Raw genomic sequence first — 123,760 nt, 5'->3', positions numbered from 1 at the left:
TTAGTTGGTTAGTTGGTTTTCACAGCAGACTCAACCAAACAGACTCTACAGTAAACAGTCTTGTCTTTCACCCTCTAGTTTTAGGTGTACTGTGTAGGGATACGTGAGTACACTATTGTCTGTATATATACCTGTTCAAATAACTTAATTATCTAAATATTGGAAGGGGTCAGGGTTAAACCGAATGTGGGCTAGACCAGTTAAAAATTTAAGCCGGAAATTGAAATAGAAATCTGTTTGCTAAACAGCCTCAGAATTGAGCTTCAAAACAATGTTTTTGATCAAGTTACCTTTTTTTTTCTTCAAGTTAAAATTCTTATTTATTTTAAATAGAACTGATCCGAACCACAAGTTGAATAGGCCTGGTGTATGGTTTATCACCCATCGTAATTTCATTCTGTCTTATGATCATTCCAGGGCCATGCTGATTTCATTTTTAAGAAAAAGCTTTAGCCCTCAAAGTATGTCTTTGAAATCTTTTTGTTGTTGTTGTTGAACTGTTCAACTGTAATTATTTTCAAGCTTTAACACACCATTTAAAATATGTTGTTCCTAGTGGCCAGACACAACATATTCAAATACACAAGTGTGTCTGTTCACTTTTGCATACAATAACAAAGACAAGATTCCCTTTGCAGAGATTTGAGTAATTCAGTCTCTGCCATCAACACATCATCCTTTCAAACATGTATTATTAACAGCTTATTATGCAGGTATTGTTCATTTCTTTCAAATCTGGAAAGCTTCAGAGCAATTGCATGAGTTGAGAATGCAAATTCATACAGTATGTACAGTGTACTAATTAAATGTGGATAGGTTAAATAGTGTACTATGTACTTGTACAGTTTGTGGATGTATGTATGGAAGGTAAGGTCATCAGGTTTAGGCTGAAGCTGTCTGTAGCAATATATTTTGGGACAAAATGTTCCTATATTTATTTACATTTATGTCACAAAACATTCAATTCAATTCAATTCAATTCAATTTTATTTATATAGCGCCAAATCACAACAACAGTTATCTCACAGCGCTTTTCATAAAAGAGCAGGTCTAGACCGTACTCTGTGATGATATTTACAGAAGCCCAACAGTTCCCACCAAGAGCAAGCACTAGGCGACAGAGGCAAGGAAAAACTTCCTTTTAAGAGGCAGAAACCTCGAGCAGAACCATGGCTCAGGGTGGGCGGCCATCTGCCTCGACCGGTTGGGGTGAGAGAGAGAGAGAGAGAGAAAGAGAGAGAGAAGAGAGTGAAAGAGAGAGAGAGAGAGAAAGAGAGAGAGAGAGAGAGAGAGAGAGGGATGTAAGGAGAGAGAGAGGGGAGGGAGGCAGCCTACACAATATACACACAGAGGTACAGACAGCGAAGGTAATGTTGCTATAAACTAAATGAAAAATGGTACAGATATTTATAATAGTGTTAATGGTAACCATCGTAATGTTAATGATTATAATAACAATAAGACTAGCAACAATAGTCGTTGCAGTAGAGGGTGTCGAGCAGGAACACGGGGGCAGCAGGCGACCCGCAGCCACAGATCCAGACTCCACAGCTCCAGAGCCAGAAAACCTGCAGGAAGTGATAGGAGGAGAGAGGAGAGGGACGAGAAAGCACAAGACTACCAGAAAGGGAGAAGTTGTGTTAGTAACATGCAATAATGGGATAAGGTTGCATACAGAGGGAGAGAAAGTAGAGGAGAGAGGAGCTCAGTGCATCATGGGAAATCCCCCGGCAGTCTAGGCCTATAGCAGCATAACTAAGGGATGGTTCAGGACTACCTGAGCCAGCCCTAACTATAAGCTTTATCAAAGAGGAAAGTCTTAAGCCTACTCTTAAATGTGGAGATGGTGTCTGCCTCCTGAACCCAAACTGGAACCTGGTTCCACAGGAGAGGAGCTTGATAGCTGAACGCTCTGGCTCCTAGTCTACTTTTGGAGACTCTAGGAACCACAAGTAACCCTGCATTCTGGGAGCGCAGTGCTCTGGTGGGGTAGTAAGGTACTATGAGCTCTTTAAGATAAGATGGTGCCTGACCATTAAGAGCTTTGTAGGTAAGAAGAATGATTTTAAATTCTATTCTGGATTTTACTGGAAGCCAATGCAAAGAAGCTAAAACAGGAGAAATGTGATCTCTTTTCCTGGTTCCTGTCAGAACACGTGCTGCAGCATTCTGGATCAGCTGAAGAGTCTTAATGGACTTTTTCGAGCAGCCTGATAATAAGGAATTGCAGTAATCCAGCCTAGAAGTAACAAATGCATGGACTAGTTTTTCTGCATCATTTTTAGACAGGATGTTCCTGATTTTCGCAATATTACGTAGGTGAAAAAAGGCGGTCCTTGAAATTTGCTTAATGTGGGACTTAAACGACATGTCCTGATCAAAGATAACTCCAAGATTCCTCACAGTGGTGCTGGAGGCCAAGGCGATGCCATCCAGGGAAACTATATCTTTAGATAATGCGTCACGGAGGTGCTTAGGCCCCAGAACAATAACTTCAGTTTTATCTGAGTTTAACATAAGAAAATTACAGCTCATCCAGGTTTTAACATCCTGAAGGCACATTTGAAGTTTAGCTAACTGATGAGTTTCATCTGGCTTGATCGATAGATATAACTGAGTATCATCTGCATAACAATGAAAGCTTATGGAATGTTTCCTGATAATATTGCCTAAAGGAAGCATATATAAAGTGAAGAGGATTGGTCCAAGGACAGATCCTTGAGGAACTCCATGAGTAACTTTGGCGTGCATGGAGGACTCATCGTTAACATGTACAAACTGAAATCGATCTGATAAATAGGACTTAAACCAGCTTAGAGCGGTTCCTTTAATGCCAATGAAATATTCCAGTCTCTGCAATAGGATCTGATGGTCAATGGTATCAAATGCAGCACTAAGATCTAATAAAACCAGTACAGAGACAAGTCCTTTGTCTGATGCAATAAGGAGGTCATTAGTAATTTTCACCAGTGCTGTCTCTGTGCTATGATGAGCTCTAAATCCTGACTGAAAATCCTCAAATAAACTATTGCTCTGTAGAAAGTCACACAGCTGTTTAGCAACTGCTTTCTCCAGAACCTTAGAGAGAAATGGAAGGTTAGATATAGGTCTATAGTTTGATAAAACATCCGGATCAAGTTTGGGCTTTTTCAGAAGAGGTTTAATTACAGCTACTTTAAAGTACTGTGGTACATAGCCTGTTGATAAAGATAGATTGATCATATCTAGTATAGAGGTGCTGACTAAGGGTAAAACATCTTTAAGCAGCCTAGTCGGGATGGGGTCTAAGAGGCAGGTTGATGGTTTAGATGAAGAAATTATTGAAGTTAGTTGGTAAAGATTGAGGGAAGCAAAACAGTCTAAACATGTATCTGGTTCTACAGCTGTTTCTAAGGTTCCTGAGTTTAGAGATAAGTTGGTGCCAGTTGAGGGCAGGTCTTGGTGAATTTTGTCTCTAATAGCTAGAATTTTATCATTAAAGAAGCTCATGAAGTCGTAACTACTGAGAGCTATGGGAATACTTGGCTCAATAGAGCTGTGACTCTCTGTCAGCCTGGCTACAGTGCTGAAAAGAAACCTGGGGTTGTTCCTATTTTCCTCTATTAATGACGAGTAGTACGCTGCTCTGGCATTACGGAGGGCCTTCCTATAAGTTTTAAGACTATCTTGCCAAATTAAACGAGAATTTTCCACTTTGGTGGAACGCCAATTCCTCTCAAGTTTCCGTGATATTTGCTTTAATTTGCGAGTTTCAGTATTATACCATGGAGCTAACCGTCTTTGTTTTAGTATTTTCTTTTTTAGAGGGGCTACAGAGTCGAGTGTCATTCGCAGCGAGCCAGCAGCACTATCAACAAGATGATCGATTTGGGAGGGACTGAAATTAGCATAGGAGTCCTCCGTTACTTTGTGACTAGATAATGTATTTAGAGCTGATGGAATCGCATCCTTAAATTTAGCTACAGCACTATCAGACAGACATCTTGTATAGAAATTTTTGCCCAATGGCGAGTAGTTCAGCAATACAAACTCAAAAGTTATCAAACAGTGGTCGGATAAAGAGGGATTCTGTGGGAACACCACTAAATGTTCAATTTCAATACCATACACCAAAACAAGGTCAAGGGTGTGGTTCACTGTTAGAATAGGCCCACAAATAACCATGGGACAATAAAACCCTCCAAAGAAAGGTATACTGATTCAGTGATGTAGGTAAGACAAAAGTTCCACAAGACAGGATTACGTCTGGGCTGCACGGAGTCTTTAAATGGAAAGTTCATGCACTAAAACCAAACAAAACATAACAATTTAATGAACAATAAATGAATATAACATGTTGGTATTTTTCTGATAAGAGTATAGAATTGGATAGAATACAAAAAATAAAATCCAAGAAAAAATTGGCCATGTTCTACAGAGTAAATGGTCATGAGGAGACTTCCATAATTACAGACATGGAGGACTGATGATGTTTGACATTTCTTGAGAAGGCCAGAAACAGCCAATGGAAAGCATGGACCACATCATAATTTGTGCCTCTAGATATTTTCCATGCAATATCACATACACATCTCTAAAAAACTTAAACCTCCATCAGCCACTGGATGTCACTCTTTACCAAAGCATGAATGCATGCATTTGCCTGATTGCATAAACTGTAGTCATTTCTATTCAGTTTGTATTACATATTTTACATTGTGCGTCCAGCATTATCATATGAGCTAATAAAAATATCAAGAATTTCTATGATGAGGTCATACCACATACCACCTAGAGCCTATTGTAGCAAGTTTACAACAATGACTCTCAGAAGCATGCTAACTAGTGACGTACATAAATAAATGATCTCTATTAAATTTAAGTGTTTAGATGAACATCGTGTACAACCTGAACTGATCACATGTTTTCAGTGCTCTGTCCAGCCAGGCAAATCAGAGGATCACCGAGCAGAAACAACGGAGAGCGGCGAGAGAGAGAGAGAGAGTTGCGTCAAGTTATCCCGTTAAATGCCAGAGACAGGATATTGAGCGTTTGGTCTTCAAAATAAAGTAAGGACCACAGCATTCGCTCAAAACTTTTCACCATATCAATAGAAAAACCTTATACTGCCATTATTAATACTACAACAAATTCTAAAAAATAATATAACTTTTATTCATATACAACATTAAGCACAAACTGTGCAATGCAGGTAGAAAAGGTTTAATAAATAATGGCAAAATACTACTGTATGCAGTTATGCTCAGCCACAGTAATATCAATATAAGCAATACGAAAAGTCAAACACACAAAAGGAAACTTGTCTGTGGACAGTGAAAAGATTTGTAGAGGCAGCTGAAAAAACATTGTCTGAAACCTAACTTTTTTGTGTGTAATTTAAGACATAAGACTTTATTTATTTAAGCCATCATAATAAAAGAAAACCAGTCTACGTCAGACAAATAATTTATTCAATTAAATACAAATGAAAAGCATCAAATGAAATCATTATATAACTAGAATACAGTTATTGTATGAACAGAAGAACGTTTTGCGGTCTTTAAATTAAAGTTTTCTTTAGCTCTTAGTTTGAAATGTATAACCGGAAATGTGCGTAGTAGCTTTGACTTTTGTCCACTCAAACCCATGACAGAATCGTACAGGCGGGCTAATAGCTAACAAGTTGACTGAATGTCGGCGGTATACAGACAGTAGAAAGCATACCAGTTATTGTGAAGTCTATTATCTACTGCCCCAACTTAATATAGGACCAACATGACACCGCTGGCCTGAGGAGGACGCGAGCCATCACCAGCCGAGGCAGTGAACATCTAGTAATAAACATTAAAACATCGTCAGCTAACAGTTAGCATAACGTTACAGACAAACGTCTCCGGGAACTGCCTGAAGATTTACAGGCTGATGAGAGAGCCCCAACGAAGCAAAGGTAAGTGCCGCGCAAAGAAAACAACTAAAACACGAAATCATGCTGTTTTCCAACACATGCTAATGTTAATTAAACGCAGCTAGCTTAATTGCTAATTTGCTGTGTGTGTCTGTGGCGAGTTGACAGCCGTGACTCTGCAGTCGAGCAGTGCGTACTATTATGTAATAAACCAGGGTAAGCCGTAGCTGAGATGCTGAGATGCAGGTCTAACATCGTCTCCATCTCCAGACGCTTCCCCTAACTACCGGTTCACGTCTTTGCGCTCATTGTCCAGTCTGAACATTTTGAGTAATGGTCTTTATTTAGTGTGCGGCGTTAGCTTGGTTGCAGTCGTGCAGTCAGGACGCGGCGTGCTGAGCAGCAAAGTGAGTGAAGGCATGCTTAACTAACGTTTTCTGAAGCAGACTGTATCTGGAAGATTTATGGAGGAAGAAGAAGCTATGTATTTAATATCTGTTTGGCTTTGATTTCAGGAATGGTCGGCAACTAACGGTTATTTTAATTGTCGATTAATCCATTAACTTTCTCGTTCGGTCTGTAAAATGTCGATCACTGTTTCCGAAAGCCCGAGATGCCCTCCTCAAATGTCTTGTTTTGTCCACAACCCAAATATAATCTGTTCACTGTCATAGAGGAGTAAAGAAACCAGGAAACATTCACATTTAAAAAGCAGGAGTCAAACAATTACTCAAACTGATTAATCAATTATCAAAATAGTTGGTGATTAATTTAATAGTTGACAGCTCTGGTTGGCAGTGCATGACCCCTTCTGCTGTCTACATACCCCCACCCCCCTATCATCCTCAAACATATGATCCTGCTGCAGTGTTGCATGTCAGCCTCCTTAGCCCTGGTGCTCTGTTACCACTTTCACCTGACAGGAGCCAGGAGCAGAAACAGGACACAGACCGGCAGTGAGAGCTGTTCCTAATTGTGTCAGACAACTGATGCATCCGGCAGATCCTGGCCTGTTACCACATATCTGATATCAGCCTGCTATGTTATCCCCCTAGTTTTCATGGAGCTTGATCCTTTTCTCCTCCTTGTATGTTGTTGCATGATTTGTACATTGTGTAGATCCTAAACTAGGTTTTATAGCAGAAAGCTAGTTCTTTCTTGGCCTCAAATATCAGCATTCCTAACCTACTCAAAGGTTACTGAATTGCTAAGTGGTTAGTAGGTTAGGAATGCTATTTTTGGCATGACACTGATGCAGATATAAAGAAACTGTAGATTTCAGATGTGGTATGTGGGCCCTAAACTCTGGCCATTGCAACTGCATGTACTGTGTAATAAGTCTAGATCATAGGAATTGAGCTAACTTGTAATTTCTCTCTCTATTTATTTGAAAGGGGACAGTGTACATTAATCAACATTAAAACAATGTAAATGTACCCGAGTTAGCTAAAAAGGGCAAATTTTCATCGGTAGTCCCCCAGCCAGGTGTAAAAAAGGCAGCCTTAAAATTGGCTGCCGGTGATTTGAATCTATGATGAAAACACCAGTCAGTTTATTCTGTGTGCCAGCTCAGGTTATACAGTATTTCAATGTTTTCCATCCTGCGCTCATTTGCGTGTAAATCCCAGAATTTCCGTGCCAAACCTTTGCTGAGGTTAGGCTCGCAATCTGGGGTCACAAGAACCACCACGTTATTTGCCAGCCAAATGGAGTTTCCATTCTGCCCCAGCTTGTTGTCTGCACTCCCCTGGTAGACACACGTTTCTCTAAATTTGAATGCAGGATCTATTTTGGGAGCTGCAGCAGTTTATCAATACTAACATGCAAAGGGAAACAGCAATAGATCATTTTAATTTGGCTGGAAAGGAAAACTGAAAAGGTTTCCAACAGGGCAACACAATCAGTATTACTGTAATGGGCTGCACTTAACAATTATTTTCATTATGTATTAATCTGCCTCTTATTTATCTGATTATTTTCTCAATTAATTGAAATAATTCTGTAAATTGTCACTGTGAAATATGCCCATTACAATTGACCCTTTGCTAAGCCCCGCCCCCTTAGTTACTGTTGCTAAGTCCGACAAACTGTCGGCGCTTCCACTGTCTATTAGTGCACACCCCAGAGAAATATTGTCAAATTATATAGAAAAAGTGATCTCAGAAAGACAGACAGACAGAAGCTAAAGCCTACCGATCACACAGTACAAGTGAACCACCGCATCCCCTGACGAGTGAGACAAAAGACAACGATATGAATGCTCAACACTGTTCCTGTAAAGCTGGGTAGACACCTATTAATTATTACAATCATTAAAAAGCAGAACAGCCGGCTGTGTATTCGGGGCGTGGCTTAGTGAAGGGTAAATTTCAAAGAGTCAGAATTTCTGGTGTTTTCGCTCGAAACATGACTGAAATGATGAAACTATTATCATTAACAGTTACAGATTAGTTTTCTGGGTTACACTATTTGGATAGTCCGCCTACAGACAGTTTAGTAGAGTATTTAGAGTATTTATAACTTTTCAACAAATTATTAGTTGAGATTCAACAATTCAAACCGTTTTCTGGTTTCGGTTAGGTTTAGGCACAAAAAAACCCTCATCTTGATTAGGATATGTTCGAGAACTGTAACATATTGATAATCTGTTAAACATCTACAGACAAAGTAAAACAGTTGAAATGTAACAAATGCTCTATAAACCATCTGTAGGCAGACTATCGAAATAAAGTGTTACCGTTTTCTTTTGATCGACTTAGAAATTAATTGACAAATAGTTTTAGATCTAGCATTGTTATTTGTATAAAAGTCAAAATTTCCAGTATAAATACAGAAGTTTCAAAATTGTTAATAGGGCGGCACATCATGTGGTCTCTGCTCAGTATATCTTGAAGATGTTATTCTGGGTAAAGGGGTTTTCTTGGGGAGTTTTTCCTTGTCTGAATCGAGGGTCTAAGGATGGAGGGTGTCATTTGCTCTACAGATCGTAAAGCCCCTTGAGGTAGATTTGGTATATTGGGCTGTATAAATAAAATTGACTTGACTTAAGGTCAGACTGTGTAGCTTACATGAAACACTTTGGCTGCTTTTAAAGAAAGTGAATATTAACCATTAGCCATTTTATGAGTTAGAATCTGAGAGAAATTGTTACAGTTGTGATATCTATTAGAAAGTCTTAATGGAGAACTGGCTATAGAAAATAGGCCTTTAGTGGAACATTTACCCTGAGATGCACAGTTATGTTTATGAAGCTGATTAATTATGCCAAGTGCCTGACTAGAGGACTAACTGGTCACTGGGAGGGAGGCTGTTTCTTTGGGTACTAGCCATTTAACAAAGTGTTCTAGGTGTTATAATCCCGCTTTATATAAATAATTACATTACAATACATGCATACAATTATAAGCATGGACAAATCAATCTTTAAGCTGTGAAACAGAATACTGTACACCCACACTACAGCTGTTTTTTCAGAGCTGAAGGGCAGAGTCTTGTGTCCACAGTAACTCTTTATGTTTGCACATGCATGAGAAATCAGATAATGTGGGTAAAATGTCAAGGACAAAATCTGGCAACAAGGTTAGACTGATTTTTATTTTATTTTAGACTCAGATTTTTCTAATAAATTGTTTACTGAGCATGGAAGGTCTTTGTTAACACCACCTCTGTCCTGTATACATACTGTAAGTTACATCCTGATAATTATATTTCAGTTTTCAGAGGACTCTGACAACTAATTGTTAAATAAATAAAGGTGGTGACCATGGAGCTAAAGTAATTTAGGGATGCAAAATAGTCCTTTTAAGCAAATGTTTCTTTTGGATTTTAATGTACAAATTAAATGCTTAGCAATTATCCAGAAAAAAACGATGCATCAAGCTGCATCGATAATCGTTTGATAATTGCATCACAGCCGTCGTAATCGAATCAAATCGTGAGGTGACAAGAGATTCCCACCCTAGTATTATAGTGTACGCCCTCAACATAGGCGGGCGACGCTGCGTGAAATTGCCTGACATCATCTTCAGCACGACAATGCAATAACGCCCATCACTCTTCCAGCAGTCGGTAAACAACGCACACATACAGGAGTGTTAGCTGTAGCCTTTATTCACTGACAAACTGTAAGCTACACTGCACATTTACTGCTAAACTTCTTCTTTTCCACTTCTCCTCTGCATTCACCTGCCGCTCCCTCTCTCTCGCTCAACCACACTCTCACCACGCTCACCAAAATGAGTGACTTGATGGCAAGTCCGAGCGGTGGGATAATGCTACAGAACTAGTAAAAAAGTAAAACGCCTCTGCCCTGTTTGGGAGTATTTTGGGGTTAGTCCCAATGATAAAGGTAAGCCAGCCAACAGGACGAAGCTGTGTGCATCATCTGTTCCCAACCCAACCCAACAAGAGTCATCGGGTTCTCCAGCAAGATCTATTCATTGTTCTACAACTGAACCGTTCCACGAACCTTCCATTGGCAGAATTGTTACACCCGTAATGTAGTATGATTTGGCCGCTGTTGTACGTGCTTACAGATAGCCAGAGCGCAGGGAGTGCTTATCTGAGCTGATATCAATAGAGGGTAAAAGCTTAAAAGCCCTGTGAAGGAAAGTGTGCATACAGGCCTTCACAGCGGCCACATTATGAAACAATAAAACAACCTCAGTCCCTCACTGAGCAAATATTCACCTGTCAGTTCAGCGCAAGTCCCATAAAAGCCTGGCCTCTTTCCGCCTCCAGGCTGGAACACTATTAGGAGCTATAACAAATGCTGGGTAGCTCATAAAGTTATTGAAATGCCAAAGCCAGTGCATCAGTGCGATGTAATGTTCCCAGCTGGGACACTCAGGCCACTGGCGGTGGTTTGGCTGATTGGATGCATTTGCTCTGACAAATGCCAGATGTGCTCAAGAAGTGAGGTAGTTGCCTCTCTCTTCTTGTCAGTGTGGTTTTATCCAACAGTGGCGTACAAATCAGGTTACATGTTGGCCCACATTTCCTTAGCATGTAGTTCAGCAGCCTTTATCAGCATCTGTGAGGGGGTTAGCGAAAACAGCTTTTTATTCCAATGGAACATTTTTATGTGTACCTTTTTTTGGTTTCAAAACTGAACAAGTCCTCAGCGGTGAAAGGGTTTTAGTTAAGTGTGGTTTCCTGTGTCGACCTTGCACCAGGTCCTCTGCTGTGAAGGATCTGTCATTTGATAAAGTGGCGTGGGCGTGTGAAGCCATTTATTAATGTCCTAGCTTATTAGCTTCAGTGTCCACCCTCGTAAGGCCCCCAGAGCACAGCTCGCAGGTAGGGGAACCTTACTACTGCCCACCTGAGCTGCAGCTTCCTCCTGTATCACAGAACGATCTGCTGATTTCAAAGATACACATAGGCCCAGGTTTGCCTGAGTAAAAACTTGTGCAAACTTGATATCACCAGCAAATTAACATGTAAACTGATTTGCACGGAGAATGACGTCTTCCAAAAGTGCAAGATAGCAGCTGTTGTTCATTTACTACTTTTGCCTTAATGAATATGCAATTTGGGGCGTTTCAATTTTATTGTGCAGAGTAATGTCAGGGCATGCAAATACATTTATTTAATCTGATCTAACAAGCCTAAAAGCAATTTCATGTGAGTGCAACAGCATCTGTATTTAATACATTTCAAAGGAAGGTGCAAACCGCCAAGTGTTGCGCAGAGATGGCTGCTGTTATCGCTGCGAGAAGGAGACACAGCTGTAATGAAAGAAGACGTAGAGAAATTAAAAATATTAGATAATATTATTCTATATAGAAATAAAATTATTTTCTATTATTTATTGAACTATATGAATTGAATTGTCTTTTTGTATTTTTGGCGACCGGGTATGGTGCGGACGGTCGGTGAGTTTTTAAAATGAAAAACATCAAGATGCCTTCCTTATCCTCAGAAAACCATTGTGTCTGAGCTCATGAGCTGACTGATGAAAGCTTGGCGGGGAGTGTAGGTGTAACCTTTGACCACACCTTTGTACTGAGATCGTTTCAGCCGTGCCACAGTATATTTACAAGAGGAGACAAAACAAACATCCTGGATAAAACCTTTGACACGTGGTGCAAATGATTACCACTGAAGTAGGCTTTTGTGTGAGACAGAAGTTGAATGACAACAACCCACTGTTGGAGCTTTTTGAAAGGATCAGGGAAGTACGCCCTTGTGTTGTTTGAACACAATGGAAACAGAGACACTGGATTATGCCTTTTTTTTGCTCTGTTACTCAGCTTATGTGCCTTGGGCAACATTTTTTAAAGTGTTTTAGTAGTAGTAATATTATTTCCTGCAGGAACAAAGGCAGCTTATAAGTAGTAAACAAAAAGAAAAAAGATCTGAAAAGGATGTTTGATTGGGAATGCAGGACCACAAGCTGCTGATTCCCAGTGCTCTTGATGTTTTAGGCCCCATCCACACTACTACTACGTTTTGGTTTTAAAACGGAGACCCTTTGCTGCTTTTGCACCTCCTGTCCAGACTAAAACGGTGAAAATGAAGATCTAAAACGGACAAGTTTGCAAACGCTGCCGAAACCATTTTTCGTTTCAAAACTCCGGAGAGTGTTTCAGTGTGGACAGGCAAAATCTGAGGACTTTAGAAACAATGACGCAGACGCTCACGTTTGGCTCTCTGATTGGGTCTCATAAGTCATGCAAAGTAGAAACACGATGCTACTGACAGAGTTTTTGAAAGGGTATTTTTATTATTAATATTTTATACTGTGCAAATAACACTTATAGCCTACACTTGCACTGTGCATGTCGCCGGATTTACTTTGCAAAGACTCCCAGTCTGTTTTCCGTCGCCACAGCCGCTTTTAACTCTCGTATTACATTCAGTAACAGTCCCAGCTCGTTATTGGTCCATGCAAAATAAAATCTTGTGTGGTTCTTCATCTGTATTTCTTTATTCTTTCGCCAAATCTTCTGTAACTACGGAATGGACCATCTGCTTCATGTTTACACCGGCACGCGTATGCCCAGTGTACGTGAATGGCCACTAGATGTGCGTTTTTAGTCATTTTAATATCTACAGAGATCAACTAAAATGGAGTAATGTAAATGGGGCCTTAAGCTTGATTTATACTTCTGCGTAGGGTAAAACGAGTCATTTCGCTCGGGTTGTGACGGTCAAATATATTGATCCACCGTGTTACAGCCGCCGTTTTGGCCGCTAGTAAAAGTTACTACAAAGCACGGGTCACTTCCAGTCGGCTTGGAGGCATTGTAGGGCTACCCAGCCGACCAATCACAGTGCTCAAGGTCAGCGTCCACGTGTAATTACATTTTTGAGGAGGTGCATGTCAGCCTCTGCGTAGCCTACGTAGTCACCTATGCCGTCGATTCGACGCAGAAGTATAAATTACACTTTAGTTACACTCGCAGTGGGTCATTACATTCTTGTCTTCTTTCTCTCTATATTTTAAAACAAGGCACAACCATTGTATGTGTCAGACAACCGTAAGAGCTTGCAAAATATAGCCAACAGCAAAATTTTTCCATATGCACCCACTGTCAGCTGCTTGCTGAAAACACCGGGATAAATAGAGGGAAGATGGCGACGGGGGTGACTCTTTTAGGACCATTTCCTATCTCCATTTTAAAGCTACTTTGTCACATTTGTCATGCACAGACATACATCCACACCTCTAATATCCACATTATTAAAACCCAGACACGATCTGGCCATGTTACAGTGACACTCTCTACTTTGCTTTGTTGTTAAGCTGACGGAGTTAGCAGGTGTTGTACATGCTATGCTTTCTATCCAGACTCCTGCGCACAGCTGCAGCTCTTTGAGCGATGCAAAGTGCATTGCTTTTGATGATCCTGCTTGATACAGAGGGATGGCAATGCTTTGTTTTGCTGAGCTCATGCTTGGAGAGTATGTATAATGTTCAGCAAGAATACAATTTCATATCTTACCAAACAGTTAGCACCCACTATTATAGTCCACAAAACTGCACCAGCTTTTAGCTCCATTGTCAGATCTTTATTATCTGGTCTATGTGCTGTACATCTCCTCTGTTCTGTTGGCAGACGTCTTCAAAATCTCCACAGGTCCGGCTATAATAATCCCTCTGTGTAAAGCTGCAGTCTCAGGGGAAAGGGACAGTAGCAGTGACACAAACTCACATACTTCTGTCATTTGCATTAGCCTATTCACACAGAATTTCCACTCGGGGTGTCACATCTCTCAACTTGCAGATCTTTCTAAGTAACGTCCTGAGGCGCAGATGAGTGTGACTCCACAAGTTTGGGGCCTTTGTCACTGTCTTCGTTCTCATTAATCCCCTTAAAGATGACTTTTCATTGCAGCAGTGTTATCTCCTCACGTGGTCACTGCTTGTGCACCACCCAGCAAGGTCAGACTCATTCAAAAGCTCTTTCGCAGGCAACATTTTATAAGATCTAGGAAAGTGCTGAGAGAGGTAGTTTAGTTGGAATTTGATGCTAGCCACAGGAGGGAGTGAAACTGTAAACACCAAAAAGCAATAGAGACCTGTAATAAACACAATTAACAAAGTCTTCTTAAGGTGTGCGTGATATGTATTAGCTATGATAATGGCTTATTTGTTGTTTTAACAATGTGTGAGCAGACCAGCCTTGCAATCTACGTCGTTGGATATAATCTCTAGATGTGGATCAACAAACAGGTGGTTTGGCTTTGAAAAAACAGATGTTGCTCAAAAGACGTCAATCTGCAAACTTCTGCAAAAATCGGTTGCTGTTAAAGACCACAAACTAACCACTGCACGGAACATATTAAAAGCTTCGGAAGTCAGCTGTCCACGACAGACCTGAACCAGCCAAGGTACCGGCACAAAAATAGACTCCGGTTCAAACATTGGTATAATGTTGATGATGGAATCAAAGCCACTAAGACAACAGCTACAGACAGAACTCAGGGCTAATATAGAGACAGATGAAATGGTTTATTCATACTTGCACTGTTTGATGTTTTGAGTAATACTTGTGCTTTCTGTGTTTTCATATTGTTTTTACTTGAATGCTTCAGTTTTAAGTAAACTGAAGCAGGTGCTCTGACTTACTTATGAAAATTAATTGAAAAATCATAGAACATCTATGCCAGAGGGTAAAAGTGGCAAGGAAGGGTGAAGTGCTCTATTTGCTAAAAAAAAACACGATGCACTCAAGATGCTGGAAGGTACTTAGGATAAAATCATCCAGCAAATTTCATGTTCTGATTAGGTCAGCCTACTACCTGATGAGTTCACTGACTCTGTGTTTTATCAAATGTTGTCTCTATCCAAATGCCCATAGCTATGCAGTCCTGTGATATGATACAGGCATTGTTATTGTTGTGCATGTAGTCTTTTTCTGGTATTTTTGACACATCAGTTCAGCTCTGACCTGCATGTATTTAAGGAACACGCTCACTGGGGCGCCTGTGGCTCAGGAGGTAGAACAGGTTGCCGGTTAATCGGAAGGTCGGCGGGTTCAATCCAGGCTGCATGTCGAAGTGTCCTTGGGCAAGATACTGAACCCTGAATTGCCTCTGGTGGTTGTTCCACCAGTGAGTGAATGTGTCTGAATGGTGAATGCAGATGGAGTGTAAAAGCGCTTTGAGTGGTCAAAAAGACTAGAAAGGCGCTATACAAGTACAGATTTACATTTACAGACACACACACAAAACAAATTACAAGACAAAGCCAAAAGGAAAAGACTGCTCATGGTCTTGATCATAAATGCTCAGAATTCTTCTAAAAGTTGCACTTCATATGCTGTCCTACTTTGTATATCATAAACATGTATGCAGACTAATGCACTTAGAGTAAAAACTGAGTATGCTCACAGCATTAGAAGCAACCACTGGGTCAGAGCCTGATAACACTCCTGTGGCCATGATGCACTGCAATAATTTGGAAGGTTGTTGTAGAAAGGACATTTGGGAAAAGATAGGGAGGATTCATTTTGATCTTATAAGACACAAGATTGTATTACCTGTGAGTTCAGGATGAGCCGCTTCCTGGTGGCTCAGTGAACCTGAACCCACTTAACCAGGAAATTTGAAGACATCACAATGGGCTCTGGTGACTCATGTTGAACATTTATCACCATTTTGGAAATTTTACAGACTGATCTCCTATAAATCCTTCCTATACTCCATCTTAGTCAGGACAAACTAAACATGCCCTAAAAAGACTTAAGGAATAAGCCATGATACATGTACAGATGAAGCAGCGCTTTACCTTGCCATCAAACAGCCATTTCCTTTTAACAGTGCGCAGCCAAGTTGCACTTTTACTCATTTTACTTATGCACAGGAATATGGACGTTCTACGATTAAGAAAACGTAGTTCCAAAGTAAATAGCTGACGATGGTAAGTACCTTATACAGCTGCAAAACGTAAATATGACCTTATTTCATGCATCTAACCAAAAACTAATGCTAACTTCCAAGTTTTAGGACTCATTTCTGCTGCACGCTATTAGAAATTGTAATTAATAAAAATGTAATAATTTCTTCTGACGTAAGCCCAAAAACCTTTATTAACTGTAATGGCCAGCAGGGGGCAACTCAACTGGTTGTAAAAAGAAAATTGGGATCTATGACAAAATGACCCTACTTCTCATTTGATATATGACCTCAGTAAACACTTTCCTAATAATAATGGTCAGTTCTTTCAATATTGTGAAAAAGTTTTGACGCTTGGCTGAGGTGGAAAGGTTAGTGTATCAATAAAAGACAAGTGATGTGACAAAGTGCAATGGAAACGGATTAAAGAAATCATGACATACACGAAGCATGTGACTTAAACATCCAATGAAGCCTCCACGCCACTGAAGAGACGAAAGCTAGTGCCAGACTTAAACATCCGATTTGTGTGGCGCGATAAGGAGAGTGGAACGTTCCTCAAATTATTACATGAAACAAACATAAAGACAGTATTTCCATGACATTTTCTCCATACTTTTTCTTCATTAATTACATCATCTTGTTGCGCCCCCTCTTCTTCTGCCAAGGTTTAATGGCACCCCACTGGAGAATGAGCGCCACCAGCTGTTTATGTCGACAGACTAACCGCTAGTGGATGGCATAACAGTAGTGGATGGAAACGAGCATTCATGTATTATACCGATTTTCTCGAAATGCTGTTAAAATTTGTTTTAAATGTGGATGGAGATGCCTAACTACCTAACTACTCTGTTATTTCAGATGTTTTAATACTTCCTGTGCGTGTGTGTGTGTGTGTGTGTGAGTTTGAGGGCTCAGTTGGTGTTGTAGACTCAAATACACCGAGGTCACATTCAGCAGGGAATTCTTATATGCAGATCTCCCTCCTCTGTCATTGCACACACACAGAGGGAGCTCTTATTGCTGCTCTGCTGCTGGCTCCGGCAGCCCTGCTGCACTAGCCTACATTTCAGAGGTGGACGAAGAAAAATATGGTGATGTCATCTCTATGTCTCTCTCTCTCTCTCTCTCTCTCTCTCTCTCTCTCTCTCTCTCTCTCTCTCTCTCTCTCTCTCTCTCTCTCTCTCGCCGTCTCTCAGAGGCTGTGTTGTGAATGTAATGGTGCTTTCTGCTGCCCGAGCTGCATGAGGTAGGTCCTTCATTCACCTCCCTGCACTCTCTTGCACATGTGCATGCTGCATCGGTCCAGGTGCCTCCACGCTTCTGTGTTTGTCTGATAAAATGTACCTGCACTTGATCTGGATAAATACAGCGTGGTTATGCTCCTGTGTGCCGAGTAATCTCACTCTTGAGGCTTGTTTTGGGTGTTTTCACGCTGTGCATGTGTGTGGGAAGGCTCCGTCTGGGAAACAGATGCTAATACACTGAGGTCATATCACACTATAGCCCAATGGTGATGGTCCTGATACCTCGCTCGCTGCTCAGAATGTGTCCGGTAGTGTCAGACTGCAGATAGTTGTCGAAATCCCTGGCTGAGACAAGGAGGTGAATCATATTCGTCCAGCTTCCGACAGCGCTGATCATGTAGAGATGATGGCTATGATCCCGTCTTCCAGCTCCCCATACGCTCCTTTCTTAAAAGGTCATTCTCGGGTCACAGGAATACCGTCTGGCGCTGTGACCTTTGCACTCGTTACTTCTTTATTAGGTCCGCAAATCCTTAAAAAAACCTGAATGATCTGGGCTAAATGTGCTGGCATCTCAGCCTCACATCTTTTTTCGCCTTTTCTGTTATGCAAGAGGTATCAGACACACACACACACACACACACACAAACAGACGTATTATTCAACTCGGGCTGTGTGCGTCATACACATTTTCACTGTAGCTGTGGCTCTGTTCTCTCTGATTTTCCTCTCTGGCTCTGTGGCAGGGATGGTTTTGCGCCGTCCTTTATGTGCCAACAACCAGTTAAAATGCTGAGCAGCCGCAGTAGTTCTCCTATTAGGGGGATTGAACACTCCGAGGTCACCACAGTCTCCTTGACACCACAGGAGTTCAGACCTCCTGATCGTACTCCTCCTCATCAGCTTTCCCATCCACGTTGCTCTGATGAATCTTGTGAGCGCTGTAGGGGAGCGCTGAGTCACCTTGTTGTATTTAGAAGCGCAATACAGTTTTAATTTTGCAAGGTGAAACACTTGCTGCTTGTGCTCCACATGACCTTCTCCTATAATAAAGGGGGGTGGGATTCTCTGAATTTACTGTTAAAATGTGATATTAAAGCAATCTGGATCAGGTTTATTTTAGGATTGGGCCGATAGATGATGCCATCGTCCATCGGCGATGGCTGTCAGACATCACATCGTTGAGCAGGAATCATGATTGTAAAACCCCGCGCCCCCCAGCAAAAAAAAAAATTATAATTTTTCACATTATACTGGCATGTTTAAGCGGGTTTTTATCACCACAAACATTATCATTATAAATTTTAAATACGCTTCGCACATTTCTCATCATTCTCTTCTCCCCACACAGACACACAAGAGGCCTAGGCTACACCTCAGGTAAACACACCGGCTTGCCCCGCCCCTCTCTTTGTTAATGGCGCAGCCTATCAAAGAACCGAAACCAACATCTGGCCCCTGTGTGTTCACTGCTGCTTTACCTGGGGCGAGTTCAATCTCAAAAAGTTCTGCACCGGTTTGCAACGTTTTCAGATTGAACCACATGTTTCCTTGCAACGTTGCGCAACGTTGCGCAACAGGCTTCGAGGTACGTTTTCTTCTGTTTGGTGGGCGTGTCACTGGTATTACCGAAAGTTCCTCTGAAATCAAGTCCTGATCTCAGCAGCTGATCTGCTGTTTAGACGCCAGTACTGCAAGACATCGGGACAAACTGACACCATATACAAAGAAAGGAATAACGTTATGCATTACATTTGCCGAATTTACAGGGGGGTCAGTAATTATTATAGCAATTATTAATTAACGATTTTATAGTAGACAGCGTTTCACAACGTTGTTTTAGTTGTTGCACCCCTTACGCACATAAGACGACTGCCTACCGACAACCCATGGTCACACATCACGACATGATAATGGTCTTGTGTTTAGTTGAGCAAAGCCTGTTGGGCTGTTCTGGTGTTCTGCATGTAATGTAGTGGCAAGGACCTGAAAACCGGCTTTATTGGACACAGCTGTTATTGAGATTTAATCTGTGCTACAGGAATGGCTGCCAGATAATATTTCATTGCAGTAAGTTACCCTACTTTCTGTATTCCTTCATGTGCATTATCAGATTTCTATGGATTTTTCACATGCATACATTTCTACCTTTCTATCCTTGTCAGGGGGATTCTGTTGAAACAGTGCTGGGTTCTCTCTGGTCTAGCAAGGCAATCCTCTGCCCATACTTACATGGTTGATTAATATTCCTCACTCCCTGACCTACATGGATTAATTCTGTTAAAAGATGTCTCCCCCTGAGCACAGCGCCAAATTGGGACAGGCAGAAGATTACATTGGACCTCGGGACTTGGACGTCCTCTCTCCACCCCTCTCTTTGTCCTGTTGTTTTCATTACCATTGAGAGCATTTTTGAAAACCTAGCCTGACCATCAACCCCTTATTCCTGACAAGCAGACGTTTCGATAGTCCTAGCACAGGGGATGACATTCCCATCAACCTCAGCTGAGCTTTGTGTTTAGTGCTATTTTGCAAATGTTACTAAGATCATGCACATGGTAAACATCAGCATGCTAACACATAGCATTTAGCGAAACACACCTGTGCCAAAGTACAAAGTAATAAAAACTACCACTGTCATGTCTGTAGAATGACTGTAGACCTGTGATAAGTTATAGTATGCAGCCTTTCACCTTGAGGCAGGTTATATCTTTATATTACTTTCTATTATGTGGTTAGTCCTGCCCTTCTTCCCCCAGCATAGTTGGTCACGTTCACGCGCCAATGCTCAGTCATCTTGATGAACTGTAGCCTGAGGGTAAAGTATGTGACATCTGTGGAGCCAGCACAGGTGTCAAAAAAGCTGAGAGTTAGCAATTTATAAGCAAACAATTGTGATATTTACTGGTGGTTTGGTGATACGGACAATATTCAGGACAATATTCAGGCTCACACGCTGATAATATATTTCATGTTATTTTTTATGGAAATAATTGCATTTAAATGGATCTCAGTGCTCTTAGCCAACATCTCAACACACCATTGCTGTCTAGAGCAAACATCTGTACAGGAGTACACCTGTTCCGTTCCAAATCTTGGAAAAAAAAGCATTTGCTGTGAGAGATTCTTGCTGAAGATCATCCTAAAAGCTTCGTCATCACTTAGAGGAAGTGGAAGCAATAGGGGCTTTGTTCAGGAGGATTGTCAAGAGTGGTTGTGCTGTCACGGGTAAATTGTTGGCAGTGGCGGGTGAAATCATCGGGCCAACTGCCACTTTGGCGGACAGAGAGACACATGTAGTAAGGTTAGCGTATTGTGGCGATCAGCACACTCGCCCGCGTCACACACAGCCACCAGAGCTCAGGGAATATCTGTGGGGGCGTTTCAAAGCAAACTCACTAGTGGAAGAGGCCCACTCCGTCCTAAGAGTGACAAGAGTGACCGGACTACGGGAGGTAACTGATGTCTGTAGATACCCTTGAAATACTTGGTTGTAAGGTGGAGTAATTGTCATGCACTAAATGGGACCTTTTCACATGAAAACAAGCATGTAATGTTTTTGTGTAACTATATTGAACTTTGAATAACGTTATGATCAGACCCTGGTGGTGAAGATAGAAATTACATACAAGTCTCTGGGCTGTAGTTTGGTGTTTGACTTCTATTACTGAAGTGGGGTAAAATATCAGGGACCAATGTGCGACATTGTTGACCACTGGTGATCATTCCCCCAACACTCAGCAGTGACAGCAGTGATGTGGCTCCATAGGTCTGTCTCTCAGGCTGCCCGAGAGCTGCCTCCCCTTTTGAGAGCGACAGCAACATCGCCGCAATCAGCTTAGGACCCTGAAATGATTGCTTGCCCTTGTGTTGCCCTTGAGCTTAGCTCTACTGTTAATCTAAAAACAATCTAAATCAAAGCATTTCACTGCTGCAGATTCCACGGTAATATTTTCTGGTTTGCTGTAATTATTTTCAAACCAAACATTTTCTGTAATTTAGATAAAACATCCTGGTTTTAAAGTAAGTCTTATAGGGAATTACAGTTTAAATGTCATCAATATTTATATTAAATAATAAAATAATCATTATTATTTTTCTGAAACTATCAATTTGGAACTCTGATTAATAATAAAATAAAAAACTATAACAAAATGACCATAGTAGGTTGAAGGATTTGGAGTTCTATATTCACTATTCACTCTTATCAGTGTTTCCCATACATAGGCTTTACTTGGCCAGGTAGATTAACAGCTGCCCAAGTAAATTTGGCGACCCATTTTAAAATCTTTCTTGATTGCAGCTCAACGCATATTCGCTCTGCACATCCTCTCTCTCTCTCTCTCTCTCTCTCTCTCTCTCTCTCTCTCTCTCTCTCTCTCTCTCTCTCTCTCTCTCTCTCTCTCTCTCTCTCTCTCTCTGTCTGTGAATTGAATGGTTGGTATCATAAACACCGCTGCACAAATCTGTACAACACTACGCTGTCAGTGTCGGAGAGCCTACATGTGCGCTCGAGATAACTGGCTGACTTTCACAGACTTGATAGATAAGGTCATAAAAACAGCGCCGTCATGTCAGACACAATCCACCTCCAGTAGACTGCTTGAGCTTACTGAGGTTTTGTGACGTTTTGCAGCGCAGGTGTTGTGCAGAATTCTGCATGCCTGCCTGTAGGTAGCCTACAATATCTGTTTTACCCAATTATACAATTCACTTCTTAAGGTCCTTTTAGGACACTTCGCTGTTTGTTAATGACATGTTTTTGCTGAATCTCAAGAAATTGTACTTTTACTAAGTGTAATAATATATTAACGATTCTTAACGTTTATAAAATATATACTGATCATTTATCACTATTGATAAACCCCACAAAGAATAGTATAGCGTTTAAAAGCAGAACATTTTCCTACAAGTCTCGGCAGGCATGCAAAATGCACACTGTGATCTGTCCATTTGCTCACCTGTAAATTCAATAATGTGGATAGCCAGTGATGCCTATTCACATACCCTGTATTTGTTTATTTCTGTAGGAGTATCTTTTGGCTCTGTGGAGAAACCCCTCAGCATGTGTTTCTGGATTTGTTTTGGGGCAACTGCCAAGTCACAAGTTTAGGATTCCCTCAGTGTTTGCCCTCTATCTTTGGCAATGATTCATAGCTCACAGACTGCTGTGGTTATGTACCAGCTTGTGTGAAGGGGCAGAGTGTCAGTAAAGTGTGGGAGAAAGGGAAGACCATACAACCATTGAAGAGTGGAATGTCTGTCACTGGCTCGGCCATAGTTTTTTGTTGTTGTTTTGCTTTGTATGTTTCCTTGTTTTTTGGGGGGAATTTGCCTTTATTAGATAGGGACAGCTAAAGAGAGAAAGGGGATGACATGTAGCAAAAGGCCTGGGCTCTACCGAGTGAGCTTAGATGGCAGTGAAGTGTCCAATGTGCCCATAATCCAGGGCTCCAGACTAATGTTTTCCACTAGTATCACTGGCAAGCAAGCAAGACTCAGACAGACCAAGACATGCACTGCCCAGCTAACCTTAGCAAGAGAGACAGACTAGAGAGAGATGCACTGCAAGCTAGCACATCAACTTAACGTCACTGTTATTGCTGACCTCAACTTCGGCATACTTGCAAGTCGCACTGGTGCTTCTAGTTATAAAATGTAGAAGCGCTGTCTCTAAAAAGACAGACGCTCTGTGTGGTAACAAACTGATGTTTAGCATAATGTTCAGCATTTGACCATCTTACTTACACAACGAAACACAAAGTACAGCTGAGGCTAATGAGGAATATCATTTGTTGTGCATGTATCTGGTTGGAAACCAAAGTATTAGTATTAGACAAAGAATGATGCAAAAATTACCTCGCTTACACTCCTACAAAACACAGATAATACATACAACATGATTTCTGTTATTTTACCACCTCAGCTGTGTGGCTGCTGCTCCAGGCTGAGTCATGGACTGATTGCTGCAACCGGTTTTGAGAGTGGAAACATCTGTCTCAGTGTGACGGGTCCTTGAGAGCCGAGGCCAGATGAAGTGTGTTGCTGGCTGGAGCCAAGAGGCTGTTGGGGCGCTCGAGCGTTACATTAGCAGAATGACTGGTGGGGGGATTTACTGACCTTCTCTTTGTCAGAAAGTCGTCCTGTCCTCTGTCTAATATTAGGCACTATTTGTCTCTCAAGAGTCTAAAGACGCTTCCTTCCTGCTACTTCCTTCTACTACCTTCTTGGCACCTTTTGTTAGAAAACTTGTGTATAAATATTGGCAGTAGCTACCTACCTGTTAACTAAATGTTACTATAAACATAGACATGCAGATATACCACATAATTGTAGCCCCCCAAGAAATGGACTGTGAGTAACATGGCATTTATTTACGGCACTGTTCCAGAGCTCTGATTGGTCTGGACGAGATCACCCTTTCTCATGATCAACTTGTTGGTTTCAGTGTAGTTGACTAACGCAAGCAGGGGCAAACCAATTGTGTATTTTTAACAATTGTTATTTCACAAATTGCCCGCTAAATCCAAAGTCATCTGCTTAAGGGAAGTGCAACGGAAGCAATTTACCATCATGATTTGATGATAAAGCTATATCGATATAGCTGCGCCACCTTCACCTTGCTTCTTTATTAAGGCCATCATTTGCAATGCTTCTACAGCTCAAGTCCTAATTGAGCCAATTTAAAATATATATATATATAACTGTTTAATATGAAGACAGCTCTCTTTTTCTTTTTGCAGTCCTTGCATTGGCAGTTTCAACTCTTACTTCAATAGTACTACTTCTTTCTCAAGTGGCCACGTAGTCTGATGAGGTGTGAGCTCAGTTTGGGACCACGGGGTTCATATCATTAAATATCCACACAAAACAGCAATCACTGTAAGTGGCTGCCTCCTATAATCTTGAAAGCATTTTTAGGACAACCACATGTTGGCAGGCAGCTGCTCCACCCAAAATAATCTCTCCAAAAGTGCAGAGTGCAATTAACAGATGGTCCCATTTCATGAACCCATGTTGCGGATTTAGCCGACAGGCGCATTTCAATTGCGAAAAGTGTGGTTAGGCCTGTATGTTGTTATGTGCAGGTACAGCAGGTTTGACCATTCAGGGGCTTATTGACAGGTGGGTGGGGTAGTGAATGCTCACAGTTTGCTTTTGTATGGCTCACCTTAGGGCCTGTTTGCTAGATAGTTAGAAACAGTTGTTTTTGTTATTTATTTGTGCATTTGATAGTCTATGTTTCTTGTTCTTGTTATCCCTCTGTAGACTCATTGGTCAAACTGATGATTAAAATTCTTAGTCTAAAGGTTTTACCAGTCCTTATATTCTTGAAAAGCTATGGGGAGTGGTGAGCAGGTTTCTACTGCATTTATGACACAATGACAGAAATGAGAGAAATCTTTGGTGCATCTGTATGGTAATGATGCAGCCTGTTTGTTCTGAAATTTTATAGATGGTGGGCATGAAGATTCAAATTAAGTCCGATCTTGCAAACTAGCCATCCCACCTGAGGTGAAAGGGAACTTTGAAAAAGTGCCAAGAAAAACTACTTTCAGAACAACTCCAAGGCTTAAATGACTGATTTTTGAACACAACCTTCAAAATTACTAAGTGAAAGAAATGGCACACATATGTTGTAATATTGTCTTGTTGTGGTAACACGTTGCTTCTCCCTCCTAACAGATATGCAGTCGTCAGAGCAGCGCTGACGGGCCTGACTCTGGATTAACACGACCATGGAGTCCTCTGAGTCCCAGCAGGAGCCTGAGAAAACTTTGGTGAGTAAACACACTTGCATAACAGGTACAGTACCACACGGACATGCATATGAAGACATTCATTTCAAAACAACAAAACCTACTATTCCAAAAATAGTGATTGGGAAAAAAATAGGAATAAATAAATAAATAAACTTTGTAGTTTTTAAAAAACAATAGGTTACTTGGGTCCTTTCATCTGCTACATTTGAAAGATTCTGACTGATGAACTCAAGGTACCATTTGTTATTGAGCATTTTGGAATGAAAGTCTGCATATATTGTACACCATATTCGAAAGGCTCCACTTTAGAACAAGAAATCACCCCACATTGCCTCTTAGATGCTGATAATTGTCCCTAATAATTTGGGGTCTTCCCTCAACCTCCATGTATAGTTGGAACTGGTTCCTGTTTCCTGCTGGCATCATTTTCTGCACGTCTGCTCCAGGAGTATGCTCTCTGAAGCTTAATGATTAGCTTTAGGTGCTAATATTGCTAAGCTGCCACAGACCTGTCAGCCTCACTGTGGCAGACACTGCACTTTGGTGCCTGTAATTAAACTTGTGTCAGGATGTGTGTGTGTGTGTGTGTGTGTGTGTGTGTGTGTGTCAGTAGACAGGCAAGACAGCTAAAGTCACTTTGGCTGTAGACAATTAAAGGTCACACAGAGTTCTCTTTTTCTTTTTCAACGTCCTCTTTCTTAGTAACAGAAATGGCAATAAAAAGGACATGGTCATCCACCGTTCTTGTTCTTTGTTCTGTAATAAAATATAAAGCTGGGGCAACTTCCTGTTTGGTGTTGCAGGTTGACAGTGCCCTAGTATAGGCTAATCTGGCTATAAAAATTAAAAGAATCTGCACTCAGAAGAAGTCAATCTTCTTGAACACAATAAGATTTTATAGCCTATTGTTCTCATTTTTTATGATTTAACAAGTCACACATCAGGCCTCCTGTCAGGCATCTGTATAGGCTACACATATTGATGTACAAACAAAGGTAGGAAACATTTTGGTCATTGGCTAGACTGCTAAGAAAAATGATAATAAAGCCTTTATTCAATCTGGTACAGTAATATCATTGAGGCATGCATACATTCATACAATCAGCATCAGAAACTAATATGGGTGTCTTAAAAAATGTCCAAGACGTGACAGACAGTCATGATGGTTGATTGCACAATGGTTTTTCTGTCATCAAGAGAGAAACATGCTTTATTCTGATATAAGAAACCCATTGTTATCTTCAGATTTGTGCCAGTTGTTCCACACGAGGTTTAAAAATGAGAGCTTTTGTCAGTAAAACATATTTAGTGTTGCCTCAGCGGGGAACACAGTTGCAGGATAAAGGCTAAATAGATGTCTGAAGAATGTTAGGAAGACTAGACACAGCTTGAGTTGGAGAAGAGCCATATTCATACAAAATTGCCTCACCAGCATAGAAAAATATTTTTGAAAGAGTTGTTGGAGTCCAAATATTGTTTATGTGGATTGTAAATATTAATTGTCCGAATACAGAACCTTGTGGCACCCCTTAGTTATTACAAGGGTGGTCAATCTGAGACCATCAGTATAGATAAGCCTGCATTCAGAGAAATATGTACGATTTTTTATCTTATAAAGGAACATCTGCATTTTCAAAGCTGACTGAGCAAGGATGGGAAGCAGTGTCACCTTCAGTCAGCACACATTTTCTGCAGTGAGCAGGAGGGCAATTATAGATGCAGATAACTGGGTTGATAACAGCGCTGGCCATCTCTTCCACAGGCCTCCACACGAGGACATTCAGTGGCATTGTATGTGAGCAGCACTGACATCCCCATCATACTTCTTTGAGTCCTGCTTAGAATTGGAGTGAGGATACTTCATATCTGTTAGCAGTTGCAAGCTAATTTCTTACCCCTCCTTCTCTAAGCCTTTTTTAGTGTCCGCATAATTAAACTGCTGATGCAAAATTGGTTTAAAAGCCACTTTGGTGTATTTACTGTTTCTTTTTAATGCTTTCTTTTGGATTGAATTGAATTTGATGAATATGTACCTCTCTGCGATTTAGCAATAAACCTCCTTTGGTGGAGGCTCCAGGGCATTGCGTTATCGCCTTGATCACACATTATGAGTGTGCAGTGCCAGGATGGTGTGAGACTTAGACTATGGGATGTATTGTGTTGCTAGCATATCCTGCTGCTTGCTGAAAGGCCCTGTTGGTAGAGTGGATTGCTCCCAACACTAGATGAAAGGCTCTGGGACGTACGCCAGGTGTCTGCCTCTTCTCCCCTCGCTCTGACATCCTCACAGTCAGGAGGCGCTTCAGGAAGGTTTATGGTAGCCAGCTCCCCCCTCCTGTTACAAACATCCACCACTATTCAGTCTGCTGTCATTTGCATTGTACATACTGTAATAAAAGAGTTGGTGACCTGCTGTTTAGAATAGGCAGCAGTGAAAGGCACATGGACAGCCATTATGCGCTTGAACAATGAGTTTGAGGTAGCTTAGAGGTAAGAGAAGAGGATCTGTGACTAAGAGATCACTGACTGAGAGGATTTGAGCAGCTGAAATGAATGAGAAAAAACATGAATTGCCCTTTGGATACTTAACCCCCATTTGTTCCAGAGGAGCTTTACAGTTGCCAACATTACAAGACTAGTTGTACTGGGTAGCTCCTAGGTATAAATGCATAAAAAATAATAGTCATTGCAGTCTCTCATAGGGTTGGGTATCAAGAACAGGTTCCAAGTTGGAATTTGTTCCAAATTTGCAAGAACCGTGGGTTTGATAAGACACGTGCATTTCGATTCTGCTTATTGGTTCCAAACTTTTTGTATATTTCACTTATGCTCCCGATTGAACTGCAGTCCAATCAATTAACAGTCCATAAAAGTTGCACTTACCGGCCAGGACCTGCTATGCAGACCTAACGTCACGTCATTGGTAGGGCTGGCCCGGAATATTAGAATATTCAATCGTAAAGTACGCATTGGGATTTGAATATTCAGCCACTCCCAGCTATGAACATAACGCTCTAGTTCACATCAAAGCACACACAGACAGTGACACTCACAATAGCCGTTATCCCCTCCCCCCATCGAAATCTCCCTCACTCATGTCATTGCCAGAACTTCTTGGGTATTAATTCTTCTTCTGCTGTTGTGCTATCAAATAAATTGCCCTAGCTCGTGAAATTACAGCCGTCTAAACAATTGGTATAACGCGACCATTTAGCGCCTCCCCGCTGAAGCTGTCGAAGCATCGAAGCTCAAAAAATGACATTCGGGCCAGCCCTATTCATTTGTTACGCAGTACGTCAACTAAACATGCGAGAAGAGAGTACTTCTGTTAACATTCTTGGATCATGGCGGACCACAGCAAATGCTCAACAGTTTGGCTTAGCTTCACTAAAAAAGATAACAACACAGCAAAATGCAGTATGGATATTTCATGCAAGGGAGGTAGCCCCCGCGACCTGGTACGCAGGATAAGAGGTTGGCGATGGATGTGTAGGAGGTAGCAGCTCCAATATGATGAAGCATTTACTATAACACAGCGTGAATCTGAAGGAACGCACCGTGTTCAATGTGTCGCGGTCTCCTGGCTACAGTGACACCCTGGATACAGCTAACGCTAACTGTAGCAACATCTCATGCTCAGGTACACCTGTAATTCATAGTTTTCAGTCACGTGATATGCGCTGTGACCTGGAGGGAAAAATGACAGACTAAAGCTCACAACGGAATTCTTTGTAGAGATGCCACAAAAGCCCATATCCCAATAGCCCAAATCCCTCACCTAAGACAGCTCAGGCTTGCCTCCTCGTCAGTTAGTGCATCTGAAAGCACAAATACTATTCAGCATTTTGGCAACGCGAAAGTAACAAACTCAAAGTAACAGTGTGAGTGTATCACTTGCTTCCTGGTTGGCAGGCAGCGGAAAACAACGTCTTACCCTGGTCTCTTAGGAACAAGATAGTTGCCATTCCCATCTGATGCAGCTATAACATGTGTCATCAATCAATTTCTAATAAACATATTTAGTCTTCAGCTAAAGTACTATTTCAAGTATTTTATCAAGGTTTATCTACTTATTTATAATTTCAACTACAAATTCCATTCAGCCATTAAATGCTCCACATTGTTCATACATTCATACTAATTAGACCATTGCCAACTTTTCCAAGTCTTCATACGCCTTTCTAAGCTCATATCTTCACTAACCATTGGACTTTCTCACATTAATTCAGCTTTTCTTTCTTTCAGCTAGAAACACTATTCAAACTGGCAGTATTCATGTCCCAGAAACACTGATCAGTCCTCTACAATAGGACAGTACATTACATCTAGAGCAGTCTATAAGATAGCACAGAGCAAGTTTGAAAGTCCTTCATTAATAAGAAAAAAGCTGAGGATTATTGCCCAAGTGTGCACCTCTCCTTGTTTACTGCACATAAAGACCTATATTGACAGCCGGGAGGCCAAGATTACTTTCATAATGAAAATCGACAAATGGTGTAACCGCTTAATGGACTCTTTTCACACATGTCAGGAAGCCCTCTGCTGCTCAGTGAATCATCTGAATGAAATTCCAAGCCGATATAAAAGATTGCTGAGTCTTAAGGTTTGCCCTTATTCATGGAGTCCGGCACTTTAACTGTAAAGGCATACTGGTTGCACGGCTCTAGGGATAGGAACGCCAGCCTGGGGGGTTATTCCAGACTGAAATATCTCAACAACTACTGTATGGATTGCCATTTATCCTATCTTCTGTCATCCTCACTGCTAGTGTGGATTCACCGCCTGGCAGATACCACATTTTCTAACAAAATATACTGAACAAAATTAAAACTGCGACACTTGTTTTTGCCCCCATTCATCATGAGCTGAACTCAAAGATCAAAGACTCTCTCTATGTACACAAAAGGCCTATTTCTCGCAAATATTTTTCTGAATCTGTCAAAATCTGTGTTAGTGACCACTTCTCCTCTGCCAAGATAATCCATCCACCTCACAGGTGTGGCATATCAAGATGCTGATCAGACAGCATGGGGATTGCACAGGTGTGCCTTAGGCTGGACACACTAAAAGGCCACTCGAAAATGTGCAGTTTCACTGTAATGGGGGGGGCCCGGGGGGGTCCGGAAACCAGTTAGTATCTGGTGTGACCACCATTTGCCTCACTTTGTGAAACACATCTCCTTCGCATAGAGTTGATCAGGTTGTTGAGCATGCAGATGAGCTTCGCCTTTGGAGACGGCTTATGGTAGAGAAATGAACATTCAATTCACAGGCAACAGCTCTGGTGGACATTCCTGCAGTCAGCATGCCAATTGCACGCTCCCTCAAAACTTGCGACATTTGTGGCATTGTGCTGTGTGATGGAACTGCACATTTTAGAGTGGCCTTTTATTGTGACCAGCCTAAGGCACACCTGTGCAATCCCCATGCTGTCTGATCAGCATCTTGATATGCCTCACCTGTGAGGTGGATGGATTATCTTGGCAGAGGAGAAGTGCTCACTAACACAGATTTTGACAGATTTGTGAACAATATTTGAGAGAAATAGGGCTTTTCTGTACAGAAAGTCTTAGATGTTTGAGTTCAGCTCATGATGAATGGGGGCAAAAACAAAAGTGTTGCGTTTATAATTTTGTTCAGTTTAGAAAAAGCACAATTAAACAAAACAACAGCATCCAAGAAATGCATGACACAATGCCTATAGTTATCCACATATAACTTTTAATATTACTACTGTGTTGCTTCATCTTGATTCTGCTGTTAAGATAACTTTGAACTGGCAGAGCTAGATACCGGGTCTTGGTGCTCAGACTTACAATGCCACATAATGTGACAGGATTAAGCTACAGAACGCTGCAAGAAACCAGAGGTATTGGCTTCATACAGCTCTTAGGGAGTGAGAAACTGAGGCTTTAGCTTCTGTACATCAGTAGTCAGACTCAGGGTGGTGTTGACAGAACGAGGCTGACGGTCTGGGCTGATGAGGCACATTCTCACCACTAAAGTAAATAGGTTAAAGTAAACAGGAAGCGAGCTTATCCTCCATGGCTTTAGCTTGGCCTTAGATGTGGAAAAACTTCAAATCATTGTCTGAAAATATACAGTAACTTTCTTAATACTGGAAAAAGTGAACTTCAGATGATGTGGGGGATTTTAGTAAGTGCAGTGTAAAAACGCAGTGTCTCCTGCGAAGCTTTGTTCAGTCCTGACAGAAAGATCTGTTTTTTAGCTGGGCAGATGTGGGCTGTTGATTTGAGGGCAGCCATTCTCGCAGTCATGTGTTGACATCATGTGTGTCCAGTTTTACAAATTTATCCTGTAGCCTAGCTATTATGCACGCGCACTGTAAACAGTCAATCAAGCATTCATAAATGTATCCTCCATTTGGTATTTTAAAAAGCTGCCTCTGACCCCCACTTTGGACTCATGACACATCTCTGTTACTGTCCCAGTCTACAGACAAAGAATCATGCAGACAAGTCAAACTTTGGTCCCCAGATACTCTTCTTCTAGAAACATAGAGGAGTACGCCGGATGTGTGACTGGCTACATCAGTGCCTGTAGTGACGCTGTAGTCACCATACGGCTGAGAAACTAGCCCACACTCTGAACATGCAAGAACCCCCAAAGACTGTCTTATAACCTGATGTACACAAAGTCTCGGGGCCTGTGCTACTTAGCAGGGTTTTGGGTTAGTGTGGTAACTTCAGGTTTAACCCTGGGTTTTCAGTCCTGTGACGGTGGTTCACTTCTTAGGGTACCATGTTACTTATGCTGAATGGCTAACCTGCTCCGGAGGTTCTGTATGAGATGAGCGATCAACGCTATAAAAAAAAAAAAAAAAAACACCTACTGACCCATCATTTATTTTGGAAAATGACATCACTGCCCCCTAGAAGATCCCACAGACGGTTTGAAGGCAACTGTTATGCTGTGGGTGATGCAGAGATGCTTTTGTATACCGAAATCGTCGTACAACAGAGACTGACTGAGGCACTCAAACCTTTTACAAGACTGCTTCAAACATCCTGTCGCAGTCGTTAAAATAAATGGTTTAATCGTTCTTTTTATGTTAGACTAGATATTATGAGCATATATTTTAGTATTCAAGTGATTCAACTGATAACTCAGGTCATCTTATCAACTTTTAGGGGGCAACCCCACCTCTATTCCTACATTTTTACTCAAATCAACATAATTGTGTTTGGCACAGAGTTTCTCCAGAGATGGTACTATATCTACCAGAATTAGGTCATATAACCCTAACTCTACTATTAACATCTTTAGAATTAGATGCACAAATGTGAAATATAATTAATATACAAACTGATAAAGATATCTTTATTCATGTAACTGATGTGGGTGTGTGACTTTACAGATTTTGATGGCATTCTAAAGTTGGTGAGGTTTTGAGTCACTAAATAAGGTCCCTTTTGAAATAAATCCAAGTCAAATGACTGAATTGCAGCACGTTTTGAAGAAAAAAATAATGAATCCAAATTACAGTTTTTTGTGCTGCTGCCACAGTTACTACCATAAATGGGTGCTTTGTTATTCCTTCTTTGAGAAAACATTGTCAAAGCCACAGACTGAATCACACTCAGCAGGAGTTTCCTGCCTGCAGTGGAGCTCTTTAGTCTAATTAAAATCTTATTTCCATTGCAAATAAGCTTTACATTTCTGAATGTGATGGATGCAGTTTGTTTGGTTGAGTCTACTTCAGTCTCCTTGAAGTAAGTTTTGGGTTGTTTTACTTCCTTTGCCACCACAGTGCCGTATGAGGAACAGGCTTTTTTTGTCATAATGAAAAAACTTCTCTTATCTAACCCCATAATGTGAATCATGGTCATCCCTCTCAGCAGGTTAGATGTAGACTGCTCTGTTGCAACTTCTTTTATTCTTTTGTTCTTTTGTATGCCAATTCCCTCTTTCAGGACACGACATGTTGTTGTTTTTTCATGTGCATCACTACACTTCTTTGAAAGAGGCTTTCCAGAACTTGAAAGAGCAGCTGCTGCGTCTTCAAAGTACTTCCAAACCATATTCTTCTAATATTTACTTACACAAGTTACACTCTCTTTTTCAGCTCCTCACTCCTTTAGTTTCATAGAGAAAAGAGACAATAGGATGCACATGCATGCTATAAGCATTGTAGCTGTAATGAGCCATAAAATGTAGCAGATATAAACGGGGAAAAAAAATCTATAATAAATGGTAATATAGATCGTACTTACCATAGTTTCCTTCTTACATTTTTGTTCCATCATGCTTTGATTGGTCAGGCACCAACATGTAGTTGTAACAGACAACAATATTGTGCAGTCCAAACCTGGCTTTCGTGTCTCTCAGCTCATAGTTTTGGTTTTACTTCACTGTTTTTACTGTTTTACACTGCTTACCTTAATGTTTCCAGATGCAGCTAGGTGGTGAACATAGTGGAATGTTTAGCAGCTAAAGAGACAGATATTTTTCCCAGGAGTTGGTGGACCAAAACAGAGCTAAAAGGAGGGTAAACATTAATCAGGTTGGCAGAAACATGATGCCAAATGAAATGCTGCATGTGTACTTGGGTAACTGTTTGCTAAATGAGCTTTGTAAGTTCATAATGTGTCAGTGCCGAGATTATTTCTTGGCCAGGTCTAGTCACTACATGTAGGGTAGTCTGGTTGCCTGGCATCCTCACCTCTGATGACAAGACTCCAAGAAACGATCTGGCACAGAAGCATGATGTCTAACTATTCTTTGAAAGAATTCACCTGGCAACAGGCACATTGACAAATCTACTGGCAAACAAAAGACATGTCAAAGCAGAGGTCACTTTCCAGGGAGATTAGTAAACAAAAGGGGTGAAATGACTTCACTCTTCACACCTTTTCTTTTCACAGTGCAGTCCAACAGTATCAAGTTATAAATCATATTTTTTAGCAAGCTGGTGTCAAATTTGGTGAGAACCACAGCAAGCTGCAGTCACGCAGTGCCATTTCTTAGAGCGGCTGCTGTCGACTATTTGCACACTGCTTTACCATCTCAAGTTCTTTTCCTAATGGCAGCATATGAACAAAAATGTTGTGTTGTTGAGTTTTGAAAGTAAACACAGCAGACCTCAGTTTCACCCTGCCCGAGGAGACTAAATATGCTTGTTGATGACGCTGATAATTAACTCTTATGGAAGATGAGCATCTACAAACAAACTTTGGTCAACAATAATAAACTCTTCAACATGTGTATATGGGTGGTGATGGCACAGTGGATAAGACACATGCCTTTGGTGTGAGAGACCCGGAATCCACTGTGAGACACCGATGTGTCCCCAAGCAAGACACTTAACCCCTAGTTGCTCCAGATGCGTACTACCTCTATCATGTACAGCAATTATAAGTCAGCTAAATGAATAAATGTAAATGTTGCATTTGGCATTGTATCTTTAAATGGCCCACATTCTGCTGTGTGTGGAAAACAGTTTAGTAGCTTAATGGAAACAGTAGCACAGGAGACTGCATTAAACCTTGCATTATTGGGCCCATAAAAAGGTCGCAACTGGGTTGCATCGTGCATTCATCAACCGCTGGGGTGAGTTTCCACAGTGGCTGCAGCGGGTGCTTTGGTATATTGGTGCAGAAGGGCCTCGGTCAACATGAGAAAGAGGAAGGTCTGTGTGGTTACTGTAGCTGTGCAGGAGGGGCATACACAGAGATCTGACTGCTCTAGTCCTCTAGTTTCAGCCCTAAAACAGCCACAGCCTACATTCTTGTCTCGTGGTCTTGTGGCGCTGGTTTGTGTGTCAGATGATGTTTTTCTGAAAACCATGTTTAAAAGAGTTGTAGTCAAAATGCCTGAGAGGGGGGTTCACATAGAGGAAGGCAAAAAAGGAATGAGATAGATGGATGGGAAGATAGCAAGAGGGGAAAGTCATGAGAGCTTTGAGGCCAATAAAAGTCGAGGACGAGTAAATAAATGCCAGTGATGTAACACATTTACAGAGGGACAACAAAAAAATGAGTGAAGGCACAGACTGAAGGAGAAGAGGACGAAAAGGAGCAGGAAAGAGAAGAAAAAGCAGTCATTAGAGAGAGAGAGAGAGAGGCAGGCTCAAAGTCTCTCGCATGTTCGTTCTCTCTGCCTTGTCTCCTCCCTTTAGTGTTTGGTGTGTGTGTGTGTGTGTGTGTGTGTGTGTGTGTGTGTGTGGGAGAGACAGGGCTGAGCTCAGTGGCTTGTCGTACCAGGTTCAGTCTGACCAAGAAGCGGCAGCAAACGAGCGGGCGACGCATTTCCTCTCTTTCTGTAAGTGAACCTCCACACCATCAAGTGTCAAAACGGGAAACAGGAGTGGGCGGATTAGAACTGAGCTGAAGCTGATCACGCTGTGTGCGCTCGCATTTGAATGATTTTGTCCTGCAGTTCGATTTAGACGTGTTCAGCCTGGCAGTCGGTCTCAGAAAATAATTTGTTGTCACGTGGTATTGTCATAAAAGGGAGTCATTTAAGCTTTAGACTTGCCTTTGTGATAAGGTTTCACACTTGGACAGAGTCTGCTGTGTTGTTTCCACTCCAGCTTGTTGTTTGCTCAGTATGTTGTCAGTGAATGAAGGCCAACACTCGCTGCCACACTGTGCTCAAGAGCTACGTTTACAGCTAATTAACTGGTCATGCTGCTTCTATTAGCGCGGCAGAGACAGTTGCACTGCTCAATATTAGTTCTTTATTTCTTCAGACAGATCATGTATGCATGTATCTGGACTGGGCGGACTCTTGCTGGCTGATGGCCAAAGCGCGGATCTAATGAGGCTAATGACAGAGAGGGAAGGTCTGTCTGGAGCGACATCGAGTCCATTATAGAAACATGATAGCCCCACTTCAAAACATAAAGAAGCTTTCAACTATAGTTTTAAAAAAGACAAAATGAACTACTTTTTTTTCTCTTTCATTCACAAAAGTTAACAGCAAAAATGTGCATCAAAATTCTTATTTGCTACCTAAATGCCAGACCATGTGCATGGCTCATTTGAATGAGGACAAATTAACCAGTTATCTTTTGCCAGAATGCAGCTACGCAACAACAGTTTTCCACAGAAGAGGCAGGAATCTTGGATGGGCTGGAGCATGTGTAATCAGATTGATAGTACTAGCTGAGGCCTGCATGTTCATTCATTTTGAACAGCTGCTGGAGTCTGGAGTTTAACAACAGGACAGCCTTCAAATGGTACTACACCACAGACCACCAAAACACTTATGTGTAACCCGATCAATTAATTATAGCCTCGTAATCAGATTGAATTGCCTTTTTGTGTTTTTGTGTTTTTATTATTCAGTCTGATACTGTGTTCATGTTTGCTGTTTTCAGTTGTGGAAGAAGTACTGAAATCCTTTACCTAAGTAAAAGTAGCAAAACCATAATGTAAAAATAATCCGTTTTGAGTAATTTTAAACATGATCATTATGTTTTGTGTATAATAACTTGAAACTGAAATACTCAAGTAACGTGCAAGTACCTCAGAATTGTACATAAGAATGCGTACTTGAGGGGCAGTTATGTAGTGGCTTTTCCTGCAGAATACCACATGTATTCTGTTGTCATTTTGATTTAAAACAGAAGCATTTAGAAGTAGGCGAGTGTCAGGAGCATCTAACTTAATGTTTTTCTTGTCAAATTGAGTTGATTTAAGAGTTGTTATTTCGTTAAGCCAACTGACTACAAAATACAACTGTGTCTGTCTCATCCATGCCATTTTTCTGTCATCGTGTTTCTGGCTTTGGCGCAGGAAGATGACGGGTTCAAACTTAATCCCACTAACCAAACTCTGATTGGTTTGGTTATTTTTCCAACTGAGGAAACAACCTACTGTAAGAACAACACCTGCTGAAGCTTTGAAAAATGTGTAGACGTGGGCCTTGATGAAACCAGACTAAATTAGTCATACATTCCGTATTGTAAGATCTTCTTAGTGCGACATTGTGCAGCTCCAGTTAAATGCAGCATCAGCAGACCACAACTCCCATGCTGCACTATCCAGAAGCACTTACTAGGAAATGGCACCAAATTCTGTCTCAACTCAAACTCTTAAAAATGTAATGACATATTTCCTGTTCGAGCCTCCTGCTCGACACCTCAGCTTTCTAAATCCCCCTAACCAAGAAAAAAATCCAGCTGTGATCAGCCAGTGGTTCCATTTCCTCATTGCTGAGCCTGTCCTGGTGTGAGATTTATACTAACATTATGAAGGCCAGCTCATTCCCACTTTGCCCATACTAAGAATGTGTTCACTCGCAGCATTGTGAGGTGCTTTAACTGAAAATAATCACAGAATAGCATTTGACTTAATTATTCTGTAGTTAAAGTTTAGTACCGTACCTAACCTGATTCCTCCCCCACAACCATTGTAGATCCTCAATATTTATCCCACCCTTCCTCTTAAGAACATTTACCCTGCCACCGCCATGCTGTCTCTGAGCCCCATGCCCCCTACAGCGATGAAACTGAGACTCCACTCCATGTGAGGCCCATGGACCCAACCAGCTACCCCCCTTCCAGGCCTCCCCTGCTTTGAAGAAGGCTGATGTGGTGAAATGTTGCAGTGTAATCAAATGCTCCTGCTCCTTCCTCATGAAGCTAAAACATGGACAAACCGCTGTATATCCTACAAGCCACAGACATTCCTTTTTTTAATCTACTTGCTTCCCAATCGCCTGAGAGGTGACATCATTAGGTTTCATGTTAGCAACAAGAGAGAGGGGGTGAAAAGCAGAAATCCTCAGGGATTGCTCCTGTTTGCTCTAGTGTCGGAATATGCCCTGCCGCTGAGAATTATCTCTTCATGGATTTCCTGTCAAGCCATACAAGGATTCCGATTTCCTTTCTTGGTATTCATCCACCCATATCTGGAGCAGAAGTGGAATGCTCACCAGTTAACTGTAGTTCTGCACCTCCCAACACATTTATATTAAACGTACATGTTGCTCTCACTGGACGGTATTTTTCTAAACGTACAACAAAAATATATTTTACCCCCAAGTTATCAAATAACGAGATGTAGTGAAAAGAAAGAAAAAATACTCTAGAGGCTTCTTCACCTTAAGCCTAGTTCAAACTACACGATTTTAAGCAAAACTTCCCCACTGCAACGAATGCATAGAGGGATGATTCTTGTGCAAATTAATTGGGGCTGAACGATTTTGAAAAAACATCTAATTGCGATTATTTTGACTGATATTTCAATTGAGATATGATTTGTGATATTGGAGACATCATTATTCTCATTTTCATTGAACACATTAAAAAATGAATATGGTGTGATTCTTAAGGGGATTGGTACCAGACAAAGATGTTTTCTTAAATCTATAGAATACGATTTGCAGCACGACAGTATTTCATTTGAAATGGTATTCTTACACAATTTTCACCTTTAGGAAATATTGTGTCTATTGCCCTAAAATGAATATGAAGCTATAACTGTTGCCCATAACTTGTTAAGCAGGCATGTTTATATGAATCGGACGTATTATATTGTACTAGATTTCATACTAGATAGATATTACCATAGCTTTCAAACTTTGAGGAAAGACTCTCTTGAGAATTATTATAATAGAAGTAAGAAAAAGACTAATAATCCATTGATGTCCCCTTGACATTGGAATTCATCAGACTTCAGGCTTTCAAGGCATCAGACTTATACAGGGACTGACATTATAACACACATTCAATGCAGCAGGCCAATTAACAGGAGCCGTTTTTGGGCTCACTGTCAGACAGCACACTGCTTCAGCTCCTCAGTGATGGCCCCATGTTCTCCACACCTGCGCCCCAGCACAGCGGTGAAGAGCTCCACGGACATAACGAATTTTTTGGATTGCATTAGTGAGACCGTTGTCGTTGAGTCCCAGCAGTCATTGCACATCCGTCACATTCTGTCCACACTTTTGTTTCTGTTCATTGGGATTCTTAAGCCCAGCATGGCTCTACCAGAGGAATGAAAGGCAATACTGTCTTTTGTCATGCTTCAAATGTACCGAAGTGATAATGACAAGTCAGGCCCGCTCAGTTTCACCCAGAGTGACACTGACACTTTAGGAAGGAAATGTGAACTCTTACTTCCTCACCTGCTCTGCATCTGCCTGTTTGCTTGTTGTCTTTCTATAAGGTCAACACAGACACATAAAGCACTTGGTGGCTTATTGGCTGCTCATTCTGATAATTAAATATTGTAAAGCCTACCTTTCTGGCTACTTTTCAAATGCAAGACTAGTGTTTATTACCTTGGCTCAGGTTTTTGTTTGGATGGTGTCTTTGCCAACTCAGTCGGCTCTGGCCACACTCTCTGGGGCCATATGATTGCGGTTCCACTCCAGCTGTAAATCATTCACCATATGGGCAGCTTCCAAGACCTGCAACTCATACAGTAGCTCGCTGCCTGCCTGAACTCAGGCTGTGGCCATGGACCCACCTCGTGCCGACAGATGTGTCAGTTCTTTGATGGATAAAGCCTCTCTGACACTACCGCATGCTGGGCCAGACTCAGTGTTTTCACACTCAGCTAGTGCTGCGGAGGAGGAGGGAGAGGATGGTTTGGGAGATGGTGGAATGCAGCAAACACTGTTGAAAAGGCGGCAGTATTTGATGTTATAGAGATGAGATGTGCTGTATCCTCAGTTTTTACCATGTAATTTTGTTGTACTGCTCCTTTTTTCCCTAATTTCTAATTGTATTTTTTGCACTCTTTTTATTTTAAATTACAGAGCAGGTGGAATGTAATCAGAGCAAATTGAATCATGTTTCTTTATGTTGTTCATTTTGTAATTATCCAGCTCAGTTGTCTTTGCATTTCATCCTTTTGTCAATACTTTCAGCATTTTGTTTTAAATTATTAGTTTATTGTTGTACTTTAGAACTATTTTCATTTCAAAATGTCTGCATGATCTTTCAGCATGTAGTGCTTTCTATCCACCTGTGTTCCGTCAGTGAATATAGCCACTAGAACAAGCTAGACACCATGGGAGTCGGAAGCAGAAAAAATGTGGGTGGGTCCTCCTCCAGGATTTTTAAAAATATTTAACCTATTGGTGTCAAGAGAACAAGACGTGATGTTTTTTTAACACTATTTTATATGCTATTTAAAGTCAAATGGTTGCTCTAAACTCCATTTCGTTGTATTTTATATACAATGACAATAGAGTCTCTATCAAGGATCCTGAAGTTTTATAGTTTTGGGGGGTCTGGGGGTTCTGAGCATTAACACTTAATTTCCTTCATTCTTTTGAATTTTCTGTCTTTCCTGCATCGATTTATGGTGGAAATGTTTTAATTTATACAAAGGGAAACACAAAATTCAGATAGCAGGTGACAATTCAAAATCCAGAACTCTTAACAGAATCTAATGCAGTGCAGCTCTCAGTTATTCTGTGTTGCTTTCAGATATGTTTCTCCTGTAGATCAACTTTCTCATGTAATATCATCAGTGTGATATCAATAAAAGCGATCATTTTGTCCAGTCCACTTTTGGATCAGATCAGGCACTGGTACCACAGCTAGCTTCTCTCATTGACCAGGATTCAGAGAGCATCTAACACTGGTTGATTTGATGTTGACATAGTGTAGCTAGCTAGCATATTTAGTGACAGTAAGTGAGCACACAGCCAGACCCACCTGAGCAGCAGCAGCTCTGCAGCATTGCAGATGGCGTGAGTAGTGAAAACATGGAGTGGAGTTTAAGCACTGATTGAGCCTGATGGAATGGATTAGAGGAAGCAGCAGCGTGAAAGAAGTAGCTAAAGTGCGGAATGGAGTTTAATTAATTAGACTGACGTCGCTCTGAAAAAGTGAACAAACAGATGCGCTGAATTAACGTTACAGACAGTAAAAGTGAGTGGGTCCAATATCATTGGTCTTTAAAAGTAGGTGGGTCCTGTCCCACCCACATACTATGGTTCCAATACTCATGAGTGACACTATTTACCTTATTATTCTAGATATGTTTGTGTTTATCTTGAAAATTCTTTTTATTTTAGCAATTTCAGTAACTCAGTAACACTGTCTCTCTCATGATTCTGATGATGATTCTACCTCTCAGAGGACTAGTCTTTTAAGTAGAGCCGAGTGCCACTTACAAGATCAGCATCTGGGGTAAAAACTCGAGATCAGGACATCGGTAGAAGGAGACTTAGATCAGGTTGCTTAATTAAGGCAGAGATAGAGAATGAAACAAGATACCATCATGTGCTGTGGTTTTCCTGGAAACTAGATACGTTGTTTTCAGTTTATTTGCGGTGGGTTTTGGTAGAGAGATCTAAACACTGTAGATTGGTTTTCTTGTGTGTTACTGCGGCAAATATATACCATACACATTAAAATTACAACAGATGAATCTCAGTAATTAGCATTCAGAAATAACAAAGCTCTTACCTAGGCTTCATAAACGCAGCTGATTAATCCGGTGTCACAGCAGCTGTTGTGAGAAACTTCTTTATACTGTGTGGTAGGCGGGAGACTTTCCTATTAACCTAAGTGGCTGTTCATTCACTCCCACGTCTCAATAACTAACACAATAGCACATCACCATTTTACATTAACATGTTGAGCAGGTAATCACCGTTGTTGTCCAGCATTTGAACTTTAAGAAGTTTAAAGGCCTTTTTGAGAGACACTGTGAAATTGCTCTCATTGATCTGTATTAAATTAAAAACAACCAGGCAGTTCATATGTACACTTCAATATATGTTTATTTATCACAAGTGATATGTCATCTCAATATATAACGTTATGGCTACCTCATGCCCGTTGGGTCTGGTCTTACCAAATCCACCATCACTAAATAATAGTAAAGTATCGATAAAGAATCGGATCGTTAAGCAGTCTCAATAAGGGTATCAGTATCAATAAAAATTAACGATCCTCATACCTAAACTTTAATGTCTATTTTAAATCTTTTAAACTTAGGATTTAGAGTCAGATATTTTTCTCTGGAGCTGGTGGAGAGCAAAAGGAGAGAGAATAGTGAACATTTACCACTTGGCCTGATTCACGATTTCAAATAATGCCATTGTTGCTTGTCTGTAGCGTAAAGCTAACAAATTAGCCATATAATTTTATAAGGAAATAATATGTCAAAATTATACTTGCTGCTGGTTTGCAGGTAAATAATGCAGGTTTACGGTACAGCAGCACTAAACCCAACGTGTTTGTGGGTTAATTAAAGTTTAATTGCTCGTTCCTTGCTGAGAATGTGCCAAGTTGTGTGTGGCTTTAGAAGATTCAGACAGGTGGAAGATGCTTCCGTACAAGGAGTGAGGGAGTATGAAAATGATATGAATCATAGGCTTTGTCCCACACAGTTACCAGATCTCTCCACCACCGTCATCAAAACACCAAATGAGGGAATCTTTTAAAGGATCGTTGGTTATTCCTCCAGCAGAGTTCAGAGACGTGGAGAATCTATGGCAAGGAGCACTGACGCTGTTCTGGAGGGACGTGGAAATACACCTTGCTAAGGCAGCTTATGTCTTCTTCCCCCCTTAAGTTCTTTACTCATCCGTATTTGCAGCAACCATACAGTATGAAGAGCAGCTACAGAAAGGAGCAATTCAAACATGATTCACACTTTCCTACATATATAAGTTAACAGTTAATCCTTTTATATTTTTTACTTTTGCCATGATAAATGTCATGATAATTGTCTCCTCAACAACTTATACACAGATGATGTTTAAGTTGATGGAGGATTTGTTAGAGGTATGTGTAGCTTACATACACAAGACAGTCCGTTCTATTAGTGCGGTATTTTTGTTTTGCCTTCATAACAACGTGTTTTGATTGTAAGCTGAAAAAATGTCAAAAGTCGCCCGTCAGATATAGAAAAAAGGAAAAAGGCTGCTGTTATCTCTTCTTTCCCTGCTACTAAAAAGAATCTGGGTCAGAAATCTGCTGCAAGTGATGTTTAACTATTATGTAATATGTCATGGCATTTTATCCTGCATAAGCACTCTTCATCTTTCCAGGGGCAGAGCGCGCTCTGTGTTTAAGGCAGTGTTTTCTGTAGAGCTTTGGAAGCTTTGGAGGAGATGGGGTTCATTTCTGTTACAGCATGTGTATATATTTTATATACTGTATGTATATATACAATATATGAATGTTTATGGATATTTGTGCTGTAAATTTTGTAGTAATTACCGCGGCTGGCAGTTGATGAATGAGACTAAATGATGAATTCTTAGTACACTGTACTATACGTGCAAAGGTGGGAATTGGGATGCAAGTGTGGAAATTAATATGGAAAAGAGTCCAAGCAAAGCTACTGGAAAATGTAGTTTACTTATGAATTACATTAGAGCCTTTTGCCATCTTCATTAAAACTCTTTAGTGAATGAAATGATTTATGATCCTGCAAACAAAATGCCAGGAGCGGGTACACAGCACAGACTGTTCAGTACAAAGATATAGTGACTGACCAGCGCTAGCATGTTCGCTGCTGTCTAGCATGTTAGTGGTCAACTACAGTTGTTCACTACTAGCCCTGTGAGCAGCTACTACGTCACCAGGGATTTGCAAGGTGCCAAACAGAAGCAAAGCAGGAACAAAATGGCTCTAAAATATGAAGATAAAATACGAGGCAAATTTACTGTTTGTGCAGGTAAAATAAAAAATGTATATAACCTCCCAAGTGTCCCACAAAGTCAGCTTCTCTCGAAATGGGGAATAAAACTGGTGGTTTTGCACCATTACTCCCATCTCTGCTTTTGCTTTATGACTCTGCTTCAGACAGAACTTGAAATATTTCAGAGCATCTCCTCCACTGGTCTTGTAAGTCTTCTAGTCGACACAGCAGGGTTGCTGGCTTCGGTCTGAAAGCCACTTAAAAGGCAGAAAAATCCACCCACATTCAGACAGCAAAATGTCTCTTTGTCCTAAAATACTACTTTTTTTGTTTACCCCCTGAAGGAGAACTGGACAACATGCCACACCTTGAGATGATGGTGACATTGGTCTGTTTTTATTTTACCTTTGTTAATCCAGGGAAGGTTGTCTGACACCCATGCAATGATACACACTTAAATATTCAACTCACTGTCACCTCAAAGTCGAACAAAACATGAATAAAAATGCTGTGACACTGACCTGTTCTGAGGTGGAGAGGTGATGCAATAATTGAAAATGTATATTAATATATCTGCAGTCAAGGTTGAATTATTGGCCCTCAATGACGTATCTATTATGTTTTGCCCTCGGTGGTAGAACAAGCTGCTTTGGAATCTAAATGTGTGAGCCATCATTGTGAGTCTGTTTACTTTGAGTCACGCTGGACTCACACAGGAGCCGTGTGCGCTGCGCTACAGCTGCGCAGCGGCTGCCGGAGCTTTGAGCGGCCATTGTAGTCAATGCTTGTGCTCACACCAGAAGCGCAGCTTCCCAGAAGCGGCCCTCCGCACTGCTGTGCGGAGAATCGGCAGCCGGTCTTTGACAGAAGACGCGTCACATTTAAAACAGACAAGAAAGTAGCCTTTTTAACCACGGTAGAAGCACAAAAATCAAGGACAACATATCGAATCAACTACATCTAAACAATTCAGCAAAATCAGGCAGGCAAAACGCTCTTATTCTGAAATGTTTAATGTAGGAAATTCAGCCCTGCAGGGAACTGGGGGGAAACTGTTCACAGAGAGCTGTGATCGGTAGCAGAAGCACACAAAATGACAAATAAAAAACAAGTTAACAAGGTGCAGCAAGCTAAGGCCAACACGCCTCCTGTGTGAGTCTGGCCGCATATCCTTATCCTTATATCACTTCACCCTAATCAAATACAGCAAGGCCTCTGTTGCAGCAATACCTGCTATGTCCAGCCTTAATTTTTTATATCTTTTAGTTGTGGATATCATTTCTGAGCTTGACAGTCACACATGTACGTATCTCTGCTACCATCTTCACTAACATCCTAGTGTCACTGATTGCTCAACTCCTCTGGTTTATCTAAGATCCGCCTTTTGGTTTACACTTAACTAAAAACTGACTCACACTACCTGCAGGTACTAGTCCAACTGCTGTCTAACAAAAGAATGTGGTTGTATTGGGCAGCTCACAAGGGTAAACCTATAAAATAATTTCAAGACTTGGCAACATCCAGGCAGTGTCAAATTTGTCATTCAGCACGACCATCCTCTAAATGCAAGAGTATGGCCAGTTTAATCAAATATATTTAAGTTGTTTAAACTAAAAAACATATGCAAGGTCCCTGAACCTGAAGTTAAGTTCAATCAACAGCTTTTTAGTAACATCAGCAAACCTTACATTTAGATTTATTTTCTAGTTACAGTCTGTTTGAAGAATCATTTGGCTCAAAGACTTTGCTTACTGCTTTTGCAGATCCTGTTCGCTACCTTTGCACCAGCGTTAGTGCAAAGCCAATGTTAGGAGGCTGCTGTCAGTACAATAAAAGTGTATTGGCATAGGGACTGAATTAGACTCTAACCTTCAATATTGTTGGCATTGTTTTCATACTCTCAGAGGAAACAATCGTGACTTCTGTTAAAAGACATATAAACAATTTTCCATGATGTATATTTACTTTGTACTTTACTAAACTACACAAATGAAAGCACTGAATGCTGGGACATACGCTAAACTGTTTCTTTAGAAAACTTAATTTGATGAGTTTAGAAAACACTAATTCAAATGATCTTTTCAGGTCACTAGAGTTCAAGTCAGAGGAGCTCAAGTTTTTAATTTCTGAAATGGGACTGAAAATGAAAAGTTGAAATTTTAACTGGAGGCAACTTGAAATAAAAACCAAGTTGAATTTTAAATGTAGCTAAAAATCAAGTATGATGCAAGATGATAGCGAGTCTGATCTGATAGTTACCTAAATGTGAATAAAATTTAGATACATCTTTGCCTCATTGGGGCAACTCTCTGCGAGGTAACCCACCAAAGGCCCACATCTTTAGACATTTACAGATCAGACACTTTGTGCAGTCTCAAATATCCTGCATTCCCAACACACTTGACGACAATTTTATCGATCTGGAGCTTGCCTTCAGTCCATTAAGCGAAGGATCTGCATCTGTCTTCTATGACTGAATATCAGAGTTGATATGTTCCCCAATCTGTTAACCAAACTAAAAGCAGCTTTGGTGCAAGACTTAGACCACTCCCTCTCTGCCAAAAAAATGTAATGACTTTTTCAAGTTAGTGCAAAAATGTACCCTGAAGTTAATCCCAGCTGCCAATTCGTTCATTCATTTCCCTTTCTTCCTCATTTATTTATTTTAATTGTTAAATTTGCTTTTGAATTTACCTAAATAACATATATAACCACCTTTTCATTAATCCAGTTACTGTGTGCAAAAACTGTTTACTGACAGAATAATTTTGTAACAGAAAGAAAGTTATAGTACCTGCAGTTTTTACAAAACTTAAAATACTTTACAAAGCATAAAATAAACTATTGTTTCCTGGAAGTTTTGAATGAGTCAAACTTTAGCCAGGAAGGATGCCTTTCATTGGCCTGTCATGCATTTAGATCTACTCCCTCCCCCCGACAGAGTTGAGTCACCAACCAGCCTCCACTGCTTTTCAAATGCTAATATAGGCCTGCCACATGTAGTGATCCTACTGTGTCTACCAATAAAACTGTTCTCAGGCTGCCTGTCACAATTTATATTTTTTCTTAGTGACACAGATTATTCATAGCATTTGCTTTATCTCTCTGGCACTCTCCTCCCCACCCCCACACTCATCTACATAATTAATCAAACTAATCACTAATCATCAGGTGAGGCTTTTATTAAGAGCATCCACGCCGGATTCTCACGTCAGTCTGACAGTAGCCACGAGTTTGTCATATATGATAGTGGAAAAAAGAAGATTGTTGATTTGTGTTCTTCGAGTATTTAGGAGGAACTATCTAGGAATCGTCTCAATCCTTTCAGTCACAAACTCCTCTTGCCCCCATGCCCCCGTGACTGGAGGTCAGTGTAACTGTGCTTTCCCACTGCAAGACGATGAGCTGAGCCAAGATTGCATTAGAAAACCACTCTGTTGATGCCCCTCCACAAAGCCCTGTTTATTGACCTCTGACGTTCATGACAGTTTCCTAATCCGTTTGCCTTGTCGTTGTAAGCTGCTCTTAGTGTTGTCCATCCTCTCAGAAAGTGACTCTAAGGTTTCTAGCCAATCAGAACTTAGCAGTTTGATTTCCCCCTTCCCGATTAACTGAGCTATATCCAATCAGTGACATTGTTGACTTTGTCTTTCTTCTTACTGTGCTGCCTGTGGTTGTGTTTCGTCTTACTGGGGATTAGGGCGGTGTTCTGGGTATGACTGTGACGTCAGTTTACCACGCTATCCGCTGCAGCCATCGTGTGTTAATTACCATCCTGTTAAATGGGCAGTTGGGATGGATAGATAGAGAGATTAGGGACAGTCTGCAGTGTCTTGACATTTTGACTGACTACTGCTTACCTGCTGCTGAAGTGTGGCTTGCAGGACAGAGGATAGCCGTAGTGAGCTTCCGCCCTCTGCTGTGCACAGGAACAGGTGGAGGGAATTGTGTTTGGGGCCAGAGCTCAAGATCTGGCCAATGAGTGCGTCTATTGCTGCTCTGTGGGTTGAACTTAATACACTTTTAGGTGGCACTGTGCTCACACTTCTTTATACCTATTTGAGTTAAACAGGTTTATACATTTATAAAATCTGTAGTTTCAATACTTGAAAAATGAACTGATAATAATGAACGTCAACAAAATTAATGCAGAGGGGCAAATATACTGTGAGATGAAATCCTTAATATGTCTTTAAATTGTCAATTAATAATTGGTATAATAATCTAATTTATGTTGTCTAAATAGAGCTTAAACAAATTGTAGATTAATTGATTTGTCAATTGACTCGCCTGCCATTCACCGGTCTTGTGCCAAGTTTTACATGCGTCCCGTGCGGCCGACAACGGAACGCACGTCGCGGTTTCTCGCAGGTCTGTTTCAAGTAGGCTTCTGTTTAAAAACGATATAATAATCTTTGTGTGGTTCATCAGTGGTGATAAGTGTTCCTCTACTGCCACTACACACATACACAAACATATTACGCCCACACACGCGCACTGCCACCCCCTTCCTTAAGGGTCAAGGTTACAATTTTGGATTTATTCACGCACTTTAAAAACATTTATTAAAAGCTTCTTTCTTTTCACATGTTTATTTACAGCACTATATGTTGAAATGTACATTATAATAGGCTGTATATTTACTTATTGGGAGAAAACTGGTAGGTCTAAATAAAATCAGACGTTGAGCTTCCCCAGATGGCCAAAATGGTGTGATCTTCGAGCTTCGACTGTGAGACTGACCGTATCGAATCTTCGACTATTTGGGGTCAGCCCTAATTGACATTCTTTACATTAAATAATGCCTAAATGAGCTGAATGGTATCTCTTCATTTAGTGCATACATTTCCAAAGATAACATTTGTAAGTGGCAGACAAAAAATAAAACATTTAAAATTAACTTCAGTCCCTGGACTGCATTTGTTCTACTTGTACAAGAGTGTGTGTGTGTGTGTGTGTGTGTGTGTGTGTGTGTGTGTGTACTGTAATCTCAGTTCATTCAATCATCTTGTATTACCCAATCCCTTATCTTATCCCTGCCATTGCCCTGATATGTTGCCAGTTCTGTGTCAAGTTATGTTCTCCGTTTACATTTTTGTTATACTAATGTCTATTTCTTTTGTTTTCTGTCTCTTGTCTCCTCTTCTTTTTTTTTTTTTTTTATTCCTTTTTTTTGTTGTTGTTGTTGTTGTCGTCCTGTGTGGCTGCGGCTTCTCCCACTGATGCTGCTGTTGCTGATGCTGCCACTATCGCCCATCCTGCTGCACGCAAACCTACCACTACCAACATCTGGCCAACAACACATGGTGGATGCTCCTCCTTCTCCCCCTTTAATCTTTATCCAAAATCTCGGGACACACTTCTTCTTCAATCCCTCTCCCTCTCCGTTCCTGTTTCTCTCTATGTTCCCTGCTATCACTTGTACTTTTCTTTTTCTATCTCCACCCTATTCCTCTGATAGCACCATGCAGAGTTGAGAGAACACCATGCAACCTCCGGTAAGCCAGTGACCTTTCAGAGGAAGGGGCTATGGGCAGTGAACACTGTCAGGGGAAGGGCCAGGGCTGGTATTTAGGGGAATGGGAAAGTGTGTGTGTTTTTAAGTAGGGCAAAAATCTAATAGTAAGTCACCCAATTTCCTCTGACAAATGTTCTTTTAAATATGTTTATTTTTCAATGCCAGTGTGTACTTTAACTGTCCTGAGGCTCCTAATAGCTATTTCACTTGCTTTATTCCACAAAGGTCCACCCTCATTAATAAACCATTAACTGCAGTTGGTCATGGAGCAAAATTTACATAAAGTCTCTTTGACATTAATTTAGCTTGGAGCTTTCTTTATACTTGCAGGTTTTCCATGTTGTATAGGCTGTGTTTCTGTAGCACTGATGCCCCCTTAAAAATGCCTTGTTTTAAATGTGTCTTTACCACCTGATTTGTCACTTGCTGTTGTTCAAACCTTCAAGCTTCTCTACTGTGACAGGTGTGAGTTAGCGGTGTATTGCGGAAAAGTGAGCGTGTGTGTGTGTTCTGGATATGTGGTTCTTTTCATGCCCACAAGAGCGCACATACATGTACACAGCTGCGTTTACAGTAACCATCCACAACAACTCAACTGCTGAACACACCCTGCTGTCTGATAGCACAGACAGACGCTGACATCACTGGATTATCATCTGGATTATGTAGTATATTTGTTATCACATGTGTTTGTATGTGTGTGTGTGTGTGTGTGTGTGTGTGTGTGTGGACACAGTCTGGAGGGTTTAGAAGATTACTAACGGGCAAAATTAAAAAGACGAGCACATCCCCTGCTGAATGTTTAATTGAACTCACAAATACAATGACTTTCCAGGAAGAATTTCTCCCATCTATGAAAATCCATTCAGCCACTTTGATGAGTCCTTTGTGTACAAAAATAGTTTTGCTTGATTGTTTTAGCCCAGTCAATCAGCTAAGACTCTCTCTTAGATAGAAATACAGCAGGTAATCTACGGCGCTAGTTAGCAAACATGGGTACATGTACCACAGGAGGTCCTGCAGTTGCCAGGCGGTATGCCGAGTAGCGCAGCTAATTAGATTCTAATTAATTAATTCCTAATTTTCTTAACTTAATAAACTCAAGAAGTCCTATGGCAAAAATAGAGTTTTATAAGGAGCTACCATACAACAAAATCAGGGAGTGTTTTGTTCAACAAAAGATAATCCTTGTGTTTTAATTCATACATTTATTTTGGTCCATTGTCAATAAAACTGCGCTCCCATTTCCTAGGAATAAAATGCCTGCTTGCTTCATTAGCACCATGTAAACAAGGTGGAGTGATAAGAGACACACATGAAGGCTATCACCACTTTTTCCAATCATAAGACATGGATGAAAACAAATGTTATGTAAGTTATCAGAAAATGGGTTATGAAACAGAAGGCTGTACCTAGCAGATGCTCCACAAGGGGGCTGTCTGTACATGTTCTCTGATCTGAAGTAAAGTGGCAGCATGTCTGATCTTTCGCTCATGTCCTTCCTTTTTATCTCTCACCTCCCTTCCTTGTCATTTCCCTGGCTCGTTTTCTCTGTAGCTGCCGTAGTGTGCAGTGATGACACCGTCCTTCTGACCCCAGGCAGGATGAGCCAGCGCCAGGTGAAGGAGCGGGACAAGGAGAGGGAGAGGGAGAAGGAGGCAGGCCTCCAAACGCCCAACAGGGAACACATTGCCACTCCCTCCACCCTCAGCCCGGGGATCAGCTACACCCATGGTAAGATACACACTTCCTTTGGTACAAGGTGGTTTATTCGTCATTATACACAACACAAAGGTTGTATAACAAACTGAAATGTGTTGTCCCTTCATGCCACACACACATAACTTAATAGATAATTAAATGTGTATTAAAATATGGTAACATTTAAATAAAATAAAACAATTGTATATACATACTTGGGGCAGGTCGGTGTAAAGATGTGGGCACAACAGTCTCTGATTTCCGTTGCTTGGTCATCGTGAGTCCCATTTTGTCCAGACCGGACTTTTAGCATCAGCCTGGAGTGAAAGCAGGGCCAGCATGGCCCACTTTCCCCACCTCTGTGCGATAACCGCACCCGCCGTGGTGCCTGGTTGTGCTAATCGGGCCGTAAATACCAGCTTCCTTTTCCAATGACTATTTCTGTCAGAGGTGTGTGTTACGGCAATGAAGCCTGAAAAAACTGAAACAGTGTAGTGAAGTTTGAAGGAGCTACCAGCTGCTGCTTCTACAAGCGCTGCCGGTTGCCATAGAAATGTTGCACTCAATAGTTTACTGCAAGTTTCAGACATTTTGTACATACATCCGATAACTTAGTCCTACATACTTAACACTCTGCTCACTATCACAAAATAATATTAGTAGGTTCTTATTCTGTGTTAAGCCTCTGTTAATTAAATTCAACACTTCCCGCTGAAGTTGACTTCATGACTCTTTTCTTCTTGTACGACTTTTTTACATTTACTGTTGTTTTATAATTGCCACTTGCTGCAACAGTTGCTGGCTTTAAAAGCAATTCAACTCTCTTTTCTGGACATTTCTCACAGGACAGGTTTGCATAGGATTACATTCTCCGATCTCCGGTGATCTGATTTTTGAGTTCCTACACATTTTCTGGTAATTCTAGTTCTATGTGATGAGGCACTAATTGTTCTGATAAAAAAACGTGAATATACATTCATATATAACCATATTTCCCAACCCTGCCTGAATCTCTTAACTCTTAAAATCCTGCTACCTTTTTCTTTCTTTTCTTCGGTTTATGTTATGTTGGTGACATTGGACATTTCTAGCCTCAGGACAGCAGTCTGTGTTTAGCCTTTACCTTTACCAGATGCTGCTGGTGGAGTAACAATGACTCATACTCGCTTGATGAGTGGTTCCCAGCCTGCAAATCTGCTGATGCACAGGCATTTACCGGCAGGATAATCAGATTTCTGTCCTCTCTTTTTGTGCTGCTTTGGTAATTCTGCAATATTGAATTTTGTATATGCAGTAAATCACTTTGTGACAGCCTGAGACCTGTTTGGGGATGCTAACCCTTCATTCAGTATAGGTGCTGTGTGTATAACCTATACAGCAACCATTTTAATGTCCTTTAAAGCGGTTTCTGTTATTTGTATTTTGTAAGTCAATAATGAATTATGTAAAGCACTTTGAATTGCCTTTGTGTATGAAATGTGCTATACAAATAAACTTGCCTTGCCTTACAAGTAAAAATTAGTAAAACAGCCGGTGTATTTGTGGTACATCATAAATACTCAGACTCTTGATGTTGCTCTATAAAAATCTGTTACCCTCAACCTTTGAGCTCTGTAAGTTCAAGAGGTCTGTATGGTTGGACTCATTGTGGTCAAATGATAGTCACGCCACTGGAAATCCCCAGATTACCACACATTAGTTACAAATCAAATCGATGCTGTGTCACTGTTAAGAAATAAGCTCAAGGGTAGATTTGTTCAGGGGTCTTACATCACCCATCATACTCCTTCTGTCCTGTTCTTGTGTTACAGCCCCCTCTTGTGGATTCTCTGCTGTGGTTGGTGAACTTCAGGGTTTTGATGTACATCTTCTCAGTCTGATCTGTTCAAAGACTCATATAGTTAGGTTTTATTTGATGATAGCACGGCAAGAGTGGGGAATTACAGATTCTTTCATACAGCTTCAAAACTCACCAGCTGGGTTTTAACATTTTAACCAAGTAGATTAGATTAACAGTGTTTGGCCTGCTGTTGCCTGGTAGTTTTGATCCGGACAGAGGGAATCTGACCAGTTTCTACCAGTTTCATAGTTTGTAGTAGTTGTAATAGTTTTCATAGATGGATGTGAAGCTGTCTTTGCTGCTGGGTTTGATAAGCCATGGGAATGTTGTAGTTTCGCACTTAACACAAAGTCAAATCTAAAACTGCAAATATGTGACCTAATAATAGAGGCACGTCATTGCAAACATGTGACTCCTCAATACTAGATTGTTGGCTTTTACATTTGTTCGCTCAACGTCTTGAAAACATTTGAGACAACTCCGTGGTTTTTTTTCCACTCCTGTAAGGGCTGTACGTCTGCTTCTACCAGAAGAGGGAGTTAGCATAACATGGAAATAAATTCACATCCCTCTTTTTTGACCTCCACACGAAAAATAACATACATTGTTCTGTTTGTCTCACCATCACAGTGTGTGTTTGTGTGTGTTATTTATGTTTCTGTATATTTATCAAGAATAAGACATGTCATCATGCATGGTATGACGGTGATTGCCTTTGTCCTGCATCTGACCTGAACACTGTTTTGTCCAGTTGAATCAAATTAGTGAAATGAAATGAAAGAAAGTATTTCCAAAGAGTATCCTGAGCGCGTGCACTGTAAGCATGATATAGCAGCAGCAAACCTACAAGCATACGTGGCTATCGCCTGTCCAGCAACACCACCCCCTAACCATAACTGCATCTGTGAAGCAGACTCTCAACTCCCTGCAGCCCAAAATGGGTATCCGTGGCAACTGATTTTGCTTGAACTAGCCCTTGGTGTTGTCAAAGTCAGTCTATGACTTGATGTGTTTTTCTTGACCCGTGTCTGAACATCCAGTAATTGTTTTCTTAGTTTGAAGGCTGAGATGTTTAATGTGCGGTTCAGCTGTGTATTTCACTAAGAAATACAGACTGTAGACTCACATGGTGAAGATAGTTGCAGTGACATATTTATGAAATTTCACAGGGAAGGTGAGAAGATCGATTATAAAGATATATATTATTTCCTAGTTATTTTCCATAGCTTTTTTTTAAATTGATGCTACTCTGTAAACAACAAGCATGATTTCTAGAAGGTGATTCTCATAAGTTCTGTTATAATTACATTTGATTGGAGTGAAGAGCCTCACCTCTGACTGACCTGTTTGCTATATTTAGGCACAAGTAATCACTCAAAAGCCCTAATTTACATGTGGTTTGGTTCGTAATCAAATTCTCCCTCCAAAGAAGGACCTGACATCATTAGTGTGAAATCTTGTTCAGTGAAGGTTTAATGTTTTAGCTCTGAACCTTAATGGATAGGTAAGTCACAGTCGTGGTCTCATTCACTTCCTGTTCTAACTGCAGGCTGAGTTCTCCCCCTGTCACTAATTCTTTAGTTCGCTAAATCATCCTTCGTTTTTGGAGTGTGGACACATGATGTATATTTTAATGCTCAGCTACTCAAGCACGAACTAAAAAAAACAAAATGACAGCTGAAAAGCTTCTTAATTATTTATTTATTTATTTTAAAGCAAATGCACGTTTCTATCAACAAAAGATCAAGTTGTGTCAAGCTAACCAGGCTGGCTAGTGGATCAGTGAGTTAGGCATCAGGTTTCATCTTATTCTTCGAATCCCGTAGGAAGCTGTGATAATTGCTTTCAACTTTAAACACCTGCATGGTGTTTGAACTTAATGATGCAAAACAAACTAAAGATACACTCACCTAAAGGATTATTAGGAACACCTGTTCAATTTCTCATTAATGCAATTATCTAATCAACCAATCACATGGCAGTTGCTTCAATGCATTTAGGGGTGTGGTCCTGGTCAAGACAATCTCCTGAACTCCAAACTGAATGTCAGAATGGGAAAGAAAGGTGATTTAAGCTATTTTGAGCGTGGCATTGTTGTTGGTGCCAGACGGGCCGGTCTGAGTATTTCACAATCTGCTCAGTTACTGGAATTTTCACGCACAACCATTTCTAGGGTTTACAAAGAATGGTGTGAAAAGGGAAAAACATCCAGTATGCGGCAGTCCTGTGGGCGAAAATGCCTTGTTGATGAGGTCAGAGGAGAATGGGCCGACTGATTCAAGCTGATAGAAGAGCAACTTTGACTGAAATAACCACTCGTTACAACCGAGGTATGCAGCAAAGCATTTGTGAAGCCACAACACGCACAACCTTGAGGCAGATGGGCTACAACGGCAGAAGACCCCACCGGGTACCACTCATCTCCACTACAAATAAAAAAAAAAGAGGCTACAATTTGCAAGAGCTCACCAAAATTGGACAGTTGAAGACTGGAAAAATGTTGCCTGGTCTGATGAGTCTCGATTTCTGTTGAGACATTCAGATGGTAGAGTCAGAATTTGGCGTAAACAGAATGAGAACATGGATCCATCATGCCTTGTTACCACTGTGCAGGCTGCTGGTGGTGGTGTAATGGTGTGGGGGATGTTTTCTTGGCACACTTTAGGCCCCTTAGTGCCAATTGGGCATCGTTTAAATGCCACGGCCTACCTGAGCATTGTTTCTGACCATGTCCATCCCTTTATGGCCACCATGTACCCATCCTCTGATGGCTACTTCCAGCAGGATAATGCATCATGTCACAAAGCTCCAATCATTTCAAATTGGTTTTTTGAACATGACAATGAGTTCACTGTACTAAAATGGCCCCCACAGTCACCAGATCTCAACCCAATAGAGCATCTTTGGGATGTGGTGGAACGGGAGCTTCGTGCCCTGGATGTGCATCCCACAAATCTCCATCAACTTCAAGATGCTATCCATCAATATGGGCCAACATTTCTAAAGAATGCTTTCAGCACCTTGTTGAATCAATGCCACGTAGAATTAAGGCAGTTCTGAAGGCCAAAGGGGGTCAAACACAGTATTAGTATGGTGTTCGTAATAATCCTTTAGGTGGGTGTATTTCCTAACTAAAAATACCAAAATGACATTGAAAGGTTGAAAGCCGCTCTTACGTGATAGCTCAGTTCATAGTGTGTTGGTCTTGAGAGCAGTGGTTATCTTTGCAGACCCAGTTTCGATTCCCATCTCGGTCCACTGTAATTGATCACAGCTGCATGGTGTTTGAACTTCTTGCTGTCAGCATAATGTATAACTCCCACTGACTTGCTGTGCTTCTTTTTAAATTTGTGTATTGTTGGTCTTTCAAAATGAAAACATTGTTTACATGGAATAAAGTTTTCATGAGATTAGTCGTTTTCTGTGTCTTAATGTTATTTCGCAACAGAGGACTGTGAAAACTAACACAGTACTGTAGCAGGAATAGTCCAGCGGTTAAAGCATTGCCCTGCAGATCCAAAGATTGATGTTTCAAGTCACGGCATGTTGACTGCAAAACTGAATTGAAGAAATATTTCCCCCCAATACATCTCATTTTTGATTACAAGTTGTACAAATGGTGAGTTTTCGTCAACTGGGGCAGCCCGTGACGTGGAGTGGAATATCAGTGATTCACCACGAAACAGGAATTTGTTATAACTTCAGTGTACATGCTCACATCTGTACCAAATTTGACAGATGTGATAGCAGCCACAATTCAGTTATAGTCATAGTGCAACCAACTAGCAACAGGATGTAAGCTCTGTGTAATAGTCATGTGATTTAAATGACATTTTCTCAATATGTTCCACACTTGATGTACGGGGACATAACGTGTAGTTACTGGGTGCTCCTTTGCGCCACATAGGTGACACAGGAAGTAACTTAACTTAGTAGCATTTTGTGCAGCATCCAAAGTGCGTGACAATTCAGAGCCGCATCGGGAGGGCTGCGGCATCTGCAACACTGTCTGACGTGCTTCATGTGCGAGGGCCCGTCCAATGCCGATTGCGGCTTGAATATTTTAACTGAAGTAGTCTGTGGCATAAGATTCTTTTACCTGTAGGTAGCACTCTAGGATTTGAAAAATTGCTGATGGAGCAGTACTTTGCAGCAGCAGCATTCACAGGTAACAGCTGACAGCTCTCACACATATTTACTTTTGTAAATACTCATTCTAGTTATTATCAGGCTTTTGCATGTAAAGAAAAAGGGTGCGAAGAGCACAACTGTGAATTTCAGATTCTCTTCCAAGTGTTGTTTTACTTGTGAATCACAACGTTACAATATTTGGGTTTCCCAACCAAGATAACCTGGTTTTGTGTTTTCTGGCATTTTTAAATGAAGTTAGTACGGGGCGGTTGTGGCTCAGTAGGTAGAGCGGGTTGCCCATTAATCAGAAGATTGGCAGTTCTATCCCCTGGCTCCTCCAGTCTCTCCCCTCTAGTCTGGTGTGTGAATGTGTGTGTTCTGAGTGGCTCAGTGGATGAATGAGTGTTATTGGGTGGTCAGAAGACTAGAAAGGCGCTATACAAGTACAGGCCATTTACCAAAAGTTGGAAATGATCAGATACCAGAGAAAACCCATGCACGTACGAAGAGAACATTGAACCCCAGAACCTACTTGTTGTGAGGCGACAGGGCTAACCAGTGCACCACCGTGCCTTTAACCAGGACGGTATACCCAACAACCGTTATTAGAAAATGTGTAAAAGCTTACATAAACAGGGTAGAGCTTAAATTACTATTCCGTGATGTAGAGTCAAGCCTGACTTCTACGTCGGCTAGGCTAATATTAATAGATGTTACTTATGTGAACTCATCACAGATAACACATTTTATTTTTCAACTGTTAAAATGCCCCGCTCAGTCAGAAATATTTAATAACCAAATTGTAGGGCTCAGTATCATACTTTTTTAAACTCTCAAATATCAAGATAGAAGATGGATTATACGTTTCTAAAAACTGCTATGAACTGCTTTCATAATGTAGCTGGAGTGTTTGTTGATTTGTTGCATCATCACATACGCACAGACAGACTCTGGTGTCCAGGGTCTGCCTGCCTTGTTTTCTTTATGTCTCACTGAGAGCAACGCTTTATCAATCAGCTTTGAGGCCACTCGCGCTTTAACTGCCTTTCACTCGCTTGCCGTCCTCCTTCCAGGTGAACAGAAAGTCTGCCTGTGCTGGGGAGTGAGAGAGGGGCGGAGAACGAGAATGACGCAGGTGGAGAGAATGACGTAATGAAGAGGGGAAAGTAGTGCGAGAATTGAGAAAAGAGATTAAAAACTAAGAAACAAAGAGAAGACTGATAGATGACGAATATGTACTGTAGATTGAAGGGAAGGGGGAATTGAACGAAGGAGAGAGATCAGGAGAGAGCAGGTGGGGTCAGCATGGATTTAAGCTCAGCCGAAGGGATTATGCGCCGTCAGACGGGGTTAACAACATGGAGGGGGGCAGGTCTTATCTGAACCCTCAGCCACTGCCAATCCAGCGTTCCTTCTTCCGCACACGCTCTCATCCAATGACTGGATGAGTCCCGGGAGGCCTGAGCGCTAAGAGGCACAAGGCTTGACAGCGGAGATATGTACTGTAGATAGCAAAGAGCCTGGAAGTAAAGGACTGGGCAAAGGTGATGGAGAATATCTCGGCCTTGGGACCTGAGCTCTGCTCGGACGGCCGAAGGCTTGCCTGGACTGACAAAAACTGGATCTAAAGTAGGGGTGTTTGTAGCATGATTTGGGCGTTTAGAGTCCTGTCAACACTTGACCTTGGGACACTTCTCTTTTTTTAGCCTGAAGGAAAGCAAGGTACAGTATGAAGTAGCACCACTTGAAAATGTAGTGCTTGTTAGTGTTGCAGCTTGACATCTATGTTGTCCTAGTTTTACCTACTCACATGAACCCCGTCTCACACACACACACACACACCCGTGCAGATTTCTGATCTGTGCTGTCCCAAGGCTTTCTGTGTTGTGCTTTTCGCATGTGTGCATTGTGCCACTCGTGAGGATAGAATGAAGATCACGCCAACATTAAATGGCTTTTGCAAGTTGTCATGTGGACAGAAACAAGACTTCGAAGCACCTGACTGCAGTGAAACTAGAAGGAGAGGAATACAGCAGAAGATGCCCGTAGGCCAGTGTTCAAAAAGCCTCTCACGAAACTAATCCCAGGCTTAAAGGGTTTCCTTGTAGCCTTTATGTAAGCCTAGATATGTCTGGCTGCATGTGACCTGCTGTCTGCAGTGTATGTATCACTTGCACTGACTGGTGTCAGATGTAGTGTAATCTTGGGTTACTGTGACATAACACAACAGCTCCACTGTTGTGTTCCTCCACAGGGCACCTGTAGCTCCTCGCTCACCCCTGTACTGGCCTGTTTGAATGTTTACAGTGTCTTAAAGCCATTTGTGCTGTCAGTAAATATGGGGATGTTAGGATTTGCCAGAATCAGTACTCGTTAACAAGAGACAGTACTTGCTTTACTGGAAATAACTTTAAAAATGACCCAGTTTGTTGAGTGCCTCTCAAAATCGAAATGGGCTTCTCCTCTGCAAGCAGGTTAATTAGTTCTGGAATCTGAATTATACATCCAGAACATTACATCCCTAATTACCTGTGTTAATTAAAGCACATTTGAGTCAGGCAGGCAGAGCTGCAGATTTATCAGTTTTAAGATTCATAGCTGTCTTGGATGAAATGTCACCCTGGACAGTTGGTAGCAAGCTTTGGTATCATGCCCGTACACTGTGGAAGGATCAACAGCAGACAATGTGTCCCGCAGATTGGGTTTCCAAGATAAGGCCCAATGCCAAGCCTGTTCATTTCTGCAGATATACAGTAACCACTGCCCTTGCAGAATCCTTTCTAAAGCAACACTATGTTGTCGCATGGTATGAACCATCCTGATGACCTTGATTATCTTTCACGGCCTTTAGCACAGCAAATAAACAAGTTTTCTGTTTTTTTTATCCAAAACAACCTAACATCGCTACTTACAGTATGCAAAAAAACTTCTAAAGGAGATCCAGATTTCAGCTTGTCTAAGCACATTTATTTGTGAAAAACAGCTGGATATGCATATGATACATTTCTAGGAAACTAATGTCCGATAAAGCAATTTGCAGTCAGTGTGCACCACCACTACACTGGAGTCTTTTATCATCTGACACTACATGTGAATCTGAATTATGACTCTCCAGCTGTTAAAGCTGAATAAGTAAATAGTAAATACAACAACACATAGATGTATATTAAATAAATTCCAATTTTGATTGATCCACTTCCCGTAGTTGTTTGTTGGTCTGATATGTAGCCTGTGTTTGAAAGTAAGTGATTTTCCTGGTTCATGTCTGGGGAATACAGTAGGGTCAACTGAGCACTGGTGTGATACAGTGCTTCCTTCTGTCCTCAATAGAGCTTATGTTTTGTAATTGTGTGTGCTTCTGTGTGTGCAGTCAGATGCGTAGCAGTCATAGTTTACCAGCTGCGTTAACTGAGTGATGAAGACAAGAGAGAGTGTGATTAGAAAGAGGGAGAACATGTACATACAGTGTCTTAAAGGGACATTTCACAGCTATTAATGTGGATATTCAGGAACAACATGTGGTCTATGTAGACAACAACCTCTTAGGATCCTTTTGTAATGATGAAGAAGTCAGTGTTCCAGTATGTATTGTACGTGAGGGACACCATGCCAGCCTAGGAAATGCCAGACTGTAAGCTTTTCCACCTACGAAGAGCAAGCCTTGCTGCTTATCTGATACGAGTAAAAACAACAGCTGCATTTCCAACACAAAATGTTAGACAAAGCAATGTTTGCCAATCTACTCATTTCATCGTTTTTCTCAGCTGCTGTTTCTGAAGTCAAGAATGAATTGAAACTCAAAAAGATTTGAACATGTACTAATCCATGACAACAGGGCAAACCCTATCTGCTGATCAAGACCATGTGATCCGACCAAAAGAGCTACAAAACGGACCTTGTGATGAGTCTGATTTCTCAATGGCTGCTTCTAAGATCAAGAATGACTTAAAGCCTCAGACTCAAGTTGCCATTAAGCTAAAAAACAAATATGTAATGTAAAACATGTATATTAGAATGTATAGATTATATGACTTTGTGGCTCAAAGGTGTTGGAATAGGTTACAAGAACCAGAGTAGTCTGTGGCCCCCGGTTGTCACATGAACCAGCACGTCCTTGGAACTGGCAGCACTAGCCAAACACTCAATGGTGGAACTCTCAAGCTGATGCTACACGGAGCAGCTTTTAGAGCAATGGTGCTGGGCAATGTTGCCGTCAATGGTACAGAGTAAAGATTACTTCCGTAATCCCCTTCCCCCACCACTCCGCCACCCTCCCCGCACCACCACTATCCGTTCAAAACATAGTCGGACTTGCCACCAGCAAGATTGCCCAGCAACATTGCTCAAAAAGTTGCCCCGTGTATCATCAGCTTCAAGGGTAGCAACTGGATTTGGTGGGCAACTGAATCAAAATCTTGTTTACTCTAGCAGCTACTACTACTTCTACTTTTAGAAGTGGCTCTGCTGTTTCCAGTCCATTTGGCAGCCACACTAGCTGCTGCCTGGCTGTGTTAGCCACTAGCTAGAAGGCAGGATTGTAAGTAGCATCTTGAGCTTATGCCTCTACTGATCCGTGGTCTGTGGCTCAAACAAATCTATTTAGACAATGTGTATGTGTAGTAAATTTTTTATATGTGAGAATTTGGAATTACTTTTTGTTTTCAATTTCCATAGCTGTTGTGAGAGAAGAAAAATACATTTATCTAATTTTCCATCATCTACTGATGTCATAAGAGTGAACGGTGAAACTAAAATTGCCTGGAGCAATATTGAGACAAGATGAAGCGGTATCGTAGACCTCATGCCGCCCCGATGGATGACTAATCCATTGAAATATGGTTGAAAAGCGGTGAAGTGTCCCTTTGAATCTAAGATCATGACTTCAAAATGTAGCAGGAGATTGAGCAGAAGAAAAAGATGAGATAAACATAAGGGCTATTTTCAAGCTAAGATGCAGCTCTCCTACCCATCCGGAGGAGAGAGGGAGTAGGAGGGGCTCAGCTTATTCGTTATTAAGTACTTACAGGCTGCTGCTCACATACACACTCACAGAGCAGAGACCGAGAGTGTGTGTGACGGAGGAAGGGAGCAGTCTGCTGAAGGAAGCGTAGAGGAAAGCAGCATACTGCACTGCTTCAGTGCCTGTTGTCTGAGCTGCTCTGTGTGTGTGTTTGTGTGTGTGTGTGCATTGGTTGGCTCACTAGCTGCGTGGGACGGATCGGACCGTTTCCCGACCCCCCTCTCGACCTTCTACCCCTTTAGTTTCCTTACTACTCCCCCACCCCTCCCTCCCTTCCTCCCACACCGAAGGAGCTCCCGCCGGCCCCATGATGAAGGAGGAGGGCCTGCTGAGTCGCCGCCGTTTCTCCACGTGCGGCGGGACAGCGTCGCTTCGACCTCCGCACCCGGACGGACGCAAACTCATCCGTAATGCCTCTTTCGGGGGCTATAACGAGCTGTCACCCATCTCGCTGTCAGGTGGGTGTATGATGGTGTGGAGACTGTACTTGTGGACCTCCACACTGGGAAGTGTTGCTGACCCATTAGTAGACCCTGTAGGTTTACCTTGTCATTAACTAGTATCTCTAGTGAGCAGACCTTGGTTACTTGTGTGTGGACCGATGGTCTGTGAAGGAGGTGTTTCAAATAGTTCTCTGCTGTGGCGACTGTTATTTACAGATTGACTGTCAGTAGGTTGCATTAGATTAAGGGAAAATGAACAGAGTTCTTGTGATCAGTACACTGTAAGCTTGTTTGGACGCATCAATGGTTCATGTATGCTCAGTCTTGGGTTTTAGTGAAGGTTGGCTGGTATGACAAAAATCACTAATGTTTGCAGAGAGAAAGAACCTAAAGAACACATGAACACAGTCCTTCTCCTATTGTAGGTTTTCTATATTTTCAAATACAATGTAATCTTTTCTTACGGATACACACAAATGGAGGCAACTGTGAAATAATAATTTGAAGTCAAATTTAAATTTGAAATCTTCTTTTTGTTACTGCAGAATTGTCCGTTTTTTCAAAAGATGATAAAATGGTTGTGGACATATTTGTGGAAACATCGTCTGGGTGGGAGTTTTTCATGGCAGCTGATGAGTGACATCCCACAAGACCACATAGTGTTGCCGTCATCTGTCATTTAAAACATCTTTTCCACTACAACATCCAACATGTGGGTACTGTTACGTTTCTTTTCTCAGGAAGTATAGGTTAGCAAACTTCCATATTGAACGCAGTAGCTAGTTCGCCCAGCTGTTTAATTTTGGCTATAATAGGTAAAGCAAACATGGAGGATATATGTATTGATTTTAATTTTAGTTCAGCTGTAAGTTAAAATGAGCTGGCCATTTGTTAAATGTCAAACCAATATAAATAATCTCAAGCACCATGATATTTAACAACAGTATCAAACTAATGAATCCAGAAGGCTCAGCTCAGCTGATTTGTTTTTATTCAGGTCCCAGTGATACCTCAATGGAAGTGCAGTGATAATTTTATGTTTTCAGAAGTACACCAAATCCCACAGAACATTTAGGATTAATTCAGTTTAGTGTTCATTTGTATAAAAAAATTCCCTTTCCTGTGTTTGCTCTGCTGAAAAGGACACAAAGGTGGAGGCAGACAGCTGGCAGCCGCTGCAGCTTTAAGAGAGTGGATGTTCTCTGTTCCACCTTTGCAGATAACTGTTTTTAACCTTTATTCATCTGACTAAGGCTGACTGTGCACTAACACTGCCACACTTTAATGCAGTAATTCAGACGTGTGATCCAACACAACCTCGGCCCTCTGCTGTTTGCCGGTGCAATGCAGCCAGTTGTGTCTTGCTCAAGGGCATCTTAACAGCAGTTGTTGAGGGAAGAGATTGTTCGCCATTGTCTTTCTCTCCTCAGACTTTTCCATGTTTTGCGGATTCAGACGGGTGGCCTTTTAGTCACAAGCGCAGGTCTTTCCCTTCTAAACTAGCACCTACTCCAGCAATGCAAATAACCTGAGCCGCGAGACATTGTCTGAGTCATGGTGTTTTTCCTCACAGTCAGTTCTCAGCCTCGGCTCCATTCATCCTTCTTTTAGACACTCTGCTAGCAGGCACCACATTTAAGAGAGACTGCAGGAGACAGATGGTGAAGGCGGGTTGCTCTTACTTTTTTATTTTGTTTTTTTTATATCCTTCTATTACTTCTTACGTCTTTCTCCCTGTTTTTTCATCGGCTCCACAGTGGAGGACAGTCTGCTAATGTGATTCTGCCTACTGTTGCGTAGCTGGGACGTCAGGATTTCTTTCTTTCTTTCTTTGGGGCTGTGAAAACTCAATCTTTGTTGGCTGGCAATATGTGTAGTGTCAAAAGCTCAACTTCGTGGTTATGCTTGCCAGTCAACTTATTATCTCTTGCCATTTAATTTCCCATTGTGACTGGGCCTGGGTATATTTTACAGTTTTTCATTACAAGTGCAGATCAGGGTTTTTCCTGGCTCAGAATGGGCCTTGGGGGGGCGACAGTAAGCATGATGGGTTCAGTAAAGACAATGACTTACCTAATGTACGAAATCTATGCATTTTCTTGTTATTTCAGACCATTTGATAAACAAAATATAATATATATAACATTAAATAGAAAGTATAATGTTAGTATAATAATATTTAACATGTACACTTTATTTGGATAATTTGCCTGCAGATAGTTTATTAGTTGAGATTTAGCTGTTTCACAAATAAAACCAATTTCTTTGGCCTACACCACTGTGGTTAACGTTTAATGCTAATGTTTGTAAATTCATTATAATTTCAGATAATAGTACAGGCTACTATAACTTACCATTTGTAGCCTAATATTAATTCCAGTTGGAAAAACCGCAGTTTCTGTGGATTGTTTTCAGTCACTAAAGAAAAATGCTCTGGTGGTCAGTCTAATTTGTTTATGCAAATTAACTTGTCAGAAATAAAAACTGTGCATACAGAACGACGAGTTAAACATTTCTAAAGTTTGCTGTAGTGCCTCAACCTTTTTTAATGTCCCGCCTCCTCCAGGCTGTGATTGGTTGGTTAACGAAAAGTGACTTTGATGAGCCACTATACACACGGCTGCATGAAAGGCTCCGATCTGCCTGCGGAGGTTAGCAGGCAGGCGAGAACCAGGTGAGCGTCACGTAGTGCCCAGAAAACTCCCTCTGATTTACAGAGGAATACCGACACACTTCAAGCACAAACAGCTTTTATGTTGTGAGAAATAACAGGAAGTCATTAGCGCGAGCTTCGTAACGGAGCGTTCAGGCAGCTGCTGGTTTATTAATCCAGCGCCAGCTGCATGTGTGAAATACAGCCGCTGTGGATGAGAGGAAAGGTGACTGGAAGTCAAAGTCGTCGTATTTAAGTTTAAGTTCTGCTTGCTCAACAGTTGTTTGATAAATGACTATTAAAACACAATCGGAGAGGATTTGAAAGGCTGTTGTTTTTTACCGATTCTGATCATTTTGGCGCTGAGGATTTTCCTTTGGCGCTCGCTAAAACCTCTTTGGGGGGCGCCAAAAATTTCTCTATGCAGGAAAAACCCTGTCAGATATAATGCCTACAACGCCTACCAATATTCAAACATTTTTCACTATCTTACTTAAACAAGCTAAAACAATTATTAGTATGTCAACAGAAGTTTAATCTGCAACTATTTTCATAATCGATTAATTGATTTAAGGAAAGTGTGAAAATCTGAGCAAGCATTTGATGGCAGCATTTGTTACTTGGTGCTAGAGCTACAATGATTAGTTGATTAACTGATCAAAATAAAATTAACTATTTAACTATTTTGATAATTGATCAATTGTTTCAGTGATTTATTTTTTTTTTCAAGCAAAAATGGCATATATTTGTTACTGCGGGAACCAGACTGAAACTTATCAAAAATATTGTTCTCATCTAAGGCAGTGTAAGCTGCTCAGCAACCACCTTAGCTTTAAAAGGTATCTTGGAGATAGGCCTGTAGTTCTGGGTCAAAGAAGAGTCAAGATTAGTTTTTATTTTTTGAGAAGTGGAACAGCAGCTGCGACATGACCAGTGTGAAAGAGTTATTGATTATAGAGAGGACACAAAGACAGGTAGAGCCATTAAATGAGACATCACACTGGACTCTGGGTTGTATTATCAGTAGTCATTAGTTGCATTTCTTCTCAGTGCTACTCAGACTCTTTCTGGCCGGTACAAAAGAGTATCAAGGTTCACAATTAGGCCACTAATTGTGCCAGAAATGAACCCACACCCCAGTATCTTTCAGGGAGTAAAATACATTTACCTGGAAGTACTTTGATGACCAAAAGCAAATGTGGCATAAATGTAGTATCATTTTCTTAGCAGCACATTTGTAGTTTGGCTCTCCTCAACAGTCTTCTAAATATCAAAAGATTGGGACACCAAGGGGCTTCATTTATAAACGCTGCGTAGGCAACAAAGAGGGCGTACGCCACTTTCTAAGTACAATTTGGGAAACCTAGTTAGCCTTGTTAATTGAGTCGTTAGATTGTCTTTGCATGTGAAGCCACTGAAAACTATAGAAAATGACTAATTTGATTGTGTAAAAAAGTGTTTCAACACAAATTGAACGCATTTTGTTTACTCTCTTTTCAAACAAAGAATACAAATTATGTACCTGGGTCATCCGGTGTCCCCCTCCTCCTGCGGCACTACTCAGGAGGGATTCTCATTCCTACAAGTCGCTCAGCAAGGGAGTCGAGCTCTTTGGCTTCTACTTTTCTGTTGGACCGCTTATTTTTTAATTTGGAGAGGGTCCAACCTTTTGAGCCAGCAGCATTCACTGTGCCTGGCACATGCTGCCACTCTTGACACGTTTTTTGGGGGATTTTGTCACCCGCGATATCAGCATGTACAGCAGCATGTGCACCACATGTGGAGGAGGCCTGGTAATGACGTAACCAAATCACCATGGTACCGAATCACATCTGCCCTGGTGTGTTCACTGTTGCTATGGTCTGTGCTTGTAAAATATCTTGTAACATAGTAATAGCCTACCAGATTACATCTTTCTCTGTTTCTCTACAAAATGCTAAAACTTGTCACCAGATATACCTCGGCGGCCGTTAATATACCTGTACAGCCACCCACGTAAAGTCTGTATGTGGGAAATACTACAGTTTTGTAAACAAGGCCGCTGGTTGTTGCCTGCAGTCTTTACCCAGGGCTAATGAACAGCCTTGGGTAGACCTTAAATAGAGCACCAACACAAAACGCAGCCGTGGTAATACAGCCTGCTTAATGCCCCCACTCTCATCCAGACGCATCCTGTTTGAAATATCACCCGTTCCATGACATAATGCCCTTCTGTCTCATCAAGCCGCCTGTGTGCAGACAGAATAAAAAAGCAGCCCTTTTAATGTGGATTGGGCTACTTCATCTCAGTAGTTGTTATGTTTGTTTGTGCAGTACGCCGACAGGCTAAGAAACAGGTTTGAAGGCCAGGAACGAGGCCTGCTGGATATTAAAATGATCAAGGGCTTGGCTCAACAGGCTTGGGCTCAGCTGTGCTGTTTTGAATATCAGAATTTTTTATACCCCTGCAAACTACTGTGATAACCCACACATACACTGAATCCCAAAGTAAAATAACATTTTGCAGTTCATTTGTGTAATTGCTGCCTGATATTGAGTGGATGCACCCTTTCATGTAGACCGGGGACATTACGCTCTGCTGTTTACTGTTGTTTCGTCTGTAGCCAGGGACTCACTAAGAGGGAGCTTGATTTGCAGGTTGTAAATGGGGCCTTTATAAAGCTAAAGTGGTCAATAATTAGATAATTAGATTGAGTAATGGCTCATCTTGAGGTCAGCGTGACTAGGCTGTATGTTGGAACATTCAGTGGAGTCTCTGACCATAAAGATAATGTGAGATAAAACAGGTTTTTGATTACCCACAGGAAGTGTTGCGCTACAGTAGCAAAGTGTGTAATGGTTTGGCAAAGAAGGACCTGAAGGGATATTAAAGTATCTGAAATTATTGGGTTTTTTTAATTGTTAAAGCTTTCTGAAGTTGAATTCCACCAATTTTACACGTGATGATTCGTCTAAGTCTAAGAAAATAACCCTGATAAATTCACTGTCATCATATTGGAGACTAAACATTTATAGCAGAAAGCCTGCATTACTAACTGGGGGTTGGGGGTTTTCTAAGACATATACAGTGTCAATGGAAAGATGACACTGGTATTGCATTATGGGAGGTGTAGGATACAGCATTCTTGGAGCTTGTCCCAATCTAGTAACTAAGTCAGGATATCTTGGCCTCTTCTGCTTTGATTTTGACCGTGCCAAGTCCCCAATTATTTATAAGTGCCATGCTTAAAGATACTCTAAAGCTAGAGTACTCGTTTCCTTTACAGAATAAAATAAAATATAGATTTTAAAATCAACTTGTAAATCTAGAGGTAGATGCTTAAAAAATTCAGTGATGTTTATTCCCAAAAAAAAAAAAATGCGTGCCTGCCTGTCATGTGATTTTTTTGGAGTTGTGGCCACAGTTTTCTGGTGAGTTTTCTGTCGCTTTTTCTGGCCTGTCTCTTCTCTGTGGCCCTCACTATTTTCTCTCTCTTCCTCCTCCTCAAATTATATTTTAATGTGTTTATTTCCCTTTTTTGCTTTTATGTTTTATGTAAAGCACTTTGAATTGCCTTGTTGTTGAAATGTTTGTGAAACACAAATAAACATGCCTTGCCTTTGTAATCCGCACTGTCAAATCACACAAAAGATGCTCTGAAGCGACTCTGATCACACGCAGTGTACGCGCATTGTGCGACAGTTATAAAAATCCCTGTGAAACACAGAGCAGTTTCAGTTTTCATGATTTTTGAGCCAAAGTAGTAGAGACTGTTGCCATGGCAGGTTTTCCCCAGTAGCAAACACTCGGGCAATTTGCTCCCTAAAATTGATGTATTCTGAAGAGTGCCGACAGCTTTTCCCTCCATTTGTTGTTCTCAAGTCGCCTGTTGCCATGGTAGCCTTTCACATTTCCCCTGCAAAATATAGCAGCGTAATTGAGTTAATACAGTAGCTTTTGAATAATGTTTTAAAGGAGCGTATAAGCATAGTGTTCTGCATAGCTGCATTGTTTATTTAGTTTAACCAATCTTTTTTTAATCAGTTTTTCCCTAAAATGACCTTTGGTGCAGGAAGAATCTACGATACCAGCTCCACAGGGACTGCCTTGGAGCTGTCCAAAAAGAGATAATGAACTGGTTTTGGAGTGTTAGGGGCAGCGTCAGTGTTGCATTAGTCATGATTGGATTAAGATGACGTGATTTCAGGGGTCGAGGTGCTGAATGTCTAAAACACCGCAACCCGCAGACGACGGCAGATCATTCTTCTAAAGTGATTTTTTTCAGGTCAAACTGAATGGAAATCAGTGTAATGCTGTAATTTTGGTGTAGTGCTATGGGTGATCTAGACTGTATTCATTTCGTGAGGCGGAGCGTTAATGTGGAAAGACATTCACTGGAGCAGCGTATAGCTCTTCCTTTATGTCTCTTTACTCTCTCTATTTCTCTCCTGTCTGTGATCTCTGATGCAGAGTGAGGTCACTGCAGCTCTAGGTTTTTGTGAGTCTGCAGCGGGGCGTGAGTCCTCTAAAACGCCAGCTATGCACACAAACATACACTCCCGCCCTGACACTCAGTCACAAAGAGCAAGGCTTAGATTTAGCCCATTTACACACTGAATGTTGGGAAAAGATTTACTGTAAATTTGTGCCAGAAAACATTCGTACTTCCATCAAAATTAAAACAGACTCACTCGCTGTAAATGACTAATTTAGCTTTGATCCAGTGAAATCTCCCAAAGGATGTTCACTGAGCAAGCTGGCAAAGACTTGTTTTATCTTGAAATTCTCATTGATCTTCATTCCTTTGCTCTTTTTTTATGCAAATTAAGTGGATATCTTTTACTTTTCATGTATTTGTTTCCATTATAGAGCTTTCTTCTGCCACACTTTTGTGAATTTGGCTGCAAAGAGGGTACATTACATTACATGACTACATTTTAGATCGTTTCACATCAAAAAGGTTGCTATATTATTAATCAGCAACCACAGGGCACCGCACTTTGAGGGGTAATTGTGGATAGGAGTTTCAATGCAAAAAACATGACATGAATAATTTAATTCTTAGGTTACTTAAATTACAAGCAGTTGGCATTCATTAAGAGCTGTGGGCAAAAAGACACATACACCCCTCGTGTCGTCCTGGCCAAAATAACACAGATGGGGATAGCAGCATCCGAGAAGTCAGGCTCATCATTATTCCTACTTAAAATCACTTCTTTGTGACACTCACACCACTAAAACCCTCTTTACCTAAAATCTCCTGGTGGTTTCACACAAGCATTGTTTCCCTGCTCTGGCGTTGGGCTTAGCAGAGGAAACACTTTACTGTAGCCCTCAGGACAAACCCCATTTTTAGGCCCATCCATTGTCCGTAATATTTTGCATAATCCAGAAATTTGCCTAAAAGGGCTTTATTTGGGATTAAGATTACACATGAAAAATACCACATACCCAAGGTGAATTATTTTAGAAGCTAATGTATTGTGGTGTGTATTAAAGAAAGGTTTTGTCTGAATCCTAAAAGTGACACCTGAAGTGATTTGAACAAGTTATAGTCCTAAAACATCTTTGATTAGCAATGGCCACATGGGTAGACATAATTTCAGTCCTTATTTTAGACATACTGATAAATGAACTTGTGTTTTTCTGCACAAAATGGAGTAAGGAAGCTAAATATTCAGCTTCATTTTTAATTTATCATTATGGCACCTAGCCATATTTATTTAACAAGCTGTATGCCTAGCTCTTCTTACTATAATAAAATAATTCAGCTTGAAACAATAGTTTTTTGAGTGTGTGTATTCGTTGTGCCATGGTAACCTAATTCGGTCTCTGAACACAAGTTTTAATGGAGTGGAGAAAGCGGCTCCTTGTGTGTCTCGCATTGAAATGGGACACTTCATCACAGTGGACCACTTTCATTTTGATTGCTTGATTGCAAATACGGTGGGCTAACAAGCATGCAAATGAGCGAGTTAATTACCTCAGTTATCATTCTTTTATTGCAAAATATTTCATCTGTTACAGGTGTGATGTTTCTTTGTCTCACTTGGATTATCTTTTTACTAAATATTTGCATGAAATTCCACAACACACCATCATTTTGGACAAAGGCGGATGATTCTGGTATTTCTACATTACTAGTTTGCAGTTAGTGTGTTAAGTACTGCTCTTGAGAGAGGGAGGGAACATGGGAGTTAAAGCCTTCTGCTTTAACAACAGAGCAGAGGAAGATGCAAATATTCATACAATGTTTTTTTAGACAATGTCACATTTTAATTAACTCAATTATTCTATTATGAACATCCAGTTTCCTCCCTATACGTTGACATTAAGGGAAGCCATGGTGAGTTATGTAACCTTTTATGGTTTGCTATAGCGGGTGAATTGCCGTCGAGTTGTTTTCCAGCTGATGTTGGCATGGAGATGGGCCTGTCAAGTGGGCACAGATGGTCTGGTGGGACAACTAATGTATCACGGAAACTACATCCACAATAAAACAAAAGCAAATGCATGCTCTCATGTCTCGAGGTATAGCACTGTGGTTGCCTTATTGGAGCTTTAGCTAATTTAAACCCTGTGTAGCTCTAATGTTGCAAGCTAAATGGAAACACTCCTGTTTCTAGATGAATTTTCATTTCATGCATGCAGGTTGGCATAGAAAATAAGGAACTTTCAGGTATAGTGCTTTCATGATTCATGCTTTCATGATTTTTTCATTAATCATTCATATCGCTGAAGTGTCTGGAACAGGACTTGCAGGTATACAGTTGATGCTCTCTCAAGTAGCACTTTTACATCAAGGCTGTTGACCTACCGCAGCTTTTTATTTTATTACCAAGAGGTATTGTTTGGGGGAAAACTAGTTAGATTGTATTGTATGTATGTTCAGAAGACTCTGTTAGCTAGCTAGTTAAAGAAAATACCCCCCTGAAACACTTTGGCAATATTGTGCCTTTCAATTCTAGAAGCATTTTGGTTTGGCGTTTGTCTGCTATCACAAACCTTACTGTTTTATCTATTTCCACGGAATACGCTGCCAGCAAGCAAGCTAGTAATGTAGGAGGTTGTTAAAAGGCATTACTGGGAATTGAAGAGCAGGGTAGAAGAGGCAGGTTGTTAAAATATATGTCATACGGATATGACAAAAGCATTTCTGCACAGTAATGCACTGAACATCACATTGTTGTTATTAAAGAACCCAAGCGTGGAGTTTGAAACTTGGGTTTTCTCTGAAAACAGTAATTTAAAAATTCAAGATCCTGGATGTCTGCAGGACAAAATGAAAGTATGCAGGAAGAATAAAAGGATGCATATTTTGTCACAGCTACTATGATCCTGCTAACAGAACTCAGCAGTGCTTCCTTCATTCTCATGGCTGAATACTGATGGCCTGTGGATAGGAGACGGATACTATAAAATATTTACAGGCTTTCTGTCACCTTTAGACTGCCAGTGTCACCAACTGCGGGTTCTCAGTGGGGAATCTGTTGCTGAGGTTAGACTAATTGGTTAGAAACAAGCACACTAAGAGTAGAAATGCCAAGATGGAGCTCAAATGAAGAACAGCAAGTTTACATTTGTTTAGGTTTCACACAACCCGCTAAATCTACATTAAACTACATCTTCATCATTGCCCAGTTTGACATTTAAGGGAAATTTACACATTTCCCTCAGCATCTTCATTGGAGCCATTGGAAACTGAGTCAGCACGTTGAGTTTCCCGTCAACACCCACATTGTGCCAGCCAAACTGGATTAAAACCGGGAACCTCCTTTCACCAGCCAATTTATTTAACTTCAGAGTTCAGTTCAGATTAGGGACGTTCAGCGGGCGTCGGCTTGTTGCCATCCAGATTCTGTGGCTTGCTTCCAGATGCTTTGAAGAACAGCCAGCTCCCGGGACTGACATAATGGAAAGGGATTCCAATCAGCTACTCAGACATTTGGACTTATGCAATGGCTTGTTAATCTCACCAACGACAGCTACAGGAATCACAAAAGCGGACATGACAACACCGGAAACAATCAGGATAAAGTTGTGCAGAGCAAACTGTTACTGCAACAAATTATTAATGATGTGTTCAATTAATGGAATAAATGATGAAAACAGTAATGGTGATATATTTCCCACTAAACAGAGAAATCAACGGGAACAATAAAGTGACATTTACGCAGGAAAAAATAAATCTTAATAGATTATCATTGAAAACTAAATTTCTGTTGCGCAATTAGGTTGTCTACTGGAATGGAATACTGTAGGGTACCCGGAGAATGAGGCTGGACATTTCTTAATGCTGTTGTATTTTTTGTTACAGGTTTCGAGAGAGGGAAGGAGGACCTTTTGCCTCTGCCTTTGAAAGAGGACTCACATTCCATATCTAAGAGCAAGGTAAGGAAAATCACTCCACTGAGATGACATACTATGATGGGTGGGAAGGAACTATTGGGCGCTTTGGTGTGCGCGTTGTAATGAGACAAGAGAATATGGGAATAACTGCACGTCTTCTTTGCTTTTCCCGGTCTTGCCTGAGGCGTCAGAAAGCCTACATTGAGATGACTCACACATCTTAAACAGCACACTGTACACATCAGACATTTATCAACTAAAATTCACACTCAGCCGTCCTTTCAAGTGAGCTCAGTGTGGAGGAGGCCCGTCTAGTTTATCTGTCGAGGTCCACATCAAATATGTTTGTCAGTACAAACGTGGGTGTCTGAGTCTCCCTCTGAGTCACAGCAGAGATGCTTTCATCATGCAGGAATCCTATTGAATTTTTGTTATGGTTTTTGTGAAGTACGAAGACATGTGAAAAGATACTCGTTTCAGAGATTCAAAAGCTCGCTGTCAGCAAGGCTCCCCAAAACCAAGGTGAGATTTGGAGGAATCCTTATCTGTGGACTTCATTTGATGTTTATATTTTGCCATCAAGAACATCCACCATCTTAGAAAAGCTGTGGAAAAGCAGAATTAAACCTCCATCAATCTTCTGAGGAGTAGAAGCCATCTCAGCCTGTATGGGGATGCTGAAGGATTTAAAAGAGAAGATTGTGTTATCATGTACCTTCCATGTTTATCCAACCCTGCCTGTGGGCGTTTAAGGCTTTAAGTAGCCCTGCATTAGGATCCTCGCATATCCCCGTCTGTCTCTCCACTTTAAATCACTCCAATTGGCTTGTGAAGGGAGCTGGCAGAGACAGAACCACACTGGCATTTATAGGCTTCATTCGGCTAACTGAGCTAAGTTTGGGCTACCGGGGAAGCAGACGAGCTTGAGAGGAAAAAGAAAACACTCACTTCTGGGCGCTAGGTGTTTTCCACTGGTGTTGCAAGTCTTTGCTAATGTTTTCGTGAAAAAAGGTTTAATGTGATGATGTCCTCATTTCAGCGAACTCTGTTGATTGAATCATTCGTGCTAATAGATTTGTCATTAAGAGGGAACTGCTTTGCAGCCACGATTGCATGTAGTCATTTAGTGGATGACTTTATTCAGAGCAGCTCACAGAGTGCAGCAAGTAAACAAGCTGGGGATTGTTAAGTAGACCGCACACATTTTAAAAACACAAATCCTCACCTGAAAGCTTTGGTTCTAATCATCAGACAGGTTTGAGTAGTGTTTTCTCAGCCCAACATGACAGGCGAACCAAAGATAGATAGGTATTTACTATTTGAAGATATAGAAATAATGGAGATGTTGGTTATCTGCTATTAAATCCCTGGGTTTTTTCTCCCTATGTGTGTGTGTTCACAGTCTGAAACAAAACTGTACAATGGCTCAGACAAGGATGTGTCAGCGTCTGGAGGAAAGCTCACCAAAAAGGAGTCCCTCAAGGTAAATAAGTTTAAATCCGCTTAAGTCTTCGGACACTAATTCACAGGCCTGAATCTTAAAAATACCCTTATCTGGAGGGTCACATCTAGCCTAATTGCTGATGCTTGCCGTGCTCTGTTGTTTCACACTGTGAGTCCGTATCTGTGAAATACTGAGCATTAGATAGGTTGAACTTTATTGTTTCAATCTGTGCACCATTGTCACCACAGGATACATTACATTTAAAGTGTGTAAATAAAAATGCATCAGATAGCTCACTCTACAGTCAGAAGGTACCGGGCGTTATGTTAACAGGAACACTGAGGAGTGTGATTCCAGTCTCATTATGTGCTGCCAAATATAATTCAGCGAGAAAGCAAGTGTGGAATCTTAATATTCACGGTGTAAATTGATGATCTCTTTCTGCTCCCTGTAGGTGCAAAAGAAAAACTACAGGGAAGAAAAGAAGAGGGCAACCAAGGAGCTTCTCAGCACCATCACTGATCCCTCTGTCATCGTCATGGCCGACTGGCTAAAGGTGGGAATGTGTATTTACTTCTGCTTATGTGTATTTGTTGATACTGTATACCATACTTAAGGATAGTGGCTAACTTGTGGATGGTGTTCCTAACAGCCACTCACTAAACCGTGCTGTTTGTTCAGTAAAGCCTTAGACTATCTGACATTCATCTGTATTTGATCCAGATCCGTGGCACTCTGAAGAGCTGGACCAAGCTGTGGTGTGTGCTGAAACCAGGCGTCCTGCTCATCTATAAAACCCACAAAAACGGCCAGTGGGTGGGAACGGTGCTGCTCAACGCCTGCGAGCTCATCGAAAGGCCCTCTAAGAAGGACGGCTTCTGCTTCAAGCTCTTCCACCCGCTGGAGCAGTCTATCTGGGCCGTCAAGGTTGGGATGAAACTTAAGATACAGGATTCGCTGCCATCAGTGACTCTTACGTGTATTGTGGTGCATTTAGTGTGTGCATTTGAGGCTGGGAAAATTGAGGGAGAGGAGAAAAAAGCGGAATATGTCAGGGAAATTTACAAATATTATAAGCCAATATCTCAAGAATATATTCCACCTCTTAAAAGGTTTTGACATGAATAAATGAAAGGCTTGTAAAGATACATATAAAATAGTTTAATGGTAAAGTTAATGATCATTTTCACCAGTGGAAAAAGGACACAGTCTTTAGTCTTGTCAAATGCACTAACACACAAACACACACACACATATACACATATAATAATAGTTTGTCATTTAGCTGATACTATAGCGACTTAAAATTGCTATTTATGGTCACACGCCTCTGGAGCAACTAGGGGTTAAGTGTCTTGCTCAGAGACACATTGGTGGATGTGTCATAGTGGGAATCATACTCAGGTCTCCCAAATATATTACATTTCAATACAGGGAGTTCAGAGGGAAATTATAATACATAATAATACATAATTATAATACATTCATACACATAAACATCTGCAAAGTTGGCCTTTTAAGGGACAGTACGACATTTTGAAAATACACATTTACACACAATTAGATTAGAAGAGTTAGATGAGAAGTTTGAAGCCATTTTCATATCCATACAATATTGTAAAGCTAGCAGAAACAGCCCGTTGGCTTAGCTTAGCACTGGTAAAAGAACCCATTATTTGCCACAATAGAATTTGAAAGCTAGAGAAGGAGAATACTGCCAAAGATTTGTTACGCAGACGGATGAATTTGAAAGCAGCCTGTTTTTGCTCTCAAACAAAACACAATGAACACAAGCAGATAAACGGTGGAAAAGGTTCTTCCATTAAAAACAAAATCCTTTGTTCCCTGTATTTAAAACAAATACTGAAACAGATGTGGAGGTTATCTGTATAATTAAGAACTCATCTTTGTTTAATTTAGGCTATTTTTATATTTAGCAGCATGCATTTTCATTTTGTTTCAGTGTTTTCAGCTCTGTTCATTCGTCCACTCCAGCTGTGATTTGGTATTCATCACTGACCTCGCAATACGAGCGAGTGTTTTGCTTTTTGTTTGCACTACGAGAAGGCTTGAATCACAAAAAACGGTCTGTGTTTTAGATTACAGCGTTCCGGCTCTCCACATCGTTCTCTTCACTATTTAAATAAACACTTCACTCAGTCAGCTTCTGTCCCCTCTCACAGCTCATTTGCATAATGACATACTCGGGAGACTAGATTTCCTCTATTTGCACATAAATTAATGAAAACTGGACAAAAACGCAAACTCTGTAGCTGAAACGGCGAAACCACAGAAATGAAAATGAAAAGAAACCTACCTGAACCATAAGCACTGAATTAGATGTATAACATTCATTTCCTCCCTTTATTTCTTGGTGCCATCAGGGTCCTAAAGGAGAAGCAGTTGGCTCCATCACTCAGCCATTACCCAGCAGCCACCTCATCTTCCGTGCTGCCTCTGAGTCTGATGGTAAGAGACAGGCTGTCAATCACACCGCAGCTATTTGTCTGAGTCTTGTCAGTAGCAGCTTACGTTGAGTGACACACATTGGCCTCAGCTTCATAAAGCAATATCAGTATTGGTTTAAAACTGCAACAACTTTTATTTGCAGTATTTGGCCCTTCGGGGAAGTGACACTATAACCCTAAATTTTAAACCAATTCCTTATCTTAAAACGGCATGTCTAAACAATCAGACCAATGTTACACCTGTGCTCTTAAATGCCTAAATTGGTGGCAAAATATCTGACCATATGAACCTGTGGACTGTCCTGCCTCCTGCATGTTTGTCTTCACCGACTGACTACTTTAAACAGTAATGTGAGTTTGTATTGCTCTGTCAATACAGTATATCACTGCTGTCAGGGAATGGAGCACTCTGATGCTAGCATGGCTGTCTCGCTAACCTGTATCTTCTTTTAAAAAATTACTTCAGTAAAAATCACCTTAGCTTGTTTGTTAGTAGTTTCCCCAGTACTGGTAAAGTTTGTGCAGGGGTGGGAGGCCTTATGTTTTTTGGGGGTTTTTTGGCTTCTGAAAGGCACAAAAGAAAGATTTCAGAACCACTGGTATAATATTAGACAAAATTCTCTACATAGTGAGTAAAAAGTGAACTAGTGAATGGTTTTAGCCACAGCCAAGCTTGCTCTGTGTCTCTGTCCATGGTGCTGAAACATCCAACCTAGTCTCCCCCTGTCCGACTGCCTCTCCATGGTGCTGGAATGCTCAAACAGTGTCCAAAGTGGTATTTTTTACCCTGGTGTATAATATTTCCCTTCCCCCAAGTGTAAGTTTTATGCACTGTCGTATCCTTGAGCATTTGCCTTCAATAACCTAGTCCTTTCTGGTATCCATTGCTATTACAACACATTTGCCCAGGTCGATGCTGGATGGACGCCTTAGAGCTGGCCCTGAAGTGCTCCAGCCTGCTGAAGAGGACCATGATCCGTGAGGGGAAGGAGGACATGAGCACCGTAGCCACCGGCGGAGAACACTCCATTAATTTCTACAGCCTCCTCCGAGCCCACAACATCCACGGTTTCCAGTGAGTAGCAACAAACCCAAGCTACACCTATATTATTCCCCCTTAAAGTTCTTTTTCAGATGTACCATCTATGTATCATCTACCAATCTGCCCTCCTTCCAGGTTTAATGACAGTGACCACTTGAAAGACCCAGACCTGTACTCAGACAAGTCAGACAGGGAGGGTGAACAGGACCACGAGGAGTCAGACCCAGAAGGCCTGGAGAAGAGTGAGGAGAGCGACAGTGACACGTCAGAGCGTCAAGACGACTCGTACATTGACCTGGACCCTAATGAACATCTGCGGGAAACCCCGTACCTGGAACAGTCCCACGAAGAACTTGGAGAGGTAGGGGACAAAGAGTCCACTGTTTGCAACCATTTTCATCTTTACCTTGAATTAAAAGTTCAGCTTTTTTTGTTATAAAGTTTCTTGTGTAATGAGCCAGGTGCACAGTCACACAACACTCAAATGTTTCAGATGTTCTGTGTAAATCTGTCTTCATATGTTTGAGTGCTTTCTGGGATGTCTGCAGTATTATTGCAGGCTGCAGATATGAAACATACATAACGTTTCTACCCTTGTGTGCATCTTTTTCGTAAGGCTGGCGAGGCTGCCCAGACAGAGACAGTATCAGAGGAGAATAAGTCTCTGATCTGGACTCTGCTGAAGCAGGTGCGACCTGGCATGGATTTGTCCAAGGTGGTGCTACCCACTTTCATCCTGGAACCACGGTCCTTTCTGGACAAACTCTCTGACTACTACTACCACGCAGACTTCCTGTCAGAGTAAGCCTTCCCATTTTCCATTTTTAAAGGAATAGTTAAATGAGAAGGTCAATACATTCATATCTTTGTGCTGAATATGAAGCTAGAGCCAGCAGGCTATTGGATTAGGCTAGCGTAGACTGGAAACTATGGGGAAAAGCTGGCCTGGCTATGTCCAAAGTTCAAAAATCCGATTAATAAATGTCTTGTTTGACTTTATTACTTTCTTATATGTGTCCCTTCTATTGTTATGAGAATCTGTATACCGCTACGGCGTCTAGCCTCTGTAAGGACAGAAAAAAAAGCTGGATTTGCAAAGAAAAATTGACATGGTCCAACAGGTACTTAAAAAGGCACTTTTGTCAAAATATCTAATTAAAGACATTTATCAGATCATTGTTTAATGACGTGGTCTTTTATCTTCTTCAGCAATGACATATAGAGGAATTTTCTCATGTGTCAACAGTTGTTTATTTAGTATTTAACATCAGAACACATATCTTGGTTTATTTGCATTAATTTACCAGTGATTTCTTGTGTTTGTAATGTGCATTTACAGTTGAAGTTCAGTGACTGGTTGTTCTGTAAAAGGTGATATATGGACACTTTCATCGAATGTGAAAGTAAAACATATTCAGGGGGTCTTACTGTGAGGACACATTGAATATGGGGGTCTTGAGTTGATCAAAATAATTTTGCAATAGTAGACTGGACAAAGTTTGGACTGTTTGTTTAATTTTCAGGGCTGCAATCGAAGAGAACGCTTACAACCGAATGAAGAAGGTGGTGAAGTGGTACATCTCTGGATTTTACAAAAAGCCAAAGGTCAGGAGAATAAACATGTACAACTGACTTCATGTTCATGAGCTGTATACATGCTTTCTGCATACAGTACATCATATGTCATGCATGTAATCCACAGGGGTTGAAGAAGCCTTATAACCCCATTATTGGAGAGACGTACCGCTGCATGTGGCTCCACCAGAAGACCAACAGCAAGACCTTCTACATCGCAGAACAGGTAACAGCAGCGCGGCTAATAAGAGCACTAACTCCTAGCAATCTGATTGGTCAAGAGCACAGCTATCTGTGATAAGTCTATAACCAAAATAGGTTTTCCTGTATTTCCTCCTACATGACTATATCATGTGTTTGTTTTTTCTTCAGGTATCCCATCATCCTCCAGTGTCAGCCTTCTATGTCAGCAACAGGAAGGACGGATTCTGCCTCAGTGGCAGCATCCTCGCGAAGTCCAAGTTCTACGGTACACACGTGACTAAAGTCCAATTAATGTCACCCCAGGCACCTTGAATTCTAATTTTAAAAAAAGCTAATAATTATTCAGCTGCCTGTTTATCTATGTTTTGTATCCACTGACTGCTGCTGTTTGCCTTTTAGGAAACTCCCTGTCAGCCATATTGGACGGGGAGGCTCGGCTCACTTTTCTCAACCGGGGAGAGGACTATGTGATGAACATGCCCTACGCTCACTGTAAAGGTCAGAGTGCGACCCACTCTGTGTGTGTGTGTGTGTGTGTGTGTGTGTGTGTGTCTGTGTTTGTTTGTTTGTGGTGAAATGATAAAGGAATTTTTCAATGGTGCTTTTTCATCTGGTAGGCATCCTGTATGGGACCATGACCCTGGAGCTGGGTGGTCAGATCACCATTGCATGTGAGAAAACAGGCTACAGCGCTCAGCTTGAGTTTAAACTGAAGGTATGGCTGTGTTTTCTACTTTAAAATAAAGGTACTTATTTCAGAGTTGTAGATTGTTTAAGTCCGTTGCTGACAGTGTAGGAGCTTTCAGAGCTGTTGAGTAATAAACGTCTTTAGAGAGAAGTCCTCAAAACATGTATAGCTACAGTATTTCCCAGTCTTCTTTCAAAAACAGTTTCTCACGTGACTTTTCTGAATGTCTCACCCCACCCACGCCATCACCAACTCCACCATTCCACTCCCCTCTCCCCTGAAAACACACCCCATCTTCTATACCATGATTCACACCATCTACTGCATCATTCTATCATGAACTAGCAACAGGTACATGTCAGGGAACGCAAACAGGGAAATCACTTCATTTCCATTTAAAATACAGATCGCGATAGGGGTCTCTCATTGTTAGACTTTTTGTTATTTTCACCATTAAGTGGTATCTTTTTGCCACATCTAGTTTAGTAGAGTGAATGAGTACCTGTGAATACACTGCACCCTATTTGAACCATTAAGTAGCTATTAACTAAGTTTGGAAATTGGAAGTTGATGGTGGTTGCTACCTTTGGTCTTAAATTAAGTTATGTAATATTCAAATGCTTTTTTTTACAGTTTCATGGCTTTTTTGTGCTGAGCAAACCAAACCATACTATACCATCCTGCTTTAAATTACTACAGACGCATAAATGCAGATAAAATTAAACATGATAAACCAGTCTTTTTTTTTTCCCACAGCAATTACAGCAAGTAAACTCAATGTATGCATCTATCTCTCCTTCCTTCCACCTTCTTCAAACTCTCCTCCTGTTCTCTTCCCTCTATCCATCTCTCGACTTCTTCACCTTCCTTTATTTTTCTCTTGCTGCCATATGCTTTTCCTGCTCGTTTCTTGCTGGTCCTTTTGTCCGACCCTCTCCATTTCTTTCCTATTCTTTCCTACCCCTTCCTTCTCTCCTTCCCCCTCCCCTCCCTCTCCCTCCTCCTTTCTCTCCCACTCTTTCCTCCAGCCATTCCTGGGCAGCAGTGACAGTGTCAATCAGGTCTCTGGAAAGATCAAGCTGGGAAAGGAGGTGTTAGCTACGCTAGAAGGTCACTGGGTAAGACACGTTCTTCACACATTCTTCTGATGACTGCTTGTTGCATAATAAACCAAGATGTGCATACAATATGCAAGAGTAAAACAAATAATTAAACTTAGTCATAAAGTTAATACTATTCAGATTCTTATAGGTAAAGAACACGATGGAGTTGTGTCTCTTTCTCAAAGAAGCTGTGGTATTTGTATCAGCCTGGGCCCAAAGTTAGAAACAAAGTAATCACCTAATGCCGATACCTGCTTCACTGTGTTGCAGTCGTGTGGTACGCTGTCTTTAGGCTGGTAAGGAGAGCTTTTTGACTTTCCCCTCACAGGACAGCGAGATCTTCATCAACGACAAGAAGACGGGGACGGTGGACACTTTCTGGAACCCGACGCCAGACCTGAGGCAGAGTCGACTGACCCGCTGCACCGTCCCTCCAGAGGAGCAGGGAGACTTTGAATCGGAAAGGTGGACTTTATTTTTATTATTATCAGAGTATCAGCATTCTAAAAAGCACTGAAAATGTTCTCACACAAGTTTGGAAAAACAACAGACTCAAGATATTTCCCCTTTCTCCCTTCAGTTCTTATTAGTCCTATACAGTTTTTCTCCTCTTTCCCCCTTGTGAGTGCAGATAAACGTCATGACTTTGTCCCCTCTCAATCCATCAGACTGTGGCAGCACGTGACCCGGGCCATCAACAACAAGGACCAGACCGAGGCCACCAATGAGAAGTTCATCCTGGAGGAAGTTCAGAGGAAGTCTGCGCGCGAACGAAAAGCCAAATGTGAGGAGTGGATCCCCGCGCTGTTCGAGCAGGACCCCGTCACCGGAGAGTGGCATTACAGATATGCCGAGTGAGTGACTCCTCTACGGTCAGCCCGTGTGATTTAAAATCAGATTAGAGCACAGTGACAGACAAATGTAAGTTGGCTACTTCATATCTACTGCCTGAAACAAACTGAACTGTGAACAGGTTTATCAGTAGTTATAAACCTTTCACCTGTGAGTGTCACTGCGAATAAAGAAAATGTAATAATTTTTGAGACACTTAATATTAATCGTAAAGGGGCTAAAGTATGGTGTGAAAAGTGGCAGTTAATAGTCCTAATATGTAAAGTTCAGTCTAGATTTGTCAGTAGGCAAAACTATAGGCTACTATTATTATTATTATTATTATTATTATTATTATTATTGGTGTTCAGGCAGCAATGATTCAGAAAAAAGGGATTCAGGATATAAATGAATAATAAGGATGATACATTTTATTTATATATTGCTTGCCAAGCATAGAGCACAATGGGCTTTCCAAAAGAAACAAAATTAAATCACAGAATACTATAAAAACTAAAAGTATAATAACAATATTAAAACAGAGCATTTAAACAAAGCAGGGAAAAAAGGAGTAAACATAGTGACATTAAAACATGTGAAGGTTATGCCTGTATACTGAAATGTTTCTGTAACGCTTGTCCTCTAGCCAAAAACTGCACATCATTCAAATAAGGCTTCCACAGAGAGGAACGCATGCATGGCACGATCCATCACCGAAAATGTCCAGGAAAAGTCCTCCAAAATGAACTCTAATAACGAGTGGGGGATTTTACAGTGTAAAGTTAAACGTAATGTTGTCAGTGCTCATGTTATCGAGTAATGGATGTTTCTAAATGACCACAAACATAAATTTGGCATGAACGTACTGACATTTCTTTTTGCTTATTGGTGGGCAGTGCAAATTGTGTGTTAAGCTAATAATGTCCAGTAATATCAGCTTCCTGTTCATTGGTTGGGCTCCACTTACAAGTAGGAAACAAATCAACTTTAAACAAAAATGAAAGGTAAAGACACTGGGGATCTCAATATGATTTACTGCTCTTTTATAATAATTAAATAAATAAAAAATTAAATGGATAATGGAAAAAGCTCATATTAAAATCACCAAACCTATAATGAAAATCCTGCATCCTATATTTTTTAGAGACACTGATGCATGTTGATGTTTTTAAAGAAAACATTTGCTTGTTTTAGAAGACAAACAATAAAACTGAAATGTTAGATGATTCTGGGAAAAAGCCTGTAAAAAGTGCACTTGCATTAATTAAAGAAGAATTACATGTCAGGACCTAAAACCACATCAGTCTTTTATTTTGTCTTGTTCTCCCCCGGTTCAGGACATTTACTGTATTCACATCTTAAAGTCAGTATTAATATAAGGCACTTTTGTTTAGAACGTCCCCCATTTGCTACCCCATCTTCCATATTGAATTGTCCAATGTGACAGGGCGCCATCTAGTGCTGATTCCCTGTAACTGCAGGAGTGATTTAATATATTGTATGACTGACAGGCACACTATTTTTCTGTCATTCATATCTTTCATCCTCTCTTTGTTTCTGTGTCTTCCTCTCTATTTCACATTTGCCTCTTTCCCTCCTTCCACACACTCCATTTCATGAACGTATTTCTTTCTCTCCCCAGCACAAGGCCATGGGATCCGCTCAATGACCTGATCCAGTTTGAGAAAGACGGCTGTATCCAGACCAAGGTCCGACACCGCACCCCTATGGTACGTTCTGGCAGTCTTATTAGTCTGAGTAACCAGGGGCCACGGAGGGACAATTGCAAGTGCCAGGTAGGTCGTCCCGATCGAAAAAAAAAAACCCAGCTCGCCGCCTCAGCCACCTTCCACGCAGCACCCGGTGCACCGTCTTCATTGTTGCTTCTTCTCTTTGTGTCGTTGTCGCCTCTGCTCCTTTTTTGTCTTTTTCTCTGTCTCTATTTTTTCTTTTCCATCCTCGGCACCTGCTGTTCTCTCTGTATGGGAGGAAGTGGATAACCAGGTTTTCTCCTTCCTTTTCTTCTCTTGTCAAGAGGAGAAGGCTAATTTAACATGAAGGACTACATGCGTCTGATTGGGAAATATTGTTTTCCTGCAGGCTCCCAGCTTATTTTTTTCTTGTATTGAATTAACTAAAAAAGAATTCAGTGTCTGAGTAATTAAGGCGGCAGCAAGTATAATAACTTCTACACAATGTTTTCAGGCACTTTTCAAACACTCAGTAGTCCGTGTGCATGCTGATTTGCCACAAATCTACAGTCTACGGTCTTTATAATGATCAGTGTCAAATGTCCAGTGTTTAATGTAATGAAATGCTAATAAACCCTTGGCTTTAAATATACCATCAGACTTCAGTATAGAGTGAGCAACACGTCTGAGGGAGTGTTTTTTTGCACTTTATTTAGTTTTCTCCCATACACTGTCTAAAAAAACAAGAACAGCTCCACTCTATCACATCAACAGACCAACCACCGGCATCAGTGCCTGGTTGCTTCAGGGGGTCGGCCTCCTCGCCCTTCAATTCAGCTGTCCTCATCTTCGTGTTTGTTTTTTGCTATCTTGTGTTCGTTCATCAAGCCTCAACTTCTACAGAGCTGCTCCTACTTCATGCTGTGTTGAGAATCAAAGGCTGCTGTGATGGACTCGGAGTAATTGCTGCTCATATGGAGTCTGTGAAACTGTATGTCTGTGTGTGTGTGTGTGTTCAAAGTGACCACCTGCCAAGTGCCATGTTAGTGAAGTCTATCGTTGGTCAGTGCATCCAGTATACGTCACCATCACCTCTTTTGGTCTTTGCTTTAGCTTTTGAAATAGGTAGATAGTAATAGTAGATAACAGGTAATAAACAAAATTTAAAGTGTCATAAAAAAGCTGTATTTCCAGCTCCTTTCCTAATAAATTGTTTGTGCTCTTTAACATTTGCCCTTCTGGTCTTTTTCAAGCAAGATCTGAAATGTTTTTAAATCGACCTTAAAAGCTGACAAAGAGTCCAGGCCTGAAAAAACGTCATCACATTAAATAAAGCATTAAGAATGAGAGCTGAGTTTAATCCCTTTGAAGTAAATTATTTTAATGTGCCAGCTCTTGGCAGATTTGGTTCATTTCGGACACTGGGTGTGTGTGTCATTGATGAGTGTTTTAAATGGATGTGGCTGACTGATGTACCAGCATGCCTTGCACGTTGCCAACGCCGACTTTTATTTTCTGTTTAGTATTTATTAGTCTCCCTTCTTGTGTGGATGCTAAGATATGTTTGTATGTGCTCCGACTTGGTTGTGGTGTGTGTGTGTGTGTGTGTGTGTGTGTGTGTGTGTGTGTGTGTGTGTGTGTGTGTGTGTGTGTGTGTGTGTGTGTGTGTGTGTGTGTGTGTGTGTGTGTGTGTGTAGGTAACGGTGCCAAAAAGAAAACACAAGAGCGACAAGCCCAAGAGCCCAGAGAGCGGCTGCTCTTCACCCGAACCCGACCGCCAAGACTCGTCTGGCAGTGAACGTAAGTCACGCTCATTTACACTCGCATACAAGTACACATACACACACAGAGGCTAAAACATGAGCGAAACCGTTCAGCTGTACTTTGTTATGGTAAGGAATCCACATTTGGTTATATTGACCTACAGTATATAGTCTTAATATCACAGATACTGTACAATACCATTCTTACAGATGTGTCCAGTAAGCAGGTAAAAAAAAAACATCTAGGTGAAAACTGGGCTAAATTTGTTTGACAATTGAATGTTTTGTTTTTAAGCGTATCCTGTTGTTTCAACGGCTGATAGATCACTATATTTCATCTCTCAAAGCAGGTCAAACTGCATATTGAAATATCATCATGCAAATGCTGTTGAGACACAGACGACAGATATAACACTTTTCCTTTTTAACCAAATTAAGCCCAGTTTTTACCCAGTTGACTAAATCTTCTAAGTACCTAAAGATGGCTTAGACTTACTGAACAACTTGTCAAGGTAAGATGCTGCAAGTTGGTAAACAGCACACTCTGGTGGTGTTTCTTGTGGAGGTGATGGTATAGGAACTTGCTTGTATTTCATTTCTCATTTCACTTTATTTCATTTTAGTTTAATAATAAATTTACATTTACTCATTTGGCAGGCACTTTTATCCAAAGCGACTTACATTTGAGGAACAACATACAAGCATCAACAGAGCATCAAATACAGCACGAGATCTACAGCTGACAATACATACTAGTAAAAGCAGCAATAAATATTAGTAAGAGCTAATGGCACATATCACATCAATGGGGTAAATCCCTAGGAAAAAAGTAAGAGTTAACAAAAAAGTGCAATCACTATAAGATAATTGTAAGGGGATAGAAGCAGACGAGCACAGGAAGTGCATGTTCGAGGTTAGGAGTGTTATAAGAGGAAGTGTTCTCAGAAGAGATGAGTTTTCAAGAGCTTCTTGAAGTTAGATGGGAACGCCTCTGCTATGATGGCTTGTGGTAGCTCGTTCCACCATTGTGGTGTCACAGATGTGTACAGCTGGGACTGGGATTGCTTTGCGTGAAGGAATGGCAGAGCCAGGCAGTGTTCGTTGGAGGAGTGCAGTGGCTGAGAAGGAACGTAAACTTGTATTATGGAGTTTAGGTAGATGGGTGCAGACCCAGTAGTCACTCTGTATGCAGCATTAGTGACTTGAATCTGATTCTGGAGGCCACGGGGAGCCAGTGGAGGTCACTGTAATGGAGTGACATGAGTCCTTTTGGGCTGATCAAAAACCAGACGCGCTGCTGCGTCCTGAGCCATTTGTAGGGGTTTCACCGCACAAGCTGGAAGACCTGCTAGGAGGGCATTGCAATAGTCGAGACGAGAGATAACCATGGCCTGTACCAGAAGCTGGGTGGCATACTGAGTGAGCTAGGGCCTGATATTTCAGATGTTGTATAGAGCAAAGCGGCACGACCGAGAGACAGCAGCAACATGGTCTGAAAAGGACAGCTGGTCATCAATCATGAAACCCAAGTTTCTCACCACCCTGGTTGGAGTGATGGTTGAGAAGTCAGTTTGTAGTTTGATGTTATGGTGGATAGATTGTTTGGCTTGAATGACCAAGAGTTCAGTCTAAGAGAGGTTTAGTTATGGGCAGCAAGCCTTCATACGTGCAGATATGTCCGAGAGACAGTCTGTGATCCGTGCCGAGACAGAGGGGTTGTCTGGCGGGAAGGCTAGGTAGAGTTTGTATCGTCTGCGTAGCAGTGGTAAGAGAAGCCATGCGAGCGAATGATTGGCCCCAGTGAGGTTGTGAAGATTGAGAAGAATCTAAAGCGATAATAAACTTTAAGGTATTTTGTACTAAATAAACTGCAAGTAGTGCTTTAACAAGTCCGCTTTAACCAGGGTATCTGCATCTCTTGAAAATTCTCTTCTTAAATTCCTAAAAAACATTGAATTCAGTTCCCTTAAAAATACCTTAGAGGGTATTATAAGTCCTAGATTTAATTTACAATGGTTCTGAATTATTATTTTGACAGTTGTATTGATGGGTTAATCACTACAACTGTCAACCGATTCATCGGGCTTATATCTGGCAGTTAGAGATATTCAGCGTTAGCTGATACCTGCACTCATGAGGCTGATGATATATGATCCCAAATGACAGCAGATCTCGTCTAAAACCACTGGCTAGCGTTAAATATGTATTGTTATACTGAATAATGCGGTTTAATGACATCATTTCTGACAAACTGCTCACCGCTCTCCCTTAAAAAATCTGAAATCTACAGCAGAACCTAAAGTGTTTTTCTATTTTATTAATTAAAAGTCCTTCTAAAACAAAATGCTACTGGCTAAGATGCCATGTACCATGTATTTTAGATGTCCTCGGCATGGAATAATGGAATTACACATGACCTTTCTCTGTTTTGGTATCAGCCATAGGCCGCCCTGCTCCCTAAATATCTGCATTGGCATTGGCCATTGAAAAACTCATATCGGTCGACCACTAGACAGTTGCATTAGTTAGTACATTTTTTGTTTGAGACTGGTGCGACAGTGGATTGTGAGCAAAAGCGGCTGTTGAATCCTTTTTGTGGAATCTTCAGTCAGTGCCATCAAACCTTTAGCAAACACAGATGCTAGCCATAGTAGCTAGAAAGCTCATCAACTAATAATGGGGATGTGTCAAACTGATTATATCACTAGGAGTTATATTCAGCTGGGAAGTGCAGATAAAAATGTTATCAAAATTTCAATAAACTCATGTACTTATTAAATAAGTGTTTTCCCTACTGGTTTTACTTAATTTTTGACCAGTATTATTCAGTTGCATTCAATGTGCTATTAAAAATGTAATTTGGAGGAACACTACCGAAACCATGTTCAACACACTTTGTTGCAGGACACAAAAGCAAGCATAACAGTCGGATGAGGAAAAAAGCAGCTGACCTCAGTGAACTTCAAAGTGCCATTGAATCTATAAAGAAGACGCAGGAGGACATTAATAGGTGAGAAGGGAATTAGTCACTCTATGTCATGAGCTTGATATGATGCCTACCTTTTGAGCATCTAACCATAATTCCTGTGTGTTGTTAGGAACATCAGTGTGCTGCGGAGTCGTGCAGCAGGCCGGCCAGAGGGTGGCTCTTTCCTCCAACAGCGCGACTACGTCATCATTGTTTTCCTCATCCTCCTTCAGGTCCTAATCAATTATGTCTTCAAGTAGCAGCCATACGCCACAGAGAGACTGTTCCCCTTACACACACACTCACACACACACACACACACACACACACACACACACTCACACTCTCTGAACATTAGGCGTCACATTGGGGGAGACGCGAACTTTGACCTCTCACAAAAAGTGACTACAACCAGTGTCCTCCAATTCTCTTCATCCCTGTCTTTATTAAATCCACCTACACATGTCCAGAAAAGTGGAGACTGCCACACAAAGAGAGACTTTTTTTAAATGTTTATTTTTAACCAGTCCATTCCAAAACTCTGGGGAGATCCACAAATTTCAAAGCGGAGAGGGGCGCAGATAAGTCAAAGTTGTTGGGGTTGAGATTTTGGTGTGATGAAGTCTCGACTGCCACTCTGGAGCATCTTGATTTGCCTTAATGTAGGAGGCAAAGACAGCAGCCATTTTTAGCTGTTGTTTGTTTTGTTTTGTTTTTTTCTGGAGTGAAACTACTCTGTTGGTCCACATTTCACCTCAAAAAGACAGAGAACTGTTAAACATGGAGACAAGTACCACGACTCAGATGGTAACACAGATAAAAAGATACCTTTAATTTTAATGTTTTCTTTTAATTGTTTTGTTTCTTCGCTTGTTCTGTCCTATGTGAATAGAGGTCTGCTTGGAACAAAAAGCGACAATAAGGGAGAGAAAAACAAAGTGGTCCTATTTATGTGACTTTTTATTTTTTTATTATGCGATACTTTCGTATCGGCTGGGGTTTCCACACGAGGAGATGGATGAGGAAGACAAATTAAACAAGTGATTAGTCAAAAAGAACAGAAGCTATAATTTCTGCTGTAAATTAAAACTTTACCTTTTGCATACAAAGTCAGTGTTTGAGGAAAAAAATCAGCTATTCAACACGTCATTGTATACTGTAGGTAGCATGTACATACAGAGGAGCGTGGTTAGGATATTAGCCCTATGTACAGTATTTTGTCTGAAGGCACAAATGCACTGGAAACGTCAGATGTTCATGTTAATACAGCCATTATTTTTATCATTTCCACTTTTGGAGTTTTGGAGCATCAACAGAGGGTCAAAAATATGTGATTTCTCATGGGTTCAGTGATCACTGCCGTACTTTCAGGTAAAGGTAGTTGGTATGAGTTCAAAGACAGCAAAAATAAGTGATGGAGTCTAAAAATGTCCTTCTTAGACCCAATAGCACGTTAAAGGTAATGCCTTTATTTGCTTTTTTGCCAAGAGTTAGATGGAAAGATAAATAACACTCATATGTGCGTTTACTACAGCCAGGAGCTGCTTAGCTTAGCATAAAGACTGGAAATCGAGGAAAACAGCTAGCCTGGCTCTACCCAAAGGTAACAAAATCCATCTACCAGCCCCTCTAAAGCTCACAAGTTAACACATCTAATTAGTATAATCTGTATTAAAAAAGTAAAAGTAAATTTGGATTTTGTTACCTTTGGACAGAGCCAGGCTAGCTATTTAGAGTCTTAATGCTAAGCTAAGCTAAATGGCTGACATCTTTAGCTTCATATTTATTGTACAGACAGAGTGGTGTGAATGTTCTCGTCTAATTTATGGCAGGACAATGAATAATTTTCCCAAATAAACTCTTACTATTCCTTTAAAAGAAGTGATTTAAAATAATTTTAAGTTGTATTTCATGTCCTGGAATCATATAGACAAAAGATAAAAGTTATACAGAGTAGCTTGTCTAAAGAATGGTCTCAAAAATATATAAACTGACTCCAGACCAAGCCATGGAAGAGAAAACCTTTAACACTCCATCAAGTCAACTTCAGAGCATCAGTCATTGCTTCCAGCGCTTTTGCTCCTCAGATGTTAACCAGGAAAACTAGAATAGACACTTTAGTAAGCGACTAGTGGGAGGAGGAGATAGACTTTTTCTAATTACTACTGTCACCATAGTAAACCATTCCAAATGTACGCAAGTACCAGCCAAACTCAGTGTGTAGATTAGGGTTCGGCCTTGTTCACTGTGTAAATATCCTACGGGACGACTCGTTCCCTGCGTGTAGCGCGTGGCATTTCAACACAAAGGTTCGCAATACAGACACTCCCGCGCGCTGTGCACAAGCCAGTCTTTTCAGCCTCGTGTGTCTTTCTGTCCACTGCTCTGTAGATACACATGGACATGGGCAAAAAAACGAATCAGATCAGCGGGGTCCGCGGTTAGATTCCCAGCGAACTTTTATCCAAAAGGCCTCAAGACGTTGCTGTGATACAGCTGTAGTTGCAGAATTTGTTGGTAGTATACATTGTGGTTCCAATCTATTGCCTTTCTCTTTGGAAACAGGGATTGTGAAATGTTAAAAGTCACCTTAAACAGGATGCTAGATAAAATAAATGCTGAACATAATACCCTGAAAGTGTACAGGGTTATGAGGACTATGACTTATGAGGACTGACTGAGTTAAGGGCTGTGTTTAGTGTTTTTTTACACATAAAAACAAACTGGAAATCTAGTTTCTATGCTGAAAAGTTAGTTTGGAAACTCTATTTGTTTTCAAGTATCAACCAAGGATGAAGGCAGCATATTAGAACCCATACCTGACCTTTTTAGTACACCATCTGTCAGGATTTTCTCCTAAGATGCAAGTAACTACTGACTGAGGCAGTTCAAAAAAGATCCAAACCACTCGTCTGAACATTGATTTTGTATATCTCTTCGCCTGTCATGATGTTAGCCTTGTCGACGTTTACATATCCGATTGCCTCCGCCGTCAGCAGACTGTTCAGCGATGAAAACTTTGTAACGCTAACACACGTTTAAAAGAAAGACTGGTTGCATCGTCGGGAGACAGCTGAACCCCCCCCCCCGTAAGTTACCCGGCTGGCCCGTGTGTATCTGTACGTGTATTTTTGTGTATCCTCATTGCCTCAATCGCTCATCTTAAATAGAGAAACCTGATGTTAGAATGTGGAGAAATAAGTATATACCAGTGCCTTCTAGAGTTGGACTGGGGAGGGGGGTAGATAGGGGTTAGCGGAGGTGATATGAGGTCGGCAGGGATGTTGGGGGGGTGTGGTGTGGAGCATACAAGCATAGCCAGAGTCTAAGTCTAAACTAATAAGGGAATGATGTAATTGGTGGGAGGACACAGAGCTGGACTGGGACCCTGGCGATGGCTTCTAGTCACTGTAGTGTTTTAGCGTGGACGTGCCATACGAAGCCTTAGAAACTAGTCTGACTCCGGCTCCACAGCTCACCACCCCACCCAGCCCCCCCGCCTCCCCTCCTGAAGCGTCGCCGTTGTAACTCACCCGTAGTTTTCCAGATGCTGATTCCTGCCACAGGAGAGGGAGGGAGGGAGAGAGACCACTCCTCTCCATTGTCGTCCTTGTCCCTCTCTCGCTCTCTCACGCACACCAAATTCAGAGGGAAATAAACATCTCTGCTGTCTGTTGTTGTTGCTGTGTCTGTAAGATAAACCATTTTATTTATTCCTATTTTGTACGTAGTTTTATGTTTCCTCTGCTTGTAGCATTAGATCACTGTTCTCGTTTCTTGTTAAACGTTTGTTTTTCAATGCTGATTTTAAAGTTGGTTTTATTCCACTCCTCGTTACTTGGCGTCACACACAAGCGACTGTCCTCAACTTGTGCACACTGTCAATGTCAACCCACACACAGCCCTGCCCTTTTACCCGAATATATTTACTGTATCTCCATGGCAACTATAACTTCCTAGAAGTTTATGGTCGCATGTAACACAGAATAAAAAAACAAATGACACCGTGGGGTCTTCTGTTTGTGTTTGGTGTAAAGATACACATCACTGTCCAAAGCAACTGTTTATGGCGTTTATTTTTCTTTCTGTATTTCATATTTTATGAGGAGGTGGTGACTGTCATCATTGTTTAGATTATCTGTCCGAAAAGTGTCCATTATAATTTTATGTGTAGTTTAGTAACTGCAAAGGGGTATTGCATGGATTAAAATCTAGAAGACTGTATTATTATGCAAGTGACTACAAAGTATAGATGAGGTCAAAGAAGTTTCATCTGGAAACATGAAATTGCTGAGAATTAAAGTCCAAATTCAGGCCAGGACTCATCTGGATTGGAGAACAGAATCTGAATAACATCAGAAAAACCAAATACAGTACAATAAATGAATAACAGTAAGATAAAATGAAAATAGATTGAAGCAGCCCTGAAACATCGAATGAAATCCAAGTGTGTATGAGACAGATGAATGGGAAAGATTTTTTAAAGTTTGTTTGGAATTGTTTACTTGGATGCCATCTTATCATCAAATAAGCAATTTCATATTCTTCCAGTTAAAAGGTAACTGAAGCTGTTTTTTATCTTTCACTTCAATTTCATGTGCATTCTTTTCAAGCATGACAAACCACATTTCAGTCCCATCTGATAAGCCCATGTGCTAAAAGACTACTGTGCCATGAATAATAAGAATTGGATAACTATAAAAAAAAGATTAGAAAAAGAAAGAGGCTTTTTCCCTCTCTTTTATTGTGTTTTATATCTTTTTTGTGCATGTAACAAGTTTGCTATGTAAAAAAGCCCAAAGTCCACGCCAAAGGGAGTTACCATCTCCCACAGAAAACACTGCTCCTGAACTGCCTGAAAACAGCTCGTTTGTAGTTCAGCCTTCACTTCTTTAAACTTTCTGCGTCACTTTGTAACACCCGTCATAATAGCGTAGCGGCTAGTGTGGCACGCCCTCAAAAACACTGGTGGAGAAACACACTGAGCTGCAGCACACACAGTGACAAGACGTGACAACGGGCCTCGAGGTACGTTTTCTTCTGTTTGGTTGGCGTTTTTCGGGTGTTACCCAATCAGCTGCAACAAGTTTGTAAACACAACGGAGTTAAAAAGGCAGAACAAAAACGGAGTTTTCACAGCCCAGGGTGAAAACAGGAGCTGCAGCAATATGCAATATGACAAAAATATGGTGTTTTTAGAAAATGAAACCACGTAACCCTATTTTGGTACAACACCTAAATAAAATTATGAACCTGGAAATGAGCATAATATGACCTCTTTTATAAGTTGACGTCTTTGAATTTTAATGTATGTAATATCAGTATGAAAATGTGTTTATGTTAGCCCCATTATTAAAATATTGGGGCCCTAATAAGCTAGTGTTACTGTAATAATATACTGTAAAACAACTCAGCCACCTATAGAGGGGGACATACAGTCTTCTTCTAGCTCAGTTTGAGCTGACCAGACCCTGTTACTGGGATTTCCTGAACCACACACATCCACATACACATCCACATCCAGCTATGACCCCATATGTCAGGTTCACCCTTTGTTTTTTCTAATAATCTGATGATCCTATGCAGCCTGGAGGTTACAGAGCGATGAGGCTGGACGATTGCAGTTTCATATCCATGGACCAGCCTTTCAGCAGTTGTTAAAGTGCCCTTAAGCCAAGCACCTAACCTCTAGCTGTAAGCTGCTCTATGCAAAAGGTAGAAGACTGTGATTGTGCTGAGGAAACATGAAGGTAAGAAAGATAGATATTCAGGGATTCTCATAAAATATTTTACATAATTGTTCATTCAGAATCACTTTATTTATCCATTGTGGGTCAGCACAAAGGACATGAAAGGATATTAAAATAGAGATAATTACAAGAGGCAGGGTGATACCTTGTGATATTAAAAGTATAAATGTGGAACATTTTGTACTTCTCTTGTCTGAAATTATAAATCATTGCCACAGTTGTTAATAAGGACTGCAATATCTATAAAGTTCCCACACAATTCCTCAATAGAAATTATGAAATTGAGAATTCTTCCTGAGAATAAATCAACTTCTGAAATCGTCACATCATGAATTCCAGAAAACACCTAACAACTGTCCTTGAATTTCACCAAAATGCACTTGGAGGCTTGAAAGTGGTGTCCAAGTGAGCTCGTGCAGCCCTGATCTACCCAGACAGTTGTCTGAATCCACAGTCCAGGCGTCCCCAGTGTCATTTACTCATCCAAGGACGTTGACGGAGGTTGATTGGGCGGAACAGTCCTTCCTGTCCATCTCAGATAACAACAGAACATCTGATACCATTCCCCACTCCATCCCCTCCCTACTTCGCTGCTCTGCTACCAACACCTTGGTGCTGCTGTGGGGGAGGAGGAAGGGAGAAGAAGGAGGGAGTATAAAAAGGGAAGAGAGGAGGGAAAGAAAGTGAGTGGCAAGGGGGAACAAAGGCAGTGCAAGAGGAAGAAGAAGCAGAAGGGTAACACTGACACTACGGGACACAGGGGAGGACTATAATGATGATTTACTGGAGAACTGACTGAAGATTATATATTAATGAATCATCAGGTACTGGTACTCGGTATGATGAATCAGTTTACTTGAGGGGCACAAAAAGAGTAACTAGTGATTAACTAGTCGTTACTAGTTTTGTGCCGCAGCTAGTTCGGCGATAATGATGAACGTCCCATGAAGAAATTGGTCAGGATGTCAATTCACAGATATTTATGAAGAAGTCATTATGTAATTTTTCAAGCCACACCCCAATTAAGGAGCCACTTCCTTCACAAGGGAAAGAAGTGGCTCCTTAATAAAAGACACAACCCACAAACATGAGTCTCAACGTCTCCCAGGGGGGTCCCCAGAGGAAAGTTGACAAAAAAAAAACATAATTTAAAATGTAATATGTAAATCACAATTTCTTAATTCCATCCATTTCCATGCTGTTCCATCCTGTAATAAAACATCTAAATGCAAATATACTATCAGATGGGGGACCCTGGGACAAAATCTTGGTCCATGGTCTAATTTGTTTAGGTGTGTCTTGAAAAGGTTTTAGAACCACTGCTTCCCAAGACTTGAAGACCGTAACACCAAGTTCATACCTCCTCCCAAAATTGTCCATCCTCTAAGAGATCAAAACACATGGTGCACTTGGGCGGACTTCATCAGCTTGCAAAGTTAAAAAGTATCCGAGGTTTCCTGGTTCTGGTGTGCCGGAGGTGAATGGGGCGGACGAGGGCAGCAGCCATTCATACTGAAATGACAGCTGTGAGCAGAGAGAGAGAGAACAGATTTAAAGTGTGATAGTGACTTGGTGATTGGCTGAGGTGACCGTGGTGAAACCTGATTGGTAAACTCGATGGGAACGCCCATGGCGAGCTGATAGGGGGGAAGGAGTGAATAAGAGAGAGTTGTGAATGAGTGACGCGTGAGGACAGTCTTCCTGCTCGAAGAGAGACTCTGCCTCCCTGAGATTGCACAAGAGGACAATCTCTCTGGGGTATCAGACAGGATGAGACAGGGATTTACAGTATCAGGATTAAGAGACACGTCCACTCAGTCTCATAACATGAATAGACAGGAGCAGGGTTCCAGAACGGGAAGTTTTGGAGGTGCTGGAAGTGGTCTTGTGTGTAAGAGCTGCCTCAGCTCAGCGCTTCTCTACCATCAGCTCAGAGATTTCCCCTTCCAGCTCTTTGATGACACTTTCAGCCTTTTTCTCTGTTTTCTGTGTCTGTTTGATCTTGTGAGCTAGCTCAGCCAGATCTTTTGTAGTTGGGGCATCTCTGGCTAGAGGCACCACTTTTCTATTTATAGTCAATAAAGAGGTTCAATCAGTCAATCAACTGACCTCTCTTAACAGACTGAATCAGAGCGGTGAACATCTGGACACTGTAGGAATCTTCCTTGCTGTGTGTCACTGACTGTTCGATCTGCTGGACCTTCTGCTGAACTTCAGCCTAAGTCTCTTCCAGCTCTGCCTTATTTTCTTCAAGAGGGGCCACATGATGTCTCTTGTGATCTGTTTGCACCTGGGACACACACCTCTACTCAGTCTTGCAGAGCAGCTCCAGAGGCCAATCGTGCTTCTTACACATCCTGCTTTCCAGGTTCTCCACAGGGTCGATCAGCTTGTGTTTTTTCAGGCCGGCGAATGTCTGGTGAGGTTTCAGGTGAGTCTCGCAGTATGAGGTCACACACACCAGGCAGGACTTCAGGGCCTTCAGTTTGGGTTCAGTGCAGACATCGCAGAGAACCTCCTCCGGGTTTGCACATTCTTGTTCTGAGAAGTTACCAACTTTCTTTATGGCTGGCTGTCTGAACTGCGAAGCCATATCAGAAATAAAGGTGTTGACCCGCAGTTCAGGTCTTCTGTCAAAAAACTCTTTACACAAAGGACACTGGTGGGGGACTGTGATATTCCAGTGTTCCGTGATGCAGGATTTGCAGAAGTTGTGTCCACATGGTATGGTGACTGGATCAGTGAACACGTCCAGACAGATGCAGCACCGACACTGATCTTCAAAGATGAGAGTGCTGGCTGCTGCCATGTTTATACACTAACAACACAAAGTGAAAGTATAAAATAACATAAATAAAATGCATCAATCTCAGAGTAGGCCTATTTATTTAAAGTATACTATTATATGTAAATGTTTTATTAGGGAAACACTTATTTGGAATGACTTAAGTCATTCAAACCTTTTGACATGTTTATTAAAGAACTTTAAATGCAGAGATTCACTAGATCCACATCAAATGTGTTGATGTAAGTTGTTTGATTTATTATGAATTACTTTACTTACCTGTGTATGTTAAACTGAAGAGGTCTTTGTTGAACCAAGTTGTATATGTCTGCATATTGTAGAGCGATAAAAACTTGATTGCAGCAGCTCTGCTGATTCGGATTTTTTACTTTCTCTTTTATTAAGTCATGTGGTGTAGAAACAATTTTGCATTTCCTGTCTGAAGTGAATTACAAAACAAGACAAGACACGGAATAGTTCACTCCTGTGCCTGAATTGGAAATAAAATAAAACATGTAAAGTGCTTTATAAAAAGCCATTCAGCAGTGTTGTCTGCAGCAACAGTTCTTGAGTCATGGTCTCGAGGTCTACCAAATGTCATGCAATTCTGTTAAGTATACTTTTTGCAGCATCCTGCTAACTAACAACTAATGAACAGGAACAAAAACACGTCTGAACACACAACAACTGGGATACAGAAGATTCATAGAGACTTTGACTACTTTATTGTAATGTAAATACACAATACACAGTTCAGTCTCATTCAGAAAGAGCTCTTCAGAAAATGTCTCCATCCAATACAGAACCAACGATCTATCCTCACATAACAATAAAACATTTTTTATTTACCACTGTAAATGTTGGGAGTTCCTCTCATAGTTACTTTTTTTGGTTATATATATATATAATCAGTTATCAGAGTGGATCAGATTGGACTGAGCTTGAATAATTGATTTAGTAATGTAAGCTAATCACCTGAAGCAAGCAATCATATAACTGCAGGGATCCCGCGGCTCCTTACAAGGCTTTAAAATAAAATCGGGGAAATTAAGGACTTAAATTGTCTGAAATTTACCGTAAATTAGCTGTAGGTATTACATTTGACGATGGTGCGTTTAAGGCTTGTGCGGGGATTGTCGAACACAGTGGCACACCGTAAAACGTCTAGTTAGCGTATATTTGTTTAATTAACTTAATATTAGACAATGTGAGACCGCGCCATTAATTTTATAATTTGTATTATCGGTAGCTGCAGACGTCTTGCAGCGTGTCATATTTCATTATCGTCAGTCGTGCAAGATAATGGGAGACGCATGTTTAAGTTTTAAGTGGTTGGAGGAAGATCCGATCGTTGTAGCTCAAACAACCGAATCCTCTTCCCATTTGCGCGGGTCCAAAAATGATCTATAACTAGACAAGGTTCAAATAACTTTCTAAAGCGTGTCTTTTCCCCGTGAGGTGCGCCTGTAAGTCATATAGCTCGGCCGCAAAGTGAAAGTGAAACTTAAGTTCGGTCCGGAAGCGTTTTCTTGCCATATTTCTTTAAAATGTGTAGGCTACTCTGTTATTTTAGTAACGTTAGTTTATATTGAGATTAACACAGCAGTGCATGAGTTAGGGCTGGGCGACATGGCCAAACATGTGAAACAATAAAAACTTTCCATATCATTTGATAGTGATAAAGTCTGATTTTAGCTCCTGAGTGAAAGTTGAAGAAACCAGATTGTCAATAGTGTTTCATTATGGTTAGAACAAACACTTCAGTCTGGTATTAAACAGTGGCTCACTTCACAATGCTGAGGTAGAACCTTCAAAACAACATATTTGTAAGAGTAAAATGAAGTACAATCTTTTTTTTAGTCCCTTTTCCTCAACAAAATAAATATCTTAAGAGAAAAGAAAGTGCTAATTTATTTGTGATCCAAATGAATTAAATCAAATATTTATTCAATAATTGTTATTTTGTTACTGAGGCTGATTGCTCACAAGTCTTTGAGCTAGAGTTCAAGTCAAGTCTCAAGTCACTATAATGAATGTTGTATCACCTGCTGCGTTCAATGCAGCTGCTTATAAAACTGCATGGCTATAAGGAATTCTGTAACTGTAACCTGTTTTGTACTTACAGAGCACAACCATGTAATGTACAATGCAATTAATGACAGCTTATTACTACTGTAAGTCAAAACACCCCGCAGACTCTCAAACTCAGTGTAACTAAATAAAACTGTAACTTTGCATGATCAACAATAAACCTGTAACATGTTTGCAGCCAGTGTTAATAATTAACGTGATGGCAGCCAGCAGGATGTAAATGATTACGTTAATCGACCACCACAAGTTTGGCAAGTAAACAAATGCTCTTTTCATAACGAACGACAGTCGGAGTTAACCCTACCATGAAGTTTTAAAGCCAAAGTTTTGATGAATGGCTCAGTAGCTGTTTGTTGTCCTCTCTCACATGTGGTCGCGCGCATTGTTCACGAGCCCCGCACCTCGAGTCCGAGTCAAGTCTGAAGTCTCTTGAGTACGAGTCTCAAACTCGAGTCCCCGTCTCTGTATTGAGGAAAATTATATAGCGATGATTATCATTATTGTTTTATTGCCCAGCCCTAGCATGAGTTCATGTTCAGAAATCCCGATCAGTTCACCAAAAACACGAGCAGGAACAATTATCGGCACTGTTTGAGCACACTGTATGGACACGTCTGTGACGGTTCTCAGCCATCCAGGTCATAGTTATCCAAAGAAGGTTAAAGTCAAGGGCAACTGGACTTGGTTGAAGATACTCATATGGACTAATATGGACACACTGTCTGGGCGCCTGTCTGCGCTGTCAGACTTTTGTATTTTATTTACAGGCTGTACATATTTCCGTCCAAGAAGCTGTTGTATGAGGATAGACAACGCATTTGCTTCCCTTTCTTGCTCGGATCACAATCTGTTTGTCTGCATTTACACATGTACTTTCACGTGGTCAAGTGCTACCCGATCACCCAAAATGCATTCTGATGCCAGGTGTAAACAGCCTTAATATGCAACGTCTGTGGAGAAAATAGAGCTACCAAAAATGGCATTGTCTCGTTCATTAAAAGAGATCTAACACAAATCTTTGGGGTCTTAAACCATTTTTTTTGAGGCTTTTATTTTATTTTTTATTTGTTTTATTTGTTTTTTGACTGTTCAGGTAAATCGGACCACTTTCACTACCTAACTCGTGCTTTCAGGCTGACAGTATAAACCTGCCTTCATCTGTGTTTTGTTCATTTAGGGCTGCGACATTTTAAGAAGGCTCAACATTGTATTCCAACAGCTCCCTCTGTTTCCAGTCTCAAGAGACCCAGCCACTCTGCATCTGTCCGGCCACCCTCTCATTGTTCATTTATGCAAAACACACACTAATACTGAGGCCTCCCTTTTATATGGGCCGGCTCCCAAAAATGAAATGTAATCAAGCTCATACTTAACTATGTGTCAAATCCTCCTAATATACAAGCACGCTTCCAAGCTGATGCTAACAAAAGGTGAATGCTAGAATAGGGCTGCTGCATAAACAGGGTATCCAAGGCCAGGACGTTAAAAAGCGAGGCCAAGGGGTCTTGACCAAGCGCCCATATTTGTAGAGTTGGGAGTCAGAATGTGTTGGTTTATAAAAGCAGTAAACGCATGACTCCTACACCTAAAACAATGAGCTAAAAGGCTCTATAAAGGTGTGGGATCATCACTACAAGCACCCCCTTTTAGTATTACGTTAATGTGAAGTCTTATCTTTAGAAAATCTACTCATTAGTCAAATATGTGTTATTGACAGGCGAGATAATCAGAGGGGCAGAGTTTCTACCACCGTCGTTGAGACATGGACTGAAGTATGGATGGAGTTTCACTCTGAACTTACAGCCAGTAAAGGAGTAGATATGATCTTCAGCATCTACATCATAAAAACAGACCAGACACTCCTCATAATCCACAAACACCCCCACCTTCTGAGGCTTTGACTTCAGCGCGAGACGGACAGGAGGGCTGGTGTTAGCGTGATATACATTTCCATTTCTCAACCAGACAGTCCAGTATCCATTCCTGGGGCAAACTTTAATTTCTCCCTTCCTGTTTGTCGACTCTCTGGCCACTCCTAAAGTCCAGCCAGTCTTCTCTTTAACCTGAACCTCATAGTAAAATCTTCCCGAAGAGAAACTCTGATTCGCCAACACACCACAGCATGAGGTAAATCTCTCTGGGTTGTCCGGAAGATTCTGTTTCACGTCGCCATGAGCTGCTCGTTTCCCGTCATCAGACAGGATGAGTTTAGGATGGGCTGTTTCTGGATTGAGAGTCACATTCACTGCATACTGCTGGGCTGTCTTCAGTTCAGCCGCGAGCAGTTTCTTCATCTCTTTACGGAGTGTCTCCTCCAGCTGAGCCACAGCTCTCCTCACAGTCCCCTCGTATGATGAGTGAACTCTGACCTCTGTCCAGTCCTTGGTGGGTAGAGCAGTGTCCAAGGATGGGAAGCTTTGAAGGAGGTGGAGGTGGTCCTCAGTGCGAGCGAGCTGCTCAAGCTCAGAGCGTCTCTTCATCAGCTCGAAGATTTCCATCTCCAGCTCTTTGATGAAGCCTTTGGCCTGATTCTCTGTTGTTTTTTGCTTCCCTTCAATCGTGCCTATGAGCTGAGCCAGGCCTTCCTCGACAGACTGCATCATATTAAAGAAGACCTGCACACCGTCTGCTAGCGTTCTGTCCGCATCTTCCTTGCTGAGCTCCACTGAATGTTTGACCTCCCGAATCTTCCGTTGTCTCTCCTGGATCATGTGCTGAACTTTAGCCTCTGTCTTCCCAAGTGCAGCTTTCTTTGTTTCATATTCATCTTTCAGAGGAACACTATGATGCCTCTTATGACTTGCCTCGCTGCAGAACCGACACACACACCTCTGGTCAGTCTTGCAGAACAGCTCCAGGGGCCTCTCGTGCTTCTTACACATCCTGCTTTCCAGGTTCTCCACAGGGTCGATCAGCTTGTGTTTTTTCAGGCCGGTGATTCTCTGATGAGGCTCCAGGTGAGTTTCGCAGTATGAGGTCAGACACATTAGGCAGGACTTCAGGGCCTTCAGTTTGGTTTCAGTGCAGATATCACAGAGAACCTCTCCTGGTCTGGCTCGTTGTTGCTCTGAGCTGCTGGGCATTTCCTTTCCACCTGACTGTCTGAACTGAGCAGCCATCTCAGATATGAACATGTTGACATACAACTCCGGTCTCCTGTCAAAAATTTTATTACACATGGGACACCGGCACTGAACATTAATATTCCAGTGTTCTGTGATGCAGCTCTTGCAGAAGTTGTGTCCACATGGCACGGTGACCGGATCAGTGAACACATCCAGACAGATGCAGCACCGAAACTGATCTTCTGAGAGGAGACTGCTGGCTGCTGCCATGTCAACACACTGAGAACAGAAAAGCAAAAATGTGAAAGTATTTGTTTAATTATAATATAGTGACGAATTTTGACGAATATGAGACAAGATCATTTTGAATTGTTCAGCCACTTACATTGGACCTAATGTGTTAAGTCAGAAAACTGCAAAATGAAAAGAGAGAACTTCCTTTTTAGGCATAGCCCCATTTCATATTATTAAACAGAAAAAAACAGAAAAAATACTGTACTCACAAGTTTGTCGCGGATTATCTTGTTGAGAAAGTTTTCATGGATATTGAGTTTTCTTTATAGACTTCCTGACTGCTGCGCTGTGTTTCATCTAAATTACTTTCAATTTCACTTGAGCAAATTAATGAAAACACTCCTCTCCTTCCTGTGTTGCTTCACCCTTCTACTGCAGTTATAGTAGGCTGGTCATGTTTTGAGGTTTCCCACAGGTTTGGCGATGATCATAGTGCTATAGGTACTTTCGGAACAACTCAATGTTTCACATTAAAATTACAACATAGAAATCAGTTCGCCAAGTGGTTCAAAAGTCATCCTTCAAGGTTCATTTCATTTCTTTATTTATAAAGACAACACACATTAATCAACATGTCTGTAAATATATCAGTGTTAGTTTCAGCTGCCGTCATAGCGACATCATAGCAACATGTACTTAAACCAGAAAATGATAACAGATGCAACAAGTCATGCAGAGCAACAGGCTGCAGCTAAACACAATGACCACATTCAGCACATACAGCCATGCAAAGCTATACAAAGCAACAGAACAATACTGCTGCTAACCTCGGTTTGTACACATTAGTTATGCAGAGCTATAAGACATAAAGTCAAGTGTTTAACAACCAATTAGTTATCAGTCCTAAAAAGATGTTCAAATAATTTGGTAGCATGGCAGTATCACACACTAAACATTTAAGCCTGCAGCACAATAGTCATAAGAAAATGTAATACTGTAGCCATATTGTCACATTATTAATAAAATTCTACCAAATATAAATGTGCAAACATAGCTAAAGCTGACAACAGGCATATGACATGGGACACGTTAGCGGCAAGTCAGCAAAATAATGATAATGGTCAAAGGTAGCAAATTTAGTTTGTGCATTAAGAGTGTTCACATGTCTGACTTTTCAGAGCCAGGTCTTTGTATAAAGGTGTGATAAATTGTACAGTTTTATTCTATTTCAGTTGCTAAGGTAAGACTGGATGAAAGAGCGGGTTAATATCCACCTAACACCCTCTAAGAGCAGACCGAGTAGCCCTGTTGTTCGAGCTTTCCTGCTTAATTGTACTGTAAAAGTATTAAGTGGGGGGTGAACTTTGCCTTATAAAATCTTAAACATCAGTCAGGCAAGGATAGTATAGTAAAGTATTTTCTGAGAATATTACAGTGGTGGTGTGTTCAATCATTTCTAACAAGACAAAAATGGATTTTACTTTTACTATTCCAGTCTTTTTCTGCAGTATTTATTTACTTTTTTCTTTCACTCAATATATATTGACATACCTTTTCTGCACTTTCCCTGGCAGGGGATGAATATCATAACTATCAACTTTTGAATATCTCTACAAAGAGCAATTTTCTATATGTAAATATACACACTGAACAAAATTATAAACGCAACACTTTTGGTTTTTTTGCGCCCATTCATCATGAGCTGAACTTTCTCTATGTACACAAAAGCCCTATTTCTCTCAAATATTGTTCACAAATCTGTCAAAATCTGTGTTAGTGAGCACTTCTCTGCTGACTGCAAGAAAGTCCACCAGAGCTGTTACCCGTGAATTGAGCCATCTCCAAAGGCGTTTCAGAGAACTTGGCAGTACATCCAACCGGCCTCACGACCACAGACCACGTGTAACCACACCTGCCTCCAACATTCCACAGGCCACAATGAACAACCTGATCAACTCTATGTGAAGGAGATGTGTTGCACTGCGTGAGGCAAATGGTGGTCACACCAGATGTTTACTGTTACTGTCCGGACCCCCAATACAGTGAAACTGCACATTTTCGAGTGGCCTTTTATTGTGACCAGCCTAAGGCACACCTGTGCAATCCCCATGCTGTCTGATCAGCATCTTGATATGCCACACCTGTGAGGTGGATGGATTATCTCGGTAAAGGAGAAGTGCTCACTAACACAGATTTTGACAGATCTGTGAACAATATTTGAGAGAAATAGGCCTTTTGTGTACATAGAGAAAGTCTTAGATCTTTGAGATCAGCTCATGATGAATGGGGTCAAAAACAAAAGTGTTGCGTTTATGATGTTGTTCAGTGTGTATACATACATAAATTAGGTATATATAGTGCATCAGTGGCTAGGAAACTTCAGATGTCTTTATTGTTTAAATGAATGCTGTGTGATTGACAGTGGCTACAGACCTGTACAGTTTTCAAAAGATATCCAGGTATTACCGTTCTTTAACCTTCTCTCCCATCTACTTCCTCCAATCACAACCTTGCTCCTCTTCATCCAAAAATTAAATGAGGTTCATGCTGAAGCTGAATGGGCAGGATGTCACTGTTGCTAGGATACATCATCCTGGCTTTTCTTCAAGGCTAGAAAGGAACGAGGGAGGGAAGGAATGGGGAAGGACACAGTGAGGGGCAGACGGAGGATATAAAGCAGGGAGTGTAACAAGGAAAAGGGAGTAGAAGGACGTGAACAGGTATATTGAAAGGAAGGAAGGGGAGAAAGAGATGGAGGGGGGACAAGGAAGAGAAAAGGATTGGTGGAGGGTAATGAGATGGAAAGAAGGAACGTGAAAGGAATAATGAAGGGAAGGTCGAAAGGAGGGAGGGAGGTTGGGAAAAATGAAGGAAGGAAGAAAAGGAAAGGGGCATGAAGGCTGGGGAAGGCAGGAAGTTGTTAAGAGAAGAAGAAGGAAGGAAGGAAAGGAAAAAAAAGGTGCGAGGAAAGGTAAAAAGGAGAAATGACAGGGACGAGTGAGTGAAAGGAGGAAGGAAGGAGCAAAAAAAGATGAAGAGTAAATACAGAAGGAAGGAGGGAATCAAAGGAGGACACAGCCATAGCTTTCCTCGCTGTGTTGCCATCCTCCATTTCCACAGACCCCTCCCCCATAGACATCGTCATGGCAATGGGCCGTCAGACTGATGTTGCCGGACGGAGCTCCGCAGCGCTATATTACACTGTATAAAAGATGTCAGTTAAAAATGCTGGAACATTTTCATAAACATACACTGACCAAAGGTTTTTATTCTTTTTTTTTTTTAATCAGGGGAGGCTTATTAATATTTACAGCAGTGCATGAGTTGTTATGAGTTTACCCCAGTACAGTACAGTAACCCCAGCAGTGAAGACCTGATGGAATGTTTTTAATAAAAAAAAAGGTCATGCTTTCACATTTTACATTGAGAGCATCAATCACTATGTGAAAAAGCACCACGTTATTCAGTAATGGAGTAGGCTAGACACAATTAACAGACCTGACCTACAATTTTGTTTTAAAGTGGGTGGTTCTACAGAGCTTGAGGAGATGTCTTTAGTTTACATGTATCAATAAAAACATGCGGCTACATGACAATTTAACAGAATTTTCTGTTATCATGCCATCAGGCAGACAGGAGGCTGACAGGAGTGCGCTTCTTTCCATCCATGCACTTTTGTTGGGGAAAAAGTGGAAAGGTGGGTGTATAACTAAAAGCAAAATGCAACAAAGTGCTATGGAAAGAGACATGGTGAATTCTTACAATTATGATGCGCATGCAGCTTAATTCGTCGCTCAAGCTTCTGCCCCACTGGAGAGATGAGAAATAGCGACAGACAGAAATGTCAGTTCTGTATGGATGCTCAGGAGAGTGTTAACGTTCAAATGAGCCTTATTTCCATAGTGTTTTCCACATCCTATTAATTTCTTTGAGATTTGACTGAGTAAGTCATCTCATTGCGCGCTGCATCTTGTCTGTGTGAGAAAAGAGAACAATTGTGGCCAGAAATTGTGAGATAAACAGAGAAGACCTGTTGTAAGTGCTAACCGAATTTTTTTATTGAGATGCATAGAAAGGTAGGTTGGTTTCTAAATAAAAACATTTGCAGCACATTAAACTGTCCAGACTGTGGGCCTATAGCTTCACATTTACATTTTATAACCCTTCCCTTTTTGGGATCGGTCCGTCTAAATAAAAAAAAAAGGTCTATTGATATATTTTGCAGGTAGTGAGACACCATATATTTATATCAATATATATATTCATATATTTCAGCATATTATTATAGCTGTTTTGTACTCTGTCCTACACTGTTCTTTTTGAAACTGACCACAGTAAAACAGACGAGAGTCTAATCAAGAGTCTATGAGTGACTATATATATATATAAGCTAATTTTATAAAGCTAATGTTTATATTAACGTGCTAGCTATTACTTTTGCTAGCTGTTAGCCAAGTAAAGTCAGTAACTCACAGTGCAAATAGTTGTGTTAACAAAGCTGTGCTAGTTAACAAACCTACCAAGCTACTACGTAAGCAACATGGAGGATGATACAAGTTAAGTTATAAGAGCAGGAATGTTCTCAGTATGATGTACTGGCATTGTTACATGTTGTCATGAAACAGCTCTGAGCTGATAAACACATGTTGGGGTTACAACTTCACTGAACAGTCCCGGAGGTGTAGAGTGGAGGACCTCCAGTATGGCCGACAGAGGGTGCGTGAAACCCTCTGCCCACTCTGGCAGCTGTAGTTGCCGGTAGGCTTAAATGGGTTAACAGACATAAAATGAGGTAATCCGCAGTTCTTACAGTGCAGCGGGGTTGGTGAGGTTGCGCTGGGTGCTGGCTCAGCGTTGTGTTTATCTCCCTGTGGAATCGACAGAGCATAAAAGAACTGCTGCAGCGAGCCGCTCTCATTCACAGCAGGATTAGTGGAGCATTTAGTCGTCTTTTTATCACGATTTTCTTTTTTTCCCTCTGCCTGCCCTCAACAACACAGACACGAACACACTATTGAGCGCCCTAGCTGACTTTCGGGGCAGCGTCCATATGACGAGCTCTTTGCACCCCCTTCTTCTCTTCTCCTCTCTCCTAGCATCTGGGTCAGAGATAAGGAAAGTGTGACATGTAATTTAGGCACAGTACAATGCAGGAGCGAAAGCCTGTTCACAATCATTTTCTGTGGGGACATTCTTTGGTCTAGGTTATTCCTCAAATATATGGTAGTGAATTTTTCTCTTTGGACATTTTATGACCATCAAACATAACATTAAAACATATTTTAATTAGAGGGATTTCACAACATGCTAACAAGACCGAATTGCTGGCAGTGCCTCTTCCTCGCTCGCCTTCATTTGAATGCATGCCTTGGATGGTGATGTTTTCCCCCTCTCTTGTCCAGGTTGGCAGAGCTGGAGCTATTTTTAGATAGAGGAATTGCTTTAGGGAACCCCTTTAAGTACAGCTGCCTGCCTCTCTGTCTCTCCCTTCTCTATGAACAAGATACACTCTCACACCTTGAATACAGATGTGCTGCTGCTCAGGGCAGTCCCTTCCTGGGGTTTCCTGGGGCTGTGGTGCATACAGTATACATGTTTTTATTTGCAGTAAGCTGCCAGAATCCTGTGAATTTTCCTGTGATTTTCTCCTGAAAAGCCTGAAAAATAGAACAAAAAGAGCACTGACGGCAAACAGTATGGCCAGCACAAGCAGGTGTATAGGGTCGGGGAGGCATATTCGTTACCTAAGGACCATCTGTTCACAAGTACAGATGATGTTTATCGTTTAAATGTGACATTTCGAGCTCAGACAGCTGACTGGCTAGTGTGTCACTCAGATGTTTGCACTCGGCACATGCTGCATGACTGGCCACACACAAGCTGTTGTGCTCTGGCATTCATATCAGGTGCTCACTTAAATAGTATTTGACTGCAAAATATCTTTCGGTGGACATTATCAGACATCATGTAAACACCCCGGCATTTCATTCAGATGCAAGATTGCTGGAAAATGCAAGACAGAAGACAAGTGACTGACAAGGGATGGTGGTGGATTTTGCTGATTCTTCCAGTTATGTCAAATGTATGTATGTGATTGTAACTCTTTTCTTACCACTGACTGACAAAATACTTGAGGAGACTGTAAAAACGTTGAAAACTATTAATTTAGCAATTTCTTTCTGACTTTAAATTATTTTTATGTGGAATATTTGTTGTCAGACAGCACAGGAAATGCAATGTGTGGAAGGGCTGTCCAACTAAGACTACAACATCTGTTACCCCAAAAGGTAAACTACTTTTGCAGTCAGGGTGAGTTTGGCTAGCTTGGTTAGCATCCATAATTTGCATAGATATTGTCGAAGAGATATATTTTTAACTCTTTTAACTTCTACTAATGTATAGTACATATTTGTAAATGTGTTAATTGTATTTTATTTCTTTATATTTTTTAACCTACCTCAAGCATGTTTTTGTTTTTGTGTAAGTTATGAGTGTCTTGTAACTGTGATTTTTTATTTTTTTTTTATTTTATCTACACCGCTGCATCTATCTATCTATCTATCTATCTATCTATCTATCTATCCATCTATCTATCGATGACCAAAGTATTAGAATTAACTTTCATGAACTAAAAACACACTGTGAAAGGGCAAAAAGCTCGTAGACAAAAGTTCTTAGACAAAAACACCCCAAAACAAGCTCACGGCTAGTTAAATGTACACAGTGCAGTGAATACGATTTGCATCTATACTGATTGACAAGGTAGCCACGCCCTAAAGCATAGCCTGCTTAATAGTCTATTTTCCTCTAAATTAGACCACATTGTGCTTTATTGAAAAAGACTTGAAACTAGTGATTGAGACCATAAACTCATTAGGAAAGTGTTTTCTGAGATAATAAATCAAGTGAGAAGTAGGCTCATTTTGTCATTGACTCCAAAGCAGTCCGACTTCTTTTTCCAACCAGTGGAGTCGCCCCCTGATGGCCATTGACCAATGTGGCACTTCCACATGGGCTTCACTTTTCAGATCAGGAGGACCTTTTTTGGTGATCCCCAGACTTTCCATCTAGCAGCTAGACGCAAAGTCAGGGGATCACCATACTAAATTTAATGGCAATCCTTCCAATAGTTGTTGAGATATTTAAGCCTGGTGGGCAGACTGACATTACCATTCCTACAGCCATTGCCAAAAATCCTTCCATATTTAAGAGTCGATGACATTGTGATTGTTTTTGTCAGTCAATCTCCTTCTCCTGATCCAGAAACATTACCAAAGACAAATTCTTAGCATACACTGTCCCTCTCTGTTTCATTAATAGACTCCCAGGCCCTGTCTCCGGTTTCTCTCACTTAGCTTTGCATCGCCATAAAAACAAAAGCCGATCTAACGGTGGCGTAACACAGCACAGCTTGTTCAGATACAGTTTCACCACTGCAGCGTTTTTAACAGAGGCCTGTGTCTGTAAGTCCACAGCCAGGGCACTGTTTGTCTGGTTTGATGCCCTTTGACCTGTAAACAATGTTGGAGATGTTACAATCAGATTGCTGATTCCGTGTGTTTGTGTTCAGCGAAAGATGCTCCAGCAATTTGCCAGCCCATGACCCAATTAGAGCTCCTTAAATCTACACAAAAATGTTCTCAAATAGGATTTATTATATAGTCACCAAGGTATCTTTGACATCACACTAGAAACATGGCGCACAGTGACATTGCTGTTAAAAATCAACAAAGAAATATTGTCTCAGCGTTCAAAAGTAAAGCACCACATTCTCCCTTTGACAGCATTTCTGTGATTTGACTTCTAACTTAGCTTCATAGTTGAACTAATCAATATTCTTATATTAGCAACTGGTCAAATCCCTATGTGTAATGTGAAAGGTATCACTCATAGTGATGAAGCCACATAGAATAAGACGGCAGAGTGCAGTTCCCCTCAGCTCTATGCCGTGTTTTAGCGTCTACGTTGTTTTTACAGTCTTTGCGCAGCACCCAAGCGGCACGGGCTTTAAATATACTCCACCAATTTAGTATTCCGCTTCCATAAAGTTGGAGAACTTATGCTAGGTATTTGTTAACATCAACATGCTAACACGCTTACAATGACAATGCAACCCGGTTTCTCACAATTATACAATATTAGTCCAATTAAACAACCTCTGTTTGTCTCTCTCCCTTTATCGTCTTTCTTCTGGCTGGCAATCTCAGGCTGCGTTAGTGGAGCATGCTGCTATAAATAGAGGAATCACTTTCCCACTGGATGAAAACTGATTCCTTTTGTGTTTGAGTTGTTGACGTGCTTTTTTTGTCAGTTTTGTGATCCTTATCAGGATCCTTTGTCTCACCTGCACAGATCTTGCCTCCTGTATCATCTCTTCTTATTCATCAGATAATCTAAACCTGCCAAAAAAGGCTTGAAGGCCTGTTTCACCACTGTCCCGATTCATATTCAGCTCCAAGGATGTGTCATATGACCACAGACATGAAGACCACCACACACTTGCTCCCATCAAATCCCTAATTTGTCTTTTGAAACCTCTACCCGCTAATGAAGAGTCGTCACTGTTGCCCTCGTGTACTCACGGCTGCTGAAGGTTTCTACCCACTTAGCCTCTGTGTACGACAGCTGCCTGACTCCTAACTGCATGTGCTGTCACTGAGACTGATGGGTGCAACCACAACGGAGAAAGAGAAGTGGTGCTGGCGAAGGAGGGCAGCAACCAAAGGAAGCCAAGCGATGACTCAGAGATTTTAAAGCGCTGCCTGCTCTGGTTGCCAGCCTGCCTGTCTGTGTGGCTGACAATCTGCTGACTCCTCAGTGCCTAATCAGACACCTCTGTTGGTCTCTGCTTGGTCTGGTCTGTCCTGACCCAGACAAAAACGTGTCTCGAGGATAGCCATTAGCAGGTTTAGGTGCTAACTCTATGGCTATAAATACAGGAGTGTATTGTTTGGATTGGAAATTCACAGTTTATTAAAAAGCTAAACGTTATAAGCCGACATCAAGTCAGGCTTAAAGAGAGGAGAGCTTACAGTCACTTAAACCACAACAAGTGATGAATTCCGTCTCCTAAACAACATTGAGTATGTGCCTTATATAGACAAAGCTGGTTTAATCTATGCCGGGGCATTTGCTTCTCTCATCTATTTGGTTTATATTTATTTTTTATTAAGTCCGCTTCAGACATCCTTTAAAAGAAATGGTTTCATTTTTCTTTGTGTGACATGAATGGATTCTCCTTTTCGTTGCTTTATGAAGTTAATTTAGAACAATGTCTGGGACGTTTTTGAGTGTGTTAAATAAATGAACTGGATTTTTGAAGTGACAAGAACTTCTTGAAAGTGAGTTGGAGCGACCACTTATTCAGTGCCCACAGCTTTTGTCTAAAAAAATACACACCATAAGAACACATCTAAGCAACACACAAATGTAGATATATATGGAAGCCCTGGGTTGACTCACCGAGGTCAAAACCAGTGTCGTGGGACTGCTATTGTTAGGGTTAATATAGCCCTGCTAATAGAGGCCCCAGTCAGTGCCGCTGTAAACCATGTAAACCACTACGGTACAGTAATCCGTGTAGTCAAACTGACCTCCGTCGGTCTCAGAGGCTGCGTTCGGTCCTGGTCAAGCTGTGTCTTCCGGGGGGCAGCTGACCCTGGTTATGTTGCTCGCTCCGCACTGGGTCCCTCGCCTGGGCCCTGCAGTCCAAAGCTCCTGTGCTAGTGGTAGAAACAAACACCAACACTCCTCTGGTACCCCAAGCTTCTGGTCTAACTCTGCTAGAGTTAGCAGCAATACGGTGGTAAGTTAGCTAAAAGAGAAAAGATCAATGCGAGACACTTTTGTCTCGGTGAACAAGGTGCAGCTCCCGACTGGAGTTTGAGATTTTAGTTTATTTTCTGCGCCTACCTAACTAATGAAAGGTTTGTTGACCAAGACTCTTCTCATCGATTAACGGTTTAGTCGATTATAATGGCAGCCCTTTTGATAATCATCAGTGATGACAGACGGACTGAAACATGTTATAGACATTGGAGTGACCAGGTGCACATAAGTAGCGTTTCCTGCAGTCTGCAAGGTTTCCTGCATTAAACCCATCGGTAAAATTAGTATGCGTATTAAGTATGGGACTATGCATTTGTTCTATTGGCCTGTCGATGCTGACTCCAAGGAAATGCAAATTGTGAACACCTACTGTCACTTGAAAAAACATTTCCCACACAACATATGGGTTGAGCTAGTGTCTTACGGTGCCTATTGTCAAAGTCAGCTATTACTTTCCCATAAATTGTGGGGACTTACAATAGACAGAGATTTTATATATTGTCAAATATCAGAGCTGCTCTTTAAGTCCAAAGGAAAAGAAATCTGTGTGTGGTTTAAATATATTACGCATATGTATGTTCTGCAGGCTGTTTTCTTGATTTATAGATGCCTCAGCAAATCACTCTGTGCTGCTTGCTTATCTCAACTCAGCTCAACCCTATTCTATTTCCTGAAGTGCTAAAATTCATCTGCTTTCAAACTAAGTGCACAATGATGGCAAACAGTGAACCCAAATCCCAGCTTTAAAGTGTCCCCTTGGAGACCTACAGCTGTTGTCACAGCCTCCTGGCCTGTGTTTAAATGTTGAGCTGTTTTGTTTTGGTTCTACAATGAAAGACATCATATATTTACACAGACATATTTTCTGTGTATCTATACACAGTGTTATTTCCCAGGTTCCACTGTCGCCTGTAGAGTTATGTTATCAGATCCACTTTAGTTTTTCTGACCAAGCTGACAACCTGTGAAAGCGGGAAATGGTGTGATTCTCAGCTCTGTACTGAGGTGTGCCTCCACCTGAGGATTTCATTCCAGTCTGCTGTCTGTGCTATTCAGCAAAACAAGCACTGCTGCTGTCTGGCTCTGAAATCATCACTGTTTTAGATACGTGACCAGCGGAAGGACACTAAAGACGTGGACTTCATATCATCAAGTGACAGGGAAAAAGCAGTTGGTAGTAATGAGTATTCAACCACTGTTCAGGTGTCGATGAGCAAGGCGCTGAAAGCTCAGAGCCAGACAGTGAACAGAACGTCTGTGGTTGTGATATGGTGGCAGCTCCAGTTGTAAATCTGAAGCTGCTGCAAAAGAGAAAAGTGTTCAGTTAACTTTCCTTTCATTTAACTCTCCATAACTGAAGTGGGTTGAAAAAAATCCACTTTTTGCCATCAGGTGATATCTTTTGCAGTATGATTGAAACACTTGAAAATTTAAGAGGAGACAAGACGTGAGCTGTGCAGGTGAGAAATAAAGACATTCTGAAAATAGTCCAGAAATCAAAGCAAAACGCTAATGACTTTGAAAGAGTGGAAATCGTTTTCACATTCTCTGATGTGTCACTTGTCTATTAATAATAGCAGACAACACTGATGTAGCTATTTTGCAGGGGTGGGCTTAGAAACCTTTGAATCACAGCTATGCCTTACGTCCCAATTTGCAGGACTTCTGTATGAGGATATTTAGATTATTTAAGATTCTGTGGGTTGAGATAGAACCTGAACCAGTATTCATCATCGTCATCATCATCATCATCATCATCCCTCCCTCCCTGATTTAAGCCATGTGGAGTTGTCATCACAGCAGCTGTAAAATAGTATGGCTCAGAGAGGGGGTGTCAGATAAAAATAAATCGGACGAGGACAGAAATACCACAGAGAAACCGATGTGATGTAAGATGTAGAAGTCTCTCTGTCGTTGTCGGTGGGACGCTGTAAGCTAACAATCAATGGCAGGATGACTCAGTGAGAGTGATGTGGGAGGAAAGGTTAAGAGAGGACACTGCTGAGAGCTTTTGGACTGGAGAAGCTTTTCAATACCAAAGCTCCAGATGCTTCTGTGCTCCTGTGGAGCTGTCCTGACCCCTAATTGCCAATTAAACCGTTAGTTGACGAGAAGAGTCTTTTCATTATTTGGGTAGTCGCAGAAAAATTAAAAGTAAAACCTCATTTGCATTTAGGGTATTGTTGCAACACAGACCTTTTTTCTTGTAACACAGAAGTCACTTAACGGCGTGCACTGCTCTGCTGCTAACTCATCGCTAGTTAGCTCAGTTAGCGGCCACGCCGGAAGCACCAGAACCGAAGCCAGGCGAACGGGCAACGGAACGAGGCTCACCAGCCTCCCTGTGACCACGGACAAGGACCTATCACAGACTCTGACGGAGGCCAGTTAGACGACGGGGAATACTGTACCTAGATAGTTTACAACCAGGACGGGAATAGCGAGTTAATTTGTATGTAATGTTATACATCATCCATCGTGTTGATAAATCCGTGACTATTTGTTCTCTTGAAGTTGGAAGTTATTTACACTGCGCACACAAGTATTAGGCAAATTGGATTCTAAGGATTAATTTTATCGTTGGACAAACACAATGCTGTCAGTCAATCCAAAATATAATTGTACCTCAAACTTGAATGTTCAACGAAAGAAAAGTGAGTTTTATCTTGCTCAGGAGAATAAATAAGTGTGCAGAATTATTAGGCAACTAAAGTACCAAAATTTTTCTATAAAATTACTTGTTTATTCTCAACTTTTAGAGTAAGTGTAACAACACAAAATGGTACTTAAATACAATATTTGGCTTTTCAAAAATATTTAGCAACCAATTTAGCCACCCTTCTTTTCAATAACTGAACTGAGCCTTCCATCCATGGAGTCTGTCAGTTTCTTTATCTGTTCGCTATCGACTTTCGCTGAAGCAGCAACCACAGCCTCCCAACGCTGTTCAAAGAGGTGTACTGTCTTCCCTGACTGTAAATCTCACATTAAAGAAAGGCCCACAAGTTCTGAATAGGATTCAAGTCAGGTGAGGAAAGGGGCCAGGTCATCTTTGAGTCCCTTGCTGGCCAGCCAAGCAGTGGAGTGCTTGAATACATGTGATGGATCATTGTCCTGCATAAAGATTATGGCCTTGGTGAGTAGGTTTGGGAGGTGAGTTCCTCCATCTTAAACCTGAAAAGGTCCAAATTTCTCATCCTTAATGATAGCAGCACATAACCGTACCCCTTCTACACCTTGCTGGCACCTGAGTCAAGCAGTGTCCATCAGCGATCCAGCCAGGGGCCCTTCCATCTGGTCCATCATGAGTCTTCAGGTATTTCTTTGCCAAATTTTGACGCTTCGACTTTTGATCTTATTCACTGGTGGTCGTGCTTCAGCCTTCCTGACCTTGGCCGTGTCTCTGAGCTCTTGGCAAGTTATACCTCTGGACAGGTAACCAGGTAGGTTGCAGTTCTAGCCAAAGCTTGGTAAGAGGCAGCACCTCACCCTTCTTAGTTTACTTGCTTAGTTTTGATCAATTCCTGGATACCATGATTATTTGATCCCATAGACATTCAAAATGTGTGGCAAGATAGCCTAATATTGCTGTTTGACATAACGCCACAGTACACCAAATACGTTTAAAAAAGTTCTGTCGTTAGGCATGTATTAGTTTGTGCCTCTGATAAAGTAAGAAAAACAGTTCTCCAAATCTACTGTATCTCTGAACGCTTTCTTTAACCAAATCAGGCTATTCTATGTGATCTCCTTTTGATAACTAATGTAATATTGTTTCACTGAGCCTCCCTGAAACAGTTCGGAGCCCCCCCTGGGGAGGCCCGCCCCACCTCTGGACTAGGAAAATCTTTAGTCAGGGGCAGACCTGAAAAGAAAGTTAAAGATTGAATTTTGCCTAGACCACGGATGGTGGAGACCATCTGGAAATTATGGGTAGACAGATTGAGGTTCCAGCGTGCATTACAACACAGGAAATTGGCGTCTAAAGGTCAGCGTCTCCTGTGAGAGAGGACAGACCCCAAAACCATCCATGTGTCCACCCGGGATGGTTCGCTTTGCTGATTCACTGCACCAAGCATGCACTATGTTCAGTATGCTAGGTATCTTAAAAGTAGGGCGAAAAAGTTAGAAGAAGCTCTAGGAGGAAGAGATATACTGAAGAGAGATACAGACGTTCTTTTGAAATAGCAGAGACTATTTTTAAGGTAGTGGGTGATGTGTGCACAGCTAAATATCTCTTTGTAGCAGATGAATATGTGAGTTCCAGAAATAACTATGGCTACTTCTATTAAATTGATTTAATGCTTGTATTCGGCCCTTTTGATGTGTTTTTTTGATAGGGGTATAGGTGGGGTTACATTTACATTTAGCTGACCAAAGCAACTTACAATTGCTATATATGTCAGAGGTCGCACACCTCTGGAGCAACTAGGGGTTAACTGTCTTGCTCAGGGACACACTGGTGGATGGGTCACAGTGGGAATTGAACCCGGGTCTCTCACACCACAGGCATGTGTCTCCACTGCCCCATCATACCAACTTTCAAGTACATTTTCCAAATTATACTTAATTAATTTTAGTAGTAACATTTAATTGTAGCTGAGTATTTTTACTTAAAGGGATAATATGTTAATAAGTTTTCAGCGGCCACTTGGCTGCAACCAGGTGTGTGCTTGTGCGCGTGCACAAACTCATGAACGGGCAAAATGCGACACACAGAGAGATTCAGAGAGATTCACCGGGAGACAGCTTCACACAACATGCTGGAAACTCATGTAAACTCCCACTGCAACGTTACAGTAAAATTTTATCAGCTTGAGGTTAAAGTAATCTCTGCTCATTGCATGATAACATTACATTCACTGCATTTATCCAACATGGCGCTGGTGGAAAGCATTTTATTAGCTGCGGTGTTTTTCGCTGTAGTCGGCAACAGGCTCGGCAGCAGGCATGCCGCTAGAACCTGACCCGATTCCTTCACATAAGAAGCATAATAGTAGCTGTTCCAAGCAACAGAGAAAACAGGCCTGTGGTTCTGTTGGCAAAAAGGCAGTAAAAAAAAGTGATTAATTGATAAGTGATTTCATTGAAAAAGTACATATAGCCCCTTTAAGTAAAGCATCTGAACACTTCCTCTTGATTCACCATGACTACTGAGGATCAAAAACATACTTCAGACCGTTTTTTCTCTGTGGTTTGACTCTCAGTCTTGATGTTTTACATGTGCATTTTTTTGGAGTGCATCTAGCTGCATTATTATACCCTTAATATCTCATCTTTAGCTTCTATTCCAATAATAACAGTGATGAGTGTACTCTGAGGTGTTAATGATAAGCATTGTTTTTCATAAAAGAAAAAAACATGGTGGCAGCTGCGCCATCTTTGACACTAGCCTGAGATCTGAATCACTGCCTGTGCTGTGTAGCTTTATTGTTTACAGTTGATAAACCATCAAGCAGCTTGCAGGTATGTAGCGTGAGAGCGCTCTGAAGGCTAAAGCCAGCCAACCACATGCCCGCAAACGGCTGCTGACAATAACCTCGCTCTACCCAAACCAGCCAATGTGGCGCTTTTCATTGAACCTGAGGATTAGAAGCCGTTGTCCCTCGTCTCCTCAGGGGCCCAGCCTGCTCTCCCTGTGGACAAGTGCCCACACTCATTCAATGTTGCAATGTTGCAGTTCATTTCTGTCCTGTGAGGGAAATGGCCTGAGCAAGAACAAGAGTCTACAGCCATGCTAGCTGCTCTGTAAAGTGATATCTCCCACTTGATGAGAATGACAACAAAGGTGTCAACAAACAGCTAGCAAAATGGCTGCAAAGCCACCATTGCTGACAGTTCTATATTAAAGAAATATAGTAAAATAAATAAATAAAAATTCTATATTGACACTAATAGATTAAATTCAGCTAAATTCAAAGGAGCTATACCCAGTTTGTTTGTTACCGAACCTCAATACACAATACCACAAAAGCAGCTAATTTAGGCTTTTAAATTATGTGATTACTAGCCTAGGGGTGGGGGTAACCATCTTGGAATGATGGGCATTACAGATGTGTAGTCACAAACCTAGTCCAACCAAAGTGGACAAATTAAAATGTTAATGTGATGATGACGAACAGTCGGGATCCTCAAGACATTAGGACTTGTCACCTGGGGACCATAAATGTGTGTGAACCGGCCGACCGACATGGCGCTCGCATGGCTAAAAAGTCAATAAATTGTAGCTTTGTGTCCATTTTCCTTTTATGTTTGCTCATGTTTTCCCTCCACATGATGATGACATGATCCATGAATAGGCCACAGCCAGGTTAAAAAAAAAGCCCAGCTGCTGTTGTTATTGTCTAAGCGGTTATGAATGGATTCATGCGCCTGTGAAGCTGCTTATGGATGAGCCTTGGCACTCCACCATTCACGGCTAATGGATTCACGAGTGGGTCTGTAAATAGGCCAGGCCAATGAATAATGCATGGAGGTAAATTTAAAAAATGGCTTCCGGCTTCACTGAAACTGCACTGCTTTTGGGGGAATTCAGAGGCAGATTCTCAAGGTTTTTACCAGAGTTGAAATAATGTTTGTTAGCCTGTTCTTCAAAGTACTTCTGTCTCAAGTTTGTGCAACATGCCTCCCTGCTTCATGTTGTCGACAAATTATTCTTGGCTTAATTTTACTCTTCTTTATTTACACTGATGCATGAGGCCTCTTGGGATTGGCAGACGTCTGGAGACTGAACCTCCAGAGCTTTTTTAATCCTCTCTGAATTTTTGTGGCTCAACAGTTCTGTGTTTATCTCCACAGTGTTGAGACATTGTATATAGCACGTTATATGTAATTATATTTATTTTCCTTTCCCTTGTCATTTTAGGGATCTAAAGTGGTAGAATGTCTTCATTGTGGTGTGTTCTTGATGTCCTGTAAACTGGGTTCACACTGCAGCTGTTATAATCTCAACTCCGATTGTTTGCCCCTCGCATGTGACACAGATTGGATGTGTCTGTAATGAAAGGGAAAGTTTTTCAATTCCTAACTTTAGAAGTAAATAACCAACACGCACATACATACACACAGATTTCAATCATTGCTTCACATTTCAATAGTAACTTTTTTAATGGCTTTTTAATATTTTCACAGTCATCCTGGTCAACTTGTGTCACAGATTACTGTCAGCGGAGCAGGGTTTACAAGAGTGATGCTGGGTAACGGCCGACCGGGCCTGTTATTCCACTGCCCAGCGAGTGTGGCGACACATTGTAGTCACAGTGGTGAATAGGATTACAGAGCAGCTTGACGGCACAAACCAGAGCTCTGGAAGAGAGGCTTTTTCATTTCACTGTAGGGCTATTTTTAAGCACTTTCAAGCCTGCCTGCAGAAAGTGTGTGTAGGGAGAGAGGAGTCATTTAATGATAATGGAAGTGCCATAATATTGTAGTGATGACAGCGGAAGATTGAACTCTCAGTTTTTCCGCGCTTCTTTGTTCCCAGTATGTGCTTTCTCAATATGCAACATATGTCTATTTTTTCTTCTCATTAAATCAGTTTGAGTCTGTGTTCATCCCACCCAACACTTTGCTAATGTAGACAAAACTGTCGGTAGCAGGATTCCTGTGGTGTCCTGTGTGGTATCTGCTGCTGAAACACTGTAGCTACAGTATATCTATTTTAAAGCCTAAAATGAGACATGAGGTTCATTTGTAAAATATCTAAAAAAATATGGTCAGTGAAAGTGTTGTCAATTTGTCACCTTATGTCAATAATATCTTTTAATTCTGTAATACCCCTGTGGATGCATTATTTTGACCACAACAAGACAAAATCTAATTTATTAATACAAATACATGTCCATATTCATGTGACATTTAATAGAAGTAGCAGTCTGTTAAAGTTCTGCTTAATGCTAGTGTCCGGGGAAGAACAGTGCAGGGCTGGACTGGGGCAAAATAAATGACTAGAAACAACTATCTAGCTCTCCTCTCCTAAAGTAATCAGTTCAGATGTGCCCTTGAGTTCAATAAATAAGCCATATCATTATCATGCCTGGGCTCTGGGGACTGTGCTGGCTTTGACTCTGTTGTGCTATTGCCCTCATCTCTGTCTCATGTTCCCCCATGTCAGTGCTGGTACTGTTGCCACCGGCTGCTGGTGGGTAGAGTACTGAAAATCTTTACTCAAATGAATGCACAATTACTGCCATAAAAATCACTCAAGTAAAAGTAAAAATTACCATTTACAAGTAAAAGTATAAAAGTTTGGTTAGTAAACTACTCAAGTGCCAATTAAATTGTGTTTTAATATTGTTAAATGTGGCAGACCAGAGATCTTCTGTTTTTGGAAAGTGTTTCATGCGCAACATGGTTGAGTACGCTTCAAACGAAGGTATGAATGGCAAATGTAGCTAAAAACAATACTTGAGTATAGAGTAAGCACAGTTTTAAAAAAAGAAATGTTTTCCAAAAAAATGCTCATATTCGTCACTTGAAACGAGTTACTACCCACCTCTGTCACCGGCATCCTCACTCCTGTCTCCACTGATGGTGGCAAGTAGCAGCAGCACCAAAAGAAAATGCATGTCGCTGCACATGCCTTTTTCCAATGCATATTTTTTTTAATCCATTATTTTTGAAGCACAAATAACCAACTGCCCTTGGAACAGTGAGTGGTTAACAGTGCCAGTACACATCCAGCAGATACAGATCAACATCAGCATTCATTTGGAGTTGCTAGCAAATGTAAGGCCAGGATTCCCTCTCCTTTTAGCTCTGTTTTGGTCTCCTCCAACTGCCGAGAAAATGATCTGACTCTTTAGCTGAGAAATCATCTACTAGCTTCACTAGATAGTTACTAACTGCGTCTCTTTATGCTGAGCAGTGGGTTTATCAGAGCTTTTTCACTGAATACAAATTGATGAGGGCTGGCCCAAAACTGTTGCAGTTTACAAAACCAGAACACTTTAACTGAAAGATGCTGAAACACTCAGTAAAGCTGCAGAGTCAAGTGATAATTTTCTGTGAGTTTGTCACTATAAGTGACGAATTTCTCATTGCACACAGCCACTTGAACAAAGTGCAGCTTGAAAGTACAACTACTAGCTTCTCAGAGAGTTTTCAAAACAGTTGGTCTTAACTAACAGATGGAGTTTTCTCAGTTGTCAGCTCTGACAACAATAGAACCTAAAATGACCAGAGTACTCTTTCTTTTTTTTTTTAGATTTACTAATTATGTTGTTGATAAGCCCTCAATTATTCAGCAGTTACTAAAATGAATACAGAATGCATGTGCTAAAAGCCCTTGATGATCCCTGATGATGCTCGCAACATTTTGTGATTGAGTGGTTGCAAGTAGTTGCAAACATGTGCTCTGTTTTATACCTGTCTCTGCACACACTTTGCCGTTAAAAAATAATAATTAACCATTTTCATTTAATGTCTTCCTTCTTCTACGTATTGCTCACTGGACTGCTAGGAACAAACACTTTTTCCGCTTAATTTTAAACCTGTTTTCACTAGCCTATCAAATCAGTTCTTCTTTGTCAATGTCAATGAGCAGATGTTATGTCTTTGGAAAAAGTACATTATCATTTTGGATCTAAACCACTTAATTACACTCACCTGTCTCATAGAAACCTTACAGCTCCAATCAATTTAGCAGTTGAGATGCAGTTTTCTTTTTAGCAAGGGGGCTGTACAGTTCCGTTGTGGTTATATGTTTATCATAAATTCAACATTGGTTTTCTTGTTTTATTTTAGGAGATGTGAGGTTTTCATTCATCATTCAGCCATGATGTGTCTGCTCCTAGAGAAAAACAAACATGAGGCTGTGATGCAACATAATAACAATAATATCCAGAAGGTCATCACTGGAAGCCTCACACAGACACAGAAAGAGGGAGAAGAGGATGGGGGTGTCACACAGTTGCTGTAGCCACCAGACCTCCCCCAGTCCCTCCCTTCTGACCCGTACTCCAGCATCAGCCTCCCAAGCCTTATTCACTGCTTGTTATGCAACAGGGGTTTACTCCATGTGCTACAGGCTAGTTAAGTATTTATCAAGCCTCTTGTGTAAGCTTGGGATGGCAGACGGCTGCCAGTTCCCTCTCACTCCCCTGCCAAGCTTGATCTATTTTTCCTCCCATTTACTGCGTGTGCTCACAGGATACCCAGATGTCACGACCAATCCTTAAGAGTCATTCGCCACGGGCGTATGCGCATGTGTGAGGCTCCAGATGAGATATTTTGTGATAATGTTCAATTCTTATGCAGCATCATAACTTAACCTCCTGTTGTCCCCTGAGTGATGTGCCACGCTCCGCCTATCTCGGAAAAAAAGAATACGGGTGCAGTCGTACATCACACTGGGACAAGCAGAGGTCGAGACAGGAAATCAAACATTCAATGATTGAGCTTCTCTACTGCCACAAGTCACAGTCACAAGTTTTACAGTGGCGCTTTGTGACAAAAAAAACATCTGGCAGCTCAAACTGAAATTTGCATTGTGCTCTGTGGTGGCAGACAGAGCGCGGGCCGGGATCCAGTCTGTCAGGAGCCCGTTGGATTATACCCATCACAGTCTTGTCAGCAGAGTCATTTGCAGAAGGACAGAGCAGTGAGTGGAAAGGTAACTCGTCGCCTGGGCTCTTCTGTTTGTTGCTGCTGCAGCAGCACAGGCTAAGTACAAGCTTTCAAGATGTAGGAGGACAAATGTTGTCTACAAGGACAGATACTGGAAATGATTAGATTCTAAAGATGTGGGTCAGATCGAAATCCACCTGGCGAAATTTA

At 41.1% G+C, this 123,760-nt stretch overlaps 2 protein-coding genes and 1 long non-coding RNA gene across 7 annotated transcripts; 1 reads left to right on the top strand and 2 right to left on the bottom strand.

Annotated features, from left to right (window-relative positions):
* Nucleotides 1–5,623: 5,623 nt before the first annotated feature.
* On the top strand, nt 5,624–93,238 carry osbpl8 (oxysterol binding protein-like 8). Of its 5 annotated transcripts, XM_038738465.1 has the most exons (25): nt 5,624–5,926; nt 17,428–17,477; nt 25,162–25,256; nt 49,281–49,317; nt 50,895–51,071; nt 73,423–73,496; nt 74,857–74,937; nt 75,353–75,454; nt 75,622–75,825; nt 77,283–77,367; nt 78,276–78,441; nt 78,544–78,769; nt 79,025–79,209; nt 79,932–80,013; nt 80,111–80,209; nt 80,356–80,452; nt 80,587–80,685; nt 80,805–80,902; nt 81,904–81,993; nt 82,307–82,443; nt 82,647–82,832; nt 84,452–84,605; nt 86,198–86,300; nt 89,168–89,273; nt 89,362–93,238. In XM_038738465.1, exons 3-25 carry the CDS (start codon nt 25,215–25,217, stop codon nt 89,489–89,491), a joined length of 2,760 nt encoding a protein of 919 aa, XP_038594393.1. In that variant the 5' UTR covers nt 5,624–5,926; nt 17,428–17,477; nt 25,162–25,214; the 3' UTR covers nt 89,492–93,238. The 5 variants fall into 5 exon arrangements, with proteins under 5 accessions (XP_038594393.1, XP_038594394.1, XP_038594392.1 ...); XM_038738466.1 differs by lacking the exon at nt 17,428–17,477 and having other exon boundaries at nt 84,452–84,539; XM_038738464.1 differs by lacking the exon at nt 17,428–17,477.
* Nucleotides 93,239–95,028: 1,790 nt separating this feature from the next.
* LOC119917897 lies at nt 95,029–99,701 on the bottom strand. Its single transcript, XR_005447361.1, has 2 exons — nt 98,046–99,701; nt 95,029–97,799 (listed from the first exon to the last, which is right to left on the bottom strand). It is a non-coding gene; the product is annotated as an uncharacterized LOC119917897 (long non-coding RNA).
* Nucleotides 99,702–100,606: 905 nt separating this feature from the next.
* Nucleotides 100,607–103,526, bottom strand: LOC119917922 (E3 ubiquitin-protein ligase TRIM39-like). The gene is made up of 2 exons (XM_038738351.1): nt 103,426–103,526; nt 100,607–103,201 (listed from the first exon to the last, which is right to left on the bottom strand). The coding sequence occupies exon 2, from the start codon at nt 103,190–103,192 to the stop codon at nt 101,543–101,545; it is 1,650 nt and encodes a 549-aa protein (XP_038594279.1). The 5' UTR covers nt 103,193–103,201; nt 103,426–103,526; the 3' UTR covers nt 100,607–101,542.
* Nucleotides 103,527–123,760: the final 20,234 nt, after the last annotated feature.

Source organism: Micropterus salmoides, unplaced genomic scaffold (assembly GCF_014851395.1).
Source record: "Micropterus salmoides isolate LMB-PRFRI ecotype aquatic unplaced genomic scaffold, ASM1485139v1 Ms_hic_scaffold_23, whole genome shotgun sequence".
Lineage (NCBI taxonomy): Eukaryota > Metazoa > Chordata > Actinopteri > Centrarchiformes > Centrarchidae > Micropterus > Micropterus salmoides.
The sequence above is the reverse complement of the archived record's forward strand: the minus strand, read 5'-3'. Positions and strand labels throughout refer to the sequence as shown.

Coding starts and splice junctions, on each gene's coding strand:
- osbpl8 (XM_038738464.1), top strand. CDS start 25,215: ATGGAGTCCTCTGAGTCCCAGCAGGAGCCTGAGAAAACTTTG. Junction 25,257..49,280: donor AGGAGCCTGAGAAAACTTTG/GTGAGTAAACAC, acceptor TTCCTCTGATAG/CACCATGCAGAGTTGAGAGA. Junction 73,497..74,856: donor ATTCCATATCTAAGAGCAAG/GTAAGGAAAATC, acceptor GTGTGTTCACAG/TCTGAAACAAAACTGTACAA.
- LOC119917922 (XM_038738351.1), bottom strand. CDS start 103,192: ATGGCAGCAGCCAGCAGTCTCCTCTCAGAAGATCAGTTTCGGTGCTGC.